This window comes from Sorex araneus, chromosome 2 (genome assembly GCF_027595985.1).
Source record: "Sorex araneus isolate mSorAra2 chromosome 2, mSorAra2.pri, whole genome shotgun sequence".
Taxonomy (NCBI): Eukaryota; Metazoa; Chordata; class Mammalia; order Eulipotyphla; family Soricidae; genus Sorex; species Sorex araneus.
The window spans coordinates 241717373-241860308 of NC_073303.1; the positions used below are offsets into that span (position 1 = coordinate 241717373).

Here is a 142936-nt window from a genome sequence, read left to right on the forward strand (position 1 = left end):
CTCTGAGAACATTACATGGATTTCCTGGCACTAGTAGAGCACAGACTATAAGTGTGGTCATTTTTGGATGACTGGCTCCCCTTGGGGAGTGCTTAACGTGGAACTACAACAGAACATTCAGAAACTGGCCTTGGCCATGACTAAGGACAACTACTTGTGGCCTGACAATAAAGAGAATTTTGAACTGGAGGGAGATGGTGATGTAAATGTTTGGGTGCCGGTAAATAGGATTCACCATCGCTTTGGGGGAATCTTTAAAGGCCTATGTCCCTTTCCCTTGGGGAATGATTGGTAAGGCAAACATCAGTAGAGCAGATCATGAACGGAATATTGCCTGGCAAAATTGTACCTTGACTTATATTGTGGGCACAGGGCCTGAGAATCAAGTTCTGCTTCTCCATCAACCGACTTTCCTGCTTATCCCCACTAACGTATCTGAGGTGGGTAGATGAAGAGTGGAGTGCAATTATGGAAGGACATTACTAAGGCATTAAGTAAGGAGAAGAGATTTGTTGGCTTGTTAATTGCAGGTATACTTGTTTAAATTAGTTATCGCCTCAGCTGCCACAGCCGGAGTTGCTTTGGCCAGAGAAGTACAAACTCCCATGTTGTCAATTCTCTTAGCAGAAATATTAGTAAAGCTTTTGGTATACAAGAAACCAAAGATAGAAAGATTGAGGAAAGATTGAATATGTTATGGGATACTGTACAGATTATAGGAGATGAAGTGCTTGCATTGAAAGTTAAAACAAGCCTCAAATGTCTTAAGAGTTTTCAATGGATTTGTGTCACCCACAAAAAAATATAATGATTCTCAGTACCTTGGGAAAAAATTAAGAAACATGTCTTACATAGAAAGATTGCACTCATATGTGTAATATAGAATAACAGAGTAGGAGACTAACACCCAAGAATAGTAGAAATAAGTATCAGGAGGTTGACTCCATGGCTTGGAAGCTGGCCTCACATTCTGGGAAAAAGGCAGCTCAGATAGAGAAGGGAACACCAAGCAAAATGTGGTTGGAGGCCACGCGGGTGAAGGGTGAAGCATGCTGAATGTAGACTAGAGACTGAACACAATGGACACTCAACACCTTCATTGCAAACCACAACACCTAATTAGAGAGAGAGAACAAAAGGGAAGACCCTGCCACAGTGGGGGGGATGGGATTGGGGGGAGTGGAGGGATGCTGGGTTTATTGTTGGTGGGGAATGGACACTGGTGAAGGGATGGGTTCTTGAACTTTGTATGAGGGAAACATAAGCACAAAAATGTATAAATCTGTAACTGTACCCTCACTGTGACTCACTAATAAATAAATTAAAAAAAAAAAAAAGAAACATGTCTTAGGTATTTGGCATTATGCAAATACTAGCCTTGACTTATTGCAATTGCATCAGGAAATTGTTGATATACAAAACTCTCTGCCACTGAATGAAGCAGATCTGGTAACCGAGCTAATGCAGGCTCCAAACTGGATAATGCATGCTTTGATAGACTTGGGAAGCGCTGTTATTTTTCTTTGTATTGTTCTCATTATTGTGCCTTGCTACTTAAAAGAGTGACTGACAGTATCAGACAATTATGGTATAATATGCATACTTTGCAGGTGTGCACCGGGCAGCGTATTGAACTGAGATAAAACAAAAAAGGGGGAGATGTCAGGGACTGGTCTTGGAAGCCCCTGCTTGTTTTCCCTGAGAAGGGAATGAGCAGGGAAAAAACTGGGCGTGTGGGAGTGCCATGCCCTAGCGGCCAACCCTGTAAAGGGGGTCGAAGGGATGGCTGCGCCTGATCTGCCTTGGCCAGGCCAGGAGCCATATTCTCATTCGTGAGAGAGTTCAAGGATCTGCGCGCATACAGAGTTGCAAAGCAGGATAACAGATAACGTAGCTTGCTCAACTTGTAACCCTTGGCTTTCCCACGGAGGGTTCTCTACATACTATAAAAGAAAATGAGCCTTGGAATAAAGTTGCTGTATGTTTCACACAGTCCTCCCTACCCCATCTTCAGCTCTCATTCCCTCTCTCTGCCCGAAGTTCAAGTTGACTGCATAGGATGCAGCAGGATCCCAGCTGACCTTCGCTCTCAGGGAAGGCGAGGCAAGCAGCTGACCTGCTGTCCTGTTTCTCAGGACTTTGGGGTCCACTCTAACTGAAAATTTTACGAGAACAGACAAATCTAGCTGAATAGAATAAAATTTGGTCCCAGAGCCAGAGTATAAGAACGCAGGGAAGAGAGGGCACTGGCCTTGCCCACAGGTACCCTGATTTGACCTTCCGCATGCATACGGTCTCCAAAGCCCACCAACAGTGATTCCTGAGTGCAGAGTGAGAAGGAATCCCAGATGACTGGCAGTTGTGGTCCAAAAACAAAAACACAGAGGCTGGAAAGATAGCACAGGGGGTAGGGCATTTGCCTTGCACACAGCCGACCCAGGTTCGATGCCCAGCATCCCATATGGTCCCCTGAGCACCACCGGGAGTAATTCCTGAGTGCGTGAGCCAGCAGTAATGCCTGTGCATTGCCGGGTATGGCCCAAAAAGCAAAACAAAAAAACAAAAACAAAAACAAAAACACACACTCCACAATGTGAGTTGTGTACTTAGTAGAAAAAAGAACATCTACTATCACAACTTTCTGAAATTGACTCAGAGTAAAAGCTTTTTATGATGGCCCCAGAGACAGCACAGAGCATGGGGTGCCTGTCTGGCATGCACTTCATCCAAGTTTCAATCCCCATCAGCCCAAAGGGTCCCCAGGTATTGCATGGGATGATCAATGAGCAGAGCCAGAAGTAACCCTATAGCATTGCCGGGAGTGGCCAACAATCAAAAATAAGGCAATAAATTTAGGGGCTGGAGTTATAGTCTTGTAGGGTGTGGGTCTCACACAAGGCTGACCTGGGTCAGTCCCCAGCACCAACTGGGTATTTGAAGCAGCAACCACAGGGTATGACCCAGAAACCAAAAGATAAAAAGAACTTGTTTATTTGTCAAACTCCACAAGGAAGATTTGTAAGACATAGGTTTTGGGAACAGCAGTGAAAGAACTTTGGGCAGTGCTTGGGGACCCTGGTTTCCCGAGACTGTACTGTGGCAGGCTGCTTCCAAGGCCAGGCCTGTACTCCCAGCCTATCTTGACCCCAGGTATTCAAATTCTATATAAATCCTATGACACAGACTGGCATGCCGGGGAGACTTGGACAAGGCCTAGCTGGTAGAGGCCATGGCAGGGCTGCTGACACCTGGCAGCTCCTGGTGAGACCCTGAGCCAAAAACACAGGCTGCAATTTTGAAGGTGTTTGGGCAGGGCACTTGCCATGCATGCAGCAGACTCAACTTCACACCCTGAATCCCTAAGGAGTGATCCCTGAGCACTGCTGGATTTGACATCTTCACTCCCCTCCCCTCCAATAAAGGCAAAGAGGAAGTTGTTTGCCAAAAGCAGAGGTGTAAAATCCATTAATATATCTCGAGGGTCAGTTCTTTCTTTGTGTTTGGGGGCCACACCCTGTGATGCTCAGAATTTACAGTCAGGTTTTCATAGACTATGCCATTTTACTCATTTGGTTATGTGAGCTTATGTAAGAAAAATAGGGGGAAAAGTACATTTGGCTTTAAAAGAAATCTCAACAGTGAAAGTCTATAATTTTGCTCAGAGACTCCAACCCTTCATTTCCTCCTGATTGCCTCTTGTTGAAAGTATTCCAGAATGTTCACATCTAAGAACTTCCAATGAGGGTATGAACAAAGGGGCAAGAGAGAGCACACCAGGCTGGAGCGGATGCCAGCCACATGGAAGCTCGGGGCCTTCACTGGTACCCTCACTCATACTGTGAGCACAGAGCAGGGTGCAGCCCTCGTTTGTCCCCAAATCCCACCCCATCTGCTCCCTGAGTAGTGAGATAGAGCCAGAGAGAGGAGCTCAAAGGGCTGAGCAGCTGCTTTACTGGTGGGGGACACGGCACAGCTCCCTTGCATCCAGAGACTCATAGACAGAGGGGCAGAGTCCCTGGCCAGCTCCAAGTTTGTAGCAAAAGGGGGGAAACCAAATAATGAGGCAGGAGAGAAGCCCACAACAGCCAAAGAACAAGTTTGGGAGACATCCGACAGTGCTCAGGGAACCCTATGGGGTGTTGGGGAAAGAACCGCTCGGTTGAATGCAAGTCAAGTGCCCTGTCTGCTCTCTCCTACTGCTCCGGCCTTTTCTTTCTTTATTATCTTTTCTGGTATTTGGGCCACACCTCTCGATGCACAGACAATCCTATGGGGTACTGGGGGGATTGAACCTAGGTCCATCCTGAGCAAGACCAACGCCCTCCTGGCTGTACTAAGGCTCCCACCCCTAGAATGAGACATTTAACACCTAGTACAACAGGTCCCTGGTTCTGCAAGTACTCACCCAAACAGATGGGGGAGCCTCTAGTCCGGGAGAAATCGACAATGAGGGAATGCTCTGAAACTTGATAGGTGAAGCACAAATTCTTTTTCTGGGGGAAAAAAAATTATACAGAGTTAGCAGAGATAGTAAGTAGATAGGGTGGTTTTCATTCAAGCAGCTAAGCCGGGGTGAATAGACAAGAGCACATAGGTTTTCCCACCCCAGCACTGCCAGCAGCCATGCCTGAGCTAAGATCCAAGAGTAAGCCCTGAATACTAGCCAGCCGTGGCCCAAAAACTACAATTAATAATAATAATAATAACAACAACAACAATACATTTTAAAAAAACAGCAGGTGGGGTTCTTGTCTTGCAAGTGACTAACCCAGGTTTGATTGTCGGCATCCCATGTTCCCTAAGACCCACCAGAAGTGAGCCCTGAGTGCAGAGGTAGGAATAATCCCTGAACATTGCCAACTGTTCCCTCCCCGTCAAAAAACCACTAACAATTATTTTATTAAATGTGTGGTGACCAATGATTTTCCTAGATTCCATTATAGTATAGCTTGGGGTACATCCTGGAAGTGACCAGGCTACTTCCTGCTACATTTGCACACTTGGTTGCAGGAATCTCTCTGATCCAACACAGCCCAGATGCTACACCCGCTTCCACCGGGGTCTCTTATAGCTCCGCATCTCCCAGGATCCAAAAATCTACTGCTAAAGCCCAGAACTTGAGAAAATCAAACAGTCAGCCAAATACTTCTGAGTCCCAAGCAAGTGAAGAGGGTAGTGCACTGGGAGAGCATCTGCCTTGCATGAGGCTGACCAGGACTGAGCCTTGGCATCCCACAAGATAATGAATACTGCTGGGAGAGATGCCCTAGTGCAGAGTCAGGAGTGACCCCTGAACACTGCTGGATGTCGATCAAAAAATAATAAAAGAAAACATCGTTTTTTAATTAAAAAAAAATCGCTTCCCCCCACTTGCCGGGAAACTGATCCTTTAGCCCTGATTCCCTAATTACTAGAATGAATGAAAGTGGGACAGCAAAGGACAGGCCTGGGAACATTCCTGGACCGATGCCCAGCCCCAGTCTTGTGACCGCCCTGGAGGCGACTGAGTGTCCCTGCAGAGAACTAATGGCAAGGTGGCCCTGCACGCCCCATCGATCTGCAGGGAAATTGGTGAAACTGAGGCTCCCTCTTATTCTCATTTTCTCTTTGGTTGGGGGCCAAAGCGATAAGGCAGCAGGGAAGGCGCTGGCCTCTTGTCCCGACGCCCCATCGGGTCCCCCGAATCCCTCAGGAGGGATCCCTGGGCGCAGAGCCAGGAATCAGTCCCGAGCCGGGCGCCCTCCCCGCGGGACCAGCACAACCCATCCACCCGCCATCTGCGCCTTTCCAAATAAGTTCTCTTCAGTCGAAATTCCCTTGTTTCCCTAAAACATAATGAACGTGATAAACCTCTCGGCAGCCGAGCTCGGTGCGTCCGGGATGAAGGGCCGCCACCCCCGGCCTCCGTCACAGAGCGACTCCGCAGCTTTGAAGACAAAGAGCGCGGCGGTTTAGGGCGCTAGGAGCGACCACTCGGCGGCCCGTGAAGAAATCGGCGCGGCGGGACCCCCCTGTCCGCCCTCCGAATCCCCTTCCCCGACCCTACCCTACTCCTCATGCTCCGCAACAATGGCGGCTGACCGGAAAATCTATCAACCGCAAAGACCCCAGGAGAAAAACCGGGACTCGATGACGTCACCTACACTTCCGGTCAGAGTTTTAAAGGGCCAGACCCTAAATATCCCTAACCAGGTATTTTCTGGTCAGGAAAGTTCATTTTTTTCCCGTTTCTTTTTTTTTTTTTTTTTTTTTTTTGCTTTTTGGGTCACACCCAGCGATGCTCAGGGGTTACTCCTGGCTTTGCACTCAGGAACTACTCCTGGCGGTGCTTGGGGGACCATATGGGATGCCGGGGATCGAACCCGGGTCGGCCGTGTGCAAGGCAAACGCCCTACCCGCTGTGCTATCGCTCCGGCCCCTTTTTCCCGTTTCTTGTCGTGGATCAGGTCAGCGGGACATCTGGGGGGTCGCTAGGTACCAGATAGATGGAGAGTGAACACATGACATATGGAGCCAAAGTTTTTATGTTTCTCTAAGGGAATAAAATTCACAAAGATTTCCTTGCGAACACCCATCAGTACAGCGCCCCAGCCCTTACCCCCAATCAACACCACCAAAAAATAATGCTCAGAAATTACTGGGCATTAATATTCAGATATCATAATGTTTTGTGTTGATTGATTCGTTTCTGGGGAGGCACGTTCTGTAGTGCTGAGGACTTATGCCTGACTACTCAGGGAACGCTCCACACTGGGCTCAGGGAACCCTCTGGGGTTCAAATCGTGGAACCTGTGTCAGCTACCTCCCAGCTGTACTGTACTAGCCCTGATTTTTGTTTACATTGCACTGAACTTCCAATTGCTGGAGTAGCTCTGACTGCTCATGTATTCTGTTACACGAGTGAGCTAGAAACTAAGTGAATCACATGGTCATAATTAGTTGAACTAATTTTGTGGGCGACCCAAAATGAGGCTCAGGAATTGGTGAATGGGAGAGTATTATATGTGTAATCAATATTCCTCTATATGTGTTTGTGTGAGTTCATAGCCATTGGTGTTCTCAAGCTATTCCTAGCTCTGTGCTCAGCAACTCTTCAAAACAGTGCTCAAGCTTGACAATGCACTGAATTCAACTGGGATCTAAAATGGAACAGCCGGGGCTGGAGAGATAGCACAGCGGGTAGGGCGTTTGCCTTGCATGCGGCCGACCGGGGTTCAAATCCCAGCATCCCATATGGTCCCCTGAGCACGGCCAGGGGTAATTCCTGAGTGCAGAGCCAGGAGTAACCCCTGTGCATCGCCGGGTGTGACCCAAAAAGCAAAAATAATAAAAATAAAAATAAAAATAAAATAAAATGGAACAGCCGAATGAATGGAAATTCCCTTCCCTGCTCTGTAACTGAGTAGTCATTTAGTAGTTTAGTAGTGGATGAATTATGCAGCAAAAATTAAATTCTTCAAAATTTGAACCAGTGGTCAAGAAGAATTGTACAGTGGGTGTGCAGGAGAAAGTTTCTTTTTTCAGATATATTGACCTATTGTTCAGCTATGATTTGATGTTTGTTATAGTAAAAGATGAAATTTAGTTAGTTTAGACGTTTACATTTTAGTTAGCGGAATTATTTGATAACTATATTAGTATACTGAATTTCTTGTAGGGCACCTGCCAGTCACGGAGTAAAATAGGAACAATGGCTTGGGGTCCACGACAGCGAGGTGTTAATGATCAATAGTTGATTGCTTTGTGTAATAACTTTGTCCTTCTTCTATATTAATGCTTGCTTACATAAATGTATGCTTACATAAATGTACTGGGTGCCAGGACATGGGCCCAGTGAGTTAAACTAATTTCGTGGGTGATTATGAAGATGACAGATGCGCCAGGATGAGGTTTTACCTAATGAAAAGCCTGTGCTTCTGGGGCTGGAGCAATACCACAGTGGATAGGGCGTTTGCCTTGCACGCAGCCAACCCGGGTTCTATTCCCAACATCCCATATGGTCTCCTGAGCACCTCCAGGAGTAATTCCTGAGTGCAAAGCCAGGAGGTAACCCCTGTGGATCGCCGGGTGTGACCCAAAAAGAAAAAAAAAAGTGTGTGCTTCTGCTGGGAGGCTGCTGCTCTTGCCTAGCAGGACAGCCCGCGTGTGTTCCCCACGCAGCTCTCACTTGGACCCCTGTCAACTCACGGTGAATCACTAATAAAAAATTTTTTAAAAAAGAGGTTTCTCTCCAGGATGAATATTCTTATGCTCAGAAAGGTGTGAGTCTCTTGGGAATATATCCCGGAGAGGCAAAAAGGTATAGTAGAGATGGCATATGTATTTCTATGTTCATTGCAGCACTGTTTACAATAGCCAGAATCTGGAAAAATCCAGAGTGCTCCAAAACAGATGACTGGTTAAAGAATCTCTGATACATATACACAGTGGAATACTATGTAGCTGTCAGAAAACACGAAGTCATGAAATTTGCCTATAAATGGATCAACATGGAAAGTATCATGTTGAGTGAAATGAGTCAGAAAGAAAGAGACAGACATAGACAGATTGCACTCATATGTGGAATATAATGTAATTGAGAAGTGCAAGTTTGCAGTGATGCAATTCCTGGCAGATCTTTCTCTGGACTTAGTTACTAAAATACTAGAATACAGAAAGCAAAAACCGTGAGGCCACTAGGTGCGGTCACTCGACCTCATACCTCTTTATTCTCAGCAATGGAAAACAAATTGTCAAATGCTTCCTTTTCAGCAGGTCTGACTTTAGGGGGGGAGACTCTCCAAACAATAATAGTGAATTTTGTTGAAATATTGAATGCAATCAAAGTGAAAGTAAAGTGAAATTTATCAGTTACACAGGCAAGGGGGGGGGCTAGCGGTGGTGGGGAGGCCTAGGGGTGTGGGGGACGGGGTGGATCTATACTTAGATTCTTGGTGGTGGAATATGTGCACTGGTGAAGGGATGGGTGTTTGAGCATTGTATAACTGAGACTTAAACCTGAAAACTTTGTAACTTTCCACATGATGACTCAATAAAAAAATTTAAAAAAAAAAAAGAAAGGTGTGAGAATAAAAGATACGCCTTCCCACATTCCTCCCACTGATAAGATTTCTTTCCAGCATGAATATTCTTGTGACTACTGAGGCTTGAGAGTCAAAAAAAAAGCTTTCCCACATTCTTCACATGTGTAAGATTTCTCTCCTGCTTTCATGTTCATATGGTCACAACAGGGTAAACCTTGACTCAAAGTTTCTCCTTGCTGCTGAAATTCCTGGAATTTCTGTCCACTATAGGTTTCTATGAGAACATCACGGTGCTGAGAACAAAGGGAGGCTTTCCCACATTCTTTGTACTTGGGTGGGATCAGTCCATGATGACACCATTTGTGGGCCTGTTGCATGAGGGACTCACTATACACAGTGCTCCTCTCCCACAGACCAAGGGCTGCCCACTGCGGGGGTTTGCATCCGTGAAAAGAGAAAAACAGACCCGGAAGAGCTTTACCCAGGGGAGGGCTTCTTTGGAGCAAGGTTGCTCTCTCCATTCTGATCACCCTCAGAGGAAATCCCGCCTGTCTCGGCATCCCCATCAGGCTGAGAGCACGAGTGCTCACTCAAGACTTTGTCATGGTGCGCATGGTCAGAGACATTCCACTCGGGCTGGCTGCTTCACTATAGAACATCAGAGAAGGATTCCAATTATTGACATCAAAAAAATTGAGTCCTTGGGACTGGAGCTATAGCACAGCAGGTAAGGCATTTGCCTTGCACACGGCCGACCCCAGTTCGATTCCCAGCATTTCATATGGTCCCCTTGTAAGGAGCCATTTTTCAATCCTGGCTCTTATCTTCAAGTAAGACAGAGCCTGGCACTTCTCAAACAGGGGCTTACTTAAAATTCCTGTAACAAGGATGTCATTGCTGACCCTACTGACCTTACTGTTCCGCCATTGTTTACACTAGCCAATACCCGTGCCTGACATGATAGATGAACATGTCACGATCTGTGATTGACTACTTCTTGTACGGGGTCCGGGCACACATACCATACCACTGCCTGCCTCCCAGCAGGCAAGTATAAATGCTGTAGCTGCCAGTGAATAAAGCTCTCTGTCTCTCTCTGTCTCTCTGTCTCTCTGTCTCTCTCTCTCTCCTCGTTCTTGTTGCTTTCTGTCTCTGCGTCTGTTCATTTGGCTGCATCCCCTCCTCAGCCCCACAAAGGGTCCTACCTGCTGGATAGGATGGGACCCCCACATCCCCTGAGCACCACCAGAAGTGATTCCTGAGTGCAAAGCGAGGAGTAACCCCTGAGCATCACCAGGTGTGACCAAAAAAAGCAACAAAAAAAAAATGAGCCCTTCAAGTATGGTATCTAACAGTTGCACTACATGAATAGTGCAATAGCCAACATGTGGATTGTTTTACCATGGAATAACTTAATGTTACTTTAAATTGGAAAAGCAAAATTGACAGATGTAGGGTCATTAAATTCTGTGATTTCTTTTTTCAATTTAATGAAGGGGCACAAATAGAATTAACTCCCTCTGCAGAGAGCTGACTCATCAGTTTCAAGAGAAAGTGAAATACACTCGCGTCTGGGTTCTAGCTTATTGTGGAGCCCGTGATGCACGTGTGAAGGCAACAAAATGCATCGTCACACAACTGAGGCAGACCACAGTGTCATTGAAAACATCTCACCAAAGCTGATTTCTCTCCATGATCAATGACTATTTTTTTTTGTTATTTTTGTTGTAGCTTCTATTTACTTTGGAAGTGGGGCCACACAGAGTGGTGCTCAGGGATCACTGGTAGTGGGTCTCGGGGGGACCAAATGGGTTGCTAGGGATGGGCCATCCATTCCTGTGTAAAGCAACTGTCCCTGGGGCTGGAGCAATAGCACAGCGGGTAGGGCATTTGCCTTGCACGCAGCCAACCCGGGTTTGATTCCCAGCACCCCATATGGTCCCCCGAGCACCTCCAGGAGTAATTCCTGGGTGCATGAGCAAGGAGTAACCCCTGTGCGATATCAGGTTTGACCCAAAAAGCAAAAAAAAAAAAATTCTCTCAAATGGCACTGATCAAACCTGGCAACCTCCTTTTATTGTAATACAGTACACCAGGGCATACATCACCGAATCCATGTGGACAAAAGGCTATTGATCTTAACAAGACACAGATTTGCTCTGTCAATGACTAATCTCCCGACCCCATATTTTAATCATCTACATTTCTGTCTAGACAGGATGTCCCCCTAATTTTACCTAAACATAGCATAGCATAATCAATCAACATCAAGGAGCAGCTGCATCATGACATGCTGACCCCAGCCCAGTTCAATCACAGTTCCAAGCTGCTTGCAGCTATGACACTGAAAGGCAGTGTCTGTCAGAACTTCCTCATGACTCTCACAGGGCTCCAACATCTCCCCCTTTTTGCAGCCAGTTTAGCCATCATAACTACATGTGCAGTGTGTTGTTGTTGGGTTATTCTGTTTTGTTTCTGAATTTTTGGCAGGCTATGTAAAAAAGAAACAACAACAGAACAATAAGTACAAACATACCAATAAAGCCTACCACAAGGCCTAGAATATGCTTCTTAGGATTTAGTTGAGTGATCCCATCCGACAGCCCACCCCAAATGGTATCAGGTCCCCAGACTTGCAAGTGGTCCTGAAATACAGAGTGAATATTATTTTGCAACTGTATAATTTTGTTGGTCATATTTTTATGGTTTAACAAATGCTTCTTAACCTTTTCCCATGGAAATTAAGATTCATTATAAGGTACAGGAGTTATACAAAATGCAGAAGTATTCCAGTCACATTTTAGAGTGAGTTGTCTTCTTAAACTCAGTAGCTGGTCACTGAGTAGGGTAACAGTTTGTGTAACATCAGCCAGTTCCTCTTGTAATCCTGAATCAATTTGTTACTGAGCTGTCTGCAGTCTCTCAGAGTTCTCATGCCATTTCTTAACAAACTCAGTGGCCTGAGATCCTTGCCACAACGCAATACCAGCCGTTGCTGCTGTAGCAGTGATGGCAATGAGTCCCGTGATAATAGCAATTACAAGGCCTACAAATCTCTTTGTACATCGTGCTAGGTGAGTGACCAGCAAGCAAAGAATGTTGGTAGCTGGACGGTCTTCCCATAAGCGGTTAAGCCGCACAGGCATCCACACCCCCACGTGAGCTCTAAGAAAATAAATGCTTTCTTCTGCTGTGAGACTCATAGTGTTATTAATACAAGTGAACATAGAGCAATCAGTGCAAGATATTACCCCTGCTACTCTATCCCAGCTAATTCTCCTTTTAAGTATAACATAGGACTGTAGAACACAAGCCTGTATATAACGGGTAAGATTTCTATCAAAATGTAAAGTACGTTTTGTTCCGACATTATTATGTTGGCTATAACCTGTCTAGGGCATCATGAATCCAAAAGCATTCCCTATTTTCCATAGATGATTTTGTTTCTTATGCCATGGAAGGAAGGGTATAGGAGGCACAAAGTCACCTCCATGCCACGCTATGCCAATATTAGAGTTAATTATAATTTGGGACACTTCAGAGCCTTGTATTGCTCCCCAGTTCAGAACCTTGTTAATTCATTTTTCCCAGGCTAAGCCCACTGGACTCCAATCAATAATTTTCCTATAAGGGGAATCGATGTAGTGTTGCAATATATGTTGCAGTAAGGTTTGGTTAGACATTCTGAGGCATTTAAGATATACACGCGAAAGAAATATACGTTATCTGGGAGGATCACATAGCTGCCTCCAGAGTTTTTTGTGCTGTGGCCTGCCTGGAGAGCAGCCTGTTCAGCCCCCTTTTATTTATTTATTTATTTATTTATTTATTTATTTTTTTTTATAATTTATTTATTTTTAATTAGAGAATCACCGTGAGGGTACAGTTACAGATTTATACACTTTTGTGCTTATACTTCCCTCATACAAAGTTCGGGAACCCATCCCTTCACCAGTGCCCATTCTCCACCACCCGTAAAACCGGCGTCCCTCCCACCCTCCCCACTCCCATCTCCCCCCCACCCCACCCTGCCACTGTGGCAGTCAGCCCCCTTTTATTAACTAGCTTGATGTTTTAACCAGTGATATTCAGCCACATAAGCAGAATATGCAAATTAACTTAGTCAACGGAAACAATATCAAAGTCAGTTACACAACTGGAAGTATAGTCAGTTAAAGTAACAGTAATAGAAAAAACGATGTTTACATCCAAGCCTAGCGAGGCCTGAGATTATGGGATGTTGTACACCAACAATATAGATTCTAGCTTTTTCTCCTCTATACTGCTTCCAATATATCCAATTTTCTAATTCAGTAACTTTAGGGAGTTCACAGACAGGCAAAGACAGTAGAGTATCACAGCTTTCACTTCCCGTGTCTAAAAATCCATTTGCTGAGAGCAATAAAAATGGCTTTTAATCTATTCTTACCTTCCCTTCAAACATCACCCTTAGGGACGGATGAGCTATTGTTATAAACATTTGCCAGTAAATTTACGAATTGGTGCTTCTAAAACCCCCTTCTCTTTGCTTATTTTGGTGCTTTCCTGGAATATATGGCAACAGAAGGAGCTGTGCAATTCTTTCTTCTTTTAATAATTTTAAAATTATTAAAATTCTATCGGTGCCATTACCGATATCATGACAAGAATTTCTCCTGTGAAATCACTATCTATAACTCCAATGTGGACATTGACACTTCTACAGGTTAAGCTACTCCTTCACAGTACTAATCCCACTGAACCTTTCGGCAGGGGGCCATATACATTAATTGGTACCTTATGTACAATTTTAGGTTTAAAATGAAAATCCTGAATAGCCAATATATCTGCTGCCCCTTTGGACCCGGCTGTGGAGCAAGCATGATGGAAGAGCCCAAGGGAGCGCCCTTGGACTCCAAGCAGCCCACTGAACTAATTCTGGCATGGGACCAGAGACCCCACAGCGCGCTGAAACAGTGGGAACCGGGCATCCCCCAATTCTTTTAACCTCTCTCTCTCTCAACTCCTCCCTCCTGAGCACAGCGCAGGGGCCGAGGTTTTCCTGAGCGCAAAATGGAGACGCCGAGCCTCTCTCTAGGTTTCTCCATCTTATGAGCACCATAAAAGGGTAAAAGTTTGTAGTGATGTTATTTCTGGTTGTACTTTCCCTGGACTTTATACAGAAACCCAAAACCACGCGGCCGCGCAACTTAATGTCATCTTAGCATCAGCAATATGTAATGGTTCCTTTCTAATGGGTCGGACTTTTGTGGGAGATCCTAATAGTAAGTCTGTTGCTGAAATATTGAAGGCAATCAAAGTGGTAGCCATCTCTCTAGACTGAACTAAGCTATATCCCCACGCCGGCTGAGAAGAAATTTTCTTCTTTCTCGGGAAGAAACGCGGTGTGTCGTCAACTACAGTGTGATGTCCATTAAGCAAACAGACCTCGTGGCGTGGGAATGGGATATAAGGGGAAAAATTATGTACAAGGAACAGTGGGACGCTGGTGGAATCTCGAGCCGGAGCCGATACCAGCGCAAGACCTTCGGTTCCAGAGACTGCTTGCAGACACTCTACTAGTCTATCAACTAAGCCAGAGCCCCACGCCTGCTGATGACGGGAAATAACCATCCTTTTCGGTTTTTTTTCCCTTGTCAGGCAGCGTGGCGATTACTAAACAGGCGTGAACTCGGTGGCGCGGGGCAAGGGGGAAAAAGAAAAGTTATGTAACAAACAGCGGGACTTAATATCTCTATATTCTTAGCAGTGGAGAACTATCAAATGCTTCCTTGGCAATAGGACTGCTTTTCTTTTTTGGGGGAAACCCCAACAACGGTAGTGAGTTGTGTGTTGAAACATGGAATGTAATCGAAATAAGGCGTAAACGAAGTGAAACTTATAATGTGCAAGGGTGGGGACTGGGGAGGTGGGAGGGGGCGGCAGGTATACTGGGGGGGTTGGTGATGGAAGATGGGCACTGGTGAAGGGAAGGGTGTTTGAGAATTGTATAACCGACATAATAATCCTGAGAACTATGTAACCCTCCACATGGTGATTCAATAAAATTAAATATATATATATATATATATATATATATATATATATATATATATATATATATATATCTGCTGCAGTACTGCCTTCTGTAGCTCTCTCCAGGTCTGCGTGAGTTAAATTTTGTGTCACCTTCTTTGCTGACTGCTTCAGGACTATAGGTGGCTTCTGCCTTTTGGATATGGGGGGAGGGTCTTCTTGAATACCAGAGGGTGAAAGTAGACTGTTTAATTTTTAATTTTTTATTCCAGTATTGTTGGCGGGGGATTGCCGGGCCGGGCTCTGCTTCTTGTTTCCCAAATTATCAGAAATGGGATTTCTAAATTTATCTTTTTTAGATCTACATTCATTAGTCCAATGTTTGCCTTTCCCGCATCTAAGGCACATACCAGGAGCTCCCTTTTGTGGCCACAATTAAGTTTGTGGCAGTCTCTTTTTAAAAAAAAAAATTATTAGTGAGTCACCGTGAGGTACACTTACAGACTTACAAACTTTTGTGCTTGCGTTTCAGTCATATTGTCGAGTGCCCATCTCTCCACCAGTGCCCATTTTCCACCACCAATGGTCCCAGCATCCCTCCCACCAGCCCCACCCCGTCCTCCCCCCACCCCACCCCACCTCTGTGGCAGAGCATTCCCTTTTGCACTCTCCCTCTCTCCTTTTGGGTGTTGTGGTTTGCAGTAGACGTATTAAGTGACCATCATGTTTGATCTATAGTCTACTTTCAGCCCGCATCTCCCATCCCGAACAGGCCCCTCCTATCACCCTTTACTTGGTGGTCCCTTCTCTGAGTTGCCTTTTTCCCAAAAATGCGAGGCTGGGCTTTTAAGCTGTGGAGTAATCCTCCTGGTAATTATCTCTACTGTTCTTGGGTGTTAGTCTCTCATTCTGTTACTTTATACTCCACAAATGAGTGCAATCTTTCTATGTCTATCCCTCTCTTTCTGACTCATTTCACTTAACATGATACTTTCCATGCTGATCATTCTATATGCAAATTTCATGACATGATCTTTTCTAAAAGCTGCATAGTATTCCATTGTATAGATGTACCAAAGTTTCTTTAACCAGTCATCTTTTCTCAGGCACTCGGGTTTGCAGAGCTATAAATTTTCCCTTTAATACAGCTTTAGCTGCATCCCATAGGTTCTGGTAACTCTTGTCTTCATTCTCATTTGTTTCCAGGTATTTTTGATTTCTTCCTTGATTTCCTTCCTGACCCACTTGTTGTTCAACATTGAGTTGTTTAATTTCCAGGCGTTTGATTTAGTTCTCCGTGTCTGTGCATGATTAACTTCTATCTTCAGTGCATCATGGTCTGAAAAGATAGTTAATACAATTTCAATCTTCCTGATTCTGTTGAGGTATGTTTTGTGACTCAGCGTGTGATCTATTTTGGAAAATGTTCTGTGTGCACTGGAAAAAATGTGTATTGTTTCTTTTTGGGATGCAGAGCGCTGTATAGATCTATTAGCCCTCTCTCTTCTATCTCTTCCTTCAAAGCCAGTGTTCCCTTGCTGAGTTTTAATCTTGTTGATCTGTCTAGAGGTGATAGGGCAGTGTTGAAGTCTTCAACTACTATCGTGTTGCTAGAAATGTCCTTGTTAGGGGAGGATTGGAGGGATGCTGGGTTTATTTGTGGTGGAGAATGGGCACTGGTGAAGGGATGGGTTCTCAAACTTTGTATGAGGGAAACATGAGCACAAAAATGTATAAATCTGTAACTGTACCCTCACGGTGATTCACTAATTAAAAATAAATAAATTTTTTAAATAAATAAATTAATTAAAATTTCCTTGTTAAAAATCTGTTAGCAGTTGTTTTAAGTATTTAGCTGGTTCCTCATGAGGTGTATACATGATTAAGAGTGTGATTTCTTCCTGCTGTACATATTCCTTGATTAGTAAAAAATGGCCTTCACTGTCCTTTCTCATCCTTTTCAACCTGAAATCAATGCTGTCAGATAGTAGTACAGCCACTCCGACTTTTTTGAGGGAGTTGTTTTCTTGCAGGATTGTTTTCCATCCTTTGACTTTGAGTCTGTGTTTGCTCTGATTATTTAGATGTGCTTCTTGTAGGCAGCAGATTGTTGGGTTTAGTTTCCGAATCCATTTTGTGTGGCAGTCTCTTTTTAAATGTCCAATTTTGCCACATTCATTTCATTTGTGTTCCCTGGTTGAAGGCTAAGGCTATCAGTTGAGTTTGATGAGTTGGAAATCCTATGTCCCTACAGACTCTAATAAAGTCATCTATGGTATCTTTCCCAGCCTCCTTGACCAACTGAATAGCCTTTCTGCAATCAATATTAGCATTATCTGTAGCCAATGTGGATAACAGCATATCTCGAGCTTCTTGATCTTGCATTGTTCTTGTTAAAGAATCCCAAGATGGGCCAGGAAATCTGTAAATGGCTCAGCATTCCCTTGCATTATTTTTATGAAGGAAACAGAAGGTTTTCCTGAAGTATCAATGAGCTTCCAGGCTTTAAGACAGATGTTTCTCAATGCAGTTAATATGGTTTCAGGTATTGACAACTGAGCATCTGTAGGGACCCACTGTCCTGCGCCCATTAATTTATCTATCGCTACTGGGGCATTGGTGGGAAGGCATGTTCTCTGAGCATGTTTCTCAGCCTCCTCTTTCCACCAAGCTCTAAATTGTATGCACTGAGGGCTTTCCAAAGTTTTATTGGCCATACTTTGCCAATTGCTAGGTATCATAGTATTGGTTTCCATGAAAGCTTCCAAGATGCCCATCACATAGTTAGAATTAATCCCAGCTATATGATTAGTTGGGCCAGTGGCTTGTTTTAGCTTTGAAAGGAATTTAAAAGGAATGGACTCATAATTCGCCTCCCATTTTTCTGTGTCTTCATTAAATGTGTGTTTCATGGGAAAGGCAAATAGTGCGGCTTCTCCCGTGTTTGGGAACGATTTTGGCAGAGTTTTCAAGCCTGATATTCTGTAACTCTGCTGAAATTTCAAATCTCCTTGATTTCTCTTTTACTTTAATCAGCTCTTCCTCTAAAGGGGGGGCTAAGGGTTAGAGGGGCGGGTTGCCCATGACGGCTGGTACCATTATCTCTCTAGCTGGATATACCTGTTATGTTTCCACTATTGTTTTTTTTTGTAAAGTATGAATATTTATTCAGGCTTTAGATCACAATCGATTTCAAAAAACAAAATCTATTATTCTCCTCAAAGAAGCTGAGGCCTCCGAGTGAGGGTGAGTCCTGGAAGCTGAAGGGGTTCTGTGCCCTTACGAACATATCTCATCAGGCGTAGCACAAAGTCCCTGATGCCCACTATACCCCAGCCTTAAGAAGGGAAAGAAACAAAATTCACCACCATAGGGCTGAACAAAAGCACACACACTAATATTAATGAGCAGCTAAACCTTGGCAAAATTTAAAAAAAAATTTTTTTTGTTTTGTGGAGGTTTTCTGGATTTTTTTCCATTTTATTTTGCTACCCAGAATCTGCAGCACTTATGAACTCTCAAGGGGTTCCCAGCCTTACACACATTGAACATCTTGATGAAAGACTATTTAATTCTTCAAGAATCTAAAAACAGAGTCAGCAGGAGCCCTGTTTGTTTTCCCCACCCACTGTGATAGGTTTTTGCTGCTGGGCCACTGCCAGGTCCCCACTGGCTCCCCTCCTGTTGGCCTGAGATGGCAGGGCAGTACAGGGGCCTTGAACGAGCACATCATGACTCCTCATTCCCAGAATCATCATCATCATAACAGTCGGCATCTTCCTCCTCCTCGACTTCGTCATCAATGTCGTCGTCATACAAGCTGTCATAAAGCAAATCTGAACTGTTGTCATTGGAAGGCACTTTAGTTTGGATACAGTATTCTGCCAGGGTTGTGGGGACCATCACTCCATCCTTTTCTGCTTCTGCTTCGGCCTTAGTGGCTGAGACCTGTTTCCTAATGATTTCAGCATATTCTTTGTCTTTTCTTTTACTGTCCCTCCATTTCCTGAACATAACCGAAGCATCCACGTTGGCTGGGGAGAAGGTGTTGGATTCATTGAGCAGTGAGATTACACTTAACAGGATAGTCCTGACATTCTGAGTAGGATTCCACCTTTCAGAGGGCAGTTCTCCACTTTGTGGATCATCTACAGGTGGGTGAAGAATTGAAATGCATACATCTCCATTCTCATAAATGTTGGAGTGCCACATTTTGGTCAAGAATCTGAAGGTACGGGGCTGGAGCGATAAAACAGCGGGTAGGGCGTTTGCCTTGCACGCGGCCGACCGGGGTTCAAATCCCAGCATCCTATATGGTCCCCTGAGCACTGCCAGGAGTAATTCCTGAGTGCAGAGCCAGGAGTAACCCCTGTGCATCGCCAGGTGTGACCCAAAAACAAACAAAAAAAGAATCTGAAGGTAGGTGGTGAATATGGGTAGTCAATAGTAAATTTAATATGTGCCTTGAAGTAGCCGCCTTCGTAGAGGGTGTTGGGGGCCCGAAGATGGCCACCTCCCAGTTGTAGAGGTCGGACTCATCCACCAGCGTGATCCAGAAGCCCTCCACCAAGGGCTCCTCCTGCCACGATTTCAGCTCGAGCATCAGGGCCTTCTGCAAGCGGGTCATCTGCTGCTGGGCCATGGCGGTGGCACCGCCGGACCCCCGTGCTCGCTCCCCGCTCCGCTGTTCCCATTGTTTTTTTCTTGCATCTATTCAATTTTTTGCATAATCTTCTCTAGCCATTCAATATCTTCACAGTCCCTAATTCGGCCTAGATCCTTTTCACCACTAGGTGTCCCCATCTCCTCATCACACAGGACAGTGCCTGGTTTTTCATTCAGTCTTTCCTCCTCATCCTCGAATAGGCAGACCAGCAGTAACCGTGCATTTTGAGGCAGCAGTGTCATCACACTCACCACCCTCTTCAGGGGACATTTTCAAATCAGATGGAAACGGTTGGAGAGCGGTGGCGATTATGCCAAAGGCTCCCCATTCTTCCACTGTCATAAAATCTCCCTTAAGTTAAACGGATCTTTAGTTTCAGGTGGATGCCAGCAACAGACGCGTAACAACCTGTTCTTTCACAGGCATGCCAGCAGCTCGAGCTAAGGACTTCAAAATAGTAGCATAATTATCTACAGCAGAAGGAGGGTTCCCCATTTTCTATGACTCCACCTGCCAGGAAATTCTACAGACTCAGTGCAGTCCAAACCGGTTCCACCCGTTTCCCTATAACTTACCTTCGGGGACCCACATTTGGGCACCAGGTGTTGTTGTTTCTTGATTGATCCAGCGATCAGCGGGGGTGGGGGGTGCAGAGACAAGAAAGGTGTGTGGAATGAGGAAGGATGGAGGGCCAAGAATACCCTCAGACAAATGGCGCTAATCAAACCCGGCAACTTCTTTTTATTGTAATACAGTACACTAGGGCATGCATCATTGAATCCACGTGGACAAAAGCACAGATCTTAACAAGGCACAGACTTGCTCTGTCAATGACTAACCATCCAACCCCACATTTCAATCATCTACATTTCTGTCTAGACCGGATGTCCCCTCTAATTTTACCTAAACATAGCATAACATAATGTCAAGGAGCAGCTGCATCATGACATGCTGACCCGGCCCAGTTCAATCACAGTTCCAAGCTGCTTGCAGTCATGCAAGGCAGTGTAGGAACTTCCTCATGATTCTCGTCGGGCCCCAACATTATAGCAAGCAGGATACAAGTGTTGCACACACATACAGGTTTGATCCCAAATATCCCATATGGTCCCAGAGCATAGCCAGGAGTGATTCCTGAATACATCGCCAGGAATAATCCCTGAGCATTGCTGGGTGTAAACCGCAAGGGGGGAGGAGGGGGAGGGGTAGAGCAGGAGGAGGAGGAGGAGGAGGAGAAGAAGAAGAGGAAGAAGAGGAGGAAGAGGTGAAGGAAGAGGAAGAGAAGGAGGAGGAAGATAAGGAGGAAGAGGAGGAAGAGGAGAGGGGGAGAGGAAGAGGAGAAAGAGGAGGAAGATGAGAAAGAGGTAGAAGAGGGGCCAGAGCGATAGCATAGCGGGTAGGGCATTTGCCTTGCACGCGGCCGACCCGGGTTCGATCCCCGGCATCCCATATGGTCCCCCAAGCACTGCCAGGAGTAATTCCTGAGTGCAAAGCCAGGAGTAACCCCTGAGCATCGCTGGGTGTGACCCAAAAAGAAAAAAAAAAAGAGGTAGAAGAGGAAGAAGAAGAGGAAGAAGAGGAGGAAGAAGAGGAGGAAGAGGAAGAAAAAGAAGAGGAAGAAGAAGGGGAAGAAGAAGAAGAGGAGGAAGAAAAAGAGGAGGAGGAGGAAGAGGAGGAAGAGGAAGAAGAGGAGGAAGAGGAAGAAGAAGAGGAAAAGGAAGAAGAAGAGGAAGAAGAGGAAGAGGAAGAATAAGGGGAAGAAGAAGAAGAGGAGGAAGAAAAAGAGGAGGAGGAAGATGAGGAAGAGGAAGAAGAGGAGGAAGAGGAAGAAGAGGGAGAGGAAGAAGAGGAAGAAGAAGAGGAAAAGGAAGAAGAAGAGGAGGAAGAAGAGGAAGAAGAGGAAGATGAAGAAGAGGAAGAAGAAGGAAAAGGAGAAGAAGGAGACGGAGAAGGAGAAAGAGAAGGAGAAGAAGAATTATTTGACAGCCTGGTGCAATTGTACCAGGAACCAACCTTTTAAGATGCCAACTGGGTTCAATCCTCAGCACCCCCATAGTCCCTGAGCACTCCCAGGAGTAATCTTTCAGCATAAAGCCAAGAGGAATGAGGACTGTGCCCCCAAAGGAAAAAAACAAACACAAAAGTTATGTGTAGTACAAGAAGTAAATTGATTTAGCAATGGAAGAAAAGTATTTAGAGAGACCTGAGCAACAGCCCAACACATAGGGAGCTTATCATCCTGGTGGATCCCAATCACCCCACGGAGTCCCACAAACACACAAAGAGGGATTCCTGAGTACAAAGCTGAGAGTAAGCTCTAAGTATCCCCAGGTGAGCACCAAGAAGAAAACCAGGGAAGAAACTACAGGAACAGCTACCACACAGATGTCAAACATCCTGGCCCATTGGAATTACAACTACATTTGGACACACAGCCATGGGCCGACCTGTGGGAGCCCACGCAGGTCAGTTCAGATACAGTCAGCCCCATATTGCTCTCACCAATGGTCCACAGGTGCTGGTAGGTCCCCAGCATCACTTCCCTGTAAAGCTTCCTCTTAGAGGTGCCCAAGCACATCTACTCTTCTGGGGTTAAGCTCATGGCCACATTGAAGGTCACTATGTCCTGAGTCAGCACACACAGGGGTTGGGAATCCCCATCCCATTCCCTTTGCTGTGAGGCCTGGAGACCCCAGGGCCCTAGGGTGTCTCTGGGCCTCTCTGCTTGGAATGAACAAGCCTCCATGCCCACTCCTGGCAATGGGCCCCAGAAGTCACACTAAGGGAGCTGGATCTGCTGAAGTGGGAGGACACCATACTAGAAAGTTCTTGGAGGTGTCAGCCTTTGATGAACCCTCCAGGGCTAATTCAGGCACCAGTGGTCCAGTGAGCACTGCAGTGTGTAACACCTGAGCGCAGATCCTGCAGGACCCATAAGAGGGTCCCTGGGTACAGCAAAAACCACTGAACACAGACCCCTCACTCCCACAGCCTGTGATCACTAGGGATGAGAACATGACAGTCCATATCCAGAGAGCAACTCAAAGCTGTGTGTGGACATGTGTGCCTGTTGGAAATCATGGTTCAGGGTCACCCAAATCTCTCTCAAAGCAGGTAAAAGTGACTTTACCCTAATTCCTATACTGGCCTCAGATTTCGTTTGGTCCATCTCCCTGGGACCAGCGCATGCCCAGAACTGTGCATACAGCAACGAGTGAACATGAGACTGTGTGACCGAGCAGGCAAGGCTCTTCAGAGAGGGAAGGACAAAACAGGGGATAGGCCTGTCCTGGTGCCCAAGTCATTGTAGCTGCCAGGGCACATATGAAGCACATATGAGGCCAGCACATCCCTGGGGCTCTGATACCGGTGGGAATCCAGAGCACAGAGGACCTACTGAGCACCTCCACTGTGCACAAAAATAAACACAAAAGAAAACAAAGGAGCAGGATAGAATAACAGTACAGTGGCTTCAGGGACAGCAGGCAGGTGCCGATCCTGTGCTCCATATGGTCCCCAACACATTGCCAGGTGCAATGCTGGCGTCCAAAGCTAGGATGATTCTGAGAAATACTTGGTGTGCACCCCCAAATAAAACAGAAAACCCGGGAGGCCAGGCTTGGACCTCCAGCAATCCATACAGTTGCCAAGATCGGTCAGGGGTGATCCTTATGCACAGAGCTGTGAGTACTCCTTGAGCACCGCTGGGTCCAAATACAACAAAACAAACGACACAAAAGTGGCTTCAAACAGCAGAGTGGGGTGCTCTGATCTGAAGTCTCATCCCAGGGATCTTTCCTGAAGAAACTAGAGAGACAACCGAGGAAGCCCCTGTGCTCCTGTCACTGCCTTGTGTCAACCTGTCACTCTTCTCCTACCTGGAGACAGTTTTTCAGAAGGCGCAGCACCATCGTCTCCTGCCTCTTGTTGTTCTGAGGATCCGCAGGAGGCTCCACGCAAAGGCCTGGAGAAGTCAGAACAGTGAGAGGAGCACCGCCCCACCTCCTCTGACCAGCCACACCTCGGGGACCAGCTCACAGACCCACCTTGGGGAGACACTGTCAGAAGCCTGTCTCCTCTGGGGATGCAAAATGTGTTGGCATCTGTCTTGCCCTGATTCAGGACAGGAGCTATGGGCCCAGGCTACAAGGGAGAAAACAGTAGCCTTCACTCCCCAGATTCCTCCCTGGACCTCACAGGAAAGTTCGAGAGGCACAGCCAGGGGCTGACTTTGAAGTCAGGAGCTCCTGCCTATAAGTACCTCCTGCAGGCCAGCAACAGGCCTGCACTGGGAAACCATAGCCAGGAATGTGGCCCTGCCATGGAGCAGTCACAGGACTTAATGTGGACGAGCCTTCAGTTAAGTACTTGTAGGGAGGACAAGGACATGAGCCTGCACTCTCTCCCAGGGACTGATGTCATTTCTGGATCCAGGTAAGCCCAAGGCACGGTCCTGCTCTGTCCCACTGGACCTGAGCCCGTCTGGGTCCTGATTCACTCTAATCCGGAATCAGCACATCTACAGGAGCCTCAGCACTCGCTCCTGTTGTGCAGGAATATATTTGAAAACTACACAAACAGCCGGTTGTGTATAGCAAAATAATCCAAATAACCAGAGTGTAAACTAAAAACCGTAATATGAACTGTGTCTGACAGAACTTTTTGACTCTACTTTATACTATAAATATTCTCTCTGTGGGCCTGGGGTGATCTTGCATCAGACACAAGTACAATACTCAGGTATCTTGGCCCCTGGCTGCAGTGATCCCTGAGCTCAGAATCAGGTGTAAGGCCTGAGCACTGTAGGGAGCAGCCAAAAACACAGCAACAGGGGCTGGAGCAATAGCACAGTGGGTAGGGTGTTTGCCTTGCATGCGGCCAACCCGGGTTCGATTCCCAGCATCCCATATGGTCCCTCGAGCACCACCAGGAGTAATTGCATGAACCAGGAGTAACCCCTGTGAATCACCAGGTGTGACCCAAAAGAAAAAAAAACTCATGCGCAAGACAAATTCTAGGAGAAACATTAAAAGAGTCAAACAGTGGGTCCTTAAAACCCCATTTTCTGGTATTTCCTTGAATCTTACTTTTTGTCCCCCTGTTCTCACATGTTTTCTGTGCACATGTATATAGGTTTTTGTGTGTGTATGTGTGAGTGTTTCATGTTTGGGCCAGCACTGGCAGTGCTCATGAGGTTTTCCTAGCTCTGCACTCTGGATTCACTTTTCACTTCTGGTAGATTTGGGGGTCACTAGGATGCAGGGAACAGAACCCAGGTTCTCAATGTGCAAAATAAGTGCCCTATTCGCTGTACTATTGCTCCAGGTCTAAGTAAATTTCTTCCCAAAATACCAGGAGCAGTCCCTGAGCAAATCTCTCCCTCCCCACAAAACACCAATTATCTTCCTTAAAAAAAAAAAAAAAAAAACCTAAACGCTTTACTCACAAAATTGCTTGGGGTGGACTGATCAGAGACAGATGCAGAGTGTGGGGTTGGGAGGGGCGCTTTGCAACTTTATCCGAGCCCATCCCCCACGTAGTATATATTCACCTGGGTGGGCATGTCTGTCCACACAGGGCGCCTGGCCCTTTTAGGGCTCCGTAGTGGAATGGGTATGTTGTGACATCACAGACACAGTCTTCTGACACATTTTCCAGCCCAGACCCAGTCACATGGGTCAGGCCACTACCTGGGAGAAGGAACAAGTAGTGGCCTGCGTGGAAGGGGGACTCTGAAGGCCGATTCTGTCGCAGGACAAGAGCAGCCTCATACCTCCTCATCTCCCCACTGTGAGCTGTGGGGCCGCGCCAGCTTGGGGGCGCTTTTCACTTGTTCCCCGTTATCCAGGTGGTTCTGAGGTGTAGCAGAGGCCTTAGGAGGACGTGGAGCTTTGCAGGGTGCAGTGGGGGCTGTACCGAGGAGCTGGGGTCGCGGGTGTGAGTGCGTGACCCTGGGACACCCCAACGGCCAGGGTCACCTCCAGTTCTGCAACGGTGGACACGGGGCTGGGCTCGGATAAAGGAGTGGAGAGGCAGCTGCTGGAGTGGCCGGTCACACAGTGGGGGATGGGGGTGAGGAGAAGTGCCCTGATCTTGTACTGGTCAGTCAAACAGGAAAAATGCAAGTGAGTTGACTCAAGGTAAAAATAGCCTGGTAGGTTGTGAGTGGGGCATGGGACAATGAGTTTCTTGGGGAAGTCATCAATCGAATTGGATGAAAGCAGTGACTCCAAAGCTAGCCCTGGAGGTGCAGAGAGGAACTGGCCTAGCAGCAGCCCAGAAAACTGGAGCGATTGGACAAGAGCAAAGGCACTGCACAGCCAACACTCTACCCCTTGACAACACACAAACAGTGGACACTAGCCACACAATTTCCAACCCAGAGTATGAACCAAGAGGGGTAGTCCAGAAGCTTGACACTTCCACTGAACTTGGTCATCCTGAGTCCATCCCAGTATGCCAAATCGTGGCTGAATAGAACCTAAGAAATGCTACATATGGAGCTGGAGCGATAGCACAGCAGGTAGGGCGTTTGCCTTGCACACGGCCGACCCGTATTCAAATCCAGCATCCCATATGGTCCCCTGAGCACCGCCAGGAGTAATTCCTGAGTGCAGAGCCAGGAGTAACCCCTGTGCATCGCCAGGTGTGACCCAAAAAGCAAAAAAAAAAAAAAAAGAAATGCTACGTATGGCCCCCCAAAAAGTATATATGAATAAATAAATCCAAGCATATCAACCAATCTTTTTTTTTTTTTTTGCTTTTTGGGTCACACCCGGCAATGCACAGGGGTCATTCCTGGCTCATGCACTCAGGAATTACCCCTGGTGGTGCTCAGGGGACCATATGGGATGCTGGGATTCGAACCCGGGTCTGCCGCGTGCAAGGCAAACGCCCTACCCGCTGTGCTATCGCTCCAGCCCCATATCAACCAATCTTAATGAAGGCATAAATTTAGTGGAAAGGGCAGCAAACCATACAGTTCACTATGCAGCCTTACTTGGCCTCTTGGACAGATCTGAATTGTTTTTATCATTCTGGTGACTACTAGATTGTTGGGATTTAACTGCTTCCAAATGCAAGTTTTGTTTTCTCCTAATACTACTGAAATGAGAGGGTGGGGTCCAGGAATGTGATCACCTTTATTGTAAAGAATCACAACCTGCTGAAATGGCAGGAGCTTGGGGGCCCTCCCAGGTTCCCAACATTTGTAAAACATTTAATTCCTAGAGCCACTTTCTTCTTTTACAAGAAACTGCAAATATCTTTCTACAAACAGCAAAATTCATTTAAACTGCCTCCAACGACCCTATTAAAGAACCTTGCCAGGGCCATTTGCATAGAATGATATTTTTCTAGAATATTTTTCTTCATATTTTCTAAGAAAATATGAATGTAAGAAGTGCAAAAATGGGGCTGGAGCAATAGCACAGCGAGTAGAGCGTTTGCCTTGCACATGGCCAACCCGGGTTCAATTCCCAGCATCCCATATGGTCCCCTGAGCATCGCCAGGAGTAATTCATGAGTGTACAGCCAGGAGTAATCCCTGTGCATCGCCCGGTGTGACCCAAAAAGAAAAAAAAAGTGCAAAAATGATACAGCCCATAAAGCATTTGCTTGCACAAGGCTGACCTGGATTCTAAGCCCAGTATCCCTTGTTCCATGCCTCTCAGGTATGAATTCCTGAGCTCAGTCAGTGTAAAGTCTGAGCACAGCAAGGTGTGGCTCCCCCAAAACATAACACAGGAAAGCCTGAAAAATGAAGGTGTGCATGTTTTTCCAACTTCAAAGGATTCACTGAAGCATTGTGTTTGATCTCTGCCATAAATTCCTATTAACCAGGGCCTCTGAGCCAAGTCAGAGAGAGAGCAAAGAATGACATGGTACAGCTGTTTATGTCATCACCTTCCTCCTGGGTTCCATAACCAAGACCCATTATTTACAAGTTAACACAGACATGTTGTCCAAATGGCAGGACACTGGTATGGCTGCAGTCAGGGTGATAATCACCAAGTGCCTTTCCGTGATGATACCGGCATGAGAAGCTTGTCACATACTAGGATTATTTCCTTTTTAGCTGCACTTTTGTAGCACCCCTGATCAACCTTGGACAAAGGATACTTGTTTTACTCAGGGGGCCTGTTTCGACTTTAGGGACTGTTATTAGGGGATCAAGTCATCTAACGTGAATTTTACTATGTCTTCTAAGCCTTGAGGGAAATAGGAAGGCCTGCCCACATACTTAACATACAGATTTCTCTTGAGTGTGCATTTTCATATGAATTCTAAGGCCTGAAGACAGACTGAAGGCCTTTCCACATGTGTGACATTTATGAGGTTTTTCTTTACTATGAATTTTTCTGTGCTTAGTAAGGTACCAAATTACAGAGAAGGCCTTCCCACAATCCGGACAAATATAAGGTTTCTCTCTAGCGTGTGTTTTCTTATGACTACAAAGGTTTGAGGAATGAAAATATGTCTTCCCACATTCCTCACATGCAAAAAGTTTCTCTCTAGTATGAAAACTCCTATGCTGATGAAGGCTGGAGGTGCTACTGAAGGCCTTTCCACATTCCTTACATGTATATGGTTTCTCTCCAGTGTGAACTCTCCTGTGTAAAGTAAGTTTTGAGGATGTGCTAAAGGCCTTCCCACACTCTTGACATGCATAAGGCTTCTCTCCAGTATGAGTTTTCAAATGCTCAGTAAGAACTGACCGATGAGTGAAGGCCTTTCCACAAGCCTTACATTTATGAGGTTTCTCTCCAGTGTGAATTCTCCTATGAACAGTAAGTCCTGAAGATGTGCTAAAGGCCTTCCCACATTCCTGACATACACAAGGCTTCTCTCCAGTATGAATTCTTCTATGATTCAAAAGGCTTGAGGAATAAGCAAACGCCTTCCCGCATTCCTTACAGAGATACAGTTTCTCTCCAGTGTGATGTTTCTTGTGCGTACAAAGGCTTGAGTAATAAGCAAAGACCTTCCCACAGTCCTGACATGAATATGGTTTCTCTCCAGAATGACTTTTCCTGTGACGAGAAAGGTTTGAGTAGCAACTAAAGGCCTTTCCACAGTCCTTACACATAGACAGTTTCACCCCAGTGTGTTTCTTTGGACTATCATACCACGAAGTCGCCTGACTGAACTTTTGTCCTCGCTGTGGACAATCCTGGGGATCCTGAACACTGTGATTTTCTAAGGGAAGATCAAGATGCCGAGAACATGGGAAGGCTCCCCCACAATGGTTACTCTTGGATGGGTTCAGTCCATGGTGCCTTTGCTTGTGGGCATGTTTGCATGACTGACTCACTATAAATGGTACTCCTTTTTCACAATCCAGGGGCTGCCCTGCTGAGGGAGTTTGTGTCCTAAAACTGAGGACAACAGATTGTGAGGAGCATTTCCCGGGGGAGGGCTTCTTCAGAGTGACGTCACTCTTTCCATTCTGATCACCCTCAGAAGATATACCACCTGTCTTGGCATCCTCATGGGGATGAGGGCAGGACTGCTCACTCGAGACTTTGTCACAGAGTGCAGGATCAGAGACATTCCACCTGGGCTGGCTGCTTCCCTGTAGAATAGGAGAGAAGGATTCCGATTATTGCAATATTCCTTGAGTCTCCCTGTCAAAAGAAACTAATGCCTGCAGGTTGGTTTCTAACATTTCTATCACAAGGAATGCAATTCCTGACATGTGGATGGCTTTTCCATGGATAAGCTAATATTTCTACATGGTGGATTCACAGAACAAAAGGATGCAGGGTGATTAAGCTGTCAACCCAACAAACAGATAAAATGGAAATAAGTCCCCTGTAGAAAACCAAAGTAGTTTCAAGTAAAATAAAATACACCTGTGTCCGGTTCAGTTCTAGCTCAGTGTGGAGCCAGTGAAGCATGTGTGAAGGGAATGCTGCAGCCACATACAGATGACAAGAACCTTGATCCACTGAAAACATCTCACCACAAGTTGGTTCCTCTCCTGGATCAATAAGTGGGTTGTTTTGTTTTGTTTTTTTTTGTAGTTTATTTAATTTGAGGCATTTGCCTTGCACACGGCCAACCTGGATTCGATTCCTCTACCCTTCTCGGAGAGCCCGACAAGCTACTGAGTATTCTGCCCACACAGCAGAGCCTGGCAAGCTACACATGGCGTATTTGATATGCCAAAAACAGTAACAAAAAGTCTCACAATGGAGACATTACCGGTTCCCAGCTCGAGGAAATCTATGAACAACGGGATGACAGTGCTACAGTGCATTGAATTTGAGGGGACCAACCAAGTGGTGTTCAGGGACCACTGTTGGTGGGGCTCTGGGACCATATGGGGTACTGGGGATGGAGCCCAGGTTTCCATTCCTTGTGTAAGATAAGTCCCCTTCCCATTGTACTATCACTAGTGCCAACAAACCAGTTCTTTCAATTAAACTTGTGCTTACTTTCAGTGGAATGAAAAAAAATCACAATATTTCTTCCATATTAAAGATAGGCGAATTGGGGCTGGAATCACAGTACACTGGGAAGTGTTTGTGTAGTGTGTGGCAGACCCAAGTATAAGCCCTGGCATCCCAAGGGTCCCCTGAGCACTACCAGGAGTAATTCCTGAGCTAAGCTAGTAGTAACCCCTCAACATTTCTGCGTGGGAATGAAAAAGCAAAATAAAAATAATAATATAAATATCTTTAGATTTAAAATGACTGATTTTAGCACTCAGTGAGAATATAGGCCCTCTACTCCTAGCATTAGGCTCCAAAATTCCTCAAGCAATACCCAGACTTTCACCTTTCAAGTCACAATCATGTTCCAGTGAGCTATCCCACCAGTATAATATTTACACGCAAATCATACCAGGTCACTCCTATTCAGAGACTCCGTTCCCAAATCAAATTGCTGCAATGCCAAATCCTGAAGCTGCAGCTTGAGTTCTGAAATCAAACACAATATACAATGGAAGAATTAGTAATGGAACATATTCCAATGGCAAGTACCTTCCTTGCTGTACTATCGCTCTAGCTCAAATGAGCTTAGTTATGGGCTCACTCATTCACTATTTATAAAGAAAAGTGAAATATATTCTTAGGGGGTTATAGAAAACAGCAGATAGGGCATTTGCCTTGCATGAAGTGACGGGCTGATCCCTGAACACCATCAAAAGTAACCTCTGAGGGGCTGGAGCGATAGCACAGCGGGTAGGGCGTTTGCCTTGCACGCGGCCGACCCGGGTTCGATTCCCAGCATCCCATATGGTCCCCCAAGCACTGCCAGGAGTAATTCCTGAGTGCAGAGCCAGGAGTAACCCCTGAGCATCGCTGGGTGTGACCCAAAAAGAAAAAAAAAAAAAAAAGTAACCTCTGAGAACTGCCAGGAATAAACTCTGAAAATTCCCAGCCCTAAATCAAAACAAAAAAATTCAGTTAATATTACTGGAAAAACATACTATTGATCTGAGGGCAAAGAAAAGCATAACAGAGAGAGCAGAGGGGCATCCAGCTGATCCTGAACAGGGCACGCAGACACTGGAGGCTGCACAGCCAGGCTGGTGAGGCACAGACTGGGGACAAGGGCCATGAATCTCATGGACTATTCTACATACTGGACAGATGAAGAATAATGATAAAGCCAAGAAAGTAAAGCATAGGATCATTCCATAAAGGACAGTGCTGCGGAGTGAAGGGCAGTGTGAGTGCAGCACAGACACCTGGATCCAGGAGCTCGAGGTCCCGGGGTCAGCAGTGTGTTTCACACACGCTCAGGGAACTGACACACAGTGCAGGGCCCAGCCAGGGAGGGTTCCCAGACACTCACCTGCACACACGCCTCTCCTCCCCAGCCTCAGGGTTCCTCCTTCCAGCCAAGAGATCACATCAGGCTTCATCCCTGAATGCCCTGCATCCCAGAGAGTTAAAGCATGGATTAGTGACAAGGAAAAGGTGACAGGAAAACCCTACATCCCTAATACAACCAGGCAAACTCCTAAAAAGACAGGAACAGAATCTCCACTTTCGATTTCCATGATTGGTGCTTATCAGAGAAATAAACCCAGGTTTTAGTTTCAGAGTGAAACTGAGTCAGACAGAAGTTTCCCAAGAACCACTGGAAGTGAACCCAGACACTGAAATAAAACAACGTATGATGGGGGGAGGCCTTAAGAAAGAAATGAACGTGTGGTTGTAGTGATTGTCCAGCATGAAGGGTACATGCCTGAAACACACATACAGGTTTGTTCCCTGGCATCCATATATGGATGGTTCCTCTCCCAACACACAGGGGGATGGGAGTCTGGGCCCATCTCTACCCCATTCTCAGGCTGTGAGGATGGGACATCTCAGTTCAGTAGCACTGCTGAATATATACCTAGGAGTAATCCCTGAGCATTGCTGGGTATAGCCACCTAACTAAATAAAAACTGAAGAAAAAAATCCAAAGAAACAAAAAAAATAAAGTTGTAAGCCAGATGCAATAGTACAGTGGGTAAGACAAGCCTGTGAATTAAACCAGGTTTAATCCACAGCACCCCCATGGGTCCCAGAGCACTGCCAGAGTGATCCTTTAGCACAGAACCAGGAGGAATGTGGACTGTGGCCCTGAATCAAAACCTAAAGTATGAAGTGAAGGGTAGAACAAAAAGCAAATTGATTTAGCAATGAAAGAACTATTCACAGAACCTGAATGATATACAGTGTGTAGAGAGCTTTGCCATGCACATTAGCTGACCCAGGTAAAGTCTGACAATTGCCAAGTACGGCCAAATAACAAAAACAGAAAAAAAAAAAAAGAAAGAATTATCCACATCACTGTTAAATATCCTGGCCTGTCAGAATCAAAGTCCCAATCAAACACAGCCCAGATCAGCCCCCAGATGCCCACATTGGTTCATCCAGGCATAGTCAGCCCCCATGATGCTCTCACCAACGGCCCGCAGGTGCTGGTAGGTCTCCAGCATCACGTCTCGGTACAGCTTTCTCTTATCGGCGTCCAGGCACATCCACTCCTCCGGGGAAAAGATCACGGCCACATCGTGGAAGGTAATTGCATCCTGAGCCAATACATAGGGGGACAGGAGTCAGGGCCCGTCTCTACCCCATTCTCAGGCTATAAGGATGGGACATCTCAGGGTGCTTAAGGGGCTCTGGGCCTCTCTCTTGAGAGAGAAACCAGCCTCGGTTTCTTTCTCTCCATGTGCCCTCCTAGCTGACATGGAGAAATCACTCCAGCTGTCACGCTAAGGTAGTCGAATCTGGTAAAATATGAGGACACTATACAGGAAGGTTACTGGAGGTGCCAGCCTTGCACACAGCCACCTCAAGGCCAATCCCAAACCACTGGTCCAGTGAGCACTGCAGAGAGTAACAACTAAGCTCTGAACCAGCAAGATCAAAAAACCCACATCCCTCTATTCTAGGCATGAGAAGGGGACACTCGATGTCCAGCAACCAACTCAAAGCTGTGTGAGGACATATGTGCATGTAGGACTTGGAACTCACCATTCAGGGCTGCCCCAAATCCCTGTCAAACCAGATGAAAGTGTCTTTGGTTGGCTTTTTCGATTATCCCCTGGTGGTGATCAGGTGTTCGTCCTGGCTCTGCACTCTGGAATTACTATTGCTGATACTCAGGGGGACCATATGGGATGAAGGTGATTTATCCTGGACGAGCCAGAAAATGCCCTACCACTGTGCTAGCTTTCCAGCCCCATATAAAGTGTCCTGACATCCAACACTTCTGGCGGCCCGTCTGCCTCCCTTGGATTGGCGCATGCCCGAAACTGTGCACACAGCAGCATGACACTGTGTGACTTAGCAGGCAAGGCTCTCAAGAGCAGGATGGACAAAATAGGGGAAATGAATGTCCTAAAGTCAGAGTCATTGCAGCTGTCAGGGCATATATGGGGCCAGCAGGCCACAGAAGCCCCTATGCCATTCAAGGATGATTCCAAAATACAGATCCAAGACAAAGCCCTGAGCAGCTCCACTATGAGATAACAACAAAAACAACAGAAAACAAAACAGCAGGATCAAGTATTGCAGCAGGTCCAGGATCAGCAGGTAGGACTGTCAATCCCCACTGTCCCATATGGTCCCCCATGCACTGCCAGGTGCAATGTCAAGTGTAGAACCAGGAATATACGCTGAGAATCACCGATGTGAATCTCCCATCACCTTACAAAACAAAAGAAACTGAAGAAGTCAACCTTGTACCCACCACAGCTCATAGGGTTCCTGAGACCTGGCAGGAGTGATCCTTGAGCACTGACTTCCGAGAACTCATTGAGCACCACTAGGTGCCACTTCAAACCCAAATACAATAAAACAGACAAAGACAAAGTGGCCTCAAACAGCAAAAATTCGGACACTGAGGCCAAGAACCACATCCCAAGGCTCCTTCTTCAAACTCAGAGACACACAGCCCTGGAAGTCTGTGAGCGCCTGTCATCGCATCATGTCATCACATCATTCTCTTCCCACCTGGGGACAGTGTGTCAGATGGCGTGTCACCATCGTCTGTAGCTTCTGTAATTCCTGGGGATCAGCAGGAGGCTCCATGGAAACACCTGTAGGACTAACCAGAGCCGTGAGCACCAGAGAGGAGCACAACCCCTGGCCCTGACCGGAAGTCCCAGCATTGAAGTAAAAGATTTGGTCAGCCTCACCCTTAGGCACAGTTCACAGACCCACCCAGGGAGACACTGCCAGATGCTCCTTCCTCTTCTGAGGACACAGAAACAACTGGAATCCAGGCTTCCCTTCGCTCTCAGGGAAGGCAAAGCAAGTAGCTGACCTGCTGTCCTATCTCTCAGGCCTTGGGTCCACTCTAACTGAAAATGTTATAGTATCTAAACAGAAATCTAGCAGAATAGATGACAATTAGGTCCTGGAGCCAAAGCAATAACACATAGGGGAGGGCAGTTGCCTCGCTCATAACTACCCCCGAATCCCATAAGGTCCCCAAAGTCTACCAGGAGTGATTCCTGATTGCGGAGTCAGGAGTAAGCCTAGATAAACTACTGTTGGGTGTGGCGCCTAACCAAAACCAGACACAGGAAAAAATGTGGGTTGTGTACTGAGTAGAAAAAAAGAACATCTAATTTCACAAATTTTTGGACTTTACCCAGTTTAAAAGATTTTTTATGATGGTCACAGAGATAGCACAGAGCATGGGGTGCTTGCCTGGCACATATTTCAACCAAATTTCAATCCCCATCAGCCCCAAGGGGTCCCAAGGGTTGCATGGGGTGATCAATGAGCAGAACCCTCTATTTCAGAGCCGTGGGCCTCCAACCAAAAATAAGCCAATAAATTTAGGGGCTGGAGCTATAGCACGCTAGTGTATTGGCCTTGTGTATGGCTGACCTGGGTTCAGTCCCCAAGACCCCACTGGGTACCATAAACAGGAACACAGAATATGACCCAAAAAAACAAAACAAAAAAGTAGAATTTGTATATTAGTCAACCCCCACCAGTCCGCTTTGTAAGACACACGTTTGGGTTTTGGGGCCACAAGTGGAAGAACTTTGGGCTTATTCCTGCAGTGCTTCGGGGACACTGCATTGTGCCAGGATTGTCCCATGACAGGCTGCTTGCAAGTCCAGGACCTACACTCCTGACCCAAGGATTCATATTCTATAAAAATCCTATGAACCTTGTGATATGACACAGACTGGCATGATGGGGGTCAGGGATGAGGCCCGGTGGATAGAGGCCATGGCAGGACTGCTGGCACCTGGCGGCTCCCAGTGTGACCCTGAGCCTGCAGCACAGCTGCAATTTCAAAGGTTTTAAGGGGTCAGGAAGAGAGACCAGTGGGCAGGGCACTTGCCATGCATGTGGCAAACTCAACTTCACATCCTGAATCCCCAAGGAGTGCTCCCTTAGCACTGCTGGGTTTGGTAGAAATCCCACCTCAACTCCTCTAACTTCCCAAATAAAGGCAAAGAGGAAGCCATCTTGCCAAAAGCAGAGGTGTGAAATCTAGCAGTATAATCTCAAGGGTCAGTTCTTTGGTTTGTTTTTTGTTTTGGGGCCACACCTTCGATGCTCAGAGGTTACAGGCCAGGTTTCACAGACTGCAAGATTTTATTCATTGAAGAATGTGATTTTATGTAAGAAATATAAGAGGGTAAGTACACTTCACCCAAAAGAAATCTTTTTTTTTTTTTGGCTTTTTGAGTCACACCCGGCAATGCACAGGGGTTACTCCTGACTCATGTACCCAGGAATTACCCCTGGCGGTGCTCAGGGGACCATATGAGATGCTGGGAATCAAACCCGGGTCGGCCGCATGCAAGGCAAACGCCCTACCCGCTGTGCTATTGCTCCAGCCCCGACCCAAAAGAAATCTTATTAGTGAATTTTTCTCAGAGACTCCAACCCCTTCATTTTCCTCCTAACAGGCTCTTGTTGAAAGTCTTCCAGAATGTTCACACCTGAGAACTTCCAATGAAGGTATGAACAGAAGGGCAGGAAAGAGCTCACCGGGCTGCAGCAGACGTAGGCCAGCTAGAAGTCCAGGGGGCCTTTCCTGGTACCTCCACTAAGCACAGTGCAGGGGACAGCCTTCATGCACTGACACGTGTGGTCCGAAATCCCACCCCACCTGATCCCCAAGGAGTGAGATAAAACCCAGGGAGAGGAGCTTAAAGAACTGAGCACCTGCTTTAATGGCAGGGGATATGGCATCTCAGAGACACATGAACAGAGCGGCATAGTCCCTGACCATCTCCAAATTAGTAACAAAACATGGAAAACAAAACAAAAAGGTAGAAGAAAAGCCCACAAATGCCATAAAAGTACTTAGAAAATGCTCATGACAAAAAAAAAATGCTCAAGACAAATCCTGGAGGGAAATATATATATATATATATATATATATATATATATATATATATATATATATATATATATATTTGGTTTGTGGGAGACACCCAGCAGTGCTCAGGGAGCCTTATGGGGTGCTGGGGATCAAACCACTAGGCCACATGCAAGGAAAGTTACCTGTTTGCCCTCCTACTGCTCCAGCCCTTTCTTTATTATCTTTTGTGGTATTTGGGCCACTCCTCTCCATGCTCAGACAATCCCATGGGGTACCAGGGGAATCCAAGTTGGCCCTGAGCGAGACCAATGTCCTTTTGGTTGTACTAAGGCTCACACCCCTAGAGTGAGACATTTAAAACCTAGTGCAGCTGGTCCCTGCAAACCCCGTTTCTGCAAATACTCACATGAACAGAAGGGGGAGCCTCTGGTCCAGGAGAGATGGACAATGGGGGATGCTCGCAAACTTGACAGGTGAAGCAGAAATTCTTTTTCTGGAAAAAAATAAAATCACAGAGAGTTAGCAAAGATAGTACAGTTGATAGGGTGCTTTTCATTTAATCAGCTAAGCTTGGGTAAATATGTAAAAGTACATAGGTTTCCCCAACCCAGCACTGCCAGGAACTATGCCTGAGCTAAGATCCAAGGGTAAGCCCTGAGCATTTGCCAGTTTTGGCCCCAAAATTACAATTACAAAAACAATAATAGGGGCTGGAGCAATAGCACAGCGGGTAGGGCATTTGCCTTGCACGCAGCCGACCTGGGTTTATTCCCAGCATCCCATAAAGCCCCTCCGAGCACTGCTGGGAGTAATTCCTGAGTGCATGAGCCAGGAGTAGCCCCTGTGCAATGCCAGGTGTGACCCCAAAAGCAATAAATAACAATAATAAATTAAAAATTGGGGGGCTAGAGCGATAGCACAGCACGTAGGGTGTTTGCCTTAGATGTGGCCAACCTGGGTTTGATCCCCAGCATCCCATAGGGTCCCTTAAGCACTGCCAGGAGTAATTCCTGAGTGCATGAGCCAAGAGTAATCCCTGTTCATTGCTGGGTGTGACCAAAAAAGAAAAATAATTAATGAAAATTTTCCAGTGCATAGGGGTTGGAAAGATAGTCAGGAGTTGAGGTTCTTGTGTTGCATGTGGCCAACCCAAATTTGATTGCCGGCATCCTATATGGTTCCCTGAGCACCACCAGGCGTGATATCAGAGTGAAGAGGTAGAAATAATCCTTGAGCATTCTTAACTGTCTCCCCTCCAAAAAATAATTTTAAACTAATAAAAATTATTTGAAATAAATAAATAAGGTTGTGGTAGCTAATGGTGATCCTAGATCATATTATGAGAGGCTTTGAGGCACACCCAGCAAGTATCCCAGCTACTTCCTGCTAAGATTACACACTTGGTTGCAATATTCCCTGTGGCCCAACACAGTCCTGATACAACCCCCTACCTCACCAGACTCCTGCATTCTCTTTAAGCTCCCCATCTCCCCAGGCCCCCAAAACATACTGCAATAGCATGAAACATGTGAAAATAAAGGTTCCACCAAATACTTTTGAGCCCAAGCATGAAAAGAACGCACCCACCCACCCCCTGCATCCCGCAGGGCAGGAAGGTAGTACATTGGGAGGGGCAGCGTTGACCTTGCATGCAACTGACCCAGATTGAGCCCCAGCACCCCTTACGATCCCGAGCATTACCAGGAGTGTCCCCTGAACACCGCAGATATCTTTCGAAAAATAAACAAAACTTTAAAAAAAAATTTGTTCTTTTAGGGGCTGGAGCAATAGCACAGTGAGTAGGGCATTGCATGCAGCTGACCTGATTAGATTCCCAGCATCCCATATGGTCCCCTGAGCACCACCAGGTGTAATGCCTGAGTGCAGAGCCAGGAGTAGCCCCTGTGCATCCCCGGTATTACCCCCAAAAAAATTTTTTTAAATGACTGCCTCCCTTCCCCTGCCCCAGAAACACACACACATTGACAAGGGAAATCGATCCTTTTGCCCTGACGCCATCCAAAATTGCCTTACAGAATGAAAGGCGGCCAGCAAAGGGCAGGGCAGATCTAGGGAAATTCCTAGGACTTTCCCCAGCCCCATGCCTGTAACCACCAGCCGGCTCCTAGTGTCTGTCTACAAGGGAACTAATGAAGAGGTGGCCCAAGCACGCCCCACCGATGTGCAGGGAGCCTCTGGCTCTGACGCTTTCTTTTGCGCTGGCCTCGTGTCCAGACACCCCAGGGAGCCCCCCCAACCCCCAGCCTCCCTGGAGGTATCCCTGAGCTCAGAGTCAGAAGGCAGCCGGGAGCCATGCAAGCTACAGCCCTAAAACACAGTTAAAAACATTTAAAAAGAAAACACTTTCTCTTCCGTTTGTTCGAACGTTCATTGCTTCTGAAACTCTCCCAACCACTTTTGCTTTTCCAAGTTTGTTTTTTCCTCCACCTCCTGCGTCAGCCCTGAGCACCGCCGGGTGCGGCCAGCGCCCGCCCCCAGGGACTAGGCGTCCCCGCCCCCCTCACCTTCCCAAATAAGTTCTCTTCGGTAAAAAATTACCTTGTGTCCCTAAAAACCAACTGATAAATAGGATAAACCTTCCCGCAGAAGCGCTCGGTGCGCCCCGCGTGAGGGACCGCCACGCCCGGCCAGGTACCTTCCACGGAGCGACCCCGCCGCCGCTCACAAGGCGGACACTGCGAGGTTCGGGGCGCTCAGAGCGACCACTCAGCAGCCAGCGAGGAAAACGGCCCTCCGGGACCCCCCTGTTCCCTCTCGGCACCCCCTCACCCGCTCCAACTCCAGTCCTCAGGCTCCCGCTACAAAAGTCCGCTGACTGGAACTTCCACCAGGAACGCGGAAGACTCTAGGGGGAAAGACCCAGATTCCATGACGTCACTCACATTTCCACATATCCGGTCAGAGTCTTAAAGGGCCAGGCGCCAAATATCCTGACCAGGTACTTTCTGGTCAGGAAAGTTCTTTCTTTCTTTTTTTTTTTTTTTTTTTTTTTTTTACCGTTTCTGGTCTTGGATCAGGTCACCAGAACAACTGGGCGTCACCAGGTCTGGGATAGATGGAGAGTGAGAGTTTGAACAGACGGCATATGGAGTAGAAAGTTGTTTGTTTTTTATTAGAGAATCACCTTGATGTACAGTTACAAACTTATGAACTTTTGTGTTTGCATTTCACTCATACAGTGATTATTTACCCATCCCTCCCCCAGTGCCCATTCACCTCCACCAATGATCCCAGTATCCCTCTCACCACCCCACCCCATCCCCCACCACCCTACCCTGCCTCAGCAGCAGGGCATATCCCTTTTGTTCTCTCTCTCCTTTTGGGTGTTGTGGTTTGCAATAGAGGTATTGAGTGGGCTTCATGTTCGGTCTATAGTTAAAGTAGAAAGTTTTTATGTTTTCACTGAGAGAAAATTCACAAAGATTCCTTTGCAAACACCCACCAGGACCAGCCACAGTCCTGACACACCAACCACCACCCCACAAAAATATTGCTCAGGAGTCACTGGGTGTTAATATTCAGATGTCATGATCTTTTGTGTTTATTGAATCACTTTTTAGCCGTGCTGAGGACTCATTCCTGACTGCTTAGGAACCACTTCACACTGGCTCAGGGAACTCTCTGGTGCTATGGATGAAACCTAGGTCAGCTGCTTTCCAGTTAGACTAAATCTGAGTCCTGATTTTTGTTTTCATCACACTGCACTTCCAGTTGTTAGAGTAGCTTCAACTCTTCATATTCTCACAGTTACAGGAGTTAGCTACAAACTAAGTGAATCACGTAACCCAGGAACAGGGACTAGGGGGGCTGGAGTGATAGCATAGCCGGTAGGGCGTTTGCCTTGCACGCAGCCGACCCAGGTTCAAATCCCGGCATCCCATATGGTCCCCTGAGCACTGCCAGGAGTAATTCCTGAGTGCAGAGCCAGGGAGTAACCCCTGTGCATCGCCGGGTGTGACCCAAAAAGAAAAAAAAAAAGAATCAGGGACTAGGGCTGGACCAGAAGGGGGCTCAGGAATTGGTGAATAAATAAGAAAGTATCATATGTGTAAACAATATTCCTCTGTGTGTGTTAGTGAGTGTGTGTTCACATCCATTCGTGCTCTCAAGCTACTCCTATCTCTGTGTTCAGCAACTTGTTAAATAGTGCTCAAATTAGGCAATGCAGTGAACTCAACTGGGATCTAAAATAGATAATCCACATGAACAAAATGTCCCTTCACCACTGTGTAGCTGAGTAGTCTTTAAGTAGTTTAGTAGTAGATGAACTATCACTGTATCACTGTCATCCTGTTGTTCGTCGATTTACTCGAGCGGTCACAAGTAATGTCTCTATTACACTCAGCCCTGAGATTTTAGCAACCTCTCCTTACTCATCTTTGCCAACAATTGGAGGCTCTTACACGGTCAGGGGAATGAGACCTATTGCTACTCTTTTTGGCATATCGAATATGCCATGGGTAGCTTGCCAGGCTCTGCCATGTGGGCAGGATACTCTCGGTAGCTTGCCAGGCTCTCTGAGAGGTATGTATATATCTGTTACTGTATTTTGGATATGAATATGCCACGGGGAGCTTGCCAGGCTCTCCCAACTGGGCAATAGACTCTTGGTAGCTTGTCAGGTTCTCTAAGACGGAGAACTAGGTTATTAGACGCTGCGTGGCCGCTTTGTTTTACAGTCTCTGGATGTTGGCCGTTGATGGGCTTACCCAGCACCAGACACAGTCTCTGCGTGTGACTGCCTATCTACTGGAAAATGGGGGATCTGGGTGGAAGAGGCCCAGTCCCGATCCGAGCAGCCTTGGAAATCTCGACCCCAGGTACTGCACACCTGGGGTCCTCTGCCAGCTCCTCCATGCATGAGGCCCGTCCGAATTTGTGGAGAGTGGCCTGAGTGGATGAATTTTCCAGAAAAAATTAAGTTCTTCAAAATTTGAACCAGTGGGCAAGAACAATTGTATAGCAACAGAAAGTCTTTTTTAGAAAGGTTGGCCTATTGTTCAGTTATGATGATGCTTCTTATAGCAAAATATGAAATGTAGCTAGTTTAGAACTTTATTTTTCAGTTAGTGGAGTTATGTGATAAGTATACTAGTAACTCCTCCACAAGCGTGCCTGACAGTTGTGGAGTAAAGTAGGACCAGTGGGTTAGGGTCCCCAAAAGTGAGATTAAAGATTAATAGTTGAGGGGCTGGAGTGATAGCACAGCGGGTAGGGCGTTTGCCTTGCACGCGGCCGACCCGGGTTCGATTCCCAGCATCCCATATGGTCCCCTGAGCACCGCCAGGGGTAATTCCTGAGTGCAGAGCCAGGAGTGACCCTTGTGCATCGCCAGGTGTGACCCAAAAAGCAAAAAAAAAAAAAAGATTAATAGTTGATTGCCTTCTGTAATCACTTGTTCATACTTCTATAGCAATGCATGTTTCACTCTGCTTAAATAAATTTACTGGATGCCAAGATATGAGCAAATGAGTTAAACTGATAATGTGGGTGCTTATGAAAATGATAGGTGCCAGGTTGTGGTTTTTCCTAACCAAAAGCCTGTGCTTCTGCTGGGAAGCTGTTGCTCTTGCCTAGCAAGACACCCTGCCAGCTGGTGTGAATACACTCCTCCAAATTTTATTCTTTTGATATCTCATATGGTCTTTTAATCTTTTTTTTTTCACCCGGCGATGCACAGGAGTCACTCCTGGCTTTGCACTCAGGAATTACCCCTGCCGGTGCTCAGGGTTCCATATGGGATGTTGGGAATTGAACCCACATCGACTGCATGCAAGGCAAATGCTCTACCTGCTTGTGCTATCACTCTAGCCCCAATAATTTAGGAGTGTATAACAGGATTTTCTTTTTCTTTTTTTTTGACTTTTTGGGTCACACCTGGCAATGCACTGGGGTTACTCCTGGCTCATTTACTCAGGAATTAACTCTGGCGGTGTTCAGGGGACCATATGGGATGCTGGGAATTGTACCTGGGTCGGCCACGTGCAAGGCAATCGCCCTACCCGCTCTGCTATTGCTCCAGCCCCTACAAACATGTTCTTTGAAACAACACTTTTACTAACTTTCTGTAGAAGGCAAACTGACAGTCTTCTATTGGTATGAAAAATAATAAAATTTCTCTAGGTTTACTGATTTAGGTTGCTGATTTCAGTACTTAGTGAGACTAGGCCCTCTACCCCCAGCATTAGGCTCTGGATTTCCTCCCTGTGGTGCTGAGAGACCGTAGGTGTGGCGGTGGGGATGGAGCCTGGACCCCACTTGCAAGTCACATGCTTGCTCCACTGGCATAATAATATTTATTTTGAGTGAGTGAATCTTACCAGCTCATTTGTATTCAGTGACCCCATTTCCAAATCCAAGTGCAGCAATGCCAAATCCTGAAGCTGTGGTTTGAGTTCTGAAATCAATCACAATAAGCAAAGTAAGAATTAGTCGTCAAGGGGCTGGAGTGATAGCACAGCGGATAGGGCATTTGCCTTGCACGCGGCCAACCCGGGTTCGAATCCCAGCATCCCATATGGTCCCCTGAGCACCGCCAGGGGTAATTCCTGAGTGCATGAGCCAGGAATGACCCCTGTGCATTGCCGGGTGTGACCCAAAAAGCAAAAAAAAAAAAAGAATTAGTCGTCAAGTGGTACCTAGTTGAATAGGTGAGCAGGAGCCATCTGTATGGTTCTCACAGTCCAAACAGGCCCACAGCAAAGGGAAGATCATTAGGAGGATCACTGTGAGGAGCTTGACAATCTCCAAACTAGCTTTTTGGCTATTGGGTTTTTTTTTGTTTTGTTTTTGGGTCACACCCGGCAATGCTCAGGGGTTACTCCTGCTCATGCACTCAGGAATTACTCCTGGCGGCGCTCAGGGGACCATATGGGATGCTGGGATTCAAGCCCGAGTCAGCTGCATGCAAGGCAAACGCCGTTCCCGCTGTACTATTGCTCCAGCCCCTGTTTTTTTGACTGGATCTGCTGATGTTCTGGGGATCATATGGGATGCTGGGGATCAAACCTGGGTCAGACATAGACAAGGCAAGCACCCTCCCCACTGTACTGTAACTCCAGCCCACACTAGCTTTGTTATTGTATCACTCATTCACTATATAAACATAAAAGTATATTTTAATTGGTCAGAGAGTCAAGAGCAGATAGTGCATCTGCCCTGTGTAAGCCTGACAGGGGCTGATCCCTGAGTACCACCAAAAGCCACTCCTGCGAATGACAAGGAAGAACCCCTCAGGAACACCAAAACCCAAAACAAAACATAAATACATTTCTTAGAATACTCAAAAACCATACTCCTGATCCAAGGGGAAAGATAAGCATGGGGACAGAGAGGGCACAGGAGGTCCAGTTGCTCCTGAAAGGGCACCTGGAAACAGCAGGCTGTACAGCTAGGCAAGTAAACACAGATAAGGGGACCAAATCTCATGCATGTATGACAGATGAAGAAGAATGAGCAAAGTGAAGAAAGCAAAGTGCGGGATCATTCTGTGATGGACAGTCCAGGGGACTGAAGGGCAGGTAGGTTGTGCATGGGGCATGGGACAATGAGTTTCTCTGGAAAGTCATCAATCAAGATGTGGTGAAAGGGGCTGGAGTGATAGCACAGCGGGTAGGGCGTTTGCCTTGCACGCAGCCAACCCAGGTTCGATTCCCAGCATCCCATATGGTCCCCTGAGCACTGCCAGGAGTAATTCCTGAGTGCAGAGCCAGGAGTAAACCCTGTGCATCACCAGGTGTGACCCAAAAAGAAAAAAAAAATCTGAAGGTAGGTGGTGAATATGGGTAGTAAATAGTAAATTTAATATGTGCCTTGAAGTAGCCACCTTCGTAGAGGGTGATGGGGGCCCGAAGATGGCCCCCTCCCAGTTGTAGAGGTCGGACTCATCCACCAGCGTGATCCAGAAGCCCTCCACCAAGGGCTCCTCCTGCCGCGATTTCAGCTCGAGCATCAGGGCCTTCTGCGAGGGGGTCATCTGCTGCTGGCCATGGCGGTGGCGCCGCCGGACCCCCGTGCTCGCCCCCATGCTCCGCTGTTCCCATTGTTTTTTTCTTGCATCTGTTCAAATTTTTGCATAATCTTCTCCAGCCATTCAATATCTTCACAGTCCCTAATTCGGCCTAGATCTTTTTCACCACTAGGTGTCCCCATTTCCTCATCACACAGGACAGTGCCTGGTTTTTCATTCAGTCTTTCCTCCTCATCCTCGAATAGGCAGACCAGCAGTAACCGTGCATTTTGAGGCAGCAGTGTCATCACACTCACCACCCTCTTCAGGGGACATTTTCAAATCAGATGGAAACGGTTGGAGAGCGGTGGCGATTATGCCAAAGGCTCCCCATTCTTCCACTGTCATAAAATCTCCCTTAAGTTAAACGGATCTTTAGTTTCAGGTGGATGCCAGCAACAGACGCGTAACAACCTGTTCTTTCACAGGCATGCCAGCAGCTCGAGCTAAGGACTTCAAAATAGTAGCATAATTATCTACAGCAGAAGGAGGGTTCCCCATTTTCTATGACTCCACCTGCCAGGAAATTCTACAGACTCAGTGCAGTCCAAACCGGTTCCACCCGTTTCCCTATAACTTACCTTCGGGGACCCACATTTGGGCACCAGGTGTTGTTGTTTCTTGATTGATCCAGCGATCAGCGGGGGTGGGGGGTGCAGAGACAAGAAAGGTGTGTGGAATGAGGAAGGATGGAGGGCCAAGAATACCCTCAGACAAATGGCGCTAATCAAACCCGGCAACTTAATTTTATTGTAATACAGTACACTAGGGCATGCATCACTGAATCCATGTGGACAAAAGGCTATTGATCTTAACAAGGCACAGACTTGCTCTGTCAATGACTAACCTTCCAACCCCACATTTCAATCATCTACATTTCTGTCTAGACCGGATGTCCCCTCTAATTTTACCTAAACATAGCATAACATAATGTCAAGGAGCAGCTGCATCATGACATGCTGACCCCGGCCCAGTTCAATCACAGTTCCAAGCTGCTTGCAGTCATACAAGGCAGTGTAGGAACTTCCTCATGATTCTCGTCGGGCCCCAACATTATAGCAAGCAGGACACAAGTGTTGCACACACATACAGGTTTGATCCCAAATATCCCATATGGTCCCAGAGCATAGCCAGGAGTGATTCCTGAATACATCGCCAGGAATAATCCCTGAGCATTGCTGGGTGTAAACCGCAAGGGGGGAGGAGGGGGAGGGGTAGAGCAGGAGGAGGAGGAGGAGAAGAAGAAGAGGAAGAAGAGGAGGAAGAGAAGGAAGAGGAAGAGGAGGAAGATAAGGAGGAAGAGGAGGAAGAGGAGAGAGAGGAGGGAGAGGAAGAAGAGGAGAAAAAGGAGGAAGATGAGAAAGAGGTAGAAGAAGAAGAGGAAGAAGAAGAGGAAGAAGAGGTGGAAGAGGAGGAAGAAGAGGAGGAAGAGGAAGAAAAAGAAGAGGAAGAAGAAGAGGAAGAAGAAGGGGAAGAAGAAGAAGAGGAAGAGGAAAAAGAGGAGGAGGAAAAAGAGGAGGAGGAAAAAGAGGAGGAGGAAGAGGAGGAAGAAGAAGAGGAAGAGGAAAAAGAGGAGGAGGAAAAAGAGGAGGAGGAAAAAGAGGAGGAGGAAGAGGAGGAAGAAGAAGAAGAGGAATAAGAAGAAGAAGAGGTTGGGCCGGAGCGATAGCACAGCGGGTAGGGCGTTTGCCTTGCACGCGGCCGACCCGGGTTCGATCCCCGGCATCCCATATGGTCCCCCAAGCGCCGCCAGGAGTAATTCCTGAGTGCAAAAGCCAGGAGTAACCCCTGAGCATCGCTGGGTGTGACCCAAAAAGCAAAAAAAAAAAAAAAAAGAAGAAGAAGAGGAGGTAAAAGAGGAAGACGAAGAAGAAGAAGTAGAAGAAGAAGAAGAAAAAGGAGAAGAAGAAGAAGAAGAAGGAGGAGGAGGAGGAGGAGGAGAAGGAGAAAGAGAAGGAGAAGAAGAATTATTTGACGGCCTGGTGCAATCGTACCAGGAGTAAGGCACCAACCTTTTAAGATGCCAACTGGGTTCAATCCTCAGCAGCCCCATAGTCCCTGAACACTCCCATGAGTGGTCTTTCAGCATAAATCCAAGAGGAATGAGGACTGCGCCCCCAAACAAAGGGAAAAAAAAACAAAGACACTGAAGTTATGTGTAGTACAAAAGTAAATTGATTTAGCAATGGAAGGAAACTATTTAGAGAGACCTGAGCAACAGCCCAACACTTAGGGAGCTTATCATCCTGGTGGATCCCAATCACCCGACAGAGTCCCACAAACACACAAAGAGGGATTCCTGAGTACAAAGCTGAGAGTAAGCTCTAAGTATCCCCAGGTGATCACCAAGAAAAAAACCAGGGAAGAAACTACAGGAACAGCTACCACACAGATGTCAAACATCCTGGCCCATTGGAATTACAACTACATTTGGACACACAGCCATGGGCCGACGTGTGGGAGCCCACGCAGGTCAGTTCAGATACAGTCAGCCCCATATTGCTCTCACCAATGGTCCGCAGGTGCTGGTAGGTCCCCAGCATCATGTCCCTGTACAGCTTCCTCTTAGAGGTGCCCAAGCACATCTACTCTTCTGGGGTTAAGCTCATGGCCACATTGAAGGTCACTATGTCCTGAGTCAGCACACACAGGGGTTGGGAATCCCCATCCCATTCCCTTTGCTGTGAGGCCTGGAGACCCCAGGGCCCTAGGGTGTCTCTGGGCCTCTCTGCTTGGAATGAACAAGCCTCCATGCCCACTCCTGGCTGATGGGCCCCAGAAATCACACTAAGGGAGCTGGATCTGCTGAAGTGGGAGGACACTATACTAGAAGGTTCTTGGAGGTGTCAGCCTTTGATGACCCCTCCAGGGCTAATTCTAGCACCAGTGGTCCAGTGAGCACTGCAGAGAGTAACACCTGAGCGCAGATCCTGCAGGACCCATAAGAGGGTCCCTGGGTACAGCAAAAACCACTGAACACAGACCCCTCACTCCCACAGCCTGTGATCACTAGGGATGAGAACATGACAGTCCATATCCAGAGAGCAACTCAAAGCTGTGTGTGGACATGTGTGCCTGTTGGAAATCATGGTTCAGGGTCACCCAAATCTCTCTCAAAGCAGGTAAAAGTGACTTTACCCTAATTCCTATACTGGCCTCAGATTTCGTTTGGTCCATCTCCCTGGGACCAGCGCATGCCCAGAACTGTGCATACAGCAACGAGTGAACATGAGACTGTGTGACCGAGCAGGCAAGGCTCTTCAGAGAGGGAAGGACAAAACAGGGGATAGGCCTGTCCTGGTGCCCAAGTCATTGTAGCTGCCAGGGCACATATGAAGCACATATGAGGCCAGCACATCCCTGGGGCTCTGATACCGGTGGGAATCCAGAGCACAGAGGACCTACTGAGCACCTCCACTGTGCACAAAAATAAACACAAAAGAAAACAAAGGAGCAGGATAGAATAACAGTACAGTGGCTTCAGGGACAGCAGGCAGGTGCCGATCCTGTGCTCCATATGGTCCCCAACACATTGCCAGGTGCAATGCTGGCGTCCAAAGCTAGGATGATTCTGAGAAATACTTGGTGTGCACCCCCAAATAAAACAGAAAACCCGGGAGGCCAGGCTTGGACCTCCAGCAATCCATACAGTTGCCAAGATCGGTCAGGGGTGATCCTTATGCACAGAGCTGTGAGTACTCCTTGAGCACCGCTGGGTCCAAATACAACAAAACAAACGACACAAAAGTGGCTTCAAACAGCAGAGTGGGGTGCTCTGATCTGAAGTCTCATCCCAGGGATCTTTCCTGAAGAAACTAGAGAGACAACCGAGGAAGCCCCTGTGCTCCTGTCACTGCCTTGTGTCAACCTGTCACTCTTCTCCTACCTGGAGACAGTTTTTCAGAAGGCGCAGCACCATCGTCTCCTGCCTCTTGTTGTTCTGAGGATCCGCAGGAGGCTCCACGCAAAGGCCTGGAGAAGTCAGAACAGTGAGAGGAGCACCGCCCCACCTCCTCTGACCAGCCACACCTCGGGGACCAGCTCACAGACCCACCTTGGGGAGACACTGTCAGAAGCCTGTCTCCTCTGGGGATGCAAAATGTGTTGGCATCTGTCTTGCCCTGATTCAGGACAGGAGCTATGGGCCCAGGCTACAAGGGAGAAAACAGTAGCCTTCACTCCCCAGATTCCTCCCTGGACCTCACAGGAAAGTTCGAGAGGCACAGCCAGGGGCTGACTTTGAAGTCAGGAGCTCCTGCCTATAAGTACCTCCTGCAGGCCAGCAACAGGCCTGCACTGGGAAACCATAGCCAGGAATGTGGCCCTGCCATGGAGCAGTCACAGGACTTAATGTGGACGAGCCTTCAGTTAAGTACTTGTAGGGAGGACAAGGACATGAGCCTGCACTCTCTCCCAGGGACTGATGTCATTTCTGGATCCAGGTAAGCCCAAGGCACGGTCCTGCTCTGTCCCACTGGACCTGAGCCCGTCTGGGTCCTGATTCACTCTAATCCGGAATCAGCACATCTACAGGAGCCTCAGCACTCGCTCCTGTTGTGCAGGAATATATTTGAAAACTACACAAACAGCCGGTTGTGTATAGCAAAATAATCCAAATAACCAGAGTGTAAACTAAAAACCGTAATATGAACTGTGTCTGACAGAACTTTTTGACTCTACTTTATACTATAAATATTCTCTCTGTGGGCCTGGGGTGATCTTGCATCAGACACAAGTACAATACTCAGGTATCTTGGCCCCTGGCTGCAGTGATCCCTGAGCTCAGAATCAGGTGTAAGGCCTGAGCACTGTAGGGAGCAGCCAAAAACACAGCAACAGGGGCTGGAGCAATAGCACAGTGGGTAGGGTGTTTGCCTTGCATGCGGCCAACCCGGGTTCGATTCCCAGCATCCCATATGGTCCCTCGAGCACCACCAGGAGTAATTGCATGAACCAGGAGTAACCCCTGTGAATCACCAGGTGTGACCCAAAAGAAAAAAAAACTCATGCGCAAGACAAATTCTAGGAGAAACATTAAAAGAGTCAAACAGTGGGTCCTTAAAACCCCATTTTCTGGTATTTCCTTGAATCTTACTTTTTGTCCCCCTGTTCTCACATGTTTTCTGTGCACATGTATATAGGTTTTTGTGTGTGTATGTGTGAGTGTTTCATGTTTGGGCCAGCACTGGCAGTGCTCATGAGGTTTTCCTAGCTCTGCACTCTGGATTCACTTTTCACTTCTGGTAGATTTGGGGGTCACTAGGATGCAGGGAACAGAACCCAGGTTCTCAATGTGCAAAATAAGTGCCCTATTCGCTGTACTATTGCTCCAGGTCTAAGTAAATTTCTTCCCAAAATACCAGGAGCAGTCCCTGAGCAAATCTCTCCCTCCCCACAAAACACCAATTATCTTCCTTAAAAAAAAAAAAAAAAAAACCTAAACGCTTTACTCACAAAATTGCTTGGGGTGGACTGATCAGAGACAGATGCAGAGTGTGGGGTTGGGAGGGGCGCTTTGCAACTTTATCCGAGCCCATCCCCCACGTAGTATATATTCACCTGGGTGGGCATGTCTGTCCACACAGGGCGCCTGGCCCTTTTAGGGCTCCGTAGTGGAATGGGTATGTTGTGACATCACAGACACAGTCTTCTGACACATTTTCCAGCCCAGACCCAGTCACATGGGTCAGGCCACTACCTGGGAGAAGGAACAAGTAGTGGCCTGCGTGGAAGGGGGACTCTGAAGGCCGATTCTGTCGCAGGACAAGAGCAGCCTCATACCTCCTCATCTCCCCACTGTGAGCTGTGGGGCCGCGCCAGCTTGGGGGCGCTTTTCACTTGTTCCCCGTTATCCAGGTGGTTCTGAGGTGTAGCAGAGGCCTTAGGAGGACGTGGAGCTTTGCAGGGTGCAGTGGGGGCTGTACCGAGGAGCTGGGGTCGCGGGTGTGAGTGCGTGACCCTGGGACACCCCAACGGCCAGGGTCACCTCCAGTTCTGCAACGGTGGACACGGGGCTGGGCTCGGATAAAGGAGTGGAGAGGCAGCTGCTGGAGTGGCCGGTCACACAGTGGGGGATGGGGGTGAGGAGAAGTGCCCTGATCTTGTACTGGTCAGTCAAACAGGAAAAATGCAAGTGAGTTGACTCAAGGTAAAAATAGCCTGGTAGGTTGTGAGTGGGGCATGGGACAATGAGTTTCTTGGGGAAGTCATCAATCGAATTGGATGAAAGCAGTGACTCCAAAGCTAGCCCTGGAGGTGCAGAGAGAAACTGGCCTAGCAGCAGCCCAGAAAACTGGAGAGAGATTGGACAAGAGCAAAGGCACTGCACAGCCAACACTCTACCCCTTGACAACACACAAGCAGTGGACACTTGCCACACAATTTCCAACCTAGAGTATGAACTAAGAGGGGTAGTCCAGAAGCTTGACACTTCCACTGAACTAGGTCGTCCTGAGTCCATCCCAGTATGCCAAATCGTGGCTGAATAGAACCTAAGAAATGCTACATATGGAGCTGGAGCGATAGCACAGCAGGTAGGGCGTTTGCCTCGCACACGGCCAACCCGTATTCAAATTCAGCATCCCATATGGTCCCCTGAGCACCGCCAGGAGTAATTCCTGAGTGCAGAGCCAGGAGTAAACCCTGTGCATCGCCAGGTGTGACCCAAAAAGAAAAAAAAAAAAAGAAAGAAATGCTACGTATGGCCCCCAAAAAGTATATATGAATAAATAAATCCAAGCATATCAACCAATCTTAATGAAGGCATAAATTTAGTGGAAAGGGCAGCAAACCATACAGTTCACTATGCAGCCTTACTTGGCCTGGATTCTAAGCCCAGTATCCCTTGTTCCATGCCTCTCAGGTATGAATTCCTGAGCTCAGTCAGTGTAAAGTCTGAGCACAGCAAGGTGTGGCTCCCCCAAACATAACACAGGAAAGCCTGAAAAATGAAGGTGTGCATGTTTTTCCAACTTAAAAGGACTCACCGAAGCACTGTTTTGATCTCTGCCATAAATTCCTATTAACCAGGGCCTCTGAGCCAAGTCAGAGAGAGAGCAAAGAATGACATGGTACAGCTGTTTATGTCATCACCTTCCTCCTGAGTTCCATAACCAAGACCCATTATTTACAAGTTAACACAGACATGTTGTCCAAATGGCAGGACACTGGTATGGCTGCAGTCAGGGTGATAATCACCAAGTGCCTTTCCGTGATGATACCGGCATGGGAAGCTTGTCATATACTAGGATTATTTCCTTTTTAGCTGCACTTTTGTGGCACCCCTGATCAACCTTGGGCAAAGGATACTTGTTTTACTCAGGGGGCCTGTTTCGACCTTAGGGACTGTTATTAGGGGATCAAGTCATCTAACGTGAATTTTACTATGTCTTCTAAGCCTTGAGGGAAATAGGAAGGCCTGCCCACATACTTAACATACAGATTTCTCTTGAGTGTGCATTTTCATATGAATTCTAAGGCCTGAAGACAGACTGAAGGCCTTTCCACATGTGTGACATTTATGAGGTTTTTCTTTACTATGAATTTTTCTGTGCTTAGTAAGGTACCAAATTACAGAGAAGGCCTTTCCACAATCCGGACAAATATAAGGTTTCTCTCTAACGTGTGTTTTCTTATGACTACAAAGGTTTGAGGAATGAAAATATGTCTTCCCACATTCCTCACATGCAAAAAGTTTCTCTAGTATGGAAACTCCTATGCTGATGAAGGCTGGAAGTGCTTCTGAAGGCCTTCCCACATTCCTTACATGTATATGGCTTCTCTCCAGTGTGAACTCTCCTGTGTAAAGTAAGTTTTGAGGGTGTGCTAAAGGCCTTCCCACACTCCTGACATGCATAAGGCTTCTCTCCAGTATGAGTTTTCAGATGCTCAGTAAGGACTGACCGATGAGTGAAGGCCTTTCCACAAGCCTTACATTTATGAGGTTTCTCTCCAGTGTGAATTCTCCTATGAACAGTAAATCCATAGGATGTGCTAAAGGCCTTCCCACATTCCTTACATGTATATGGTTTCTCTCCAGTGTGAACTCTCCTGTGTAAAGTAAGTTTTGAGGATTTGCTAAAGGCCTTCCCACACTCCTGACATGCATAGGGCTTCTCTCCAGTATGAGTTTTCAGATGCTCAGTAAGGACTGACCGACGAGTGAAGGCCTTTGCACAAGCCTTACATTTATGAGGTTTCTCTCCTGTGTGAATTATCCTATGAATAGTAAGTCCTGAGGATGTGCTAAAGGCCTTCCCACATTCCTGACATACACAAGGCTTCTCTCCAGTATGAATTCTTCTGTGATTCAAAAGGTTTGAGGAATAAACAAACGCCTTCCCACATTCCTTACAGAGATACAGTTTCTCTCCAGTGTGATGTTTCTTGTGCGTCCAAAGGCTTGAGTAATAAGCAAAGACCTTCCCACAGTCCTGACATGAATATGGTTTCTCTCCAGAATGACTTTTCCTGTGACGAGAAAGGTTTGAGTAGCAACTAAAGGCCTTCCCACAGTCCTGACACAAGAAAGCTTTCATTCCTGTATGAACTTCCCTGTGGACCCTAAGTTGTGAAGACAGGGTAAAGGTCTGTCCACATTCCTTACATGCATGAAGTTTCTCTGCATTATGAACTCTCCTATGTATAATAAGGTTTGAGGGGGAAGTGAAAGCCTTTCCACAGTCCTTACACATAGACAGTTTCACCCCAGTGTGTTTCTTTGGACTATCATACCAGGAAGTCGCCTGACTGAACTTTTGTCCTCGCTGTGGACAATCCTGGGGATCCTGAACACTGTGATTTTCTAAGGGAAGATCAAGATGCCGAGAACATGGGAAGGTTCCCCCACAATGGTTACTCTTGGATGGGTTCAGTCCATGGTGCCTTTGCTTGTGGGCATTTTTGCATGAGTGACTCACTATAAATGGTACTCCTTTTTCACAATCCAGGGGCTGCCCCGATGAGGGAGTTTGCGTCCTAAAACTGAGGACAAAAGATTGTGAGGAGCATTTCCCGGGGGAGGGCTTCTTCAGAGTGACGTCACTCTTTCCATTCTGATCACCCTCAGAAGATATACCACCTGTCTTGGCATCCTCATGGGGATGAGGGCAGGACTGCTCACTCGAGACTTTGTCACAGAGTGCAGGATCAGAGACATTCCACCTGGGCTGGCTGCTTCCCTGTAGAGTAGGAGAGAAGGATTCCGATTATTGCAATATTCCTTGAGTCTCCCTGTCAAAAGAAACTAATGCCTGCAGGTTGGTTTCTAACATTTCTATCACAAGGAATGCAATTTCTGACATGTGAATGGCTTTTCCATGGATAAGCTAATATTTCTACATGGTGGATTCACAGAACAAAAGGATGCAGGGTGATTAAGCTGTCAACCCAACAAACAAAGATAAAATGAAAATAAGTCCCCTGTAGAAAACTGAAGTAGTTTCAAGCAAAATAAAATACACCTGTGTCCGGTTCAGTTCTAGCTCAGTGTGGAGCCAGTGAAGCATGTGTGAAGGGAATGCTGCAGCCACATACAGATGACAAGAACCTTGATCCACTGAAAACATCTCACCACAAGTTGGTTCCTCTCCTGGATCAATAAGTGGGTTTTTTTTTGTAGTTTATTTAATTTGAGGCATTTGCCTTGCACACGGCCAACCTGGATTCGATTCCTCTGCCCCTCTCAGAGAGCCCGACAAGCTACTGAGAGTATTCTGCCCACACAGCAGAGCCTGGCAAGCTACCCGTGGCGTATTTGATATGCCAAAAACGGTAACAAAAAGTCTCACAATGGAGACATTACTGGCACCCGGCTCGAGGAAATCGATGAACAACGGGATGACAGTGCTACAGTGCATTGAATTTGAGGGGACCAACCAAGTGGTGTTCAGGGACCACTGTTGGTGGGGCTCTGGGACCATATGGGGTACTGGGGATGGAGCCCAGGTTTCCATCCTTGTGTAAGATAAGTCCCCTTCCCATTGTATTATCACTAGTGCCAACAAACCAGTTCTTTCTATTAAACTTGTGCTTACTTTCAGTGGAATGAAAAAATCACAATATTTCTTCCATATTAAAGACAGAAGAATTGGGGCTGGAATCACAGTACAGTGGGAAAAGTGTTTGTGTAGCGTGTGGCAGACCCGAGTGGAAGCTCTGGCATCCCAAGGGTCCCCTGAGCACTGCCAGGAGTAATTCCTGAGCTAAGCTAGTAGTAACCCCTCAGCATTTCTGCATGGGAATGAAAAAGCAAAATAAAAATAATAATAGAAATATCTTTAGATTTAAAATGACTGATTTTAGTACCCAGTGAGAATATAGACCCTCTACTCCCAGCATTAGGCTCCAAAATTCCTCAAGCAATACCCAGACTTTCACCTTTCAAGTCACAATCATGTTCCAGTGAGCTGTCCCACCAGTATAATATTTATATTCAACACGCAAATCATACCAGGTCACTCCCATTCAGAGACTCCGTTCCCAAATCAAATTGCTGCAATGCCAAATCCTGAAGCTGCAGCTTGAGTTCTGAAATCAAACACAATACACAATGGAAGAATTAGTAATGGAACATATTTCAATGGGATCCATTGCAGGGATTGTTGCGAGCAGGTTGGGAATTCACAAAACTTCGTGTTTTGTTTTTTAATCAGACCTGGTGTTACCAGGGGGACCATATCAGATGCTATGGATTCATCCTGGGTCGGACACATGAAAGGCAAGTACCTTCCTTGCTGTACTATCGCTCTAGCTCAAATGAGCTTAGTTATGGGCTCACTCATTCACTATTTATAAAGAAAAGTGAAATATATTCTTAGGGGGTTATAGCAAACAGCAGGTAGGGCATTTGCCTTGCATGAAGCTGACAGGGGCTGATCCCTGGGCACCACCAAAAGTAACCTCTGAAAACTGCCAGGAATAAACTCTGAAAATCCCCAGCCCAAAATCAAAACAAAAAAATTTAGTTAATATTACTGGAAAAACATACTATTGATCTGAGGGCAAAGAAAAGCATGACAGAGAGAGCAGAGGGGCATCCAGCTGATTCTGAACAGGGCACGCAGACACTGGAGGCTGCACAGCCAGGCTGGTGAGGCACAGACTGGGGACAAGAGCCATGAATCCCATGGACTATTCTACATACTGGACAGATGAAGAATAATGATAAAGCCAAGAGAGTAAAGCGTAGGATCATTCCATAAGGGACTGTGTGTAAAAACACAAAAGAGAAGAGGGGGCCCAGCGGGGCTCTATCTCTCCCGCTGCCTGCGTTCGGTAGTCTCCAGCCGCTTCCCCCACCCCGGGGAGGTTGATGGTGATGATGAGGCAGGCGAAGGAAGGAAGAAGGCCAAACTGGTTGCTCGATCAGTTTATTTCGTTCTCTCTCTCTCTGCTTCTCTTCCGGTTCTCGATCTCTCTCTGGATCTTCCTCTAATTCGCTTTCTGCCCCGCTCGCTCTCACTTCTTTCACCTTGTTCTCTGCTTATGTGTGTGCCACTGTGCTCTCTGCGTCTGTCTCTCTGCGCCTGTCTCTCTGCGCCTGTCTCTCTGCGTCTTCTTCCTCTGTCTTCTTCTTCCTCTGTCTCCCTTGTCTTCTTTCTCCTATCCCCGTCTTTTCTATCTCCCCTGAGTGCCCCACAGTCTTAGTTTATATAGCAAATTACATAGGGTGGTGACACAAAGGTGAGTTTAACATCAACAAATCAACAAAGAAGGGTAAGACTATTTCTCGAGGAGATTAACAAAATCTCATCTAAGGAAATCTCATCTAAGAAGATCCACTCAAGGGTGGGGGTCCAAACAAGGGTGTATCAGGGTGTGAGCTAGTAATCTACTTAAATAGTTAAAGTAAATCTACTTCTAATATTTCTAGCAATGTCATTCTGTATGAGCACAGTAAGAGACATAAAGTTTGTTTTTTCCTGAGGGCATCTCCAGACCACAGTCTTCAGGCCAGGTTAATCTTCCTAACCCCAGCAGGATCCTAATCTCATCGTTACTTTTGGATCATGACAGCATTATCCATGATCATGCTCTCAACTTATAGTTGAGTATTGTGGCGCTTTGGCCTGGCCCATTTCGATGCCAGGGTAGCACATAACTCACCGCTTGCCCTAGATCCGTCCTGTCCCTTGTCGGGATCCTGCTTTTGGGGTGCTAGGAACTGAGGGCAACTTGAGTTAAGAAAGCAGATGCCCAGGAGTAAATATTATTGGAGTCAATCAACTCCCAATTTATAAGCACAATATTGTCTTCCTGTGTCCATACAGAAAGGAAATTGCTTTAAGGTAAACTATGTTCCCTAAGGCAAGGCTAAAAGGACAAACCCCATGTTATCTACAGGACTGTGCTGTGGAGTGAAGGGCAGTGTGAGTGCGGCACAGACACCTGGATCCAGGAGCTCGAGGCCCTGGGGTCAGCAGTGTGTTACACACATGCTCAGGGAACTGATACACTGCGCAAGGCCCAGCCAGGGAGGGTTCCCAGACACTCACCTGCAAACACGTCTCTCCTCCCCAGCCTCCGGGCTCCGCCTTCCAGCCAAGAGATCACTTCAGGCTTCATCCCTGAATGCCCTGCATCCCAGAGAGATAAAGCATGGATTAGTGACAAGGAAAAGGTGACAGGAAAACCCTACATCCCTAATAAAACCAGGCAAACTCCTAAAAAGACAGGAACAGAATCTCCACTTTCGATTTCCATGATTGGTGCTTATCAGAGAAATAAACCCCAGGTTTTAGTTTCAGAGTGAAACTGAGTCAGACAGGAGTTTCCCAAGAACCACTGGAAGTGAACCCAAACACTGAAATAAAACAACATCTGATGGGGGGAGGCCTTAAGAAAGAAATGAACGTGTGGTTGTAGTGATTGTCCAGCATGAAGGGTACATGCCTGACACACACATACAGGTTTGTTCCCTGACATCCATATATGGATGGTTCCTCTCCCAACACACAGGGGGATGGGAGTCTGGGCCCATCTCTACCCCATTCTCAGGCTATGAGGATGGGACATCTCAGTTCAGTAGCACCGCTGAATATATACCTAGGAGTAATCCCTGAGCATTACTGGGTATAGCCACCTAACTAAATCAAAACTGAAGGAAAAAATCCAAAGAAACAAAAAAAATAAAGTTGTAAGCCAGATGCAATAGTACAGTGGGTAAGACAAGCCTGTGAATTAAACCGGGTTTAATCCACAGCACCCCCATGGGTTCCAGAGCACTGCCAGAGTGATCCTTTGGCACAGAACCAGGAGGAATGTGGACTGTGGCCCTGAATCAAAACCTAAAGTATGAAGTGAAGGGTAGAACAAGAAGCAAATTGATTTAGCAATGAAGGAACTATTCACAGAACCTGAATGATATACAGTGTGTAGAGAGCTTTGCCATGCATATTAGCTGACCCAGGTAAAGTCTGACAATTGCCAAGTACGGCCAAATAACAAAAACAGAAAAGAAAAAAAAAAGAAAGAATTATCCACATGGCTGTTAAATATCCTGGCAGTGTCAGAATCATGGCCCAAATCAAACACAGCCCAGCCCAGCCCCCAGTGCCCACGTTGGTTCATCCAGGCATAGTCAGCCCCCATGATGCTCTCACCAACGGCCCGCAGGTGCTGGTAGGTCTCCAGCATCACGTCTCGGTACAGCTTTTTCTGATCGGCATCCAGGCACATCCACTCCTCCGGGGAAAAGAACATGGCCACATCGTGGAAGGTAATTGCGTCCTGAGCCAATACATAGGGGGACAGGAGTCAGGGCCCGTCTCTACCCCATTCTCAGGCTATAAGGATGGGACATCTCAGGGTGCTTAAGGGGCTCTGGGCCTCTCTCTTGAGAGAGAAACCAGCCTCGGTTTCTTTCTCTCCATGTGCCCTCCTAGCTGACATGGAGAAATCACTCCAGCTGTCACGCTAAGGTAGTCGAATCTGGTAAAATATGAGGACACTATACAGGAAGGTTACTGGAGGTGCCAGCCTTGCACACAGCCACCTCAAGGCCAATCCCAAACCACTGGTCCAGTGAGCACTGCAGAGAGTAACAACTAAGCTCTGAACCAGCAAGATCAAAAAACCCACATCCCTCTATTCTAGGCATGAGAAGGGGACACTCGATGTCCAGCAACCAACTCAAAGCTGTGTGAGGACATATGTGCATGTAGGACTTGGAACTCACCATTCAGGGCTGCCCCAAATCCCTGTCAAACAAGGTGAAAGTGTCTTTGTTTGGTTGGCTTTTTTGATTTTCCCCTGGTGATGATCAGGTGTTCCTCCTGGCTCTGCACTCTGGAATTACTATTGCTGGTACTTGGGGGACCATATGGGATGAAGGTGATTTATCCTGGACCAGCCAGAAATGCCCTACCACTGTGCTAGCTTTCCGGCTCCATATAAAGTGTCCTGACATCCAACACTTCTGGCGGCCCGTCTGCCTCCCTTGGATTGGCGCATGCCCGAAACTGTGCATACAGCAGCATGACACTGTGTGACTTAGCAGGCAAGGCTCTCAAGAGCAGGATGGAAAAAATAGGGGAAATGAATGTCCTAAAGTCAGAGTCACTGCAGCTGTCAAGGCATATATGGGGGCAGCAGGCCACAGAGGCCCCTATGCCATTCAAGGATGATTCCAAAATATAACCAAGGGGCTGGAGCAATAGCATAGCGGGTAGGGCGTTTTTGCCTTGCACGCGGCCGACCCGGGTTCAATTCCCAGCATCCCATATGGTCCCCTGAGCACCGCCAGGGGTGATTCCTGAGTGCAGAGCCAGGAGTAACCCCTGTGCATAGCCAGGTGTGACCCAAAAAGAAAAAAAAAAAACAAGATACATAACCAAGACAAAGCTCTGAGCAGCTTCACTATGAGATAACAACAAAAACAACAGAAAACAAAACAGCAGGATCAAGTATTGCAGCAGGTCCAGGATCAGCAGGTAGGACTGTCAATCCCCACTGTCCCATATGGACCCCCACACACTGCCAGGTGAATTTTCAAGTGTAGAACCAGGAATCTACCCTGAGAATCACTGATGTGAATCTCCCATCACCTCACAAAACAAAAGAAACTGAAGAAGTCAACCTTGTACCCCCCACAGCTCATAGGGTTCCTGAGACCTGGCAGAAGTGATCCTTGAGCACTGAGTTACGAGAACTCATTGAGCACCACTAGGTGCCACCTCAAACCCAAATAAAACAAAACAGACAAGGACAAAGTGCCTCAAACAGCAAAAATTCGGACACTCAGGCCAAGAACCACATCCCAAGGCTCCTTCTTCAAACTCAGAGACACACAGCCCTGGAAGTCTGTGAGCGCCTGTCATCGCATCATGTCATCACATCATTCTCTTCCCACCTGGGGACAGTGTGTCAGATGGCGTGTCACCATCGTCTGTAGCTTCTGTAATTCCTGGGGATCAGCAGGAGGCTCCATGGAAACACCTGTAGGACTAACCAGAGCCGTAAGCACCAGAGAGGAGCACAACCCCGGGCCCTGACTGGAAGTCCCAGCATTGGAGTAGAAAGATTTGGTCAGCCTCACCCTTAGCACAGTTCACAGACCCACCCAGGGAGACACTGCCAGATGCTCCTTCCTCTCCTGAGGACACAGAAACAACTGGAATCCAGGCTTCCCTTCGCTCTCAGGGAAGGAAAGGCAAGTAGCTGACCTGCTGTCCTATCTCTCAGGCCTTGGGTCTACTTTAACTGAAAATGTTATATATCTAAACAGAAATCTAGCAGAATAGATGACAATTAGGTCCTGGAGCCAAAGCAATAACACATAGGGGAGGGCAGTTGCCTCGCTCATAACTACCCCCGAATCCCATAAGGTCCCCAAAGTCCACCAGGAGTGATTCCTGATTGCGGAGTCAGGAGTAAGCCTAGATAAACTACTGCTGGGTGTGGCACCAAACCAAAACCAGACACAGGAAAAAATGTGGGTTGTGTACTGAGTAGAAAAAAAGAACATCTAATTTCACAACTTTCTGGACTTTACCCAGTGTAAAAGATTTTTTATGATGGTCACAGACATAGCACAGAGCATGGGGCGCTTGCCTGGCACATATTTCAACCAAATTTCAATCCCCATCAGCCCTAAGGGGTCCCAAGGGTTGCATGGGGTGATCAATGAGCAGAACCCTCTATTTCAGAGCCGTGGGCCTCCAACCAAAAATAAGCCAATAAATTTAGGGGCTGGAGCTATAGCACGCTAGTGTATTGGCCTTGCGTATGGCTGACCTGGGTTCAGTCCCCAAGACCCCACTTGGTACCATAAACAGGAACACAGAATATGACCCAAAAAAAAAACCAAAAAAGTAGAATTTGTATATTAGTCAACCCCCACCAGCCCACTTTGTAAGATACATGTTTGGGTTTTGGGGCCACAAGTGGAAGAACTTTGGGCTTATTCCTGCAGTGCTTCGGGGACACTGCATTGTGCCAGGATTGTCCCATGACAGGCTGCTTGCAAGTCCAGGACCTACACTCCTGACCCAAGGATTCATATTCTATAAAAATCCTATGAACCTTGTGATATGACACAGACTGGCATGATGGGGGTCAGGGATGAGGCCCGGTGGATAGAGGCCATGGCAGGACTGCTGGCACCTGGCGGCTCCCAGTGTGACCCTGAGCCTGCAGCACAGCTGCAATTTCAAAGGTTTTAAGGGATCAGGAAGAGAGACCAGTGGGCAGGGCACTTGCCATGCATGTGGCAAACTCAACTTCACATCCTGAATCCCCAAGGAGTGCTCCCTTAGCACTGCTGGGTTTGGTAGAAATCCCACCTCAACTCCTCTAACTTCCCAAATAAAGGCAAAGAGGAAGCCATCTTGCCAACAGCAGAGGTGTGAATTCTAGCAGTATAATCTCAAGGGTCAGTTCTTTGGTTTGTTTTTTGTTTTGGGGCCACACCTTCAATGCTCAGAGCTTACAGGCCAGGTTTCACAGACTGCAAGATTTTATTCATTGAAGAATGTGATTTTATGGGGCTGGAGCAATAGCACAGCGGGTAGGGCGTTTGCCTTGCATGCGGCCGACCCGGGTTCAATTCCCAGCATCCCATATGGTCCCCTGAGCACCGCCAGGGGTGACTCCTGAGTGCAGAGCCAGGAGTAACCCCTGTGCATCACCCGGTGTGACCTAAAAACCAAAAAAAAAAAAAAAATGTGATTTTATGTAAGAAATATAGGAAGGGAAGTACACTTCACCCAAAAGAAATCTTTTTTTTTTGGCTTTTTGAGTCACACCTGGCTGTTGGAGACCAGCACTGCAGACAGGAATATTTTCCCTTTTTCAGCTGCCTTCTGGAAATAATTTCAGAGGCAGTTTTCCTTTTCTCACAAGAAGCCTGGCTGGTCTTTGACATGCAGATTTTAGGTGCTAGCCAGGCCTGACTTGACATTGTAGATTCCAGGTTCTGGCCTAGCCTAGTCTTTGGGATGTAAATCCGAGTGCTTTCAGCCCAAGGAAGGCTTTGGTTATGGTTTTGGTTTTGTATCTTATTTCTGGGGGCCTAGATTAATGGCCTGCAGATACAAGAGAATAACGTTGCCTCAATGTTCTTCCTGTAACATCTTTTGGTGCCTTTGGTGACGTCAATGTATTGTGCCCTTTGGAAGTGCCATGATGAGTAAAAGGGGTTCGGAGAGAGATACAAGGAAGGAGAAACTAGAGAAGGAGGAGGCGGTAGATCCAGAGAGAGGCCGGAGCTGGGAGTGCAGGAGATGGAAGATTAAAGATTGAATAAACGGTAACTAATCAGCAACCAGCATGGTCCTCGTTCTTCCTTCGCCTTTCCTTGACCACCGGCTGTCCCGATCCAGTCCACACACTGCGGTTCCAGGGCACCGAACGTGGGCGGTGAGACAGAGCCACCCGGAGAGCCCGAGAGTGCACTCGCCCCACGGCGAGCTTTAGTTTTTCACACCCGGCAATGCACAGGGGTTACTCCTGGCTCATACACTCAGGAATTACCCCTGGCGGTGCTCAGGGGACAATATGAGATGCTGGGAATCAAACCCGGGTCGGCCGCATGCAAGGCAAACGCCCTACCCGCTGTGCTATTGCTCCAGCCCTGACCCAAAAGAAATCTTATTAGTGAATTTTTCTCAGAGACTCCAACCCCTTCATTTTCCTCCTAACAGTCTCTTGTTGAAAGTCTTCCAGAATGTTCATGCCTGAGAACTTCCAACGAAGGTATGAACAGAAGGGCAGGAAAGAGCTCACTGGGCTGCAGCAGACGCAGGCCAGCTAGAAGTCCAGGGTGCCTCCCAAGAATAGTAGAAATAAGTACCAGGAGGTTGACTCCATGGCTTGGAGCTGGTCTCTCACTCTGGGCAACTCAGAGAAGGGAACACCAAGTAAAATGTGGTTGGAAGTTATGCGGGGGAAGGGTGATGCGTGCCGAATGTAGACTAGGGACTGAACACAATGGCCACTCAACACCTTTATTGCAAACCACAACATCTAATCAGAGAGAGAGAATAAAAGGGAATACCCTGCCATAGTGGCAGTGTGGGGTGGGGGGGGGGGGGAGACGGGACTGGGGAGGGTGGGAGAGATGCTGGGTTTACTGGTGGTAGAGGATGGGCACTGGTGAAGGGATGGGTTCTCGAACTATGTATGGGGGAAACATGAGCACAATAATGTATAATTCATTTCAATTCTTAATGTAATTTTATTAGATCAATAAAGTCCAGATTGAAAAAAAAAAAAAAAGAAGTCCAGGGTGCCTTTCCTCGTACCTCCACTAAGCACAGTGTAGGGCACAGCCTTCATGCACTGACACGTGTGGTTCGAAATCCCACCCCACCTATCCCCAAGGAGTGAGATAAAACCCAGGGAGAGGAGCTTAAAGAACTGAGCACCAGCTTTAATGACAGGGGATATGGCATCTCAGAGACACATGAACAGAGCGGCATAGTCCCTGACCATCTCCAAATTAGTAACAAAACATGGAAAACAAAACAAAAAGGTAGAAGAGAAGCCCACAAATGCCACAAAAGTACTTTAAAAAATGCTCATGACAAAAAAAAATGCTCAAGACAAATATATATATATATATTTTTTTTTTTGGGGGGGTTTGTGGGAGACACCCAGCAGTGCTCAGGGAGCCTTATGGGGTGCTGGGGATCAAACCACTAGGCCACATGCAAGGAAAGTTACCTGTTTGCCCTCCTACTGCTCCAGCCCTTTCTTTATTATCTTTTGTGGTATTTGGGCCACTCCTCTCCATGCTCAGACAATCCCATGGGGTACCAGTGAAGAGGAGGGCAGGTTAAGAGTTAAATTTGCCTTTGTAACTGTTTGACTGCTTTGAAAGATATTTTCTTTGTGACCTCCCGAAACTGTCACCAAATGGGCCAACAAACTACCCTAGGAACTCTAAGCAAACATTTGCAGGGAAGCAGTTAACAGTAAACAAATGTTTAGATACGCAAATTAAGCGACCTATCTGTGATCCCCTTTGATCTATAGATGTGATTCCCTTTGATATGTGAGATTTTCATTTGTCAACAAATGTTTAGATATGCAAATTAAGTGACCTACCTGTGATCCCCCTTTGATCTATAGATGTGATTCCCTTTGATATATGAGATTTTCATTTCTCCCCCAAAAGGGTATAAAAACAGCTAGCTTTTTGAGTTCGGGGCCTTCAGTTATGCCACGCTATTGAGGCACAATTGAAGGTCCCAATATAGCTATATTGGCTTAAATAAACCCCATGCGTTTGCAGAAAGAGTTGTTTTGGTTGTGTTCTTTTGTTTCTCCGAGCCTCCCCCAGGCAGAGATCTGCTGCCCCTAACACCAGGGGAATCCAAGTTGGCCCTGAGCGAGACCAATGTCCTCTTGGTTGTACTAAGGATCACACCCTTAGAGTGAGACATTTAAAACCTAGTGCAGCTGGTCCCTGCAAACCCCGTTTCTGCAAATACTCACATGAACAGAAGGGGGAGCCTCTGGTCTGAGAGAGATGGACAGTGGGGGGATGCTCGCAAACTTGACAGGTGAAGCAGAAATTCTTTTTCTGGAAAAAAATAAAATCATAGAGAGTTAGCAAAGATAGTACAGCTGATAGGGTGCTTTTCATTTAATCAGCTAAGCTTGGGTAAATATGTAAAAGTACATAGGTTTCCCCAACCCAGCACTGCCAGGAACTATGCCTGAACTAAGATCCAAGGGTAAGCCCTGAGCATTTGCCAGTTGTGGCCCCAAAATTACAATTACAAACAACAATAATAGGGGCTGGAGCAATAGCACAGCGGGTAGGGCATTTGCCTTGCATGCAGCCGACCTGGGTTCAATTCCCAGCACCCCATACGGCCCCTCCAAGCACTGCCAGGAGTAATTCCTGAGTGCATGAGCCAGGAGTAACCCCTGTGCAATGCCAGGTGTGACCCCAAAGGCAATAAATAAATAACAATAATAAATTAAAATTTGAGGGGCTAGAGAGATAGCACAGCAGGTAGGGTGTTTGCCTTAGATGCGGCCGACCCGGGTTCGATCCCCAGCATCCCATAGGGTCCCTTAAGCACTGCCAGGAGTAATTCCTGAGTGCATGAGCCAAGAGTAATCCCTGTTCATCGCTGGGTGTGACCAAAACAGGAAAACAAAAATGAAAAATAATTAAAATTTTCCAGTGCATAGGGGCTGGAAAGATAGTCAGTAGTTGAGGTTCTTGTGTTGTATGTGGCCAACCCAAATTTGATTGCTGGCATCCTACATGGGTCCCTGAGCACCACCAGGCATGATATCAGAGTGAAGAGGTAGAAATAATCCCTGAGCATTCTTTTTTTGGGGGGGGGAAATCACACCTGGCAATGCACAGGGGTTACTCCTGGCTCTGCACTCAGGAAACACCCCTGACATGATTAGGGGACTGTTGGGGACTGTTTAGGACCCTGAACAAAAGGGAGCCCCTCAACCTTTACTCTGTACAAACTGGAAAATTCCATTACCAATGTTTGCATAACCTGAGGCACAGGTGCCCTTGTGACAAAGGAAATAGCTAACCTCAAGAAGTAAAAGTAGCCCAGGGCAGTTAACCACGAGACACTAAGAGCCTGTAGAGAAGAATACCTTCCTTTACAGTAAAAGCCATACCCTAGCTTACAAAACCTTGTACGTTCAGCCTGACAGATGTTCCTGCCAGATAAACACTTGTCTACGTGACCTCCTTCCCCTCCCCACTATTTCTCAACCGACTCTTAGAGAATATTGTAGCCCACCAAAGAACACCCCGAACTTTTCTTTATTTGGTCTCAGAAGACACTTCCCTGATGATTGACAACTCATGTACCAACCCCCTGCTAAGAAATTTATAAAACCAGCATGACTGGCAATAAACTTGCTCTTGATCAGCATATGTTGTCTTGAGCCTCCTTCTTTCTAACCTCACCAGTTTTGTTCTCAGGTCGGGACCGCTCAGGAAACCCACTCAATTAGGAGCGCTTTCCACTGTTGCCTCTCCGAAGGCCGGAGAGATTTCAGGGAACACGCAGAGGACCATAGGGGATGCTGGGAATTGAACCCGGGTCGGCCGAGTGCAAGGCAAACGCCCTACCTGCTATGCTATCGCTCCAGCCCCTCCCTGAGCATTCTTAACTGTCTCCCCTCCAAAAAAATTTTTTAAACTAATAAAAATTATTTGAAATAAATAAAGTTGTGGTAGCTAATGGTGATCCTAGATCATATTATGAGAGGCTTTGAGGCACACCCAGCAAGTATCCCAGCTACTTCCTGCTAAGATTACACACTTGGTTGCAATATTCCCTGTGGCCCAACACAGTCCTGATACAACCCCCTACCTCACCAGACTCCTGCATTCTCTTTAAGCTCCCCATCTCCCCAGGCCCCCAAAACATACTGCAATAGCATGAAACATGTGAAAATAAAGGTTCCACCAAATACTTTTGAGCCCAAGCATGAAAAGAACGCACCCACCCACCCCCTGCATCCCGCAGGGCAGGAGGGTAGTACATTGGGAGGGGCAGCGTTGACCTTGCATGCAACTGACCCAGATTGAGCCCCAGCACCCCTTAGGATCCCGAGCACTACCAGGAGTGTACACCGCAGATATCTTCCAAAAAATAAACAAAACTTAAAAAAAAAAATTTTTTTTTTCTTTTAGGGGCTGGAGCAATAGCACAGTGAGTAGGGCATTGCACGAAGCTGACCTGGTTAGATTTCCAGCATCCCATATGGTCCCCTGAGCACCACCAGGTGTAATGCCTGAGTGCAGAGCCAGGAGTAGCCCCTGTGCATCCCCGGCATGACCCCCCAAAAAAATTTTTTTAAATGACTGCCTCCCTTCCCCTGCCCCAGAAACACACACACATTGACAAGGGAAATCGATCCTTTTGCCCTGACGCCATCCAAAATTGCCCTACAGAATGAAAGGCGGCCAGCAAAGGGCAGGGCAGATCTAGGGAAATTCCTAGGACTTTCCCCAGCCCTATGCCTGTAATCACCAGGGGCTCCGAGTGTCTGTCTACAGGGGAACTAATGAAGAGGTGGCCCGAGAACGCCCCACCGATGTGCAGGGAGACGGAGGCTCCCTCTGGCTCTGACGCTTTCTTTTGCAGTGGCCTCGTGTCCAGACACCCCAGGGAGCCCCCCCAACCCCCAGCCTCCCTGGAGGTATCCCTGAGCTCAGAGTCAGAAGGCAGCCCGGAGCCATGAAGGCTACAGCCCTAAAACACAGTTAAAAACATTTAAAAAGAAAACACTTTCTCTTCCGTTTGTTCGAACGTTCATTGCTTCTGAAACTCTCCCAACCACTTTTGCTTTTCCAAGTTTGTTTTTTCCTCCACCTCCTGCGTCAGCCCTGAGCACCGCCGGGTGCGGCCAGCGCCCGCCCCCAGGGACTAGGCGTCCCCGCCCCCCTCACCTTCCCAAATAAGTTCTCTTCGGTAAAAAATTACCTTGTGTCCCTAAAAACCAACTGATAAATAGGATAAACCTTCCCGCAGAAGCGCTCGGTGCGCCCCGCGTGAGGGACCGCCACGCCCGGCCAGGTACCTTCCACGGAGCGACCCCGCCGCCGCTCACAAGGCGGACACTGCGAGGTTCGGGGCGCTCAGAGCGACCACTCAGCAGCCAGCGAGGAAAACGGCCCTCCGGGACCCCCCTGTTCCCTCTCGGCACCCCCTCACCCGCTCCAACTCCAGTCCTCAGGCTCCCGCTACAAAAGTCCGCTGACTGGAACGCGGAAGACTCTAGGGGGAAAGACCCAGATTCCATGACGTCACTCACATTTCCACATTTTCGGTCAGAGTCTTAAAGGGCCAGGCTCCAAATATCCTGACCAGGTACTTTCTGGTCAGGAAAGTTCTTTTTTTTTTTTTTTTTTTTTTTAACCGTTTCTGATTTTGGATCAGGTCACCAGGTCTGGGTTAGATGGGAAGTGAGAGCGTGAACAGAGAGCGTATGGAGTAGAAAGTTTTTTTTGTGTTTTTTTTTTTATTAGAGAATCACAGTGAAGTACAGTTACAAACTTATGAACTTTTGTGTTTGCATTTCACTCATACAGTGATCATTTTACCCATCCCTCCACCGGTGCCCATTCACCTCCACCAATGATCCCAGTATCCCTCTCACCACCCCACCCCATCCCCCACCACCCTACCCTGCCTCAGCGGCATGCCATTCCCTATTGTTCTCTCTCTCTCCTTTTGGGTGTTGTAGTTTGCAATAGAGGTATTGAGTGGCCTTCATGTTCGGTCTATAGTTAAAGTAGAAAGTTTTTATGTTTTCACTGAGGGAAAATTCACAAAGATTCCTTTGCAAACACCCACCAGGACCACGCCATAGTCCTGACACACCAACCACCACCCCACAAAAATATTGCTCAGGAATCACTGGGTGTTAATATTCAGATGTCATGATGTTTTGTGTTTATTGAATCACTTTTAGCCGTGCTGAGGACTCATTCCTGACTGCTTAGGAACCATTCCACACTGGCTCAGGGAACTCTCTGGTGCTATGGATGAAACCTGGGTCAGCTGCTTTCCAGTTGGACTAAATCTGAGTCCTGATTTTTGTTTTCATCACACTGCACTTTCAGTTGTTAGAGTAGCTTCAACTCTTCATGTTCTCACAGTTACAGGAGTTAGCTACAAACTAAGTGAATCACGTAACCCAGGATCAGGGACTAGGGGGGCTGGAGTGATAGCATAGCGGGTAGGGCATTTGCCTTGGACGCAGCTGACCCAGGTTCAAATCCCAGCATCTCATATGGTCCCCTGAGCACTGCCAGGAGTAATTCCTGAGTGCAGAGCCAGGAGAAACCCCTGTGCATCGCCGGGTGTGACCCAAAAAGAAAAAAAAAAAAAGAATCAGGGACTAGGGTTGGACCAGAAGGGGGCTCAGGAATTGGTGAATAAATAAGAAAGTATCATATGTGTAAACAATATTCTTCTGTGTGTGTTAGTGAGTGTGTGTTCACATCCATTCGTGCTCTCAAGCTACTCCTATCTCTGTGTTCAGCAACTTGTCAAATAGTGCTCAAATTAGGCAATGCAGTGAATTCAACTGGGATCTAAAATAGATAATCCACATGAACAAAATGTCCCTTCACCACTGTGTAGCTGAGTAGTCTTTAAGTAGTTTAGTAGTAGATGAACTATCACTGTATCACTGTATCACTGTCATCCTGTTGTTCGTCGATTTACTCGAGCGGTCACAAGTAATGTCTCTATTACACTCAGCCCTGAGATTTTAGCAACCTCTCCTTACTCATCTTTGCCAACAATTGGAGGCTCTTACACGGTCAGGGGAATGAGACCTATTGCTACTCTTTTTGGCATATCGAATATGCCATGGGTAGCTTGCCAGGCTCTGCCATGTGGGCAGGATACTCTCGGTAGCTTGCCAGGCTCTCTGAGAGGTATGTATATATCTGTTACTGTATTTTGGATATGAATATGCCACGGGGAGCTTGCCAGGCTCTCCCAACTGGGCAATAGACTCTTGGTAGCTTGTCAGGTTCTCTAAGACGGAGAACTAGGTTATTAGACGCTGCGTGGCCGCTTTGTTTTACAGTCTCTGGATGTTGGCCGTTGATGGGCTTACCCAGCACCAGACACAGTCTCTGCGTGTGACTGCCTATCTACTGGAAAATGGGGGATCTGGGTGGAAGAGGCCCAGTCCCGATCCGAGCAGCCTTGGAAATCTCGACCCCAGGTACTGCACACCTGGGGTCCTCTGCCAGCTCCTCCATGCATGAGGCCCGTCCGAATTTGTGGAGAGTGGCCTGAGTGGATGAATTTTCCAGAAAAAATTAAGTTCTTCAAAATTTGAACCAGTGGGCAAGAACAATTGTATAGCAACAGAAAGTCTTTTTTAGAAAGGTTGGCCTATTGTTCAGTTTGATGATGCTTCTTATAGCAAAATATGAAATGTAGCTAGTTTAGAACTTTATTTTTCAGTTAGTGGAGTTATGTGATAAGTATACTAGTAACTCCTCCACAAGCGTGCCTGACAGTTGTGGAGTAAAGTAGGACCAGTGGGTTAGGGTCCCCAAAAGTGAGGTGGTTAAAGATTAATAATTGATTGTCTTCTGTAATCACTTGTTCATACTTCTATAGCAATGCATGTTTCACTCTGCTTAAATAAATTTACTGGGTGCCAAGATATGAGCCTAATGAGTTAAACTGATAATGTGGGTGCTTATGAAAATGATAGGTGCCAGGTTGTGGTTTTTCCTAACCAAAAGCCTGTGCTTCTGCTGGGAAGCTGTTGCTCTTGCCTAGCAAGACAGCCTGCCAGCTGGTGTGAATACACTCCTCCAAATTTTATTCTTTTGATATCTCATATGGTCTTTTAATCTTTTTTTTTTTTCACCCGGCGATGCACAGGAGTTACTCCTGGCTCTTCACTCAGGAATTACTCCTGGGGCTGGAGGAATAGTACAGCGGGTAGGGCATTTGCCTTGCACGCAGCCGACCTGGGTTTGATTCCCAGCATCCCATATGGTCTTCTGAGCACCGCCAAGGGTGATTCCTGAGTGCAGAGCCAGGTGTAACCCCTGTGCATTGCCAGGTGTGACCCAAAAAGCAAAAAAAAAGGAATTACTCCTGGCAGTGCTCAGGGGACCATATGGGATGCTGGGAATCAAACTCGGGTCAGCCATGTGCAAGGCAAACGCCCTATCTGCTGTGCTATCGCTCCAGCCCCAGTCCTTTAATCTTTACCCCACAACATTTGTAACTTTGTGAGAGAGCAAGAATGAAAGTGCCTCCCATAGAGGGAGTCTGGGGGTGTGTGGTGGGGGGTATTGGGGGATGGTGGTAGGGAAACAGGAGACATTGATGGTGGGAAGTGTGCACTGGTGGAGGGAAGGTGCTGGATTATTGTATGACTGAAACCCAATTATGAACAGCTTTCTTATGGTCTACTTATGGGTATTCAATTTTAAAAATTTAAAACAATAATTAAAAAAAAGTAATGTGGAGTTCATGCCCAATTCAATCTATTCCACCTTCTACTTCCAATCAGCTTAATCAATGGCTGAATATATAGCAGTACTCCTACATTAAAAATTTAAAAAAAACATTTGCAGATTTTTGCTGAGCACAGAGATAGGAGTAGCTTGAGAACACCAATGGCTATGAACACACACACACAAACACACACAGAAATATTACTTACACGTGTAATACTTTCCCATTCATTACCAATTCCCAAGCCCCCTTCTGGGCCATGCCTGAGCCTCATTCTGGGCCAGTGATTCACTTAGATTCATGATTTGTCGGTGGATCCCAGCACCCCAGGTCCCTGGGGACATCCACAGAGATCCTTCAAAGGACCACTGGCCATTGATTTGTTCAAACCTTTGCCCAGTTGCCCAGGGTGTCGGCAGAACCGATGCCCCCAAATCTCTTAGATTTGGCTATCAGGACTCCTCTGTTCCTCACTGGGGAGTCACTGACAGTCTTCTCTCTGGGCCTGTAAGTCAATGTCTAAGACTGTGTGGAAGACTGGACGCAGCATTACTGCCCCAGTCTTCCACCCAGTCACTACTGGGTGGTGAGAATTGCCATGGACAACTGGGGTCGTTTAAAACTGCGTAAGCGCATTACTCTCAGGATCAGTGAGGTTTTTTGTTCTTTTGGTTTTCTTGTTTGACCTTATTTGGCAAGAGGGCACACCAAGAAGGGCTCAGGTATGAGTCCTACGGGGGCGCTAAGACTGTATGAGATGCTGGGGATGGAGCCCAGATTCCCATCTCATACAAAGCAAGTGCCCTTCCCACTGCACTATAACCTTTTAAAGGCCCACAAGGGACTAGAGAGAGAGCACAGCAGGGAGGGCGTTTGCCTGGCATGTGGTCGACCGGGGTCTGATTCCCAGCATCTCATATGGTCCCCTGAGCACAGCCAGGGGTGATTCCTGAGTGCAGAGCCAGGAGTAACCCCTGAGCATCGCCAGGTGTGACCCAAAAAGCAAAAAAAACAAAAACAAAAAAAAACCCCAAAAACTAAAGGCCCACAAACCGTTTTTGGTGGTTTTTTTTTTCTTTTTTGCTTTTTGGGTAATACCCAGTGATGCACAGGGGTCACTCCTGGCTCTGCACTCAGGAACTACCCCTGGCAGTACTCAGGATACCATATGGGATGTTGGGAATCGAACCTGGGTTGGCTGCATGCAAGGCAAATGCCCTTCCTGCTTGTGCTATCACTCCAGCCCCAATAATTTTTTTTTTTTTTTGCTTTTTGGGTCACACCCAGCGATGCTCAGGGGTTACTCCTGGCTTTGCACTCAGGAATTACTCCTGGCAGTGCTTGGGGGACCATATGGGATGCCGGGGATCGAACCCGGGTCGGCCGCGTGCAAGTCAAACGCCCTACCCGCTGTGCTATCGCTCCGGCCCCCAGCCCCAATAATTTAGGAGTGTATGACAGGATTTTCTTTTTCTTTTTTTTTTAACTTTTCGGGTCACATCTGGCGATGCACATGGGTTATTCTGGCTCATTTACTCAGGAATTAACTCTGGTGGTGCTCAGGGGACCATATGGGATGCTGGGAATTGAACCTGGGTCGGCCACATGCAAGGCAAATGCCCTACCCGCTCTGCTATTGCTCCAGCCCCTACAAACTGGTTCTTTGAAAACAACACTTGTACTAACTTTCTGTAGAAGGCAAACTCACAGTCTTCCATTGGTATGAAAAATAATAAAATTTCTCTAGGTTTACTGATTTGGGTTACTGATTTCAGTGCTTAGTGAGACTAGGCCTTCTACACCCAGCATTAGGCTCTGGATTTCCTCCCTATGGTGCTGAGAGACCATAGATGTGGCGGTGGGGATGGAGCCTGGACCTCACTTGCAAGTCACATGCTTGCTCCACTGAGTTATCCCTCCAGGCATAATAATATTTATTTTGTTTTTTGTTTTTTTGGGGTTTTTTTAAAGAATTTTATTTTATTGAATCACCATGTGGAAAATTACAATGCTTTCAGGCTTAAGTCTCAGTTATACAATGCTGAAACAACCATCCCTTCACCAGTGCCCATATCCCACCACCAAAAAAAAAAAAAAACACAGTACACCTCCCATCCCGCCACCCCGCACCCCCACCCCGCCTTGTAACAGATAAATTTCACTTTACTTTCTATTTACTTTGGTTACATTCAATATTTCAACACAAACATCACTATTATTGTTAGGAGTACCCCACTAGAGTCAGACCTGTTGTGAAGAGATATGAGGTCTGTTTTGGATTTCTGTACTTTAGCAACTAAGTCCAGGGAGATTTCTTCCAGGTATTGGGTCATTGCAAGCTTGTAAACCCCATCTGTGGTTGTCACAATATGGCGGTCACCACGCCCTTCACCCCCGGCAAGGAAGAGGTGAGAGAGAGAGAGAGAGAGAGAGAGAGAGAGAGAGAGAGAGAGAGAGAGAGAGAGAGAGAGAAATAGAGAGAGAAATAGAGAGAGAAATAGAGAGAGAGAAATAGAGAGAGAAATAGAGAGAGAAATACCTTTCCCCTCCTGGGCGGGCATGGGGCCCCAGCTTAGTTCTCAGTCTGGAGACATTCTGCAAGGAGCTGCCTATGCCGAAAAATTCAGCTGGCATCTGGAGTCACGCTCGTGCAGCTGCAGAGAGGCTGCACACACGTGTGGCCCCTGGGATCACATCTTGGCCGCAGAATAATATTTATTTTGAGTGAGTGAATCTTACCAGCTCATTTGTATTCAGTGACCCCATTTCCAAATCCAATTGCAGCAATGCCAAATCCTGAAGCTGTGGTTTGAGTTCTGAAATCAATCACAATAAGCAAAGTAAGAATTAGTCGTCAAGTGGTACCTAGTTGAATAGGTAAGCAGGAACCATCTCTATGGTTCTCACAGTCCAAAGAGGCCCACAGCAAAGGGAAGATCATTAGGAGGATCACTGTGAGGAGCTTGACAATCCCCAAACTAGCTTTTTGCCTATTGTTTTCTTGACTGGACCTGCTGATGTTCTGGGGATCATGTGGGATGCTGGGGATCAAACCTGGGTCAGACACAGACAAGGCGAGCACCCTCCCCGCTGTACTGTAACTCCAGCCCACACTAGCTTTGTTATTGTATCACTCATTCACTATATAAATATAAAAATATATTTTAGTTGGTCAGAGAGTGAAGAGCAGGTAGGGCATCTGCCCTGCATAAGGCTGACAGGGGCTGATCCCTGAGTACCACCAAAAGCCACTCCTGCAAATGACCAGGAAGAACCCCTCAGGAACACCAAACCCCCAAAAAAAACATAAATAAATTTCTTAGAATACTCAAAAACCATACTCCTGATCCAAGGGGAAAGATAAGCATGGGGACAGAGAGGGCACAGGAGGTCCAGTTGCTCCTGAAAGGGCACCTGGAAACAGCAGGCTGTACAGCTAGGCAAGTAAACACAGATGAGGGGACCAAATCTCATGGATGCATGACAGATGAAGAAGAATGAGCAAAGTGAAGAAAGCAAAGTGCGGGATCATTCTGTGATGGACAGTCCAGGGGACCGAAGGGCAGGTAGGTTGTGCATGGGGCATGGGACAATGAGTTTCTCTGGAAAGTCATCAATCAAGATGTGGTGAAAGGGGCTGGGGAGATAGCACAGCGGGTGGGGCGTTTGCCTAGCACGCGGCCGACCCCGGTTCAAATCCCAGCATCCCATATGGTCCCCTGAGCACCGCCAGGGGTGGTTCCTGAGTGCAGAGCCAGGAGTAACCCCTGTGCATCGCCGGGTGTGACCCAAAAAGCAAAAAAAAAAAAAAAAGATGTGGTGAAAGGGGCTGGAGTGATAGCACAGCGGGTAGGGCGTTTGCCTTGCATGCGGCCGACCCGGGTTCGATTCCCAGCATCCCATATGGTCCCCTGAGCACCGCCAGGAGTAATTCCTGAGTGCAGAGCCAGGAGTAACCCCTGTGCATCGCTGGGTGTGACCCAAAAAGCAAAATAAAAAAAGGAACATCAGAGAGAACTGTCCGGCCAACTCTCTACCCCTTGACAACACACAGCAGTGGACCCTCGCCTACAAGGAAAACTGCAGGTGGCAGTTTCAAAAACCAACTTTGAAAACAGTATGCAGCCAGAGTGGTACTGAAAGAGGAAGACTCGGTTTACCCTTGACTATTACTTTTACTATTACAGTTTATGATGATGGGTGGCCCATCATCATAAACTGCCCCAGAGCCTAAGCTCACAGGGAAACTAAAATAAAGAACAATCCCTGAGGAAGATGTTCACAAAGACTCCAACCAGTCTGACTGCCCTGTAGATTCCCTGCATTCTGCATAACACTTGTTGGTTGATAAGAATTGCAAAGAGCCTTTAAAAAAGGACTACACCAACTTACTTTTAACTTAGTCCTACACTAAATTCCTCCGCATTTGGGGAGCACCTTTCCTTTTCTCTTCTACTTTCCAATAAACTTCTCTGCTTTCCAACTCTCAATCTGAGCATCTTTAATATCATTCTAGAAAATATTGAAGAACATGGGAATCACAAATGAAGAGAAACCTGGAGCCACAGCTTCCTCTCATCTGCATTAGTACAACGTTTGCATGCTTATCTTGCCTGCTATTGACCTAGGTTGGATCCCCTGAGCAACATCACATACACTGAGAGTTCAAAGCCAGGAAGAACCTGTGAGCACTGCCATGTGCTGTCCCAAAACCAGTGGTGTGTGTGTGTGTGTGTGTGTGTATTTATTTACGATCTTGCATATGGACCAAACCTTAGAATGGTGACAAACATTAAGTTAATGGACAGAAAACCATCTTGTCATTTTGTAGCCTTGCTTGACCTTTTGGACAGATCTAAATGGTTTTTAGCATTCTTGTGACAATAGACTATTAGAATTTTACTGCTTCAAAAATGAAAACTTGGTTTTTCCTAATCCTACTGAAATGAGGGAGTTGGAATCTAGAGATGTGACCACTCTTTATTAATAGCTCAATAATCACAGATTAATGAAATTGACTGTTGAGTTGGGGAGTTTGGGGTCCCCCGATATTTCCACCACTTTTAAAACATTTCATTCCAGGGTCCCCTTCCATACTTTCCAACAACTGACATTCATCTTTCTATGCACATAAGGTCCATTTAATCTGTCTCCAGCCCACCCCATTAAAGAACATGCCACAACCATCTCAAAAGATGATACTTTGCAGAAATACTTATCCATAATGCTTGTGTAAATTTAATGAAAACCTGAATACAAAGAGTGCAGAAATGCTACAGTGAGTAAGGTGTTTGTTTGCACACAGCCAACTTGGACACCAACCCCAGTACCTAATAAGATTGCCTGAGCCTTTCCACTGCTGCATGAGCATGATCCCAGAGGCCAGCTAAACTACTCTGGGCACCAGCAGCTTGCAGAAATGTCTCTAGACTGTGAACTGAGCCACTGCCCCATGATGCACCAGGAGGGGAAATGTTTTACTCTCGGCTTTTCCATTTTATGAGCACGACAAAAGGGAAGTAAAAGCTTGCAGTGATGCAATTCCTGGCAGAAATTTCCCTGGACTTAGTTACTAAAATACAAAAATCCAAAACTGCAGCGGCTGCGTGACCTCATATCTATTAATTGTCAGCAATGGAAAACATTATCAAATGGTTTCTTTTCAACAGGTCTGACTTTGTGGGGCTGGAGTGATAGCACAGCGGGTAGGGCGTTTGCCTTGCACGCGGCCGACCCGGGTTTGAATCCCAGCATCCCATATGGTCCCCTGAGCACGCCAGGGGTGGTTCCTGAGTGCATAGCCAGGAGTAATCCCTGTGCATTGCCAGGTGCGACCCAAAAAGCAAAAAAAAAAAAAAAAAACAGGTCTGACTTTGGGGGGTAAACTCCAAACAATAATGGTGACTTTTTTGTTTAAATATTGAAGGTAATCAAAGTAAAGTGAAATCTATTAGCTACACGAGTGGGGGGATGATGTGGGGGGAGGTATAGTGGGGCTCCTGGTAGTGGAATATGTGCACTGGTAAAAGCCAACCCATTTATGGTTGGCAGAACTGGATGTGTCTCCCAGAATATAACACAGGAAGGCCTTAAGAATGGAGGTTTGGGGCTGGAGCGATAGCACAGTGAGTAGGGCGTTTGCCTTGCATGCAGCCGACACGGGTTCGATTCGATTCCCAGCATCCCATATGGTCTCCCAAGCACCGCCAGGAGTAATTCCTGAGTGCAGAGCCAGGAGTAACCCCTGAGCATCGTCGGGTGTGACCCCCCCCCAAAAAAAAAGAATGGAGGTTTGGTTGTTTTTGCAATTTCTAAGTGATGTAGGCAGGCAGATAAGGAAGTCCCCTTCCCAAGGCAATGGCAGTAAATCTCCTGGGAAGTAATAGCCCTGACCTCATGGAGAACTAATGCCAGTCTGTAACACACCCTAAGGAGGCTCAGCCAACCTCCTCCAAAGAAGCTCTTGCAGAAATTAAAGTCATGAAAGGAATTTCAAAGAAGACCATCACCATTCCCACCCTATTGCTTACTTTCCTAGCAATGGACTTTTACCTAAGTAAAAGTCCCACATTGGGGGGCAGGTTGGAGAAACCCTATAAAGGCCATCTTGAACAAAGGAAGCACGTGCATACGCTGCCAGAGACCCTGTGCTGCTTCTGTCTATGTGGCTGAGCACATGCAGTGGCTGAGCACATGTGTTGCCCGCATCTCCTCTCTTGAGATGTGTACTTTCATGCTTTCCTGTCTGTTGGTATAAAACATTTCACAATCTCAGGCCTAGCTAGGCTTGGAGGTAAAAATTGTTTTTCTCTTGCTGTTACTTTAACTGATTATGCTTCCGGTTATGTAACTGACTTTGATACTGTTTCCATTGGCTAAGTTAATTTGCATATTCTGCCTATGTGGCTGAATATCATTGGTTAGAACATCAAGCTAGTTAATAAAAGGGGGCTGAACAGGCTGCTCTCTGGCACAGCACAACAAGAGGGACAGTTTTGTGATCCTCCAGAAAATATTTATTTTGCGTGCCTCAGACTGTCTAATCAAACCTTACTGCAACACCTGTCTAATGCTGGGATGTGTGTAGGGGCTCTCCTTACCCTTGAAGAAGCCTGGGTTCTCTCTTGAGCATATTACTCTCCACTCTCTCTCATTTCCTATCCCCACTTCAAAACCTCCAAAAAAACCTGTCGTTTCACTGCTCTTCTACTCCTGAAATTCCTTTCTGAGAGGCAAGACAAGAACCCAGTCACTTTGGGTTCCGGGTGGCAGAGGTGGATTGGGAGAAAGTGACTGTCTTTCTCCTCCCCACTTCACATGAGCCACCCGAGGGGCCCACCAACATCAAAAGGATTCACTGCAGCACCATGGTTGATCTCTGCCATAAACTCCACAAACCAGGGCCTCTGAGCTAAGCCAGAGTCAGAGAAAGAATGAGATTGTGGTGAATCCTGACAGCAGGGTGAAGGGTGGTTTCTGTACCTGTTTTAGTTCTTATTTAGTCACCTTCATTCTGGCTTCCATTACCGAGACCCATTATTTACAAGTGAACATACATATGAAATCCTAACGCTGGGACACTGCCATAGCCATGACCAGGCTGATAATCAAAAAGTACCTTTCCCTTATAGTATTGGCACCACAGGAAGTTTATCACATGCTACCAGGATTTCCTTCTTGACTGCACTTTTGTAGGACCCTGACCCCCTTGACAAAGTAAATTTATTTCATCTAGGGGGCTCAGATAAAGGAGTGTAGAGGAGCTGCTGAAGTGGTTGGTCACACAGAAGGGAGTGAGGGGTTGGAGAAGTCCCCTGATCCTGTACTGGTCAGTCAAACATTGAACCAATGTTCTCACATGCAGATCCATCAGGAAAAATGCAAATGGGTTGATTCAAGGAAGGTAGGGAGAAGATGGGACACAGAACAATGAGTTTCTTGGGAAAATAATCAATGAAGAGGGGGTGAAAGCAGTGGCTCTGAAGCCAGCCCTGGAGATGCAGAGAGGAACAGGTCTACCAAAAGCTCAGAGAGCTGGACAGACACTGGAACAGGAGCAAAGGCTGGTAACAACATCAGAGAGCACTGTCTGGTCAACGCTCTGCCCCTTGAAAACATGCAAGCAGTGGACAATCACTTACAAGGAAAGCCCCAGGAGGCAGTTTCAGAAACACGATTTCAAACCCAGATTATGACCAGGGGGGGATAGTCTAGAAGCTTGACACTTGCTTTGAACTTGGTTGTCCAGAGTCTATTTGTGTTATGCCAAGTGGTGGCCTGAGCAACGCCAGGAGTAACACCTAAGAACTTCCAGGTATGCCTTCTTCCCCCTTGCCAAATATTCTTCAATAAATAAATCTCAGGATATGGACCAGTCCTAAGAATAGAGACATACATTTGACAAAAGAGCAGCAAACCATACTTGTCCTTTTGTAGCCTTAGTTGGCCTTTTGGACAGATCTACATCACTTTTATCATCCTGGTGACTACTTAGAGGGTTGGGAATTAACTGCTCCAAATGTAAAAGTTTTGTTTTCTCCTAATACTAGTCAAATGAGGGGGGTGGAAAACAGTAATGTGACCACCCTTTTAATCATCACAGCTAAATGAAATTGCTTGCTGAGATGGGGAAGCTCGGGGCTTTCCCATGTTCCCACCACTTGGAAAACATTTGATTCAAGGGGCCCCTTCCATAGTTTTAAAGCAGCAGGACGGGCTGGAGCAATATCACAGCGGGTAGGGCATTTGCCTTGCACGCAGCAGACCCAGATTCGATTCCCAGCATTCCATATGGTCCCCTGAGCACCGCCAGGAGTAATTCCTGAGTGCAGAGCCAGGAGCAACCCCTGTGCAGAGCCAGGAGGTAACCCCTGTGCATTGCCGGATGTGACCCAAAAAGCAAAAACAAATAATAATAATAATAATAATCGAGGGCTGTGGGCTCTCTCCCACCACTTGCATTCAGTGGCCATGAGCTGTTCCCTCTCTGCCCTGCAGCCACTGCCAACAGATGTATGAATAGGGCCACCAAGCTGGTTGCTGATCAGTCACCATTTACTTCAATCTTGTCTCCCTCTGCCTCCTTCCAGTCTCACCCACTCCCATATTCCTCCTGTCCCCCAAGCTCGGCTCTCCGCTCTCTGTCCCCCAGCCTTAGTCTAGATTGCCACATCCAAAGGTTGGGGGAGCAACTACCTCTAGGTGAGGTAGCATAATCAATATATGAAAGTCCTTCCTTGCTGGAGAAGCTCTTCTAAAATGAGACAAAGATCTCTGGCTAGATTTGCTCAAGGACAGAATACGATCTAGGGATGTGTTTCAAGTTTCTTCTTTCCTTAATCCAATAACCATTTAAACATTCATCTTAATTCTACTTCTTAATAATATTCGTTATTTTGTATGAACATAGTAAGAGATGTATTAAGCTTATAGGGTGGCTTTCCTGGGGACATCTCACTATGATCTCAGACTACAGTGCCAAATGAGCTCTTCCTAACTCCAGCAGGGTCATAGTCTAGTTGTTTTTCTTTGGATCATGACTGAATTTTTCCATGACTGTGCTCCTAACTTATAGTTAAGTATTATGGCACTTGACCTGGCCCATTTTGACGACACAGTAGCTCATAGCTTGCCCTGGGTTCATCCAGTGCCTTCATCAGCACCCTGTTCGTGGGGTGCTAGGAACTAAGGGCAACTGAGGCTTAAATCGAGTAAACAGATGCCCAGGATTGAATATTATTCAGAGTCAATTAACTCCCAAGTTACAAAACAGCATTAACTGTCTTCCTGTGACTATACAAAAAGGACATTGCTCTTAAGTAAAATATGCAAAGGCCAATAAGGGAAGGAGAAAAGCAATACTTCACTTACAAATACAAAATCAGAGATTTCTAAGGAATTTGACTTCACAAGTCATAATAGAGTCTGATTTGGGATATAGGTGATTAACCGGTTGTAGAAGAGAGCACAGAGGAAAGGTTAACAAAAAACACAGAGGAATGGGAGTGCTTCCCGAGCAATGTAATGGGTGTAACCCAATAAACCTAAGCTCCCTGGTGCAAGGGAAAAAGGACAAACAAATGTTATCCTACACATTATATTTATGAGGTTTATTTCCAGTATGAATTTCTCTATGTGTAACAAGGAGTGAGGGGTTCCAAAAGGTTTTCCCAGAGTCCTCATAGATATAAGGCTTCTCTCCAGTATAAATTGTCCTGAGATTCAAAAGGCTTGAGTAACGAGCAAAGGCCTTCCCATATTGCTTATATCAATAAGGCTTCTCTCCAGCATGGTGTTTCCTGTGATAAGAAAGGTTTGCATAGGAAGTTAAAGTATTCCCACAGTCCTGACATGAATAACGTTTCTCTCCCGAGTGAATTTTCCTATATATAATAAGGTATGAGGATCAATTGAAGGCATTCTCATATTCTTGGCACATACACGGTTTTATTCCCATGTGGAGGTTTGGACAATCACACCGGGGTGACACTTTACTCAAGGTATCTCCTCCCTGCTGACATCCCTGGGGATTCTGTCCACTATGGGTTTCTAAGGGAACATCACGGTGCCGAGAACACAGGTTCCCCCAAATTCCTTACACTTGTCTATTCATGGTGATTTTGTTTGTGGACCCATCAGCATGAGGGACTCACTATAAATAGTGCTCTTCTCTCACAGTCTAGAAGCTGCCCCACTGAGAGGGTTTGTGTCCATGGATTGAGTGGAATAGACACTGAGGAGTTTTTCCAAGGGAAGGGCTCTTTGGAGTGTGGACATTCATGCCATTCTGGCCACCCTCAGAAGACATTTGCCCTGTCCCAGCATCCCCATGAGGATGAGGGCAGGATTGGTGACTTAAGACTTTGTCACAGTGCTCAGGATCAGAGACATTCCATCCACGATGGCTGCTTCCCTGTAGAACAGCAGAGGAGGATTCCAATTACTGCTCTATTCCTTAAGAGTCCCTGTCAAAATAAATCAAGCCCTGCAGGTTGGTTTCTAACATCTGCACCACACAAATACAAGTCCCAAGACTTAGATGTTTGTTTGTTTTTTTCTGGAACGATATAATGTTTCTGCAAGATGGATGCACAAACCTAAAGGATGTCTGCATTAAACTGTAAAATTTGGGGCCGGAGCGATAGCACAGTGGGTAGGGCGTTTGCCTTGCATGCGGCCGACCCGGGTTCGATCCCCGGCATCCCATATGGTCCCCCAAGCACTGCCAGGAGTAATTCCTGAGTACAAAGCCAGGAGTAACCCCTGAGTATCGCCGGGTGTGACCCAAAAAGCAAAAAAATAAAAAAATAAAAATAAATAAACTGTAAAATTTTCTCAACTCAATAAACATATACATTAAATGGAAATAAGGTCCTCTGCAGAACACTGAAGAACTACTTTTGACAAAATAAAATACACCCGAGTCTAAGTTCTGATCTAGCTCACTGAATAGCCTGTTCTATATGCAACGCTGTATCCCCACACAGCTGAGTTGGACCACCAGGGCCATTGAAAACATCTGAACACAAGAGGATTCCTTCCCAGAATCAATGACTGTTTTTGTTCTTTTGTTCTGCAGCTTGTATTTTTTTTTTTTGGTCACACCCAGCGATGCTCAGGGGTTACTCCTGGCTTTGCACTCAGGAATTACTCCTGGCAGTGCTTGGGGGACCATATGGGATGCCGGGGATCGAACCCGGGTCGGCCACGTGCAAGGCAAATGCCCTACCCGCTGTGCTATCGCTCCGACCCTGCAGCATGTATTTATTTTGAGGGGTAACACCAAGAGGTGCTCAGTGATGACTCTTGGTGGGTCTCTGGGACCATATGGGGTGCTGAGGATGGAGCCCAGGTTTCCACCCCTATGCAAAGCAAATGCCCTTCTCAGTGCAGTATCACTGTCACTGTATCATTGTCATCTCGCTGCTCATCGATTTGTTCGAGCGGGCACCAATAACGTCTCCATTGTGAGACTTGTTGTTACTGTTTTTGGAATATTGAATACGCCACGGGTAGCTTGCCAGTCTCTGCCGTGCAGGTAGGGTACTCTCAGTAGCTTGCCAGGCTCTCCAAGAGGGGTGGAGGAATCGAACCCGGGTCGGCCAAGCGCAAGGCAAACGCCCTACCCGCTGTGCTATCGCTCTAGCCCCAGACGAACCATAGGAAAGTCGGTTCTATTTTAGGGCTTATACCAGCTCAGAACCAGACTCTGAATTGTCAATATTTCTACCCCAAGTTAGAACACAGACTATCTGGCACAAAGCCAAGTGCAGGGGAGGAATTGTCCTTACTAATAAAATCAAAGGTGCTATAAGAAGGTAGCTATGTCGGAACTACAGAGGTTGCGTGAGGGGCTAGCCCGAAAGTCAGGGTGAAGGCATATAAACATGGCTTGGGGAAAGCCCAACAAAAACCACTGACCCCAATGTCTGACAGACCCCCTAGCTTTGCTGACAATGAGGCACCTAACCTAAGAGCAATCATCTATAAAAATAACTTCACTCGAAAACTGTTAAGTTTTGGTCTGGAGACCCATCAGTACCTTGGAAATGACAGGTGCATTTCCTTTGATCATAAACTCAGACTGTCTACAGAAGCAGCCAACTCTAAGGCCTTTCCTGTGCAGGAGAGCTAGCACAGACTGACGGAGCAAGTGCTGCACACGGTCGACCCCTGTTCAGTCCCCAGCAGCCCAAAGGGTCCCCTGAGGCAGTATCATTAGGACCAACAAACCAGTTTGGTTCTTTTTTTAACAATTACCATTGTGCTTATTTTCAATAAATGAAAAAAATCACAGTATTTTTTCAGTCTTAAAAATAATTGGAATTGGGAGCTGGAGAGATAGCACAGCGGGTAGGGCGTTTGCCTTGCACGAGGCCGAGCCAGGTTCAAATCCCAGCATCCCATATGGTCCCCTGAGCACGGCCAGGGGTAATTCCTGAGTGCAGAGCCAGGAGTAACCCCTGTGCATCGCCAGGTGTGACCCAAAAAGCAAAAAAATAATAATAATAATTGGAATTGGGGCTGGAGCAATAGCACAGCGGGTAGGGCATTTATCTTGCATGCAGCCAACCCGGGTTCGATTCCCAGCATCCCATATGGTCCCCCTAGCACCACCAGGAGTGATTCCTGAGTGCATGAGCCAGGAGTAACCTCTGTGCATCGCTGGGTGTGACCCAAAAAGCAAAAAAGAAAAAAAAATGGAATTGGAGGCAGAGTGATAGTAGAATAGAGATGGTGTTGGCCTTGCATATGGCCTACTCAGTGTATTTTTTATTTTTTTATTTCTTTCTTGATTTACCGTGAGGTACAGTAACAAAGCTTCCATGTTTGTTTCGATCATACAGTCATCAAACACCCATCCCTTCACCAGTGCACATTTTCCACCACCAAAATCCCCAGTATTCCCCCCTCCCCCCATTCTACACCTCCCCCTGCCTGTGCGGCAGACAATTTGCACAACACTCTCTTTCTCTACTTCAGTTACCTTCGATATTTCAAGACCAGACCCACCACCACTCACATCTGCTGAGGAGGCAATGTTAGACAATGTGTTTTGTATTGTTTGTTATGGATGTAATACAATGTCTTGTAGGCGCACGCTCTAGGAATTCTAAAATTTTAATAATTAGGGACTGAGGAGGTTGCTGCAGCAAGTGGCTTGGGCCCGAGTTTCATTTGTGTGTCTCTGGATCCTGGCAGTGTCGGAGCATAAGTGGACGGCGGCCAGGTGTGACTTCATCTCAGAGTCCCATCAGGGCGGGTGGAAGGAGGAGTGCCCACTCCTCCTCTGTCCCCTGAAGACTGGCATTTGGTACCACCATCACTTGTACCTGGAGCTTATCACTGGCTTCTAGAGGGCAAGTGGTGGGACAGCACCTGCCCCTGTCTGGAACTGCCCAGCGTTAGTGACCTATTGCAAAGTCCAGGGCTATTTCTGCCGCAAGTTGCTTGGGTCCGAGTTTCATTTGTGTGTCTCCCAACTCAGGCTTTATTCCTGGCATCCCACCTGGTCCCGTGAGCACCACCAGGAGTAATTTCTGAGTGCAGAGCCAGAAATTACTCCTGAGCATCACTGGTGTGACTCAAAGGGCAAATTAATTAACTAATTAAAAAGTTTTTAAAAATAAGTTAAAAGTAAGTTAAAATAATAAAACAATATAAAAAAGCAAATGATGATGATGATGATGATGAAATTTCTTTTGATTTTAAAATGGCTGATTTTAGCACCCAATAATGCTGTGGAGTCCCTCCTCCCAGCATTAGTCTCCAGATTTCCTCCCTGCAGGGCCCAGAGACCATATAAGTGGTGGCGGGGATTGAGCCCAGATCTCTACCTTTCAAGTCACATGCATTGTGCACTGAGTATCCCTCAGCATAACATTTCAAGTACATGACTCTTACCAGGTCACTCAGATTTGGAGAGCCCATTCCCAAATCAAACCGTAGCAATGCCAAATCCTGAAGCTGGGGTTTGAATTCTGAAATCTAATACAATACACAATAAGAACCAGTCGAGGGGCTGGAGTGATAGCATAGCAGGTAGGGAGTTTTTGCCTTGCACGTGACCAACCCAAGTTCAATTCCCAGCAACCCATATGGTCCCCTGAGCTCCGCCAAGAGTAATTCCTGAGTGCAAAGCCAGGAGGTAACCTCTGTGCATTGCCAGGTGTAACCCCCCAAAAATAGCAAAAAAAAAAAAAAAAGAATCAGTCGAGTGTCAAATGGAACATACCTCAGGAAGGTTTGTTGGGAGGATCACTGTGAGGAGCATGGGAATCCCCAAACTAGCTTTTGGATTTTTATTTTTCACCAGACCTGGTGATGATTGGGGGACCATATGGGATGCCAGGGATTCAACCTGGGTCAGTCGCATGCAAGGCAAGCACCCTCCCTGCTGTGCTATCTCTGTGGCTCAAATTAACTTTGCTATGGGCTCACTCATTCACTCTTTAAACATAAAGGCAAAAAAATAGTTCTTAGTGGATAAGAAATAGCAGCAGGTAGGGCATTCTCCTCACATAAGGCTGACAGGGGCTGCTCCCTGAGCACCACCAAAAGTAACCTGAGAATGGCCAGGAATAAAGGCTGAGCATCCCTGGGCCCAAAATAAGTAAATAAATAAATAAATTTGTTAATATAGTAAACTACTATGCTGATCCCACACGGCAGAGCCTGGCAAGCTACCCATGGCATATTCAATATGCCAAAAACAGTAACAAGTGTCACAATGGAGACATTACTGGTGCCCACTCGAACAAATCAATGAACAATGGGAGGACAGTGCTACAGTGCTACCACGCTGCTGATCTGAGGACAGATATAAGAATAACAGAGAGGACACAGGGGTGTCCATCAACTCCTGAAAGATACCCCAAAATTACAGGATGTACAGCCAGGCTGGTAAGGCTAGAAGGGGGTACGGGGAAGGGCCGAGAATCCCATGAGTTGTTGTTCTACATGCCTGAGAGATGAAGAAGAAGAACGACAAAGTCAAGAAAGCAAAACGCAGGATCATTCCATAAGGGACAGTCCAGGGGAGTGAAGGGCAACATGAGCGCAGCACAGACGCATGGATCCAGGAGCCTGAGGCCACCGGGGTCAGCATTGTCTTTCACACAAGCACAGGGCACTACCACACTGCCCAGGGCACGGGCCAGGGAGGGTCCTCAGACACTCACCTGCACACACACACCCCTCCTCCTGACCTCCTCTTTCCAGGCAGATCACTGCAGGCTTCACCCCACCTCAGAATGTCCTGAACCCCACAGAGACAGAATATGGATTAGTGCCACAGAAAAGGTGACAGGCCGACCCTGTGTGTCCCTAATAAAACTCAGCAATATACTGAAAAGGAATGAACAGAATCTACACTTCCGCTATGCCCAAGATTGGTGGTTATCAGAGAAGACATAAAACCCAGGATTCAATTTAAGAGTGAAAATGAGGGGCTGGAGAGATAGCACAGCGGGTAGGGCGTTTGCCTTGCACGCGGCCGACCCGGGTTCAAATCCCAGCATCCCATATGGTCCCCTGAGCATGGCCAGGGGTAATTCCTGAGTGCAGAGCCAGGAGTAACCCCTGTGCAGAGCCAGGTGTGACCCAAAAAGCAAAAAAAAAAAAAAAAAAAGAGTGAAAATGAGTTACACTGAAGTCTCCCAAGAACTGGAAGTGACCCCAAGCACTGAGCCATGTTTGATGGGATTGGCCCTAAGAAAGAAATGAATTAGTGACTGCAGGGATAGTCCAGCAGGTGGACACGTGCCTGACACACACATAAATGGGTCTGAGCCCTGGATCCACATGGTCTCAGAGCACTGCTTGGGAGAAATTCCTCAATATATAGCCAAGAGTAATTTCTGAGCAATGACGAGTGTAGCCCTAAAATCAAATCAAAACAGGAAAAAAAAATAAAAGAAGTTGCAATCCTTGTGCAGGAGTACAGTGGGTAAGGCACCAGCCTTGCAGGTTGCTAACCAGGTTAATCCACAGCACCCACATGGGCACCTGAGCACTGCCAGGAGTGATCTTTCAGCACAGAGTCAAGAGGAATGTGGACGGTATCCCCGAATCAAAACCCAAAGTAAAACCAAAATGAACACACTTAAGTATAATATAAGAAATTAATTCAGCAGGGGGTGGACCAATTGCACAGCGGGTAGGGTGTTTGCCTTGCACGCAGCCGATCTGAGTTCAATTCCCAGCATCCCATATGGTCCTCTGAACACCACCAAGGGTGATTCCTGAGTGCAGAGCCAGGAGTAACCCCTGTGCATCGCCAGATGTGACCCAAAGAGAAAAAAAAAGAAAGAAGAAAAAAAGAAATTAACTCAGCAAAGGAAGGAACTATTAGAGTGACAGTAGGGGCATAGGGCACATGCCTTGCATGTGGCAGACCTCAGTCTATCTCCTGCATCCCATCTGGCCCCAGAGCCACCAAGAGGGTTCCCTGAGTAGAGCCAGGAGTAACCCCTCAGTACCTCCAGGTGTGGCCCAATAACAAAAACAGAATAAAAGAAAGGACCAAGAGAAACAGTGATATGCACGGCTGTCAAACATCTCAGCCATGAGAATCATAAGCCCTGCAAACTCATAGCCCAGGCCCAAGCCCCGTATCCCACGCAGGTCTGTCTGGCGAAGGCTTCAACCTGTGGCTCTCACTGACGGCCCACAGGTGCTGATAGGTGTCCAGCATCACGTCCATGTAGAACTTTCTCTGAGAGGTATGCAGGCACGTCCACTCCTCTGGGGTGAAGTTCACAGCTACGTTGGGGAAGATTACTACATCCCAAGTTGGGAAAACAGGGGACAGCACTCAGTGCCCTGCCCATCCTGCACCCAAGGTAATGAGGAGAGGACCCCTCAGCCACATAGAGGAGCTAAGGACCTCTCCTCTTGGGAGGAAGAAGCTTCCATGCACAATTAGAAATCAGTCTAAGTCGGCCAGATCTGGTAAAATGTGAGGATGCTATATTAGGAGATTCCTAGAAGTTCAGGCCTTGCACATACACACCCCAGGGCCAATCCCAGAACAACTGCTCACGTGAGCACTGCAGAGAGTAATACGCCTGAGCACAAATCCAGTGGTACTAACGAAACGATGCAGGGTAGGGCTGAAAACCCTAACCACACACCCACCCTGCACTCCACAATTCAGGATCACTAGGAATGAGGAAGCAACACTCAATGGTAATCGAGTGATGCAAAACATGTGTGTAGGACACATTTGTGCCTGTAGGACTCTGAAACATGGTTCAGTGTTTCCCCAAATCCCTCTTGAAGCAAGTGAAAGTGTCTTGATACCAAAGACTTCTGCCGGACACCTTTGCTTCACCTCCTGGGGCCAGCACATTTGTGGAACTACACACAACAACGAGTGAATGTGAGACTGTGATGGAGCAGGCAAGGCTCTCTAGGGTGAAAAGGACAAAATAGGGGAAATGTATATCCTGGGGCTCTAGTCATTGTAGCTGCCAAGGAACATATGGGGCAAGCATACCCCGGGGGTACCCTGATGCCCATTAAAATTGAATCCAGAGCACTGAGCCAAGGAAGACCTAAGCAAATCCACAGAGGAACAAAAAATAAATACAAAAGAAAAGAAAGCAGCAAGATGGAGTAACAATACAGCAAGTACAGGAACAGCAGGTACTGCTGGCAATCCCCACTGTCACATATGGTTCCCCAAGCACTGCCAGGGGCAATGTCAAGTGCAGAGTCAGGAGGAACCCTAGGAATCATCGGGTGTGTTGCCCACATTACCCACCAAAACAAACAAAAAATATCTGAAGAAAATAGCCTTTTGTTCTGGCACCTCATAGTGTTCCTGAGACCTGGCAGGAGTGACTATTGAGCACTGCACTTTTATTAATTCTCCAGTACCACTGGGTGTAGCCACAAACACAAATACAACAAAACAAACGGACAAAAGTGGCCACAAACAACAGTCAGTCACTCTGAGCAGAAGCAACATCCCAGGGCTCTTTCCAGAATCAACTCAGGAACAGACGGCTCTGGAAGCCTGTATGCGCCAGTCACTGCACCACCTCATCTTGTCACTTTCCTCCGACCTGGGGACAGTGTGTCATGGAGTATCACCACTGCCCCCAGCTTCTCATTCCCAAGAATCAGCAGGAAACTCTGTCAAAAGACCTGGAGAAGTCAGAGCTGTGAGCATCAGAATCAATCCAATAAAAATCTGAATACGAGCTGGAGCAATAACACAGCGGGTAGGGCGTTTGCCTTGCAGGCGGCTGACCCAGATTTGATTCCCAGCATTCCATATGATCCCCTGAGCACCGCCAGGAGTAATTCCTGAGTGCAGAGCCAGGAGTAACCCCTGTGCATCGCCAGGTGTGACCCAAAAAGCAATAAAATAAAATAAAATAAAAAATAAATCTGAATACAAGGAATGCACAGATAGTGGGTTGCCACTTGATTGCACAAGGCTGATCAGGATTCCAAGCCCAGTAACCCATAAGGATAATTATTGTCCTCACAGGTATGGATCCCTGAGCTCAGAGTCAGGAGTATGGCCTGAACAAAGCAGGTGTGGCTCCCCAAAACATAACGCAGGAAGTCCTGAAGAATGAAAGTTTGTCTATTCTTCCAGTTCCAAAGGATTCACTGCAACATCTTGGTTGATCTCTACCAAACAACCCCACAAACCAGGGCCTCTGAACCAAGCCAGAGTCCGAGCAAAGAATGAGACAGTGGCAGCTCTGATCGAGGGGTGGTTTTTGTAACTGTTTATTTAGTTTTTATTCAATCACCTTCCACTGGCTTCCATCACCATAACCTATTATTTACAAGTTAAAATACACATCAAGTTCATTCAAATGCCAGGACATTAGCATAGCTGAGGCATAGCTAGTGAGCAACTACATTTCCCTTATAGTACTGAAGTCACCAGGAACTTCACAGGCTACCAGGTTTCTCTATTTCTTGACTGTCCTTTTGCAACCCCCCAATAATCTTTTCCAGGCAAAACATTTTTTACTTAAGGTAGCTTGTTCTGACCTTGGGGATTATTTTGGGAGTCATCCAGTATGAATCTTACCACATTCTTTACATACTTGAGAGTGCTCTCTAGAGTGTATTTTCATGCCTTCTAAGGTCTGAGTGTCTGATGAAGGCCTTCCCCCGCATGTCTGACATTGATGAGGTTGTATTATTCTCTACAAAGTGCTTATTTAGGTACTAAGTTTCAGAGAAGGCCTTCCCACGTTACTTACAAACATAAGGTTTCTCTCCGTATGAATTTTCCTATGACTAAAAAGGTTTGAGGAATGAGAATATGCCTTCCCACATTCCTCACATGCAAAAAGTTTCTCTTCAGTATGAAATCTCCTATGTTGATGAAGGCTGGAGGTGCTACTGAAGGCTGTCCCACACTCTTTACATTTATACGGTTTCTCTCCGGTGTGTATTCTCCTATGAATAGTAAGTATTGAGGATCTCCCAAAGGCCTTCCCACATTCCAGACATACATAAGGTTTCTCTCCAGTATGCATATTCATATGCTCATTAAGACCTGACCCATGAGCAAAGGCCTTTCCACATGCCTTGCATTTATGAGGTTTCTCTCCTGTGTGAATTCTCTTATGAATAGTAAGCACTGAGGATCTGCTAAAGGCCTTCCCACATTCCTGACATACATAAGGCTTTTCTCCCGTATGAGTTCTCATATGATTAGTAAGGACCGATCCCTCGGTGAAGGCCTTTCCACATGCCTTACATTTATGAGGTTTCTCTCCAGTGTGAATTCTCCTATGTACAGTAAGAATTGAGGATGTGCTGAAGGCCTTCCCACACTCCTGACACACATACGGCTTCTCTCCCGTATGCGTTCTCTTATGCTTAGTTAGTACTGATCCATCAGAGAAGGCCTTTCCACATGCCTTACATTTATGAGGTTTCTCTCCAGTATGAATTGTCCTGTGATTCAAAAGGCTTGAGGGATAATCAAAGGCCTTTCCACATTCCTTACAGATATATGGTTTTTCTCCAGTGTGATTTTTCTTGTGCCTCGAAAGGTTTGAGGGATAAGCAAAGACCTTCCCGCAGTCCTGACAGGAATATGGTTTCTCTCCAGAATGAGTCTTCCTGTGATGAGAAAGGTTTGAGTAGCAAGTGAAGGCCTTCCCACAGTCCTGACACGAGTAAGTTTTCATTCCCGTATGAAGTTCCCTGTGAACACTAAGTTGTGAGGATAGAGTAAAGGCCTGTCCACATTCCTTACATGCATGAGGTTTCTCTGCAGTATGCACTGTCCTATGTGCAACAAGGTTTGAGGGGGAAGTGAAAGCCTTCCCACAGTCCTTACACATATACAATTTTTCTCCAATCTGAATGTTTGGACTGCCACACCGGGGTGACACCTGACTCAAAGTTTGTCCTTGCTGCTGACAATCCTGGGGATTCTGACCACTGTGGGTTTCTAAGGAAACATCACGATGCTGAGAACACGGAAAGGCTCCCCCACAATGGTTACTCTTGGATGGATTCAGTCTGTGGTGACTTTGCTCTTGGGTGTGTTGGTGTGAGGGGCCCGCTATAAACAGTGCTTCACAGTCTAGGGTTTGCCCCACTGGGGGCAGTTGTGTACAAAAACTGAGGACAATAGACTGTGAGGGTTTTTTCCCAGGGGAGGGCTTCTTCAGAATGGGGTCATTTTCTCCATTCTGATCACCCTTAGAGGACATCCCACCTGTCTCAGCATCCCCATGGGGCTGAGGGCACGATGGCTCACTCGAGACCTTATCACAGTGAGCAGGATCAGACACATTCCACGTGGGCTGGCTGCTTCCCTGTAGAATAGCAGAGAAGGATTCCAATTATTGTTCCATTCCTTAAGAGCCACCCTGTCAAAAGAAACTAACGCCTGCAGGTTGGTTTCTAACATTTCCATCATAAGGAATGCAATTCCTGACATGTAGATGGTTTTTCCACGGAAAAGCTAATATTTCTACATGGCAGATTCACAAAACAGAAGAATGCAAGGTCATTAAGCTGTCAATTCAATAAATAGATTCATAAAATGGAAATAAGTCTCTCTATACAATACCAAAGAAGCAGTTTCTAGGAAAATACACCTGAATCTGGGTTCAGTTCTAGCTCAATGTGGAGACCATGAAGCACTTGTGAAGGCAATGCTGCAACTAGGCACAACTGAGATGGACCAGAGGCCACTTAAAACATCTCACCACAAGGGGAGATTCCTCTCCAGGATCAATGAGTGTTTTTTGTTCTTTTTCTTTTATAGTTATATATATATGTTTTTCTTTTTGGGTCACACTCGGTGATGCACAGCGATGCACAGGGGTTACTCCTGGCTTTGCACTCAGGAATTACTCCTGGCGGTGCTCAGGGGACCATATGGGATGCTGGGATTTGAACCCGGGTTGACCGAGTGCAAGGCAAACGCCCTACCCGCTGTGCTATCGCTCCAGCCCCTATAGTTTATATTTATTTTTAGGGTGGCACACCAAGCGGTGCTCGGGGATCACTGATGCTAGGTGTCTGGGAACCGTATGTGGTGCTGGAGATGGAGCCCAGGTTTCCATCTTTGTGTAAAGCAAGTTCCCTTTCCAATGCACTTTCACTAGAGCCAACAAACCAGTTCTTTTAAACAATGACCTCTTGAACTTACTTTTATCAAGTGAAAACTCACAGCATTTCTTCCATATAAAGATAGTAGGAATTGGGGCTGAATGACAGTACAGTTGGGATGGTATTGCATGTGGTAGATCCAGGTTTGATTCCTGGCATCCCAATGATCCCCTGAGCTCTGCCGGGAGTAATTCCTAAGTGCTGAGCCTGAAGTAACCCCTCAGCATTTGTGTGGGAATGAAAATGCAACAACAACAATAATAATAATAATAATATCTTTAGATTTTAATATGACTGATTTTAGCACCCAGTGAGACTCCAGACCCTCTACTCCCAGCAATAGGCTCCGAAGTTCCTCCTTGCAATGCCCAACCTCCACCTTTCAACTCAAAATCGTTTCAGTGAGCTATCTCGCCAGCATAATATTTATATTTTACGTGCAAATCGTACCAGCTCACTCCTAGTCGGAGACCCCTCTCCCAAATCAAACTGCTGCAATGCCAAATCCTGAAACCATGGCTTGAGTTCTGAAATTAAACACAGTAACAAATGGAAGAATTAGTAATGGAACATATTTGAATGAGATCTGTTGTGGAGATTGTTGTAAATAGCTTAGGACTTCCCAAAGTAGTTTTTTTGGGATTTTTTTCTCTTTTTGGGTCACACCCAGCAATGCACTCCTGGTTCTGCACTCAGGAATTACTCCTGGCGGTGCTTGGGGAACCATATGGGATACTGGGAATCAAACCCGGGTCAGCCACATGCAAGGCAAACGCCCTACCCGCTGTACTGTCGCTCCAGCCCCTGGGTTTTGTTTTTTAACCAGATCTGGTGATACCAGGAAACCATATGCAACACAAGGGATTCAACCTGGGTGGGATGCATGAAAGGCAAATACCCTCCCTGCTGTGCTATCTCTCACACTCAAATTAGCTTAGTTATGGGCTCACTCGTCCACTGTTTAAACTGAAAAGCAAAGGGCATTCTTAGTGGGTTAGAGAGAACAGCAGGTAGGACATTTACCTTACATGAGGCTGACAGGGGCTAATCCCTGAGCATAAACAAATGTAACCTCTGAGAACCACTAGGAATAATATCTGAAAATTCTCCAGTCTGCTACAGAAAAAAAAATCTGTTAATATACTGACAAAACATGCTACTGATCTGAGAGCAAAGATAAGCATGACAGAGAGGGCAGGAAAAGAGTGGAGCTTCTCATGAACAGGTCACAACGATTCAGGATGCTGTACAACCAGGCCGTTGAGGCACAGAAAGGGAGACAAGGGCCATGAATCCCATGGACTGTTCAACACGCTTGAAAGACAGGGAAGAATAACAACAAAACCAATAAAGCAAAGCGTTGAATAATTCAGTAAGGGATAGTGCAGGGGATGAAGGGCAGCGTAAGCTCAGCACAGATACCTGGATCCAGGAGCCCAAGGGCCTCGGGATCAGTAGCGCATTTCACACTCAATCAGGACACACACACACTGCCCAGGACCCCACCCAGGGAGGGTCCTCAGACACTCACCCGCAGACATGCCTCTCCTCCCTGGCTTCAGGGCTCCTCCTTCCAGCCAGGAGATCATCGCAGGCTTCACCCTGGAATTCCCTGAAGCCCACAGAGAGAGAGAGGCCTGGATTAATGACAAAGAAAAGTGACAGGCCAACCCCACGTGTCCCTAATAAAATCAGGTAAATTCCTGAAAAGGCATGACCAGAATCTCCACTTTTGATTTGCCAGGTTTGTGGTTATCAGAGGCATAAGCACCAGGTTTTAGTTTCAGAATGAAATTGAGTCATGCCAAAGTCTCCAAGAAACACTGGGTTTGAACTCAAGCATTAAAAAAAAAAAAAAAAAAAAAGCATCTGATCGGGTGAGGCCCTAAGAAAGAAATGAACTTGTGGCCAACGTGATAGTCCAGTTTGGCAGGCATGTGCTTGGCACACACATATGGGTTTGATCCCTGGCATCCATATAATCAGCATTGTTGCGAGAAATTCCTGAATATATTGCCTGAGCATTGCTGGGTGTAGTCACCTAACTAAATCAAAACCAAAGGAAAAAAAAAAAAAAAGAAAAATGAAGTTGTGGGTGTGGTGCTGTAGTACAGTGGATAAGACATCAGACATGTAAGCTGCTGACCCTATTTAGTCCACAACACCCCCATGGGCCTCTGAGCACGGCCAGGAGTGATCCCTCAGCACAGAGCCAGGAGGAATGTGGACTGTGGCTCCGAATGAAAATCCAAAGTAAAACCAAAACAAATATAATGAAGTGAAGGGTAGTACAAGAAGTAAATTAGTTCAGCAATGGAAGGAACTATTTTGAGGAACCTGAGTGACAGTGCAGCATGAAGGGTGCTTTGCGATGCACATGGCTGACCCAGGTGGATCCCCCTGCATCCCAGGAGGAAGGACTAACAACTGCCAAGTGTGGCCAAATAACAAAAACAGAAAAAAAAAAAAAAAGAAAGAAATGAACTCGAGAAACAGTGATCCATACTGCTGTCAAAAATCCTGGCCCAGGGGCTGGAGCGATAGCACAGTGGGTAGGGTGTTTGCCTTGCACTCGGCCAACACGGGTTTGAATCTCAGCATCCCATATGGTCCCCTGAGCACCGCCAGGAGTAATTCCTGAGTGCAAAGCCAGGAGTAACCCCTGTGCATTGCCAGGTGTGACCCAAAAAGCAAAAAAAAAAAAAAAAAAAAATCCTGGCCCAGGGGCTGGAGTGATAGCACAGCAGGTAGGGTGTTTGCCTTGCATGCGGCCGACCCAGGTTCGATCCCCGGCATCCCATATGGTCCCCAAAGCACCGCCAGGAGTAATTCCTGAGTGCAGAGCTAGGAGTAACCCCGGAGCATTGCTGGGTATGACCCAAAAAGCAAAAAAAAAAAAAAAAAAAGAAAGAAATTCTGGCCCATCAGAACCATAGCCCCTGGGTTCTGCACAGTTAGCCCTGTTAGCCCAGTTAACCATGGATGTCCATGCAGGTCACGTCAGGTACAATCAGTCCCATGCTGCTCTCACCGATGGCCTGCAGGTGCTGGTAGGTCTCCAGCATCACGTCCCTGTAGAGCTTTCTCTGTCTGGCGTCCAGGCATGTCCACTCCTCCGGGGAGAATCTCACAGCCACATCAGGGAAGGTAATTGTGTCCTGAGTCAACATACAGCAGGGCAGGAGTCAGGGCCCATCTCCACCCCATTACCAGGCTGTGAGGATGGGACCCCTCAGGGCCCTAACAGGGCCCTGGGCCTCGCCCTCGGGAAGAACCAGCCTCGATTTCTTTCTCTCCATGTGCCCTACTGGCTGATGTGGAGAAATCACTCCAAACATCGCTGTAAGGCAGTCAGATCTGGTAGAATGTGAGAACACTATACTAGATGCTTTCTTTATTTTTATTTTTTTTTATTTTTAAATTTAATGCAATTCTCTCTCTCTTTTTTTTTTCTTTTTGGGGCACACTCGGCGATGCTCAAGGGTTACTCCTGGCTCCGCACTCAGGAATTACTCCTGGTGGTGCTCCGTGGACCATATGGGACGCTGGGAATTGAACCCGGGCCGGCTACGTGCAAGGCAAATGCCCCACCCGCTGTACTATAACTTCAGCCCCCTATACTAGATGTTTTCTGAAGGCACCAATCTTGCACATAGCCACCCCAAGGCCAATCCCAAACCACTGGTCCAGTGAGCACTGCAGAGAATAACAATTGAGCACTGAACCAAGGCAAAGCTGGGTTTAGCCCCCAAAATGAAACACACACATACACCCAGCACCCCCACATCCCCTGTCCTAGGAAAGAGAAGGGGATACTCGATGTCTAGCGAGCGACTCAAAGTTGTGTGAGGACATTTGTGCGTGTAAGACTCGGAACTCACAGTTCAGGGCTGCCCCAAATACCTCTAGAACCAGGTAAAAGTGTCTTTTTGTTGTTGCAGTTTGCTTTTTTTCATTAACACCTGGTCATGATTAGCTCTTCCTCCAGCTTTGCACTCTGGAATTACTACTGGCAGTGCTTGGGGAGCCATATGGGAAAAAGGTGATTTACCCTGGACTGGCTGGGAGCAAGGCAAATGCCCTACTGCTGTACTAGCTCTCTGGCCCCAGGTAACAGTGTTTTGACCTCCAACACCTCTGAAGGTCCTGTAGATCCTTTGCTCTGTCTCCCTGGGACTGCTGCTTGCCCAAAACTGCACACACAGCAGAACGACACTGTATGACTGAGCAGGCAAGACTGTCCAGAGCAAAAAGACAAAATAGGGGAAACACAAGTCCTGGTGACCAGAGTCATTGTAGCTGCCAGAGTATATATAGCAGCAACTGGCCCCTGGAGCCCCAATGCCATCAGGATGAATCCAGAGCACAGAGTCAAGAGAAAGCCCAAAGCACCTCCTCTATGGTATAAGAACAAATACAATAGAAACAAAGAAGCAGGATGTACTAATAGTACAGCAGGTACTATTGGGTAGGTATGTAGGTTGACTCCAGCCCCACTCTCCCATATGGTCCCCCAAGCAATGCCAGGTGCAATGTCAAATGCAGAACCAGGAATATACCTGAGAATCACCGATGTGAACCTCCCATCACTTCACAAAACAAAAGAAACTGAAGGTTCCTAAGACCTGGCAGAAGTGATTCTTGAGCACTGAGTTGCAAGAACTTATTGAGCACCACTAGGTGTCACCTCAAACCTAAATACAACAAAACAAGTACAAAGTGGCTCCAAACAGCACTCAGGGGGCTGGAGCGATAGCACAGTGGGTAGGGCATTTGCCTTGCACGCAGCAGACCCGGGTTTGATTCCCAGCATTCCATATGGTCCCCTGAGCACCGCCAGGAGTAATTCCTGAGTGCAGAGCCGAGAGTAAAACCTGTGCATCACCAGGTGTGACCCAAAAAGCAAAAAAAAAAAAAAAAAAAAACCAGCACTCCAGCCAGGAACCACATCACAAGGCTCATTCCTGAAATTCAGAGACACACAGCCCTGGAAGCCCGTGAACTCCTGTCACCACATCCTGTCACCACATCATGCCACCACATCACTCTCCTCTCACCTGGGGACAATGTGTCAGATGGCGCGTCACCATCGTCTCCAGCCTCTGAATTCCCAAGGGTCAGCAGGAGGCTCCGTGGAAATATCTGGAGGAGAAGTCAGAACCGTGAGCACCAGAGAGAACAACCCTGGGCCCTGACCAGAAGCCCTAGCATCAGATCTAGCCAGCCTCACTCTTAAGCACTGCTCACAGACTCGCCCAGAGAGACACTGCCAGATGTTTCTTCCTCTTCTAAGAATGCAGAAGCAGGCTGGGATCCAGGCTGCCCATTGTTCTCAGGAAGACAAAGCAAGCAGCTGACCTGCTGCCCCATCTCTCAGGGACTTTGGGTCCACTCAAACTAAAAATCTTATAGTATCTAAACAAAAGTCTAGCAGAACAGATGACAATTAGATCCCGGAGCCAGAGCAATAATAGCACCTAGAGGAGGGCAGTTACCTTGCACGCAGCTACCCTGGTTTGATCCCCTGCATCCCACAAGTTTTCCCAAACTGCACCAGGAATGATTCCTGAGTGCGGAGTCAGAAGTAACTCCAGACTACTGCTAGGTGTGGCCCCGAACCAAAAACAGGTAACATAAAAAATGTGAATTGTGTAGTTAGTAGAAAAAAAGAACATCTAATTTCATAACTTTCTGGATTTTACCCAATGTAAAAGATTTTTAATGACTGCCACAGGGATAACACAGAGCACAGGTGTTTGCCTGGCAAGCACTTCAACTATGTTTCAATCCCCATCAGCCCAAAGGCTCCCCACGCATTGCATGGGGTGCGTGGGGTGATCAATGAGCAGAGCCCTCTATTCCAGAGCAGACCTCGAGGAGTAACTTATGAGTATCGCCAGGCCTGACCTCCAATCAAAAGAAAAAAAAAAATCAATAAATTTAGGGGCCGGAGCTTACAGCCCAGTAGGGTATTAACCTTGCACATGGTCCCCAGGACCCCACCAGGTACGATACACAGCAACCACAGGGTATGACCCAAAAAACAAACCAAAAAAAGTAGTATTTGTTTATTATTCAACACCTGCCAGCCAGCTTTGTAAGACACAGGTTTGCGTTTTGGGGCCACAAGTGAAAGAATTTGGGCTTGTTCGTGGAGGTGCTTAGGGCACCCTGGGTTGTGTCATTTGACTTTTCTGACCCCAAAGTCAAATTCTATATCAATCTTATGAATCTTGTAATAAGGACATGACTGGCATGATGGTGGAGCAGGGATGAGGCCCACTTGGTAGAGGCCATGGCAGGGCTGCTGGCACTTGGCAGTTCCTAGTGTCACGTTGAGCACAGGCTGCAATTTCACAGGTGTGCAGGGGCTACAAAGAGAGGTCAGTGGCCAGGCACTTGCCATGCATGCGGCAGACTCAACTTCACACCCTGAATCCCTAAGGATGCTCAGGGGTTACCCCTGAACACCACTGGGTTTGGCAGAAACCCCCATTTCCATTCCCACCCACCCACTACCCCCCTGCCCAAAAATCAAGGCAAAGAGGAAGTTATCTACTGACAGCAGAGGTGTGAAATCCAGCAATATATTCTCAAAGATTAGTTCTTTGCTTTGTTTTTGTTTGGGAGCCACCCAGGCAGGGCTCAAAACTTACAGACCATGTTTTCACAGAATACCAAATTTTACTTGTTTGGGTTTGTGATTTTGTACAAGAAAAGTAGGGCCAAAAGAAATTGAATGGTGCAAGTCCATAATTTTTCTCAGAGACTCCAACTCCTTCTTTTCCTCCTGACAGCCTGAGTGTATTCCAGAATGTTCACACCATAGAAATTCCAATGAAGGTATGAACAGATGGGCAGGAAGGCTGATCAGACAGGGCCAGCAGGAAGCCTGGAGGGAGGGCCTTCCCTGGTACCCACTGTCCACTTGCTGCCTGAGCACAGAGCAAGGCGCAGTCCTCAAACACTGGCAGGTGTGGTCCAAGTCCCACCCAATCTACTCCAGAGTACTGAGACAGACCCAAGGAGAGGAGCTCAGATGGCTGAGCACCTGCTTTACTGGTGGGGATGCATCACCTCAGAAACACACAAACAGAAGGGGAGAGTTCCTGACCATCTCCATGTTTTCAGTAAAACTGGTAAAAAAAAAAGCAGAAGACAGACCCATACTGCCAAAAAGTACTTCAAGGAGCTGGAGCGATAGCACAGCGGGTAGGGCGTTTGCTTTGCATGCGGCTGACCCGGGTTTGATTCTCAGCATCCCATATGGTCCCCTGAGCACCACCAGGATTAATTCCTGAGTGCAGAACCCGGAATAAGCCCTGTGCATCGCCAGGTGTGACCCAAAAAGCAAAAAAGCAAAACAAAACAAAAAGTACTTCAAGAATGCTCAAGTGTCAAAACAAATGCTGGAGTGAGATTTTTTTTTTTGCGGGGGGGGGGGGGGGCGGGGGTTGTGAGAGCCCGGCAGTGCTCAGGGAACTCTATGAGGTGCTGGGGATCAAACCACTAGGCCACATGCAAGGAAAGTGTCCCGTTTGCTCTCCTACTGCTCCAGCTCGCTCTCTTTCTTTCTGTTTTTTTTTTTTCTTTTTGGGTCACACCCAGCGATGCTCAGGGGTTACTCCTGGCTTTACACTCAGGAATTACTCCTGGTAGTGCTTGGGGGACCATATGGGATGCCGGGGATCAAACCCGGGTCGGCTGCGTGCAAGGCAAACGCCCTACCCGCTGTGCTATCGCTCTGGCCCCTCTTTTTCTTTCTCTCTCTCTCTCTCTCTCTCTCTCTCTCTCTCTCTCTCTCTCTCTCTCTCTCTCTCTCTCTTCCTTCCTTCCTTCCTTCCTTCCTTCCTTCCTTCCTTTCTTTCTCTTTCTTTCTTTCTTTCTTTCTTCTTTCTCTTTCTCTTTCTCTTTCTCTCTTTCTCTCTCTCTTCTTTCTCTCTTTCTCTCTCCTTTCTTTCTTTCTTTCTTTCTTTCTTTCTTTCTTTCTTTCTTTCTTTCTTTCTTTCTTTCTTTCTTTCTTTCTTTCTTTTTCTTTCCCTCCCTCCCTCCCTCCCTCCCTCCCTTCTTTCCTTCCTTCCTTATCTTTTGTGGTATTTGGGCCACTCCTCTCGATGCTCAGACAATCCCCTGGGGTGCCAGGGGATAGACTCCAAGTTGGCCCTGAGCAAGACATGCCCTCCTGGCTGTACTAAGGTTCACAGCCCTTGAGTGAGACATTTAAAACCTAGTGCAGCTGGTCCCTGCAAACCCCGTTTCTGCAAGTACTCACATGAACAGAAGGGGGAGCCTCTGGTTCGGGAGAGATGGACAATGAGGAATGCTTGCAAACTTGACAGATGAAGCAGAAATTCTTTTTCTGGAAAAAAATAAAATCATATAGAGTTAGCAGAGATAGTACTGTTGATAGGGTGCTTTTCATTCAATCAGCTAAACTGGGGTAAATATGTAAAAGCATATAGGTTTCCCCAACCCAGCACTGCCAGGAAATATACCTGAGCTAAGATCCAAGAGTAAGCCCTGAGCACTTGCCAGCTATGGCCCAGAAATTACAGTTAAAGGGGCTGGAGCGATAGCACAGTGGGTAGGGCATTTGCCCTGCACACGGCCGACCCAGGTTCGATTCCCAGCATCCCATATGGTCCCCTGAGCACTGCCAGGAGTAATTCCTAAGTGCAGAGCCAGGAGTAACCCCTGTGCATCGCCAAGTGTGACCAAAAAATAACAGAGAAAAAAATTATAATTAAAAATAACAATCAATCGGGGCTGGAGAGATAGCACAGCGGGTAGGGCGTTTGCCTTGCACGCGGCCGACCTGGGTTCAAATCCCAGCATCCCATATGGTCCCCTGAGCACGGCCAGGGGTAATTCCTGAGTGCAGAGCCAGGAGTAACCCCTGTGCATCGCCAGGTGTGACCCAAAAAGCAAAAAAAAAAAAAAAATAACAATCAATCACTGTCACCCTGTTGCTCATCGATTCACTCAAGCGGGCACCAGTAATGTTTCCATTGTGAGGCTTGTTGTTACTGGTTTTTGGCATAATGAATACGCCATGGGTAGCCTGCCATGGGTAGCTTGCCAGGCTCTGCCGTGCGGGCTAGATACACTCGATAGCTTGCCGGGAGGGGCGGAGGAATCGAACTCGAGTTGGCTCCGTGCAAGGCAAGCACCCTACCGGTTCACAGGGGCTTGCGAGATAGTACAGCAGTTGATGTTCTTTTCTTGCACACGGTCACCCCAGATGTGACATCCTACATGTTTCCCTGAGCACCATCAGGAGTGACCTCTGAGTGCAGAGGTAGCAATAACCCCTAAGTATTTCTAAGACTCCTCCACTACAAAAATAAAACTATTAAAAATTAATTATTAATTATTTAAAATTTAATTATTTAAAATAAATTAATAGGGCTAGAGCGATGGCACAGCGGGTAGGGCATTTGCCTTGCACGCGGCCAACCCAGGTTCGATTCCCAGCATCCCATATGGTCCCCCAGCACCGCCAGGAGTAATTCCTGAGTGCAGAGCCAGGAGTAACCCCTGTGCATCACCAGGTGTGACCCAAAAAGCAAAGCGAAACAAAAATAAAATAAAATAATAAAGTTGTGGCGGCCAATGGTGATCCTAGATTGTATTATGAAAGGGCTGGAGCACATCCTGGAAGTGCCCGGGCTACTTCCTGCTAAGTTTGCACACTTGGTTACAGGAACCCATGTCCTAACACAGGTAATTCCTCCGTCCTAGCCAGAGTACTGCATTCTCTTAAACCTCTGATCCTCCTGGACCCCCAAAACCTACCGAAGTAGCATGAAATGTGAAGATCAAAAGGTTCCACCAAATACTTTTTTTTTTTTTAATTACCAAATACTTTTGAGCCCCACATTGCACAGGGCAAGAGGGTAGTACACTGAGGGGTTGGAGGGTGTTCTCTTTGCATGCAACTGACTTGGATTGGGCTTGGGCACCCCATAGGACATGAGCGTCACTAGAAGCGACCCCTGAACACTACCGATATCTTTCAAAAATAAACAAAACTTTAAAAAAATCTTTGAAAAAGTGAAAAACATGAAAGTTAAAATACCTCCCAGTCCTCTCCAACGGGTCCCCACACCCCCATCAATTTGCAGGTAAACTGAGGCTTCTTCTGGCTCTTGACACTTTGTTTGGGGGCCAGAAGATAGGTCAGCAGGGAGAGCACTAGCCTCGCATCCTGACACCCTATGGGGTCCCCCAGGTCCCCAGGAGGGATTCCTGACCAAAGAGCCAGGAGTCAGCCGGGTGCGGCCCTAAAACACAATTAAAAACAAATTTTTTTTGCTTTTTTTTTTTTTTTGCTTCTTTTTTTGAGTCACACCTGGCGATGCACAGGGGTTACTCCTGGCTCTGCACTAAGGAATTACTGTTACTCCTGGCGATGCTCAGGGGACCCTATGGGATGCTGAGAATCAAACCTGGGTAGGCCATGTGCAAGGCAAACGCCCTACCTGCTGTGCTACTGCTCCAGCCCCTAAAAACAAATTTTATCAGAAAATACTTTCTGTTCTGTTTGCTCTTATTTTTCTTGTTTGTGAAACTTTCCGAATGACTTTTGCTCTTTAAGCTCATTTTTTCTCTCCACCTCATCCATCAATCCTAAGCACCACCGGGTGCCATCAGCGCCCACCCTCGGGACTAGCAACCCCCTTATGCACCTTTCAAAATAAGTTATCCTCAGTAAAAACTCCCTTGTTTCCCTAAAAACAATTAATAAATAAGATGAACCTTTCCGCAGAAGAGCTTGGTTTGTCCCAGGTGAGGGGCCGCCACCCCAGCCACTCACAAGGCGGAAACCACCGCAGAGGTTTAGGGCGCTCAGAGCGACCATTCTGCGGGTGGTGAAGAAACCGGCCTTCCGGGACCCCCCTGTTGCCCCTGGGTCCCCCCCTTCCCTGCTCCTCCCCAACTCCTCACCCACACAGCCATGGCTGCTGACTGGAGTTTCCACCCCAAGGGCAAGGACCCCAGGGAAAAAGACCCCAAGGATTCCTGATAAGGTACTTTCTCCTCAAGAAAGTTATTTTTTTTTTATTTTTTAATTTTTACTTTATTTTATTATTTTTATTATTTATTATTTTTTATTAATGAATCACTGTGAGGGTACAGTTACAGATTTACATATTTTCATGCTTGTGTTTCAGTCATACAATGCTCGAGTACCCATCCCTCCACCAGTGCCCATTCTCCTCCACCTATGACCCCAGTATCCCTCCCACTCCCATCCTATCCCCCCACCCCACCCCGCCTCTGTGATAGGATGTTCCCTTTTGTTCTCTCTCTCCTTTTGGATGTTGTGGTTTTCTTTTTTTTTTTTTTTAATTTATTTATTTTTAATTAGAGAATCACCGTGAGGGTACAGTTACAGATTTATACACTTTTGTGCTTATATTTCCCTCATACAAAGTTTGGGAACCCATCCTTCACCAGTGCCCATTCTCCACCACCCATAAACCCAGTGTCCCTCCCACCCTCCCCAATCCCATCTCCCCCCCACCCCACCCTGCCACTGTGGCAAGGCATTCCCTTCTGTTTTCTCTCTCTAATTAGCTGTTGTGGTTTGCAATAAAGGTGTTGAGTGGCCGCTGTGCTCAGTCTCTAGCCCTCATTCAGCCCGCAACTCCCTTCCCCCACATGGCCTTCGACTACAATGTAGTTGGTGATCGCTTCTCTGAGTTGACCTTTCCCCGGAACGTGAGGCCAGCCTCGAAGCCATGGAGTCAACCTCCTGGTACTTATTTCTACAGTTCTTGGGTGTTAGTCTCCCACTCTGTTATTCTATATACCATAGATGAGTGCAATCTTTCTATGTCTGTCTCTCTCTTTCTGACTCATTTCACTCAGCATGAAACTTTTCATGCCCATCCACTTGACTACAAAATTCTTGACCTCCTTTTTTCTAACAGCTGCATAGTATTCCATTGTATAGATGTACCAAAGTTTCCTCAACCAGTCATCCGTTCTGGGGCATTCGGGTTTTTTCCAGATTCTGGCTATTGTAAACAGTGCTGCGATGAACATACATGTGCAGATGTTGTTTCGATTGTACTTTTTTGCCTCTCTGGGATATATTCCCAGCAGTGGTATTGCTGGGTCAAATGGGAATTCAATATCTAATTTTTTGAGAGTCCAAATTGTTTTCCAGAAGGGCTGAACCAGTCGGCATTCCCACCAGCAGTGAAGAAGGGTCCCTAGGAAAGTTATTTTTTTTTCCCATTTCTGTTTGGATCAGGTGGCCTTAACATCTGTGGGGTCGCCAGGTCTGGGATAGATGGAGAGGGAGAGTCTGAACAGACGTCATATAAAGCACAAAATCTTTATGTTTTCACTAAGGGAGCAAAAATTGACAAATTCGGGGATGGAGCAATAGCACAGTGGGTAGGGCGTTTGCCTTGCACATGGCAGAACTGAGTTCGAATCCCAGCATCCCATATGGTCCTCTGAGCACCGCCAGGGACGATTCCTGAGTGCAGAGCCAGGAGTAACCCTTGTGCACCACCAGGTGTGACCCAAAAAGAAAAAAAAAAAAAATCACAAATTCCTTCCTTGTGAACCCACAAGGACCACACCCCAGTCCGGACCTAGTCGTGACCCACCAACCACCACCCCCCTAAAAATATTGCTCAGAAATTACTGGGCATTAATATTCAGATATCATATTTTGTGGGGTTTTTTGGGGGGGCACATTTAGCAATGTTGAGGACTCATTCCTGACTGCTCAGGCATCACTTGCTCAGGGGTGCTGAGGGATGCTTGGTCAGCTACTTTCCAGTTGGACTATCTCTCTGAGTCCTGATTTTTGTTTTCATTGCACTGAACTTCCAGTTGTTAGAGTAGCTTCAGCCATTCATATTCTCACAGTGACAGGAGTGAGCTACAAACTAAGCGAATCACTGGCCCAAAATGGGGGGCTCAGGGCTGGCCCAGAAGGGGGCTCAAGAATTGGTAATGAGGGGCTGGAGCAATAGCACTGCGGGCAGGGTGTTTGCCTTGCATGCGGCCAACACAGATTCGATTCCCAGCATCCCATATGGTCTCCTGAGCACCGCCAGGGCTAATTCCTGAGTGCAGAGCCAGGAGTAACCCCTGTGCATTGCCGGGTGTGACCCAAAAAGCAAAAAAATAATAATAATAATAATAAATAAATATTTTTAAAAAAGAATTGGTAATGAATAGGAAAGTATTATATGTGTAAGCAATATTCCTTTGTATGTGTTTGTGTGGGCTGAAGTGATAGCACAGCGGTAGGGCATTTGCCTTGCATGCAGCTGACCCAGGTTCAATTCCTCCGCCCCTCTCAGAGAGCCCAGCAAGCTACCACAGAGTATCTAGCCCACACAGCAGAGCTTGGCAAGCTACCTGTGGCATATTCGATATGCCAAAAACAGTAACAAGTCTCACAATGGAGACGTTACTGGTGCCCGCTGGAGCAAATCAATGAGCAATGAGATGACAGTGATACAGTGATGTGTTTGTGTGTGTGTTCATAGCTATTGGTGCTCTCAACTACTCCTATCTCTGTGCTCAGCAACTCTTCAAACAGTGCTCAAGTTCAACAATGCAGTGAATTCAATCAGTATCTAAAATGGATCAGCCCCATACACAAAAAGTCCCTTCACCGCTATGCAGCTGGGTACTGTTTTAGTAGTTTAGTAGAAGATGAATTATCTAGCAAAAATTAAATTCTTCTGGGGCTGGAGCCATAGCACAGCGTGTAGGGCATTTGCCTTGCACGCGGCCAACCCGGGTTTGAATCTCAGCATCCCATATGGTGCCCTGAGCAACACCAGGAGTAATCCCTGAGCATCGCCAGGTGTGACCCAAAAAGCAAAAATAAATAAATAAATAAATAAATAAATAAATAAATAAATAAATAAATAAATAAATTCTTCTAAATTTGAATCAGTGGGCAATAACAGCAGGTGTGTAGGAGAAAGTCTCTTTTTCAGACATGTTGACCTATTGTTCATCTTTGATGACTGATATTTGTTATAATAAAATAGGAAGTTTAGTTTAAAAGTTTACTTTTTAATTAATGGAGTTATTCGATAAGTACATTAGTGTACTGAATTTCTTGTAACCGCTCCACAAGGGCACCTGCCAGTCATGGAGTAAAATAGGAACAATAGGTTAGGGTCCCCCTCAAGTGAGGTAGCTAATGATCAATAGTTGATTGTTTTGTGTAATCGCTTTTGCTTGCTTCTATAACAATGCTTGCTTTGCTCTGCTTATATAAATTTACTGAGTGCCAGGATATGAGCCCAATTTTGTGGGTGCTTATGAAAATGACAGAGGCACCAGGATGCAGTTTTTCCTAACCAAAAGCCTGTGCTGCTGGGAGACTGCTGCTCTTGCCTAGCAGGACAGTTCACCAACTGGTATGAACATTCTCCTCCAAATTTTATTCTCTTGATATCTCTGGTGGTCTTTTAATCGTAACCCCACAACATTTGAGGCCGATTAAGGATCTGATGATGAACCCCAATACCCCATTTCCTGGGGATGGTCATAGAGATTCTTCAAAGGACCACTTTGCCTTTGCTTTGTTCAAACCTTTGCCCAGTTGCCCAGGGTGTCAGCCAAACTGATGCCCCCAAATCTCTTTGATTTGGCTCTCAGGAGCCCTCTGTTCCTCACCGGGGAGCCACTGTTGATCTTCTCTCTCTGGGCTGTAAAGTCACTATCTGAGACTGTGTGGAAGGCTGGACACAGCGCTACTGCCCCATCAGGCCTGGGGGTGAGACACTGCCATGGGCAATTCTGCCATTTAAAACTGTGCAAACACATTATTCTCAGGATCAGTGAGTTTTTTGTTCTTTAGGTTTTCTTGTTTGTCTTTATTTGGGGAGGGGGCACACCAAGCAGTGCTCAGGGATGAGTTCTACTGGGATGCTGGAGACCATATGGGGTGCGACAGATGGAGCCCAGATTTCCATCTCATACAAAGCAAATGTCCTTCCCACTGCACTATCACTAGAGCCCACAAGCCCATAAACAAGTTCTTTTTTTTTTTTTTGGTTTTTGGGTCACACCTGGCGATGCACAAGGGTTGCTCCTGGCTCTTCACTCAGGAATTACTCCTGGTGGTGCTCAGGGGACCATATGGGATGCTGGGATTAGAACCCGGGTCGGCCGCGTGCAAGGCAAACGCCCTACTCGCTGTGCATCACTCCAGCCCCAAGTTCTTTGAAACAATTAACACTTGTACTAACTTTCTATAGAAGGCAAACTAACAGTCTTCCACTGGTATGAAAATTAATAATAAAAATAAAAATAATAATATGAAAAAAACCTAAACCACTGTCTTTAGCTTTAGGACTTACTGATTTCAGTGCCAAGTGAGACTAAGACCCTCAGTACTCAGAATTACGCTCTGGATTTCCTCCCTGTGATGTTGAGACCACACATGTCATGGCGGAGATGGAGCAGATGTCATGGCGGAGATGGAGCCCGGAATGTCACCTTTCAAGAAACATGCACTGAACTCTAAATATCCCTCAGCATAACATTTATTTCAAATACTCAAATCTTACCAGCTCATTCGGATTCAGTGACCCCGTTCCCAAATCAAACTGCAGCAATGCCAAATCCTGAAGCTGAGGTTTGAATTCTAAAATCAAGCACAATATGCAATGGAAGAATCAATCCAGTGTTGAATGGAATGTAGTTGAATGAGGTTGAGCAGGTAAAGGAACCGTCTCTATGGTTCTCATATTTCAAACAAGCCAAAAGCAAAGGGAAGGTTCACTGGGAGGACCATGTGAGGAGCTTGGCAATCCCCAAACCAGTTTTCGGGTTTTGATTTCTCACCAAACCCAGTGATGATTGAAGAACTATATGGGATGCCAGGGATTCAATATGGGTCTGCCATGTGTAGGGCAAGCACATCCTTGCTGTACAAATTACCTTTGCTATGATAATTTCAATCTTTAAACATAAAGACAAAAAATATTTCTTAGTAGTTGGGAAGCAACAGCGGGTAGGTTATTAGCCTCAGATGAAGCTGACGGGGCTGATCCCAGAACAGTCAAAAGCAAGCTCTGAGAAGGGCTGGAGCGATAGCACAGAGGGTAGGGCACTTGACTTGCACGCAGCCAACCCGGGTTCGATTCCCAGCATCCCATATGGTCCCCTGAGCACCACCAGCGGTAATTCCTGAGTGCAGAGCCAGGAGTGACCCTTGAGTATCACCGGGTGTGACCCCCCCCCAAAAAAAAGTAAGCTCTGAGAATGGCCAGGAAAGAGCATCCCTTGGACCCACCAATAAATAAATAAATAAATTTGTTAATATAGTGAATCAGTCACTGTCATCCTGTTGCTCATCGATTTGCTGGAGCGGGCACCAGTAACGTCTCCATTGTGAGACTTGTTACTGTTTTTAGCATATCGAATACACCACGGATAGCTTGCCAGGCTCTGCCGTGTGGGCGAGATACTCTCAGTAGCTTGCCGGGCTCTCTGAGATGGGCAGAGGAATTGAACCCAGGTGGGCTGCATGCAAGGCAAATGCCCTACCCGCTGTGCTATGTGCTATATTGCTCCAGCCCAATATAGTGAAAAACCATGTTAATGATCCAAGGACAGATATAAGAATGACTGAGAGAACACAGGGCTATCCAGGTCATTCCAGTGTCCCTAGAATCATTAGAAGTGAACCCAAGCAGTGAAATAGTGCAGAGTCTGATGGGGTGAGACCCTAAGAAAGAAATAAGCTTGTGGGGGCCGGAGTGACAGTAGAGCAGGTAGGGTCTTTGTCTTTCACGTGAGTAACCTGGGTTCAATCCTTGGCATTTCATATGGTCCTCTGGTCAGCGCTAGAAGTAATTCTTAAGTACAGAGTCAGGAGTAATCACGGAGTATCGCCAGGTGTCACCTAAGGAGCCAAAAACAAAAAGATAAAATGAACTTGTGGCCAGAGTGATAGTCCAGCAGGGCGGGCACTTACTTGCCTGACACACATATGGGTCTGATTCCTGGCATCCATACGGGCCAGAAGTACTGCCGGGAGAAATTCCTGAATATATACCCAGGAGTAATCCCTGAGTATTGCCAGATATAGCCACATAAATAATAAAACTGTGGGCCTGATGCGGGAGGAGTACAGTGGCTGAGGCACCAGCCTTGAAAGTTGCTGACTGGGTTCATCCACAGCACCCCTATGGGCCCATGAGCACTGAAAGGAGTGAACCTTTAGCACAGAGCCAGGAGGAATATGCACTGTGGCTCCGAATCAAAACCCAAAGCAAAACTAAAACGAACACACTGTAGTGAGGTATAGCACAAGAAGTAAATTAATTTGGCAATGGAAGGAGCTATTTAGAGGAACCTGAGCGACAATACAGTGCAGAGGGCACTTGCCTTGTATGTGGCCGACCCCAGTCTATCCCCTGCATCCCATTTGGCCCCAGAGCCACCAAGAATGCGGGACCCAAAAATTGATGCTGGATGAGGTCAAAAACACTAAATACACACCCCTGCACCCCACAGCCCATGATCACTAGGGACAAGAAGGGTACATTCAATGTCCAGTGAGAACTCAAGACTGTGTGTGGACATGTGTGCCTGTAGGGCTCTCAACTAAAGGTCCAGAGCTGCCTCAAAGCCCTCTCAAAGCAGGTTAGTGGGAGCTGGAGTAATAGCACAGTGGGTAGGGCATTTGCCTTGCACGTGGCTAACAACGGTTCGATCCCCAGCATCCCATATGGTTCCCCAAGCACCGCCAGGAGTAATTCCTGAGTGCAGAGCCAGAAGTATCCACTGTGCATCACTGGGTATGACCCAAAAAGCAAAAAACAAACAAACAAACAAAAAACAGGTAATGACTTGATCCTGAAGACCTCTGCCAGCTGCAGAGATACTTTACTCCATCTCCCTGAGACCAGAACACTCCCAGAACTGCACACACAGTGTGTGAACTTGAGACTGTGCAAAGAGCAGGCAAGACTCCAGAGTGGGAAGGACAAATTAGCAGAAATGCATGTTCTGGAGCCCAAGTCAGTGTAGCTCCCGGGGCACATATAGGGTCAACACACCCCAGGAACCCCTTATGCTATCTAGGTGTGAATCAGAAGCACAAAGCCAAGAGGAAGCCCTGAGCACCTCCACCCATGAAAGGAAACACAGCAGCAGGATGGAGTAACAGGACAGCAGGTACAGGGCTGTGCGATCCCCTCCAACCCATACAGTACCCTAAGCACTGCCAGGTGAATGTCAAGTGCAGAGCCAGGTGTAATACCTAAGAATCACTGGTGTGTGGGGCCGGAGCGATAGCACAGCGGGTAGGGCGTTTGCCTTGCACGCGGCTGACCCGGGTTCGATCCCCGGCATCCCATATGGTCCCCCAAGCACCGCCAGGAGTAATTCCTGAGTGCAGAGCCAGGAGTAACCCCTGAGCATCGCTGGGTGTGACCCGAAAGCAAAAAAATAAAAAAAAAATAAATAAAAAATCATTGGTGTGGGGCTGGAGTGATAGCACAGCGGGTAGGGCGTTTGCCTTGCACACAACCAACCTGGGTTCGAATCCCAGCATCCCATATGGTTCCCTGAGCAGTGCCAGGGGTGATTCCTGAGTGCAGAGCCAGGAGTGACCCCTGTGCATTGCCGGGTGTGACCCCCCACCAAAAAAAAAGGAAAAAAAAAAAAGAATCACTGGTGTGGCTCCCTTTATCCCCGCCAAAAAAACTAACCAAAAAACCCTGTAAAAGTTAGCCTTGGGTTCACGGTATCTCACAGGGTTCCCAAGGACTTGGCAGGAGTGATCCTTGAGCACTGAGCTGGGAGTGCTCCCTGAGCACTGCTGGACGTGGCCCCAAGCAGCAGAGTCAGGCACTCCAACCAGGAGCCACATCCAAGATCTGCTTTCTGAAACAACTCGGGAGACAGATGTCCCTAGGACTCTGTGCACTCCTGTCACTGCATCCTCTCATCTTGTAACTCTCCTCCTACCTGGGTCAGTGGGTCACATGGTGCATCACCATCTTCCCCCACCTCTATAGTTCCTGAGGATTTACAGGAGGCTCCGTGTAAAGCCTGGAGGAGAAGTCAGAGCCATGAGCACCAGAGAGGAGCACAACCCATATGGCCCTGACCAAAAAAAAGTCCCTTCATTAGAGATGGAAACCCTGGCCGACCACACTCTTGGGCACCAGCTCACAGACCCACCAGGACAGACTGCCAGATGCTCCTTCCTCTTCAGTGGATGCAGAAATGGGTTGGAATCCAGGTTGCCCATTGCTTTCAGGGAAGGCAAGGCAAGCAGCTGACCTGCTGTCCTATCTCTCTGGCCCCTTGGTTTCTAACTGAAAATGTTCTAAACAAAAATCGAGTGTTAGAGATGAAAATTAGTTCCGAGAGCCAGAGCCAGAGCACATCGGGGAGGGCAACTGCCTTGCACAGGGCTGACTCTGGTTTGATCCCCGCATCCCATAGGGTACCCCGAGCTCACCGGGAGTAACTCCTGAGCTCAGAGTCAAGAGTAAGCCCTGAGCATTGCGGGCTGTGCCCCCCAAACAAAAGCACACAAAAAAAGTGACTTGTGTGCTCAATAGAAAAATGAACATCTTAATTTCACAACTTTCTGGACTCTACCCAGTGGAAAACCAATTTTATGACGGTCACAGAGATAGCACAGAGCATGGGATGCTTTCTTGACAGGCAGCCAACTCAGGTTCATCTCCATCACCCCAGTGTCCCCAAGATGAGCATGGAGTGATCAACGAGCATAGAGCCTGGAGTAATCCCTGAGCATCGGCAAGCATGGCCTCCAAAAACAAATCAATAAATTTAGGGGCCAGAACTATAGTTTTGTAGGGTATTGGCCTTGCACAAGGCTAACCTGGATTCAGTCCCCACACCCTTCGGTACCGTAAGTAGCAATACAGGGTATAAACCAAAACACAAAAGAAAAAAAAATTTAGGGACTGGAGCGATAGCACAGTGGATAGGACATTTGCCTTGCACGCAGCCGACCCAGGTTCAATCCCCAGCATCCCATATGGTCCCCCAAGCACTGCCAGGAGTAATTCCTGAGTGCAAAGCCAGGAGTAACCCCTGAGCATCGCTGGGTGTGACCCAAAAAAGAAAAAAAAAATTTAGGTTTTGAGTCAGCCACCACCACTAAGTTTCATAGGACACAGGTTTGGATCTTTGAGCCACAAATGGGGGAATTTGGGCTTATTCCTGAAGTACTTGGGGGATCCTTCATTGTGCTAGAGATTGTACCATGGCAGGCTGATTGCAAGTCCAGGGCCTGCACTCCTGGCCTCTCTCTGACCCCAGGAATTCAAATTCTATATAAATCCTGTGAACCTCACTAGAAGGAAACAGACTGGCATGACAAGGGGCAGGCATGAGGCCCAGCTAGTAGAGGCCATGGCAGGACTGCTGGCACATGGCTGCAGTTTTCAAAGGTTTGCAGGGGCTGAAAATAGAGGTCAGTGGGGAAGGTCCTTGCCATGCATGGGGCAGAGTCAAACACATACCCTGAATTCCCAAGGAGTGATCCCTGAGCACTGCTGGGTGAGACAGTAGCCCCCCCCAACTCCAACCATCCCCCCTTCAAACACAGTCAAAGAGGAAGTTATCTGCCTACAGCACAGGTGCGAATTCCAGAATTGCATTCTTAAGAGTCAATTCATTGGTTTGTTTCTGTTTTGGAGACACATCCGGGAGAGCTCAGAATTTATAGGCCAGATCTTCAGCCCATATGATTTCATTCCTCTGGGTATGTGATTTTTATATAAGAAAAAGAAGAAAAAGAATTACATTTGAGGGGGCTGGAGAGTTAGCACAGTGGGTAGGGCATTTGCCTTAGCATGTGGCTGACCCAGGTTCGATTCCCAGCATCCCATATGGTCCCTGGGCACTGCCAGGAGTAATTCCTGAGTGCATGAGCCAAAAGTAACCCCTGAGCATAGTTGATAGCTGAGTGTGACCCAAAAAAGAAAAAAAAATTTACATTTGGTCCAAAAGAAATCTTTTCGGTGAAAGTTCATAATTTTGCTCAGAGACTCCAACTTCATCTTTTCCTCCTTAAAAGCCTCTTGTTGAAAGTATTCCAGGATTTCATATCTAAATATTTCCAATGAAGGCTGAACAGAGGTTCAGGAGAGAGCACACAAGGCTGGAGCGGAGGCCAGCCAGCTGGAAGCCAGGGCCCTTCTCTGGTACCAACTGTGCACTGGTCCCCTGAGAACAGCACAGGGCGCAGCCCTCAAGCACCACCAGGTGTGGCCCCAAATCTTACCCATCTATTCCCGAGTAGTGAGATAGACTGTTGGATATCAACCCTAAATGCTTTAGTCTTTATCAGTGTATTGCCCCTTTCCTCCTCCCAGAGAAGCTTACCATGCCCTTGCTAGCATCCTTAATTTAGTCAAAGTCTATCTTCAACCTCCCCTTTGTGTTAGATATTAACCCTAAGTGCTTTAGGCTTTATCAGCGTATTGTCTCCTTTCTTCCTCCTAGAGGAATTTATATTACCCTTGCTAGCATCCCTAACTTAAAGTTTATTTGTAATCTTTCCCTTGTATTTTACCTCGCATTATCGGGGCTGGAGCGATAGCATAGCGGGTAGGGCGTTTGCCTTGCACACGGCCAACCCGGGTTCAAATCCCAGCATCCCATACGGTCCCCTGAGCACTGCCAGGAGTAATTCCTGAGTGCAGAGCCAGGAGTAACCCCTGTGCATCGCCAGGTGTGACCCAAAAAGCCAAAAAAAAAAAAAAATTACCTCGCATTATCACAGTCCCCCATGTCAATCTCGATTGCTTGTAAAACAAAACGTTCTTGTAATTCTGAACTTGTATTGATACTGCTTTGTATTTGAAGTGCTATATATTTGTACTTGCTTTTCTGTTTCCCTTATAGCCTTTTTATACATTACCATAGAGCAATGTTCTTTGGTTAAACACAGAAAGACCATTACTGCTATGCTCCTAATATTTGGGAGTTGATTGACACTGAAATATATCTGCTCCTGGGCATAATCACTTGGTCATAACCACTTGACTCAGGTTTCAGTTTCTGTAGTTCCTAACACCCCAAAGGGGAGGTCCCGCCGTGGGACTGGGATGGACCCGGGGGAGTGGCAAAACTACCTGGCAGCGAAATGGGACATTCTAGAAAGCATAAATGCATGGTTTTCATGCAAACTGTTACAATTTAAGAGACAGGACCCGCCCAGGGGAAGGACTAGCTGAACTGGCCTGAGGTCTTAGTCTGGGATTTACGGGGATTTGGGATTTGGGATTTGCTTGCCCTCAGAGCCCAGACAACCAAGTGTTAAAAGCCTTGCTTGCTCTCAGCCCAGAGAACTAAGTGTTGGGATCTTTGTCTCTTACTGTGTTTATCCAAACAACTGCAGGTATCGGTAACTTATACAATTAGAGGGAAACATAAAAGCAATGTAGTTGTCCCTGGGAGACAGAGTGTCTCCTTGAGTAGATCTCCCCAAAAGAATTTCCTCTGCCAAATGTTTATCTATGTAAATGACCATCACACTGGTCCTTACCTCAACCCCCCTTCAGATGTTCTATAAGTATGCTAGCAACTCTGCATTAAACGGGCCATTTTCACCATCAGACTGTGGTCTTGGTTCTTTGCTGGGGAAGATTGAAAATAGCTCTTACTGAACTCAGGCGTCCTTGCATCTTCATAACACCGGTTCTTTTTTGTGTTTACAGGATTTTATATCTAAGAATTTCCAATGAAGGCTGAACAGAGGTTCAGGAGAGAGCACACCAGGCTGGAGCAGAGGCCGGCCAGCTGGAAGCCAGGGCCCTTCTCTGGTACCAACTGTGCACTGGTCCCCTGAGAATAGCACAGGGCACAGCCCTCAAGCACCACCAGGTGTGGTCCCAAATCTTACCCATCTACTCCCGAGTAGTGAGATAGACCAAGGGAGAGGAACTCAGAGGGCTGAGCACCTGCTTTACCAGAGGGGGAACTCGGCATGGTCCCCCCTGCATCCAGAGACAGATAGAGCGGGAGGGTCTCTGACATCTCCAAGTTTGTAGCAAAAAGGGGGAAAGAAAAGGCAGGAGAGAAAACCCCAAAAGAAGTTCAAAGAGGGGCCGGAGCGATAGCACAGTGGGCAGGGCATTTGCCTTGCACGCGGCCAACCCAGGTTCGATTTCCAGCATCCCATATGGTCCCCTGAGCACCGCCAGGGGTAATTTCTGAGTGCAGAGCCAGAAGTGACCACTGTACATCGGCAGGTGTGACCCAAAAAGCAAAAGAAAAAAATTTCAAAGAAAGCTTATGTGTCAAGACAAATTCTGGAATGAGACTTTTTTTCTTTTTGGTTTTGGGGCCATACCTGGTGATGCTGAGGAGGCCCTATGGTGTACCCAGGATCAAACCTGGATCATCCATGAGTAAGACAAAGGTTCTCCTGACTGTCTTTCACCAGGCCCTAGAGGGAGACATTTAAAACCTGTTACAGCTGGTCCCTAGCGGAGCCATAGCACAGCGGTTAGGACGTTTGCCTTGCACGTGGCCAACCCGGGTTCGATTCCTCCGTCCCTCTCAGAGAGTCCGGCAAGCTGAGTATCTCAGCCGCACGGCAGAGCCCTGGCAAGGATACCCCTGGCGTATTCGATATGCCAAAAACTGTAACAAGTCTCACAATGGAGATGTTTAAACTGATGAGCAAGGGATGACAGTGATACAGTGATACAATGATACAGCTGGTCCCTGGAAGCCCCCTTTCTGAAAGTACTCACCCCAACATTAGGAGGCGCCCCTGGTCTAGGAGAAATGGACAATCAGAATCTTGATAGGTAAAGCAGAAATTCTTTTCCTGGGGAAAAATAAAATCATATAGAGTTAGCAGAAATAGTACAGTTGATGGGGTGCTTTTATTTCAAGCAGCTTAAGCTGAGTTCAACACACAACAGCACATAGGCTCCCCACCCCAGCATTGCCAGGAACAATGCCTGAGCACAGATCAAGAGTCAGAAAGATAAGCAAGTACTGGGAGTATTACTACACAGCTTAGAAGCTGGCCTCACATAATGGGGGAAAAGGCAGTTCAGTTAGAGAAGAGATCACCAAGTAAATGGTGCTAGGAGGATCCACTCGGGATGGGAGACGCATTCTGAAAGTAGACTACCGAACATGATGGCCACTTAATACCTCTATTGCAAACCACAACACCCAAAAGGAAAGAGAAAGCAAAAGGGAATGCCAAGCCACAGAGGCGGGGTGGGAGGAGTGGGAATGGGGTGAGGATGGTGGGAGGGATGCTGGGACCATTGGTGGTGGAAAATGGGCACTGGTGGAGGGATGGATACTTGGCCATTGTATATATGACTGAAATGTAAGCATGGAAGTTTGTAAGTCTGTAACAGTACCTCACGGTGATTCACAAATTAAAAAAAATTAAGGGGCTGGATCGATAGCACAGCGAGTAGGGCGTTTGCCTTGCACGTGGCAGACCCGGGTTCGATTCCCAGCATCCCATATGGTCTCCTGAGCACTTCCCAGAGTGATTCCTGAGTGCAGAGCCAGGAGTCAGCCCTGAGCATCGATGGGTGTGACCCAAAAAGCCAAAAAAAAATTTTTTTTAGAAAAAAAGGCAATACAGAAAAAAAAAAGTCAGTAAGCCCTGAGTACTTGGGGCCCAAAAACTAAAATAAATAAATAAATTTCTGTGTCAAAGGACTGGAGAGATACTACAGCGGGCGAGGTGCTTCTCTTGTACACTGCCAACCCATGTTTGATTGCCAGCATCCCATATGGTACACTGAGCACTGCCAGGAACCCTGAGTGCACAGGCAATGAGTATTACCATGTGTGTCACCCCAAACTAATTAGTTCACTAAAATGATTAAATAAAGGTGGGGCTGGAGCAATAGCACAGCAGGTAGGACGTTTGCCTTGCACACGGCCAACCCAGGTTCGATTCCCAGCATCCCATATGGCTCCCTGAGCACCGCCAGGGGTAATTCCTGAGTGCATGAGCCAGGAGTAACCCTTGTGCATCGCCAGGTGTGACCCAAAAAGAAAAAATAAATAAATAAATAAATAAATAAAGGTGTGGTGGACAATAGTGCTCTTAAATTGCATTGTGAGAGGGCTTGGGGCACACCTGGTAGTGTCCACGCTACTTACTTCCTGCTAAGTTCGCACACCTGGTCGCGGGATCCTCTGTAGCCCAGATGGGTATTTGTTGGGTTTAATCTGCAGCATCCCATATGGTTCCCGAAGAACCACCAGGAGTGACTCCTGAGTGCAAAGCCAGGAATACCCCCTGGACATCACCGGGCACCTGAGTGTGACTCTAAAAGCTGAAAAGAAAAGAAACTTTCACATCTCCTTGGACTCCGGAAACTACTGGGTAAATGGGGAACATGTGAAAATTAAAATGCTCTGCCAAAATCTTTTGACTAAGTAGATGAACACACCTCCATCCTCACCAGGAGGGAATGCTAGTAGAGCTGGGTGCTTTGCAAGCAGAGGTGCTTTGCAAGCTGCTGACCAGGGTATGGGGGGGCCCTGAACACCATCAGGAGTGCAGAATCAGGAGTGACCCCTGAACACAGTGGTGAAGCTCAAACCCTCCACCCTAAAAGGAAAAAGAATCTTTAACTCCTCTGAAATTAGCCTAAGGAATGAAAGGTGGCCAGCAAAGGGCTAGCCTGGGGATAGTCCCAGGAAGATCCAGCCCTGACAAACCTTATGACTGCTCCAGGACTGTGAGTCCTTGAAAGGGAGCTAACGATGCAGTGGCCAACGCATGTTCCATAAAATCTTCAGGGAAACTGAGGCTTCCTCTGGCTCTGACACTTTCTCTTTGGTTGTGGGCCAGAGGAATCACTCAACAGGGGAGAGGGCTGGCCTGGCCTCCATACACACAAGAGGGTCCCAGGAGCCCACCAGAGGGCTCCCTGACTGAAGAGCCAAGAGTCACCCTGAGCACTGCCAGGTATGGGTCTAAAACACATGTAAAAAAAAATTTTTTTTAAAAAAAAAACTTTCTCGAGGCTGGAGTGATAGCACAGCGGCCGATCCGGGTTCGATTCCCAGCATCCCATATGGTCCCCTGAGCACCGCCAGGAGTAATTCCTGAGTGAAGAGCCAGGAGTAACCCCTGTGCATCGCCAGGTGTGACCCAAAAAAGAAAATAAATAAATAATGAAATAAAAATTAAAAAATATAAAAACAACTTTCTCTTCTGTCTGTTCCATCATTTTCCTTGTTTCTGGAACTTTCCATTCTTTGCTCTTCAAGCTCTTTTTTCTCCTTGACCACGTGTTTCCTCTACACACCCCATCTTTTTTAAAATTTTGGGGTGATCCTCAAAAGTTACTCCTGGCTCTGCACTCGGGGGGGCACTTCCTGCGGGTGCCAGGGCGTCCCCCTCTTCTGCATCTTTCTAAGTAAATTCTCCTCAGTAAAAACTACCATGTTGGGGCTGGAGCGATAGTACTGCGGCTGACCCGGGTTCGATTCCCAGCATCCCATATGGTCCCCTGCGCACCGCCAGGAGTAATTCCTGAGTGCATGAGCCACCTACCTTGTTTCCCAAAAAAAAAACAATTAATAAACAAGACAAAGCTTTCGGCAGGAGCGCTCGGTGTGTCCGGATGAGGGGCCGCCACCCTCGGCCACTTTCACTGAGCGACCCCGCTGCTCACAAGATCGCGGAGACCGCGGAGATTCAGGGAGCTCTGAGCGACCTCTTGGAGGTCAGCGAGGAAACCGGCCTTCCAGAACCCCCCTATTTTCCCGGGTGGTCCCTCCGCCTTCCCAAACTCCCACGGGTTCCTCAATCTCCGAAGCAATGGCGGCCAACTGGCAGTTCCTTCCCTAACACAAAGACCCCTGGGAATTCCGTGACGTCACCGGCATGTTCAGGCAGAGCCTTAAAGGGCCAGGTCCCAAGTATGACTGATGAAACACTATCTGGTCAGAAACGTTCTTTTCCCCCCCTATTTCTGGGCCTGGATCAGCGGTACTAAAGCAGAGAAGGCGCTTGCTTTGCACTTGGCTGACCCAGTTAGATATCCGAGCACCCCACAGGGTCCCCTGTTCTTGGGAGAAATGATTCCTGAGTTCAGAGCCAGGAGTTAGCCCTGAACACTGCAGGGTGTGGCCCCCCAAATACTGCAACAACAAAAGGTAACCAAGCCGAAAAACAACAACAACAACAAAAAAGCTCACTTGCAATGACAAATTCTACAGTGAAACAGTTAAAAGGTTGAACAATGGGTCCTTAAACCCACTTTTTTTTTTTTCCTATGCTGCAGAAGCCCATGATGTCTTCTGATTGCTTGTTCTTCTCTTTTTCTGCTCTCACACTCACATCCTTACTGAGCCAAGCCAGAGTGAGAATAAGAAATGAAATAGGGGCTGGAGCGATAGCACAGCAGGTAGGGCGTTTGCCTTGCAAGCGAACGACCGGGTATGATTCCCAGCACCCCATATGGTTCCCAGAGCACTGCCAGGAGTAATTCCTGAGTGCAAGAGCCAGGAGTAACTTCTGTGCAATGACGGGTGTCACCCAAAAAGAAAAGGAAAAAAAAAAAGAAATAGTGGTGAGTCTTGACAGCTCCAAGTGAGGGGCTGTTTTTGTACCTCTTTATTTAGTTCTTATTTGACCACCTTCCTCCTGGCTTCCATCACCAAGACCATTATTTACAAGTTAACATGCACTTGACATACAAATGCCAATACAATGGCATGGCTGCAGCCCGGGTGATAATCAGCAAGTGATGTAGGCAGGCAGATACGGAAGGCCCCCTCCCAAACCAATGGCAGTAAATTTCCTGGGAAGTAATAGCCCTGACCTCAGGGAGAATTGGTGCCAGTGCCAGTCCCTAACAGACGCTGAGGAGACTGGACCCTTACAAAGACGACAGCAACAGAGATAGAGACCAATAAAGGACCTGAAAGAGATTCATCAGAAACTCCAAAGCTGTTCCTTTGATACCTGACCAACCCCCTAGGATAGAAGCTCACGAAGAAACAAAAGGCCAGGAAAAGAATTTCAAAGAAGACCATCACCACCTTGAACAAAAGAAGCACACTCATTTGCTGCCCTAGCCCATGTGCTGCTTGTGCCCATGTGGCCAAGCACATGCAGTGCCTGAGCGAATGTGTCGCCCGCATCTCCCCTCTTGAGATGTGCACTTTCATTACTTTCATGTCTAATGCTGGGATGTGTGTAGGGGCTCTCTCCACCCTTGGTTCTCTCTCTCCCTCCCTCTCTCTCTCTCTCTCTCTCTCTCTCTCTCTCTCTCTCTCTCTCTCTCTCTCTCTCTCTCTCTCTCTCTCTCATAATTTATTTTACATTTTAAACTCACCTAAGAGTTGTCTGCAGTTTCACGTGTCATGTTTCTGTTTTTGTGATTTTTGTGCCTTAACACAATTTTCTTGGAAAATGTGCCCAGGTAAAGATATGAGTTTAAAAAAAAAAAATCTTGATACTCTTTTGTCACATAGCACTATAGAATTTTGGGGTGTTTTGTGTTGGGTTTTTTTTTCTTTTTGGGTCACACCTGGTGATGCACAGGGGTTACTCCTGGCTCTGCACTCAGGAATTACTCCTGGCGGTGCTCAGGGGACCATATGGATGCTGGGAATCAAACCCAGGTTGACTGCGTGCAATTCAAATACCCTACCCACTGTGCTATTGCTCTGGCCCCGAATTATTTTTTTGAAAAATATATTTTTTACCTTCGGACTTTGGAAACTGGTTTTCTAAGCTGGTATTGGACATTGATTGGACTATAAAAACATTTTATGTGCAGAATAGTTTTTGTGTAAAGAAAATATGATAAGCTATGATTTTAAAAGTTGGAATAGAAATTATCATATGGATTGTTATACCTGTAAATGTAAATCCATTGTCATATGGTAGAAATAGAAAAATGTTTAGAGAACTATTTGATGTAAGGTTGTTAAATTTAGAGATAACTTTTCTGGGGCGATAGGACAAAGCAGTATTACGTATTTATTTTTAGTAATTTTAAATTTTTTTTTTTTTTTTGCTTTTTGGGTCACACCCAGCGATGCACAGGGGTCGCTCCTGGCTCTACACTCAGGAATTAACCCTGGCGGTGCTCAGGGGACCATATGGGATGCTGGGAATCGAACCCGGGTTGGCCGCATGCAAGGCAAACGCCCTACCTGCTGTGCTATCGCTCCAGTCCCCTTAAATTATTATTTTAATGAATCATCATGAGGTACATTTACAGACTTACAGACTTTCATGAGGGCTGGAGCAATAGTATAGTACAGCGGGTAGGGCGTTTGCCTTACACGTGACTGACTTGGGTTTGGTTCCCAGCATCCCATATTGTCCCCTGAGCACTGCCAGGAGTAATTCCTGAGTGCTTCCTGGGTTCTATTCTTTCACCCCTCTCAGAGAGCCCGGCAAGCTATCGAGAATATCCGGCCCGCACAGCAGAGCCTGGCAAGCTACCCGTGGCGTATTCAATATGCCAAAAACAGTAACAAGTCTCACAATTGAGACATTACTGGTGCCAGCTTGAGCAAATCGATGAGCAACGGCATGACAGTGATACAGTGATACAGTGCTTTTGAGCTCACACCCAGCGATGCACAGGGGTTACTTCTGGCTCATGCACTCAGGAATTACTCCTGGCAGTGCTCAGGGGACCATATGGGATGCTGGGTATCAAACCCAAGTCGGTCACGTGTAAGGCAAATGCCCTACCCACCGTGCTATTGCTCCAGCTCCCCCCCCCCCAGGTTCTCTTTTGAGTATGTTACTCTCCACTCTCTCCCACTAAGTCTACCTCCTTCTCTTCAAAACCTCCAAATAAAAACTGTAATTTCACTACTTGTCTACTCCTGAAATTCCTTGCTGTGGGGCGAGACAAGAACCCAGTAACCCTGGGTCCTGGGTGGCAGAGGTGGATCAGGAGAAAGTGACCTTCTTTCTCCTCCCCACTTCACATAAGCCACCTGTGGTGCCCACCTACATCACAAGTACCTTTCTGTAAATTTACAAAGTAAAGCTTGGGGGCCCGCAGCTGCATACACGTTGTGTTCAGTGGTCCAGATCTGCCTCCCCTCCTCCCCAGGGCTCCCCAACAGAGAGATAGAGAGCCGGGGAGATGGGGACCACAGCCTGATGGTGAAAATGGTCTGTTTAATGCAGAGTTGCTAGCATACTTATAAAACATCTGAAAGGGGATTGAGGTAAGGACAGGTGTGTTTTGGTCATTTACATAGATAAACATTTGGCGGAGGAAATTCTATTGGAGAGATCAACTCAAGAAGACACTCTGTCTCTAAAGGACATCTACATTGCTTTGTTTTGTTTCATTTTTTGCTTTTTGGGTCACACCTGGCAATGCACAGAGGTTACTCCTGGCTCTGCACTCAGGAATCACCCCTGAGGGTGCTCAGGGGACCATATGGGATGATGAGAATTGAACCTGGGTTGATCGCATGCAAGGCAACGCCCTACCCGCTATGCTATCGCTCCAGCCCTACATTGCTTTTATCTTTCCCTCTAGTTGTATAAGTTGGCAATACTCGCAGTTGTTTGGATAAACACAGTAAGAGACAAAGATCCCAACACTTAGTTCTCTGGGCTCTGAGAGCAAGCAAGGCTTTTACCGTAAATCCCAGACTAAGTCCTCAGCCCAGTTCAGCTTGTCCTTACCCATGGGGGGGGTCCTGTCTCTTAGGTTGTAAAAGTTTGCATCAAGATCATGCATTTATGCTTTTGAGGCATTCTGGTGAGCAACGTGGCCCGGACAATGCTCCGGACCCGATCAGGCCAGCAACACCGGGGGGCCGGAAGGAGGATATAAAAGGGAATCACATCTATATATCAAAGGGGATATATTGGGGGAAAATTACATGTATTGGGGGAAAATTACATGTATTGAATCAAAGGAGAATCATACATATCAAAGAAAATCACAGGTATCGGATCAATAGGAAAACCATAGGAAACCATAGGAAAACCATACAAAAGGGAAAACCACACCTATTTCACTTAATATGCTAATTTCAACATTTGTTGACCGTTCTGAGCAGATGTTTGTTTACAGTTCCTTGGGGCAGTTTGTTGGCCCATTTGGTGACAGAGTCCTGCCCAGGGGAAGGTCCTGAAGACATCTTTCAAAGCAGTCAAGTAGTTACAAAGGGCAACTTCAGCGGTTAACCCTTAACCTGCCCTTCAGTTCTTGACTCTTAACTTGCCCTCCTCTTCACCGCCACCACACCTTCTCCAGATGGAACCCTGGCGACACTGAGCAGCAACTAACACGGCTCCAGGATTCGGGACCGGGACACATCCGAGCCGCGCGGCCGCTAACGCAGCCGCTCGACCTTTTCTAAAACCTAAAAACATACAATCTTTTAATGGAAAACTAATTATCAAATGCCTCCTTATTGGGGTTATCTTGTTTGGGGATATAACTCCCACAACAATAGTGAGTTTTGTGTTGAAATATGGAACATAATCAAGGTGAAGAGAAAATAAAGTGAAATTCATCAGTTATACAGTTGGGGTGGGGGGCGGGGGGTATACCGGGGATTTTGGTGGTGGAATATGGGCACTGGTGAAGGGATGGTGTTTGAATACGGTATAACTGAGACATAAACCTGAGAACTCTGTAACTTTCCACATGGTGATAAAATTTTTAAAAAAATAAAATTATAAAATTTGGAGCAATAAAAAAAAAAGAAAAGAAAAGAAAAAAAGAAAACATATAACATGCTGGGGATCAAACCAAGGTCAGCTGTTGCAAAGCAAGTGCCTGATCAACTGTACTATCCCTCTACCCCCTCACATATTATTTTTAATAAATCATGGGAAAGGAAGTGGTTCCTCAATTGTTCCCATAAAATATGGGAACGCAAGTGGTTCCTCAATTGTTTCTTCCTTTCTTTTTCTTTTGGATTTTGAGGCACATCCAAAATGCTCAGGGGTCACCCATGGCTCTGCAGTCAGAAATGACTCCCTATGGTGCTCATCATATGGGATGGCAGGTTTTGAACCTGGGTTCCCTGCTAGTGTCTTACCCATTGCACTCTTTAACCTCTCAAATATTTCTTGTTGTTTGTTTTTTGGGCAGGGACAGCACACCTGGTCGTGCTCAAGGGTAACTCCTGGTTTTATGCTCAGGAATCATTTCTGGTAATGCATGTGGGATCATCTAGGATCACTTGTATCACTTGTCATCCCATTGTTCATCGATTTGCTCTAACGGGTGCCAGTAAAACGTCTCCATTTGTCCCTTTCGTGTTTTAGTGTATCCCAATGGTGTCTGCTCACTCCAGGAACACGAAGAGCCTCAAACCATTCATTTAGGGTCTTTTTTTTTTTTTTAATTATTTATGTTTTATTTTTATTTTTTTAGTATTTGGGTCACACCCCGCGATGCACAGGGGTTACTGACTCTGCACTCGGGAATTACTCCTGGCAGTGCTCGAGGGACCATATGGGGTGCTGGGAATCGAACCCAGGTTGGCTGCATGCAAGGCAAACGCCCTCCCCGCTGTGCTATGACTCCAGCCCCCTCATTTAGGGTCTTGATAAAGAAGTCCGACCATCTCGTAGGTAGGCAGCCATACGTTCTTTTGACTTCCCATGGAATCCAGTCGGTAACAGCTCTAGTCCAGTGGTCATCTCTAAATCGCATTATGTGTCCAGCCCATCTGATTTTCGATGCCTTGGCAAACAAGACAGCGTCCCTGATTCATGATTGTCGACAGAAGTCAGAACTCTGGATTCATTCTCTCACTTGAGTGAAATGTGATATTCCAAGCATAGCTCTTTCGATTCCTCTTTGGGATACCCGAATACTGTTTTCATCCTGTCTTCATAGGGTCCAGGTCTCTGAGGCATATGTTAGTGTACTAACCATGTATTATACTGACAATTAAACCCAGTCCCTCAATTAAAAAAAAAAAAAAAGATCATGCATTTATGCTTTTCTAGGATGTCCCATTTTGATGCCGGGTAGCTTTGCCACTTGCCCCAGGTCCATCCCAGTCCCACTGCTGGATCTCCTTTTGGGGGTGTTAGGAACTACAGCAACTGAAGCCTGGGTCAAGTAATTATAACCAAGTAATTATGCCCAGGAGCAAACACATTTCAGAGTCAGCCAACTCCCAAATATTAAGAGCATAGCATTAATGGTCTTTCTGTGTTTAACCAAAGAGCACTGCTCTCTAGTAAGATATAAAAAGGCTATAGGGGAAATAGAAAAACAGGTACAAATATACAACACTTCAAAACAAGCAGTACAAATATAAGTTCAGAATTACCAGAAAGTTTTGGCTTACAAGTAATCAAGACTGACTTGGGGAACTGTGACAATGAGAGGTAAAATACAAGGGAAAGGTTAAAGATAAGCTTTAACTAATTTAAGGATGCTAGCAAGGGCATGTTAAACTTCTCTGCAGGAAGAAAGGGGGTAATTCACTGATAAAGCCTAAAGCACTTAGGGTTAATATCCAACACAAAGGAAAGGTTGAAGATAGACTCTAACCAAATTAGGGATGTTAGCAAGGACCTGGTAAACATCTCTGGGAGGAGGAAAGAGGCAATTCATCAGTGAAGACTAAAACACTTCGGGTTGTTATCCAACCCCTTTCTCTTATAGAACTGACCTCATGGGAATCTTGTCACACACTAACAGGACTATTTCCTTCTTGGCTACACTTTCTTTCGTAGCACTCCTGACCCCCCTTGTCTGAAGGAAACTTGCTTTACTGAGGGTGATTGATTTTGATTGATTTCTTTACTGACATTAGGTATTGCTATTAGGGGATCAAGTCTACTAGTATGAATTTTACTATGTCTACTAAGGCTTGAGGAGAACATCAATGCCTTCCCACATTCTTTGCATGCAGATTTCTCTCCAGTATGCATTTTCATAACATAGTAAGGCCTCAGGGCAGAGAAAAGGCCTTCCCACAAGTCTGACATTGAGGTTTCTCTTCACTATTAATTTTCCTGTGCTTAAGTAAGTCACCACCAAGTTACAGAGAAGGTCTTCCCTTATTACAAACATAAGGTTTCTCTCTGGTATGTATTTTCCTATAACTACAAGGAAAATCCTATGAGGCAGTTTCAGAAACAAGATTTCAAACCCAGAGTATGGAACCAGAGAGGTAGTGTAATACAGTAGGTTGGGCATTTGCTTTGCATTTGGTTTATCTGAGTTTAATCCTCAGAATCCCAAATGGTCCACTGAGCCGGGTCTGAGTGCAGAGCTAGGAGTAAGCCCTGAGCACTGCCAAGTATGGTGCAATAGCAAATGCATCACTTGTATCACTTGTCATCCCGCTGATCGTTGATTTGCTCAATCGGGCGCCAGTAATGTCTCCATTTGTCCCTGTTGTGTGCTAGTGTAGCCCAATGATATCTGCTCACTCCAAGAACAGGAAGAGCCTCAAACCATTCATTCAGGGTTTTTTTTTTCTTTTTGGGTCACACCCAGCAATGCACAGGGGTCACTCCTGGCTCAGGCACGCAGGAATCACCCCTGGCGGTGCTCAGAGGACCATATGGGATGCTGGGATTTGAACCCGGGTCGGCCGCGTGCAAGGCAAACGCCCTACCCGCTGTGCTATCACTCCAGCCCCTCATTCAGGGTTTTGACGAAGAAGTTTGACCATCTCGTTGGTGGGCGGCTATGCGATCTTTTGACATCTCATGGAATCCAGTCGGTAATAGCTCTAGTCCAGCGGTCACCTCTGAATCTTATTACATGTCCAGCCCATCTGATTTTTGATGTCTTGGCAAACGAGACAGCGTCCCTGATTCTTGACCATTGATGGAAGTTGGAACTCCGGATTCCTTCTTTCACTTGAGTGAGACGTGATACTCCTAGCATAGCTCTTTCGATTCCTCTTTGGGTTACCCGAATAGCGTTCTCGTCCTGTTTGCGTAGGGCCCAGGTCTCTGAGGCCTATGTTAGTGCAGGAAGAATGGTGGAATCAAAAAGATGCGCCGGGAGTCGGAGGTTCTTCGTCCTCTTAACCACTTCTTCGACGCTCTTGAAGGAATTCCACGCTGCTCTCTTCCTCCTGCGCAGTTCATATGTACATATGTATTTGCTGTTTGCTTACCTCCACTACCCAGCAAATACATATGTTATTGATATAGGCAGGCAGGCAGATAAGGAAGGCCCTCTCCCAAGACAATGGCAAAGATATCCTGGGGAAAAAATTAGCCCAGGAGTTGCAAGAGCCTGATAAGACCCTCAACAGAAAAGCAGGAAAAATCAGGAACTGAAGCCTGATAAGATCCTCAGCAGAAAACAGGAAAGAAGAGAAGAGAAGAGAAGAGAAGAGAAGAGAAGAGAAGAGAAGAGAAGAGAAGAGAAGAGAAGAGAAGAGAAGAGAAGAGAAGAGAAGAGAAGAGAAGAGAAGAGAAGAGAAGAGAAGAGAAGAGAAGAGAAGAGAAGAGAAGAGAAGAGAAGAGAAGAGAAGAGAAGAGAAGAGAAGAGAAGAGAAGAGAAGAGAAGAGAAGAGACATAGGAACAGACCCCGAGGCGGCTGGACCCCTATAGAAATGATGAACTTCAGCAAAGATAATGACACAATTAAGGACTTGAGGACTGGAGTGATAGAACAGCGCGTAGGGTGTTTGCCTTGCACGCGGCCGACCCAGGTTCAATTCCTCCATCCCTCTAGGAGAGCCTGGCAAGCTACCTAGAGTATATTCCTCCCACACAGTAGAGCCTGGCAAGCTCCCCGTGGCATATTCAATATGCCAAAAACAGAAACAAGTCTCACAACGGAAACTTTACTGGTGCCCACTGGAGCAAAAGGACTTGAAAGAAATTCACAGAAACTTTCAAAACTCTTCCTTCCATACAATACCTAATCAATCCCTACCTCTGTTAGAAAACTCCAGAGTAAGGCATCCTTAGGAATATACATATAAAAGCCAATTCTAAAGGCCACTTCAAGAAGACTTCTCAGTCTTTGGGGAAGCCTGAACTCTCCTTTGAGTGTGTTACTCTCTTTCTCCTCCCCTTCAAACTTCCAAATAAAATCTGTTTTACTTAACTGCTTGTCTACTCCTGGAATTCTTTTCTGCGAGGTGAGACATGTTAGGGCTCAGATCGAGATCTCCCTATAACGACAAAGAGACTCCAGAGACTGCAAACAGCAAGCAGGGTTTATTGTAAGACTGGCTAGCCAGGGTCCAGCCGCCTACACGGACACGCAGGTCCAGCAGGTTGGGCCAAAGACCCCAAGCTTCTCCAAAGGAGATCTTATATAGGCCTTCCCCGGCCGTTACAGCAGAGCCCGCGCATTTCATAGCCAATAGATTTGTAATATTGCAAACTTTCTTAACCAATCCATTTAAAAGGACATCACTCCTTAGCCTATGGTTTTAGAGATCAGTATTCGCGCCAATATTCAGGAATGTCCCGGTTCTGGGGGCAGTTCTGGGTCTTGTGATACGGGTCATGTGATATGGGTCTGGTTATCTGGTCTGACCACCACCCTTCTTGCGAACCGGGGTGCCTGTATCTGAATTCCTTGCTCAGGGGCAGAAAATCAAGTTATTCTAGAATGCGGGCTCCTGTAAAAAGAGTCTTAAGAAAGCTAAATAGATTCCTGTGGTCTGTCCTGGGCCAGATCCTCACAAGACAAGAATTTGGAAAACCCTAAGCAATGGGATGACAGTGTGACAGTGACAGTGACAGTGATGTTGTATTGATGTAGGCAGGCAGGAAGACAGGTAAGGCCCCCTCCCAAGACTAGGCTTGGAGATCTCAGGATAAGGCCTGGGGATTGGCCTCTCTCACCAGTCCTAGTCTTCCCAGCAGGACCCGGTTAGCAGAGGTGGATGGGGAGAAAGTGACTATCTTTCTCCTCCCTGCTTCACATAAGTCACCAATGGGGTCCACCAACATCAGTTTGGCAACCTCGGCAGGACATTGCAGTGAAGAAGGATGTAATCTGTGGAAAATCTGCTGTGGAGGAATGATGTAGAGATCATCATCATCATCATCATCATCATCATCATCATCATCATCATCATCATCATCATCCTGTTCATCGTCAATTTTCTCAAGCGGTCTCAGTAATGTCTCCATTCGTCCTAGTCCTGAGATTTTAGAAGCCTCTCTTTATTCATCCTTCCCAACGGTGCCGCATTGGAGGCACTTTCAGGATTGGGGGAATGAGACCCATCATTGTGTGAGGAATTGGCCCAGAACAGACCTTAGGAATTAGTTTAGCTTTCTCAAGATTCTTTTTACAGGAGCCCGAATTGCAGAATAACTTGTTTTTCTGCCCCTGAGCAAGGAACTCCGATACAGCCGCCCCAGGTTGCAAGTCAGACCAGGTAACCAGATGCCTCTTAGATGCCTCCTACAAAACCCATGCCACTAGACCCATGACTGCCCTAAAACCCAGGACATTCCTGATCATTGAACCAAATGCTGATCTTTAAAACTATAGGCTAAGGAGTGATGTCCTTCTAAATGGATTGGTTAGGAAAATATGTATCATTACAAATCTATTGGCTATGAAATGCGCAGGCTCTGCTGTAACGGCCGGTGAAGGCCTATATAAGATCTCCTTTGGAGAAGCTCGGGGCCTTGCTCAAACATGGGACCTGCATGTCGCTGTGTGCGTATGCACGACCCTGGCTAGCCAGCTTAATAAACTACCTGCTTGCTAATTGCATTCCTGTGTGGTCCTTGTCTGCAGTCGGAAATCCAGAACCATGCCCTAACAATTGTTACTATTTTTAGCATATGAATACGCCACGGGGAGCTTGTTAGGCTCTCTCGTGCAAGCTGGAAATTCTCGGGAGCTTGCCAGGTTCTCCAAGAGGGAGAACTAGGCTCTAAGATGTCGGTTATAAAACTGGGAGCTTGGTTTTATAGTTTCTGGATGTTGGCCATTGATGGGATAACACGGCGCTGGGGGCAACTTCTGGGTGTGACCGCCTAGCTACTGAAAAATGGGGATCTGGGTGTAAGAGGCCCAGTCCCAATCCAGGCAGGCTTGGAGATCTCAGCCCCAGGCCCCGCACACCTGGGTTCCTTCTGCTGGTTCCTTCACGCGTGAGGCTCGTCTGAACTTGTGGAGAGGGGCCTTGAGTATGGCTGTGACTGGGTTCCGGAGGTCTTCGGCTGTCGGGGCTAGAACTCGGGGAGGAGAGGGAAACTCAACCCACCCCCTCCTAGAGGACCAGTGAAGACAGCCAGGCTCGGGTCAAGAGACTGTAGAGATATGCCCTTGGAAATCTCTAGGGAGGATGGGGGAGGAATGTGATAACCTCTGTGTGAATGTGTGTGTGCATGAGTACCCTGATAGGTCCTCCTATCGGGTGTGACTTTGTAACTCCCCAACCTGGTACTCTTTAAGTCACGGAGCTCAGTGGGCTGCCTGCGATTCCACGGAGGACGTACAGTCAAGGGTGACACTGGCATAGATGCTGGTTTCACATCACAATGCTGAACCATTACGAAGTACTAAGTCCTCCAATGGCCAGGCAAGCATCTGAATGGTCTCTGCAAAGAGGCACCCCTCCTTTGTCTGTCTCGAGTCACTGTTCACTATGGGAGGGACAGGAGGAAAACCCACTAGTGAGAAGATTCTGGGAAACTTAAGGCAAGAGGTCAAGTCCTGGGCAGAAAAATCCTTTCTGCACTCAGTTTCAGTCTAACAGGAGAATCAGCTAGAGGTCCATTGAAATGCTAATGAAGGCAGCCAGCAGGTTTAGCTCTAGGCAATTTAAGGCAGAAAGAAAAAAAAAGAGAGGCTTTACCAGTAAGAAGCCTGAGGAAGGCTGCAAGCCAGCCAGAGGCGATGGGATATGTGTAGCAAGCTAAGAAAAGCAAAACTTTTTCCTCTTCCTCACCTCAAAGCAGCAAGTTTCCCCCGGAAACCCTTGGCACTGATGGATGCCCGGGAAGGCCCCAGCGACACCTGGAGTAGCTCAGAAATCACTGATGGAAATGTTCTCTGATTTTCTGATTCCATAGGCCAACAGGAGGTAAACAGCACTTGGCCAGCATGCAGTTGTGGTCATGTCACGCTTGAACCCATTAGAGCCACAGCAATCCAGGCAGAAAGGAACAAAGCCCCTTGAGAGAAATTACCAGGTGAAAAGTTTGCCAAGGAACTATCCTGTTTTTAGGTTGTTTTTTTGTTTTGTTTTGTTTTTGTTTTTGGGTCACACCTGGCGATGCACAGGGGTTACTCCTGGCTCTGCACTCAGGAATTACTCCTGGTGGTGCTCAGGGGACCATATGGGATGCTGGGATTTGAACCTGGGTCGGCCGCGTGCAAGGCAAACGCCCTACCCGCTGTGCTATCACTCCAGCCCCCTGTTTTTAGTTTTTTTCCTTCTTTTTCATAGGTTATTGCTGGTATTCAGGAAATATGGGAAATTCTACATCGATACCCAAAGATTCTCCTTTGGATTGTTTATTGCAACATCAGAAGAGCCTCTAGCTAGGCAGTCTAAGTAAGGAGCCTCTTGTTGACCTTTATAACACGATGTGGCCTGAATATAAACTAGAACATGGGGAAAGATGGCCAGTGAATGGCAGTTTGCATTACCAGACCATTTTGCAAAAAGTTAAAGAAGTGGGATGAAGTGGGATGAAGGCTTACAGTCAGGCCTTCATGGCACTATGCCAGGATGTATCAGATGTAAGGGAACTAGAGCCAGACCCTATAGATGATATCCTGATGTTAAACGCCCCATGAGCTATGGAGGGCTAGAGCGAGAGCACAGTGGGTAGGGCATTTGCCTTGCACGCGGCCGACCTGGGTTGGATTCCCAGTATCCCATAGGGTCCCCTGAGCACCACCAGGAGTAATTCCTGAGTGCATGAGCCAGGAGTAACCCCTGTGCATTGCCAGGTGTGACCCAAAAAAAGAAAAAATAAAAGAAAGAAAGAAAAGAAAAGAAAAAGGAAAAGGAAAAGGAAAAGAAAAGTCAGCTATGAGTCCCCCATGCCTCTCTAAGGCAGCTTCTTCAAATTGCTTCCAGTGTATATAACAAATGAGAGCAAATCGAGTAAGTCAAGAAAGTCTGAAGATCGGTTTAAACAAGAACAGGCTCAGTTGATAGGAATTGTTGTGGATAGAACCCTGAGACCTCAAAGTAACCCTAGAGGCATACCCTCAGGTGGAAGACTCCAGACCTGCTCATCTGGAAGGAATGCTTCAACTGTGGAAAAGTGGGACATCAGCAACGGCAGTGCCCAGATCCAAGACCACCACCTGGGCCATGCTCCAACTGCAACCAGGAAGGCCATTGGAGAAGGGATTGTCTTCAGACCCAGAGAGGGCAGCAGCCAATTTCTGTTCTAAAGACCCCAGTGCAAGAAGACCGAAGAGGCGGAGGTAAATACAGCTCCTGACTCCAACTTGATAATAACAAAAGCTGAGCCTTAGGTTACCTTTGTGTGTGTGTATGTGTGTGTGTGTGTGTGTGTGTGTGTGTGTGTGTGTGTGTTGTTTTGTTTTGTTTTGTTTTTTGGGTAACACCTGGCAATGCACAGGGGTTACTCCTGGCTCTGCACTCAGGAATCACCCCGTCGGTGCTCAGGGGACCATATGGGATTCTGGGAATCGAACCCGGGTTGGCCGCGTGCAAGGCAAACGCCCTACTAGCTGTGCTATTGCTCTAGCCCCTGCCTTAGGTTACCTTTGACATACCCAGTAGGTATGTCAATTTTTTGATCCATATAGGAGTCACCTACTCTGTCCTTAGTCAACCTCCAGGATGACTGCTGGCTAATTCATGTGTGATAATAGGGGTAGGGGGTGGCCCTGTGAGAAGGGTGCTTACTCAGCCATTGAACTGCAGCTATGGAGATACTTCTTTTACTCATGCTTTCCTAATTGTCCTAGGGTACCCAACCCCTCTTCTGGGGAGAGACATAATGCACTTCTTAGAAAGCACCTTCCACCTTTTCCCATTGAGGGAGAGAATTTTCATAGCCATTATAATGCATAGTTCTGATACAGACATCCCTTTGAAGTTAGAGCTGTAAACCCTGTGGTATGGGACCAGGGAATACCCAAAAAAAACTTTAAGAGCCTTTCCAGGTTACCTAAACCAGCACCAATACTCTATTTAACCTGAAGCTGGGGAGCGGGGGGGGGGGGGGGGCGGAATAGGGCATTTGCCATGCATGATGCCTACCCGGGTTCCATTCTCAGCATCCCATATGTTCCTCTGAGCACTGCCAGAAGTAATTCCTGAGTGCAAAGCTAGGAGTAACCCCTATGCATCACCTGGTATGACCCAAAAAGGAAAAACAAAAGCTAGGAAAGGATTACAGCCCCTAATATAGAAGTTCTTAAAATATGGACTGACTGATAGTACCTTGCCAGTCACCTTGTAATACTCTAATCCTTCCAGTAAAGAAGTCAAATGGCGGGTACGGGCTACTACAGGACCTTACAGCTGTTAACGAAGCAGCGGTTCCAATCCACCCTATTGTGCCCAATCCATACACATCCTAAATCAGGTCCCTGGTAACTCTGCCTGGTTCACAGTATCACTGTATCACTCTCATTCCATTGCTCATCAACTTGCTCGAGCGGGCACCAGTAACATCTCCATTGTGAGACTTGTTGTTACTGTTTTTGGCATATCGAATACGCCACGGGTAACTTGCCAGGCTTTGCCGTGTGGGCAAGATACTCTTGGTAGCTTGCCAGGCTCCTGAGAGGGCCAGAGGAATCGAACCCGGGTTGGCCGCATGCAAGGCAAATGCACTACCTGCTGTGCTATCATTTCAGCCCTGGTAGAACTTTACAAGAAAAAAAAAATCCAACCCTGGGGGCTGGAGCAATAGCACAGCGGGTAGGGCATTTGCCTTGCACGTGGCCGTGGCCACATGGCCGGACTGGGGTTCGATTCCCAGCATCCCATATGGTCCCCTGAGCACCGCCAGGGGTAATTCCTGAGTGCAGAGCCAGGAGTAACCCCTGTGCATCGCCGGGTGTGATCCAAAAAGAAAAAAAAAAATCCAACCCCATCAAAAAATAGGGAGAGGAAATGAACAAAAACTTCCTCAAAGAAGAAATTCTAATGGCCAAAAGGCACATGAAGAAGTGTTCTACTCCACTAATCATGAGGGAGATACAAATCAAAAACAACAATGAGACACTATCTCACACTGGCCCACTGGCCCACATCCAAAGGAAAAAGAGCAACCAGTGCTGACATTGATGCAGGGAGAAAGGGACTCTCTTTCACTGCAGATGAGAATATGACTGGTCCAGCCTTTTTTTTTTTTTGCTCTTTGGGTCGCACCCGGCAATGCACAGGGTTACTCCTGGCTCATGCACTCAGGAATTACTCCTGGCAGTGCTCAGGGGACCATATGGGATGCTGGGAATCGAACCCGGGTTGGCCGTGTGCAAGGCAAACGCCCTACCCACTGTCCTATCGCTCCAGCCCTGGTCCAGCCTTTTTGGAAAAACAATAAGAACATTCCTCAAAAAAAAAAAAAAAACTAGAAATTGAGCTTCCATATGACTCAGCAATACCACTTCTGGGAATATACACTGGGGGTCCAAAACTCACAGCAGAAACACCATCTGCACTTCTGTGTTCCTTGAGCACTGTTCACAATTGCCAGAATCTGGAAACAACCTGAGTGCCTGAGAACAGATGACTGGGTAAAGAAACTGTGGTAGATCTACACAATGGAATATTATGCTGCTGTTAGGAAAAATGAGGTCATGAAATTTGCTTATAAATGGATAGACATGGAGAGTATCATGAGTGGAATGAGTCAGGAGAGGGGCAGATATAGAATGACAGCACTCATTTGTGGGATATAAAAATATATATATTCTATGAAACTAATATCCAAGGTCAGGGAAAACAGGGGCCAGGAACACCAGCCAATGGCGGGAAGCTTGCCACAAGGGTGTCTGGGGGGCGAAGGGCAGTTAGGATAGAGAAGGGACCAGTATGACAATAATGGATTGAAACGTTTTTGCACAAAAACTGAGTGATGAAAGAGGGTAAAGGGATATACATGATAACATGATAACCTTTTCAGTATCCATATTGCAAACTATAATACCCAAAAGAAAAGAGAGGGAGAAGGAGAGGGAGGAAGTAAGAAAAAAAGAGCAAAGTTTACATTCAAAATTAGATGCCCTGGATGTCAGTTCAGGGTCCACCTACTGAAGGAAGCACTGGGCAGCCGCTTACCCCTCCTGGGAGTTCAAATATTGGGGCGGGGAGATGCTCATCAAGTAAAGGCACATACATAGCATGTGGAGGCTTCGGGCCTGATGCCACTTAAGCACAGTGCCCAGGATCCGCAGCTACGAGTAGCCCCAGGACCACTGGGGGTGACCCAGAAGGGCTCAGATACACCCTGTTAACCACTATAATAACAGCCTGGGGTACAGAGACTCAGACGGAGGCGGAGGCTAAGTCTCTTGCTTTGCATACAGCCAGCCCCCCTCCCACCCCCGCACCCCAGAGAGCCTGGGCAGCCTGCCAGGAGTGAGGGATCCCGTGTGCAGAGCCAGGAGTGAGCTCCGAGCACAGCAGAGCGGGGCCAAGCTACAGAGACACGCTCACTCATGGGAGCGCGACCCTCGCTCACCTGCAGTCTGGGCGCCCAGGACTAGGCGAGGCTGACGCTCATTGGAACCACGGCTGCCCAGATGCGCTCGGCAGGAGGTGGGGGCAGCGACTCTCCGGTGCTCTGCAGCCCCTTCTCTGGGCTCCCTCCCTAGGGCACCCGCTTTGCCAGGCGTGTTGCCTGGAGTGCTAGGGTGCAGTGCGCAGCGCAGTGCGCGGTGTGTGTGTGGGAGGGTTGGGGGGAGGGAGTGTCCCCAGCCATGCGGGAGGGAAGGGACAGGGCAGCCGGGACCACAGCTTCTCTCACTCACCTGTGGTTCACAGTACTGGGTCTAAAAGATGCATTCTTTTACATTCCCCTGCATTCTAACTCTGTTTCTCTTTGCCTTTGAATGGGCAGATCCAAATTCTAATGAAACACAGCAATTTTATACGTGGACTGTTCTTCCCCAGGGCTTTCGAGACAGCCCCCACATTTTTAGGAAGGTATTGGGAAAAGAACTCAGAGAGTTACAATTGAAGAATGGAGTCATTATATAATATGTAGATGATATTCTTTTTTTTTTTTTTTGCTTTTTGGGTCACACCCAGCGATGCACAGGGGTCATTCCTGGCTCTGCACTCAGGAACCAACCCTGGCGATGCTCAGGGGACCATATGGGATGCTGGGAATTGAACAGGGGTCGGCCACGTGCAAGGCAAAGGCCCTACCCGCTGTGCTATCACTACAGACCCCAGATCTAAATGATTTTTGTCATTCAGATGACTATTAGATTGATGGGATTTTGCTACTCTCAGATGCAAATATTTCCCTTTTTTTCTCTAATATTAGTAAACTGATGGGGTGGGATCCAGGAATGTGACCAAGCTTGTGACTACTTACAGATAAACTGAATGGCCTGCTGGGATGTGGGGAGCTTGGGGAGTTGTCCCATATTCCCCCCATTTGTAAAACATTTCATTCAAGGGGCCCCTTCTAACCTTTTAAATGTCTATGAACAGTAAAGTTCATTTGAACTATCTTCAATTGGGGCCAGAGAGATAATACAGCAGGGTGGGGCGTTTACAGGGCCAACTTGATTTGTTTTTTGGTCACACCTGGTGATGCACTCAGGAATCACTCCTGGCGGTGCTCAGGGGACCATATAGGATGCTGGGAATAGGATGCTGGGAACCTGGGTCAACCACGTTCAAGGCAAATGCCCTACCCGCTGTGCTATCACTCCAGCCCCTACAGGGCCAACTTGAGTTAGATTGCGGCATCCCATAGGGTCCCCTTGAGTACCACCAAGAGTAATTCCTAAGTGCGGAGCCAGAAGTAACCCCTGAGTGATGTAGGCAGGCAGGCAGATATGGAAGGGCCTCCTCCCAAGGCAATGGCAAAAACTGACCTTGCAGCAAATGGGGAAAAAAACAGACTCTAAGGCCAGATAAGACCCTCACCTATTACAGCAACATACCCAGAGAAACTCCTGCAGAAATAAAAGGCCAGGAAAGGAATTTCAAAGGAGATTATCGCCACTCCCAACCCCCTTGGTAACCTCCTTAGCAAAGGACTTTTACCTAGGTTGAAGCCCCACTTGGGAGCAGGTTGGAGAAATCCTATAAAGGCCACCTTGAACAAAGGAAGGGTTCGAATATGCTGCCTTAGCCCCTGTGCTGCTTGAACCCATGTGGCAGAACACATGTGGTGCCTGAGCACATGTTGCCCTCATCTCCCTTCTAGAGATATGTACTCTAATACTTTCATGTCTAATGCTGGGATACGTGTAGGGGCTCTCTCCACCCTTGGAGAAGCTCAGGTTCTGTCTTGAGCATGTTACTCATTTTCTCTTCTTCCTTCCCTTCGAAATTTCCAAATACTCTCAGTATCAGTATTGCAAACCATACTGCCCAAAAGTAGGGAGAGAGAGAGTATGGGGGGGAATTGTCTGCCAGGGAGACAGGGGGAATGTGGGTAAGGGATGGTATATCGGGGAGATTGGTGGTGGGGAATATGCACTGGTGGAGGGATGGGTGTTTGAACATTGTATGATTGTAACTCAAACATGAAAGCTTGTAACTGTATCTCATGGTGATTTAATAAACAACAACAAAACCCCTCCAAATAAAGTCTGTTTTACTTCACTGCTTGTCTACTCCTGAAATTCTTTTATGTGAGGCTAGACAAGAACCCAGTAACCCTGGGTCCGGGTGACAGAGGGGAATGGGGAGAAAGTGACCATTTTTCTACCTCTCGCTTCACATAAGTCACCAGTGGGGTCCACCAACATCATGACTATCATTGGGTGTGACCCAAATAGAAAAAAAAACTTTTTTTTCTTCAATTTAAAACAAACTGTCTCCATTCCACCACATTAAAGAACCTTCCCAGGACCATTTTCCTAAGATGACATTTCCAAAACAATCCTTTATATATACACAAAGCAATCAGAACCTGAATACAAAACGGTGTGTGAGAAGATTGGTTCAGTGTTCTGTGAACAGTACAGGATCAAGGTATTTCTCCTACACCATCCCTCCCCCCAACGCTACCCCCACTGCTTGACCCGCCTCTCCAACAGCTGCCTCTCCACTCCTGTATCAGAGCCCATCCCCCTTGCAGCATAGATTTATCTGGGTGGGCAAACAGGTTCTCCCCGCACCTGGAGCCTGCCCCTTTAAGGCGCGTAGCCGAATGGAAGTGACGTCACAGACAGGGCCCTCCAGGCGCTTTTTCTTTCTGTTGCGGGCCGAGACTCAAGGCTCTAGCCCGGTTCGCTCTAGTGGAAGAAGGGAGAAGGGGCGTCCTGGCGCGGTAGGGGGGACTCTGAAGGCCGATTTTCTGCAGGACCGCAGGGCCGCGCCAGCTTGGGGGGGTGCTTTCGCGCTTGTTTTTCCACTGTTACCGATCTCCAGGCGGTTCCTGAGGCACGGTGGAGGCTTTAGGGGGACGCGGAGCTCTGGGGAGCTGCGGTGGGGGCTGTGCCGTGGAGCAGGGGTCGGGGTATGAGTTCGTGATCCTGGGGGGAGGGGCATGCGGCCACATCGCCTCCAGCTCCGCGGGGCTTTCCCTGGGGCTGCGGGGGAAAAAAACCTTTACAGAGCAAACACTTTACATAAATGTAAACATGCCAACCTGCTTTATAATTAAGCAAAACAAACTTCTAGGCCCGAGGTTTTAAAATTCATTTAAGAATGAGACAATGAGGGGCTGGAGCGATAGCACAGCGGGTAGGGCGTTTGCCTTGCACGCGGCCGACCCGGGTTCGATCCCCAGCATCCCATATGGTCCCCTGAGCACCGCCAGGAGTAACTCCTGAGTGCAAAGCCAGGAGTAACCCCTGTGCATCACCGGGTGAGACCCAAAAAGAAAAAAAAAAAAAGAATGAGACAATGAGGGGCTGCAGCAATAGCACAGCGGGTAGGGCGTTTGCCTTGCATTCGGCTGACCGGGGTTCAATTCCCAGCATCCCATAATGATCCCGCAGCACCGCCAACCGCCAGGAGTAATTGCTGAGTGCATGAGCCAGGAGTAACCCCTGTGCGTCACCAGGTGTGACCCAAAAAAGAAAAAAAAAAAGAATGAGACAATGAACTCAAGACAAAGGTAAATAGTAACAAAAAACACATTTTGTAACGCCTCAATTGGTGTTCCAAACTTTGTTAAGGCCTGAGTTTTAAATTTGCATACCTCCCTTGCCAATTGGAAACATCCAATTTGGTTGTACCAAATATTTACCAATCTATTACTCTTCTAAGATAATGTAATATATAGAAACGTAAGGATTTTGGAATTTTCAGGTTTCCCCCAGCGGCAGGTGGGCGCAGGGCTGAGCGCTGGAGGCACAGACCTGGGGTTTACTCGGGATATGGAAAAGGTGGAGGTGGGGGGGGGTTGGTCGTCCCAACACTCCCAATACGGAACCGCACTGGTCCCTGTCCTGGAGCCGTTGGCCCCTAAATTGTTGCTATAAAAATTTAGGATTCACTTCCAGTGGTATCTCAGCAGACCCACAATGACAAGAGACCCCCTTTACATCTGTCCTTTCATTGGCTGCCGTGATGGGGGAGGCCATCTAGGGACGTGGTCCTCGCAGGTGGTTGGGGTTTGCCAATGAAAATTTACTTTTGGGGATATTTTCGAGTGTTTTGGGGAGTTGGGGGAACTATTTCCGGAGATGCTCAGGGCTTACTCTTGTCCATGCGCTCAGGAATTTTTCCAGGCAGTGCTGTTGGAGCCATATGGGGTGCTGAGGCTTGATTTGGGTCTGCAAAGCAATCATCCTACCTACTTAACTGTCTGACCTCAGCATTGGTGTTTTTTTTTTTTTTTCAGATAAAGAATCTCTGCTCCTTCACCTCAAGTAGTAAAGCACCCCCACTCTTCATCTTTCCCTGACTCTGCAACGCCCCCTGCTATTGGGGTGAGTACTGCAGGTAAAGGATTGGGTTTTTGGTTTTGTTTTTTGTTTTTTTGAAGGAAGGTTATTGGTCTTTTGGAGGAAGGGGGAGATCTCCTCAGGGGTCACTGCTGGTGTGCTGGGAAGAAACTTACTTAGAAAGAGCCAGAGCAATAGTACAGTGAGTAGAGCACTTGCATTGCTTGCAGCCAATTCCTGCTTGAACCCCTGCTTCCCATGATCTCCAAACCTGCCAAGAATGATCCCTGAGTAAGTAACCAGCCCCTGAGCACTGCCAGTTATGGCCTCCAAATGAAACACACACACACACACACACACACACACACACACACACACAAATGTGTGAGAGTTGAGAAAGAAAAAAATAAGTATTCAGAAAAAAACATGTTTTTTTAAAAAATTCTTTTCTTAGCTTTTTGGGTCACACCTGGCAATGCACAGGGGTTACTCCTGGCTCTGCACTCAGGAATCACCCCTGGCAGTGTTCAGGGGACCATACGGGATGCTGGGAATCGAACCCGGGTCGGCCGCGTGCAAGGCAAACGTCCTACCCACTGTGCTGTCACTCCAGCCCCAGAAACCATGGGTTTCTGCAGCATAGAAAAAGCCAGAAAACGGCTGGAGCGATAGCATAGCGGGTAGGGTGTTTGCCTTGCATGCAGCCAACCCGGGTTCGAATCCCAGCATCCCATATGGTCCACTGAGCACCGCCAGGGATAATCCTGAGTGCAGAGCCAGGAGTAACCCCTGTGCATCGCTGGGTGTGACCAAAAAGCCAAAAAAAAAAAAAAAGCCAGAAAACAGACTCACTATTTGACTCTTTAAATTCTTCACATTAGAATTTGTCTTTGCAAATTTTTCTTTTCCTGCTTGGTTAGAGTTTCTGTTTTGTTATTGCTGTAGTTTTGAGCCACACTGTAGAGTGCTCAGGCCTTACTCCTAGCAGGGCTTAGGGGATCATAAGGAAAACTTGGTATTGTTCTTGGTTCAGTTGACTGCAAGCTGATAATCCCTACCCCCAATATAGAATCTTTGTAGTTACAAAGTAGACTCACTCCAGAAGATCCTGCTGTCAGACACAGTTCATATTATGGTCCTTTGTTAAAACAATTATTAGGATGCTATGTACATGGTTTTCAAATATATTCCTACACAACTGAGTCAGTGCTGGATGAACCTCATGCGGTATTTTTGTTTTGTTTGCAGGGGTGCAGAACCACACCCAGTGATTCTCTGTGTTACTCCTCACCCTGTACTTCAGAATTGCTCCTGGCAGTGCTTGGGAGACCACATGGGACTTTAGGGATCACACAGCCCTATCTGCTGTCCCTGGACCCACTATCCTGTTAGTCCATCCTGCTGCTTTGTTTTCTTTTTTCTTTTTTTTTTTTGCTTTTTGGGTCACACCTGGCGTTGCACAGGGGTTACTCCTGGCTCATGCACTCAGTTAATCCTGGCGGTGCTCAGGGGACCGTATGGGATGCTGGGGATCGAACCCCGGTCGGCTGCGTGCAAGACAAATGCCCTACCCACTGTACTATCTCTCCAGCCCCTGCTTTGTTTTCTTTCATATTTATTTTTTGTGCCACAGTGGAGGTGCTCAGTGCTCTGGTTTCCCACCTGGATTCCTCTTGGCCCTGTGCTCTGGATTCCCACTTGATAGGCATCACGGGCCCCTCGGGGTATGCTGGCCCCATATGCACCCTGGCAGCTACAATGACTCAGGCCCCAGGACTTGCATTTCCCTTATTTTCTCCTTCCCACTTTGGAGATTCTCACCTGCTCTGTCACACAATCTCATGTTCACTTGCTGCTGTGTGCGCCGTTCCGGGCACGCGCCAGTCCCAGGGAGATGGAGCAGAGGATCTCT

The 142936-nt window shown here is 47.0% G+C and overlaps 4 protein-coding genes, 1 long non-coding RNA gene and 1 pseudogene across 10 annotated transcripts in view; 1 reads left to right on the top strand and 5 right to left on the bottom strand.

Moving 5' to 3' along the window:
• LOC129402135 (zinc finger protein 420-like) overlaps positions 1-6074 on the bottom strand; it is a 45648-nt gene extending 39574 nt beyond the window's left edge. The window contains exons 1-2 of the mRNA XM_055127305.1: positions 5851-6074; positions 4406-4493 (exon numbers count right to left, since the gene is read on the bottom strand). The gene's annotated coding sequence lies outside the window, so the exon portion shown is untranslated. The remainder of the gene's footprint in view (positions 1-4405; positions 4494-5850) is intronic.
• A 12690-nt stretch (positions 6075-18764) lies between these two features.
• On the bottom strand, positions 18765-19794 carry LOC101558623 (ubiquitin-conjugating enzyme E2 R2-like; annotated as a pseudogene).
• Positions 19795-26827: 7033 nt separating this feature from the next.
• Positions 26828-39225, bottom strand: LOC129402551 (zinc finger protein 383-like). The gene is made up of 7 exons (XM_055129529.1): positions 39170-39225; positions 36920-37006; positions 34170-34255; positions 32614-32740; positions 31510-31590; positions 30553-30629; positions 26828-29278 (listed from the first exon to the last, which is right to left on the bottom strand). Exons 3-7 carry the CDS (start codon positions 34245-34247, stop codon positions 27947-27949), a joined length of 1695 nt encoding a protein of 564 aa, XP_054985504.1. The 5' UTR covers positions 34248-34255; positions 36920-37006; positions 39170-39225; the 3' UTR covers positions 26828-27946.
• Positions 39226-46405: 7180 nt separating this feature from the next.
• LOC101543927 (zinc finger protein 426-like) lies at positions 46406-67727 on the bottom strand. Its single transcript, XM_055125656.1, has 9 exons — positions 67462-67727; positions 64478-64565; positions 59892-59985; positions 58144-58270; positions 57037-57117; positions 54993-55069; positions 53622-53721; positions 48429-48514; positions 46406-46651 (listed from the first exon to the last, which is right to left on the bottom strand). The coding sequence occupies exons 3-9, from the start codon at positions 59967-59969 to the stop codon at positions 46625-46627; spliced, it is 576 nt and encodes a 191-aa protein (XP_054981631.1). The 5' UTR covers positions 59970-59985; positions 64478-64565; positions 67462-67727; the 3' UTR covers positions 46406-46624.
• Positions 67728-90211: 22484 nt separating this feature from the next.
• Positions 90212-119921, bottom strand: LOC129401978 (zinc finger protein 345-like). 5 transcript variants are annotated; one of them, XM_055125652.1, is made up of 11 exons: positions 119639-119921; positions 118234-118409; positions 116844-116920; positions 109892-109993; positions 108654-108730; positions 101363-101449; positions 98148-98232; positions 96122-96248; positions 94622-94702; positions 93541-93617; positions 90212-92288 (listed from the first exon to the last, which is right to left on the bottom strand). In XM_055125652.1, exons 7-11 carry the CDS (start codon positions 98178-98180, stop codon positions 90672-90674), a joined length of 1935 nt encoding a protein of 644 aa, XP_054981627.1. In that variant the 5' UTR covers positions 98181-98232; positions 101363-101449; positions 108654-108730; positions 109892-109993; positions 116844-116920; positions 118234-118409; positions 119639-119921; the 3' UTR covers positions 90212-90671. The 5 variants fall into 5 exon arrangements, with proteins under 5 accessions (XP_054981627.1, XP_054981629.1, XP_054981628.1 ...); XM_055125654.1 differs by having other exon boundaries at positions 108654-109993; positions 118254-118409; XM_055125653.1 differs by lacking the exon at positions 108654-108730.
• Positions 119922-139361: 19440 nt separating this feature from the next.
• The window catches only part of LOC129402079 (uncharacterized), a 7520-nt gene continuing 3945 nt past the window's right edge, over positions 139362-142936 (top strand). The window contains exons 1-3 of one of the 2 annotated variants that reach the window (XR_008628537.1): positions 139362-139460; positions 140113-140252; positions 140982-141069. This is a non-coding gene — a long non-coding RNA (uncharacterized LOC129402079). Of the gene's footprint in view, positions 139461-139665; positions 140253-140981; positions 141070-142936 lie in introns of those variants that run through there. The other variant, XR_008628536.1, reaches the window with a different exon arrangement.

Bases quoted from the DNA above. Each gene is read 5' to 3' on its own strand.
- LOC101543927 (XM_055125656.1), bottom strand. From the start codon at position 59,969: ATGGAGCCTCCTGCTGATCCCCAGGAATTACAGAAGCTACAGACGATG. The intron at 48,515-53,621 runs GTGGTATATCTT...TGACTTCTCCAG, and splicing joins CCATGAGGATGCCAAGACAG to GCCTTTGCGTGGAGCCTCCT. The intron at 46,652-48,428 runs GTAGGAGAAGAG...TTGGGGGCGCAG, and splicing joins TTCTGAAAAACTGTCTCCAG to TCCTCATTCCTCTTGGATTT.
- LOC129401978 (XM_055125655.1), bottom strand. From the start codon at position 98,180: ATGGTGACGCGCCATCTGACACATTGTCCCCAG. The intron at 96,249-98,147 runs GTGAGAGGAGAG...ATGTTGACTCAG, and splicing joins ATCTGACACATTGTCCCCAG to GACACAATTACCTTCCCTGA. The intron at 94,703-96,121 runs GTGAGAGCAGCA...TGTGGGCTTCAG, and splicing joins CCAGCACCTGCAGGCCATCG to GGAATTCCAGGGTGAAGCCT.
- LOC129402551 (XM_055129529.1), bottom strand. From the start codon at position 34,247: ATGGAGCCTCCTGCTGATCCCCAGGAATTACAGAAGCTACAGACGATG. The intron at 32,741-34,169 runs GTGGGAAGAGAA...GTATTGGCTCAG, and splicing joins ATCTGACACACTGTCCCCAG to GATGCAATTACCTTCCACGA. The intron at 30,630-31,509 runs GTGAGTGTCTGG...GTTTGATTTCAG, and splicing joins GAGGAGAGGCGTGTGTGCAG to AACTCAAGCTGCAGCTTCAG.